This window comes from Taudactylus pleione, unplaced genomic scaffold, assembly GCF_031769625.1.
Source record: "Taudactylus pleione unplaced genomic scaffold, aTauple2 ptg002543l, whole genome shotgun sequence".
In the NCBI taxonomy this organism is placed as follows: Eukaryota; Metazoa; Chordata; class Amphibia; order Anura; family Myobatrachidae; genus Taudactylus; species Taudactylus pleione.
Window position 1 is genome coordinate 1 of NW_028286924.1, and position 103,651 is coordinate 103,651.

General features: G+C 44.7%; 1 protein-coding gene across 1 annotated transcript; it reads left to right on the forward strand.

Annotated features, from left to right (window-relative positions):
- Positions 1–6: 6 nt before the first annotated feature.
- Positions 7–87,381, forward strand: LOC148431266 (DNA polymerase epsilon catalytic subunit A-like). Its single transcript, XM_088466138.1, has 32 exons — positions 7–67; positions 1,130–1,276; positions 1,414–1,559; positions 3,619–3,767; positions 5,642–5,734; positions 21,253–21,397; positions 21,510–21,667; positions 21,987–22,182; positions 23,103–23,317; positions 28,578–28,680; positions 28,756–28,836; positions 39,574–39,696; positions 41,158–41,370; positions 43,251–43,463; positions 43,570–43,713; positions 46,190–46,330; positions 46,474–46,627; positions 46,733–46,839; positions 50,303–50,479; positions 50,558–50,781; positions 51,803–52,023; positions 54,371–54,572; positions 54,743–54,916; positions 55,309–55,434; positions 55,507–55,639; positions 69,074–69,266; positions 69,673–69,804; positions 83,208–83,401; positions 86,065–86,265; positions 86,754–86,879; positions 86,959–87,048; positions 87,140–87,381. Exons 1-32 carry the CDS (start codon positions 40–42, stop codon positions 87,251–87,253), a joined length of 4,863 nt encoding a protein of 1,620 aa, XP_088322264.1. The 5' UTR covers positions 7–39; the 3' UTR covers positions 87,254–87,381.
- Positions 87,382–103,651: the final 16,270 nt, after the last annotated feature.

A 103,651-nucleotide genomic window follows, 5' to 3' on the forward strand; every position in this document is an offset into this window, starting at 1 on the left:
TGTGATTTTAACAAGCCAGGAGCCACTTGCCAGCGTAAGATGACATGGCAGTGGAGAGGGGAGTTCAGTAAGTAGTCCTGTGTTGTGTTTTTATTTTTTGTTTGCTGAAAATATGTTAAGAACCATAATTTCTCATAAATAGCTTTTGTAGAGCTGAAAGTTATTTGCTATAGTAATTCTTACTAAGATGATATAGTTTATATAAGTGGAAGGGAAATCTCTTAGCAAAACCTAAGGGGTCAAAGCCACTGTTGCCTCCTATTTCCAGGATGATCTTTTTGGAAGAGGTAATTTTGGATTACTGTAGATTGACAGGCAGAGTTTTAGCGAATACATTAAAGGCACATAGTCCTCTGCCTAAAAGTCCTGGTCAGCAGACAACACCTCAAAGAATACCTCCTCTTTCCTACGCTGTTCTTGGTAGTCCTTCCTTGGCTTTTCACTGGAAAGGATCATGAAGTTTGTCAAAGGAGGAAGTGCTCCAGTTTTGCATATAGTAGCTTCAGGCAGCCGCTGCACCACAGCCCACCTGAGGAGCAGCAGGTAGTGTAACAGCAGAGTGGTCATTAATAGAAATCAAAATTGCGGGCTCCTGAACCTGCAGCCTGTGTCCATTAGGGATACAGACACCATAGTGGTCCAGGGACTGGGGCACGTGGGATTACTGCAGATACTGAGGCCTCACTAGGCCTCTTCAGCAGCATCTTGAAGGGGTTAATCAAAACACAAATCCATTTCTGCAGCAGGTAAGCTTTAAAGGTCATCCAGCACCAGTATGTACATCAATATTAAGGAAAGGACCACAGCCGATTCATCAGTGGCAATAGAGAGGTAGTAAATAAGGCAGTCACTCTAAAGTTCATTGTATACAATAATAAGGGCAAGTGCTGTAGTAGTAAGGAGGTTTGTGCATCTAGCACTTCCACAAGACTATAGTGCTGGAAATGACACAAACTACTTTGGTACAGTCCATTGTGGATACACACTGAAAAGCAGTGAAAGTGCTTCAGCTCAAGCAGATGAGTGGCAAGCCAGGTTTGCCAGTATACTGTGAAAGATTTCACTTTCATGTTGAAGTGCATTGCATATTGACATTTGCATAACAAAGTTATGGTTCCTTTGCTTGCAGTGCCAGCCAGCCGCAGTGAGTATCATAGGATACAACAACAGCTGGAATCTGAGAAATTTCCTCCACTCTTTCCTGGACAACCCCCAAGAGCATTTCATAAGTTGATGAGAGAGGAGCAAGCCAAGTATGAGAAGAAAAGGCTGGCAGGTGGGCACCCTTTTGGCAATATGTGTTTTGTATATAGATAAATTTGAATATTCAATATTGTGTTTTATACTAAAGCCAAAATGTAATTTATTGATTTTAAAGTAGATCATGTGCCAATGTCCCTCTCTTCATCCTAGATTACTGCAGAAAAGCTTACAAGAAGATACATGTCACTAGGCTGGAGGATCGCATCACCACCATATGCCAACGCGAGAACTCTTTCTACGTAGATACTGTGCGAGCTTTCAGAGACCGTAGATATGAATTTAAAGGGCTACACAAGGTCATGAATGTCCTGCATGTGGCTAAAACATTAATAAAACCCATAGTTAGTAATTTAAGTTACGGGTCACTTGCAAACTTAACTCTATTAAATGTTGTTATTTTGAAGATTAGAATAGAAATAATGATCCTTCCTTCCTTTTATGTCCCTCTACAGACTGGTCTCCTTTCTCTTCACCATATCATCACATTGCTGGACATTTCCATTTTACAAATACTCAGCGGATTCTTTTTTCAAAGTTTCTTCTACCCCATACTCTAAATACAGAGCAAAAATGTTGCAGGAGACTTATCTTACAATTCTTGACGATGTTTCTCTATACTCCTCTTAGAGATTTATTGATATAGTTGCCCATATCGTACGATTACATGCTCTCAATGATCAGCCATTTCTTGCTTTTGCATTTGCTCAGAGCAAGAAAGCCTTCCTCTGCCCGCATTTATTTCTCGATTTGATTCAGATTTAGTTTCAGTGGCGTTCCCACAGAGTATGATCGTAAAGTTTTTATGGTCTCCCGAGTTCTTGCTTTTCTCCAGGCTGGATTAGACTTCGAGCTCTGCCTGGCCACCTTGAGAGTTCATGTTTCTGCGCCGTCAGTTTGGTTTCAGCGTAGAATTGCACCCCTGCCGGATATTATAAAGTTTTGTACAGGGTGTTCTCCACCTTCAACCACCTTTTGGTCCCTCTGGTGGCACTGTGGGATTTATCCTTGGGTTTTCAGGGTTCTACAGGCTCCTCCCTTTGAACCCTTGGACACAGTGGACCTCAAGTGATTGACAGCGAAGACCCTTTTTCTCCTCACTATCTCCTCAGCTCGCAGAGTCTCTGATTTGGCAGCGCTTTCTTGTCGCTCCCCATTTTTGATAGAGCTGTCCTTCATACTCGGGCGGGTTACCTTCCAAAAGTAATATCAAGTTTTAATGTGAGCGAGGAATTTGTAGTTCCAGTCTTCAGGCCTTTCCGTAGGTGAAGCTTCCCTGGATGTGGTTTGAGCCCTCCATATATACGTTGACTGTACCAATTCCACCAGGAAATCAGATGGGCTGTTTGTACTACAGTATATGGTTTTCACAAGCAAGGCTGGCCAGCTAACAAGCAGACTTGGTGGCTGCGTATGACTATATCTCAGGTTTATATGCAGGCTTATCTCCCTGTTCCAAACACTGTGACGGCACATTTGACTCTGTGGGACCTTTTGTGGGCATTTAGACATGGCGTCTCTGCTGGACACTTGGTCTTCTGTCCACACTTTCATCGAATTTTATGTATTTGATACTTTTGCCTCTCAGGATGCTTCCTTTGGACGGTGGATTCTACTCTGCTCAGGAGAGTCCCCACCCTTAAAGGAACTGCTTTAGGACATCCCCAAGGTAGTTCCTGTGGTCCCTATGGAAGCTGAAGAAGACGAGGAGTTATGGTAGGCTTATGTTTTGCTTAACTTTTTTTTTCTTTTCTCTTCAAGGTCTACAGGGCACCCACCCTGATGCACCTGGCTTCAGTTGGGATCTGTTCCTTCTTGTCACTAATTCCCTCATCTTTGAGTATTTCTATTGTAAATTGTGCTTCCTTCTCCACTTTCCTTCTCCTGCCTTGGGCTTGTTTACAAACTGCCTGTGGCTGAGGGGCGGGGTATATGTGGAGGAGGACCAGGGCATTCTGGGGGCTGAAAGCCTTTTGACTGGTGCCTGGATCACTCCAACCACATACCCCCCAAGGTAGTTCTTGTGGACCCTATGGACCTCGAAGAAAAAGTTAACAAAGGTAAGTCTTAACATAACAGATGCCCTTTTTTGATGGAAAGTGCTGCACGCTGCAACTTATGTACAGACTTTCCTGTATTGGTAGCTTTGGGACATCCCAGGTGTCCTCAAAGAGGTTATAACTTTTTTTTTTTTTTTTTATCCTTACATTAAATTATTCTCTGAACTATTTAAGGGGCACCGTATCCTCACCCTGTATGTCTGCAATCCCCCAAGTTTAAATATGTTACAGTCAGAGAAAAAGATTTATGCATAGATTATATTAGTGTATCTCACTTTTCTGCTTATACCCTCTTCAGGTGTGGAAGAAAAAGTTGTCTGCCGCATGTGAGAGTGGAGATGCCGCAGAGATAAAGAGGTGTAAGAACATGGAAATTTTATATGAATCTCTGCAACTGGCTCACAAGTGCATCCTAAACTCCTTCTATGGTTATGTAATGCGCAAGGGGTATGTGCAAAGATGGGCATTTTTAAACGCAAGTTGCTTTACACAAATGATAAACAAGTGGTTTAAAAGTAGAACTGCACACCATGGTATTTATTTGAGAGCCGTGGAGGGTTTTTATTTATTATTAGATGAATACTATTCCATGCTTCATAAATGTCCAGTAGTGTAATGTAAGGTACTTACTGTACGATATATATTGTTCAGGCAGCCAACGAATGATCTATCGTTCAGTGCATCTGCAAGTGGGTACAGGGCTGCCATCAGAAATTGTGGGGCCCAGGACTGACAAGATGGGCAGAGCCCCCCCTCTTCCCCCGCCCTCCACAAGCCCTCTTCCTCTGGCTCCCCCCACAACCTCCCTTCCCCCTTTCTTCTTCCTTCCACAAACCCCGTCCTTCACAAGGGACCCTAAAGTCTAAAATTAAAATCATAGTGTCAATCATTAGAAAAAGAGTTTAATGCAAACAATATGGGTGGAGTGCTGTTATCTTCTCCTGCGTGTGTGTGTGTATGTATGTATGTGTGTATATATATATATATATACATACATACATACATACATACATACATACATACATACATACATACACACACACACAAAGTAATAGGGACCTGGTGCCTTTCATTTATTACATTTTGATTGATAACAAATGAAATGCATTGCTGTGTGTCTTTATCCACTGTTAAGATGATCCCTTTTGCTGGCAGGCTGCGGCACAGAGGAGCACTGCACAGCATGTTTCTCTTCAGATAATCCTCCATGTGCCCCCTCTTCCCTACATCCTTTGCGCTGGCCGGCCACTCACTGAAAGCCTGCAAAGCCTCAGGCTGCAAGCACGCATTCGATGGGACGGCTGCCGGCATCCCAGCAGTGCCCTGCGGCGCGACGGCAGTCAGTGCAGTGGCTGCTAGGGTAAGCGGCGGATTCGATCTGTGGCAGGGGGCCATCTCAGAGAGGGACTTATCACCCTGTGGCTGGGTGATAAGTCACTCATTTTATTATGCTGTAGCGGTTGGGGGCTCGGCTGGGGACACAGAACTGCTTGGGAGCGGCCGCAGCATAATGGTTGGAGCGGGCCCACTGGCTGTCAGTTGCCACTGTGGGCCAGGGAGGTAGTGGCAGGCAGAAGGGCGGGCCCCCCAAAGTGTCCGGGCCCAGGACTAAAGTCCTGGCAGTCCCCCCCCTGATGGCGGCCCTGAGTGGGTACATACAATATATATGCGAATGACTTTCACCTGTATCTCATGGGTTGTGCAGCACAGCAGGTGCTATATAGCTTACACACAACTGACCGACCGACCCATATACTGGCCACAGGAAGCCGTAAATATTATGTTAACACTGCTTTCCTCTACTCAAACAAACATATGTCGGTTGGCCGATTGGTAAATGTATATGCACAGCCACATACTTACCAAATTAGTCGGCGAGTTTCCCGGATGGCTGATATATCACTGCAGTGTGTACCCCACATACTTCTACTTCACACCTTTTTGTCCTTTTGCAAATGAGTGATAAAATATGGGATTTTCTATAGTAAAAATACACTTGAAAAAAATGTACGTTATCTTGATAGTTTGATATTTAATCTGAAACATAAATCAGGTTAAAAAATAGACCTATGCCAATTGCCATACCTGCCAAGCAGTATACACATAACTTTATATTAAAGGAATCTGGTTCTGGTTACATTTTCCCACAACAACATTCTCATGACTAAACTGGAACATATTGTTTCAAAGTCTGTGAATAATACAGCAGACATGGAAAATAAACAATATTTACTCCTGGTAAAATAGCAAAAATAGTACTGCATTTTGTTTTATTGCAGTGTGGTGTATTTAAAGTACTGATCACTGTCTTCCACTCCTAGAGCTCGTTGGTATTCAATGGAGATGGCTGGCATTGTGTGCTATACGGGAGCCAACATTATCACACAAGCCAGGGAGCTAATTGAGCAGATAGGGTGAGTAATGAGAGACTTTATTGCTTGACACACATGATTTTATGTTTTCAGCTTTTTCTCCATAAAAATATTCATCATAATGTATACTATAGTGATAATTGTATTACAAACCTGTCATTCGCCATGTCACTAGCTGCTGTAGCTGCTATTGTCACGTTTTTCTCCTACATCCACTAGGGGACACTGGAGCTTCAGACAGTGGGGTATAGATGGTGGTTCGAGTAGAGCCTGGCACTTTAAGAATCTAAAAGTGTGACTGGCTCCTCCCCCTCTATGCCCCAGTTTTAGAATTGTGCCCGAGAAGAACTGATGCACATGGGACTGTCTCCAGCCATTTTTTATTTATAACACTTGAGGACAGACAGACTGTAGCTGTGACAGAACGAGGGAGCCGCCAGGGAAGGGACCGCCACGGTTACTACAGCCTGTGTCTGGTCACCCTATGGAGGCCCCCCCCCCCCCCCTACTGAGCTTAGGGGACTTTTAAATTAAACTTGATACCACTGACTCAATGGGGCCTGTTGCACCAGATACCAGTTAGCATCCGGGTCCCCCACAGCCCCCCTCCCTGCCCAGCACCCTGGCCTCAGCAGCATGGTGAGTATATACATCTCTCTGATTGTTTGGCGCACTCTGCTCCTCTCCTCGGAAGGGCTGCAGACAGACGCTGTTAGAGGAAACTGCATTCCTTGCAGGAACTCTTCATCACAACACAGCCAGATTAGCCTGCATTATTTGTCAGATTCTGCTCCTCCCTATCTATTGTTCTGTCCACCTCAGTTACTCAGATCTGTCTGTGGATGTGTGTATGGAGGAATTGTCTGTGAGTTGTTCAAGACTGCTTCACAGAAGCTGTTTGCATGCACTAGCTGCAAGAAAAAGTTTTCCCATGCTCGCTCTGAGGTTTCCTCAATGTGTGAGGTTTATGAGGCTGAGCGCTACTACCACTCAGGCTGTCACTCCCTCTTTGATAAATAGTCTGGCTGGTGTCATGGCGGGTCTTACGTCAGAATTGGCTGCTTCCCGCCGAGAACGGGAGGTTGCCAGGGTGACGCCTAGCAATTCTCACTCTTCCCTTCTAGCTACAGAACCAACTTGGGCTCAGGACTTAGGTCATTCAGTGGAAGGATTAGCCCAAATGATGGTTGCTGAGTCTAAATCTCTAGAAGCCAGAGTGAGTCGGCCTGCTAAGAAGAGGGCACTTTCGGCAGTTCTCCAGTTGAATGAATATTCTGAAGAGGAAGACGAGATGCTTGGCGACTCAGACATAGAGATTTTCTCTCAGGATCCTGAAGCTGCACAAGGTGTTGAAGCACTTATTCTAGCAGTGAGGGAAGTTCTTCACATTTCAGACCCAGAGACTCCTGAGTCGTTAGATGATTCTTTATTCGGTAAGAAACACTGCGGTTACCTTTCCTGTTTCTCTTAAGCTAGATGAACAGATGGCAGCAGCCTGGAATCATCTGGATCGCAAGTTCCAGATTCCTAGGAGTTTTCTTTCCCTTAATTTCCAAAGCCGAATGAGTCAGTCAGACCCAAACTAAATCTCAAAACTTTGAACCAGTACATCTCCTTTCACAGATGGAATACCTTCATTCTATGATTGCGAGGTTAGAAGCAGAGGAGTTTTTGGTGTCTATCTGCACATACCAATTTGGGAATCTCACCAAGCATTTCTTCCGTTTACCCTCAAGAATTCTCATTACCAGTTCCAGGCCCTGCCGTTCGGTTTCTTGCCAGCTCCCAGAGTATTCACCAATGTGATGGTGGCCCATCTGCGTACTCAGGCGGTGACAATCATTCCTTAATTGGACCACTTGTTCATCAAGGCTCCGTCGGCGGAGGGCCTTTTGCGCCAGGTGTCCCTTACTCATCAGATCCTCATACAGCATGGCTGGATTGTCCACTTCCAGAAGTCACAGCTGATATCGTCGCAGAGGCTGCTGTTCCTGGGTATGATTCTGGACACAAACCTGTTTCGGGTCTTCCTGCCACTAGACAAGGCGATAGCCATCCAGGAGTTAGTTCACTTGGTACTCAAGCCGGAGAGCGTATCTGTACATATTTGCATTCGACTTCTGGGGAAGATGGTGGCCTTCTTCGATGCCCGTTTCCCTCCAGGACATTCCAATTGGGTCTGCTATCTCAGTGGTCGGGTTCTCGCCTGCACATGTACCATCTGGTGACACTGTCTACTGAGTCTGTCTACACGCATATCATTAATCTGGTGGCTACGAACTGATCGCTTGCTGATTGGTTGACGTTTCAGAATCTGTAATTGGTCTCTGGTTACTACGGACGTATGTCTTCGAGGATGTGATGTATGTCATTGGTCGCACCCGGAATTCCTTATTCCTTCAGGCAGCTCCGTTGGTGCAGGGTCTTCTGGTTCAGGTTCAATCCGACAATGCTACCGCAGTGGTGTATGTAAATCGGCAAGGTTGAACCCGCAGCCCTCTAGCAATGAGAGAGGCAAGCTACATTCTTCGGTGGGCAGAAAGACACGACTAGGCCTTTTCCGCAATATTCATTCCGGGGGTCGACAACTGGGAAGCGAGCTACCTCAGTCAACAGGACCTCCACCCCGGGGAATGTTTTTTCTGAAGTTTTTCTTCAGCTGGCTTACCGTTGGAGGACACCTCAAATAGACCTCATGGCCTTTCGAGTGAATAGACAGCTGCCCCTTTACTGCTCCAGGACCAGGGATCCGGAGGCGGTGGGAGCGGAAGCCTTGTTGGTCCCTTGGCCATACAACTTTGTGTATCTGTTCCTGCCAATTCCACTTCTTCCTCTGGTCCTTAAGCGGATCAAGCGCGAGATGTCCACAGTACTTCTAGTGGCTCCGGCCTGGCCTCGTCGAGCTTGGTACTCCGACTTCCTGCTACCTTCTGGCGGACAAGCCGTGGCCTCTTCCTCTGCGGCTGGACCTTCTAAAGCAGAGTCCATTCGTGTACCCCACGTCTGCTTCGTTTGACAGCGTGGCTTTTGAGAGGCATCCTAAGACCTGATGGCATTCCCAGGGCGGTCATCCCTACTATGCTTCGGGCTCAGAAACTAGTGATTTCAGATCATTACCATTGCATGTGGAAGTCCTATATCTCCAGGGTGTGAAGAACGTGGGTCCTCTACTTTCGTCTTGTCAGTTACCGCGTCTCCTTCTCTTTCTTTAAAAGGGACTGGACGCTGGTTTTCGCTTAGGATTTCTAAAGTTGCAGATTTCGTGTCTCCATTTTTTTTTCCAGCGCTGTCTAGCTCTGATTCCGGATGTTCAGACTGTTATGCAAGGGGTGCTTCGGATACAGCCCCCCTTTGTTCCACACACTGCTTCGTGGGATCTGAACCTTGTCCTATCCTTCCTGCAATTGGCGACATTTGAACCGTTGGAGAATGTGGATTTACAATTTCTAACTTGGAAGGTGGTCTTTTTGTTGGCCCTTGCATCAGCTCGACTGGTATTGGAGCTTTGTCTTGCCGTTCCCGTTACTTGACTTTCATGATGATTGGGCGGAGCTTCGTACCTGGCCTTCTTTTTTGCCTAAAGCTTTTCACATCCATCAACAGATTGTGGTTCCGGCCTTGTTGGCCTTTTCGGGTGGCTCCTTTTCGATGTGGTACCGGGCTCTTCCAGTCTATGTAGCCCGCAATGACTGGGTGCGTAAATCAGATGCTATATTCGTCCTTTACGATGCTACTTGCAGGTTCTGGCCTGCATCGAGACAGACTTTGGCCAGATAGATCCACTAGACCTTTAGTCAGGTTTATATTGCCTTTGCTAGACCTCCGCCTGTATCCATCTCTGCGCATTCTACACGCTCTGTGGGTACTTCTTGGGCTGCACGTAGGTGTGCTTCGGCTTCTCAGCTTTGTCGTGCCGCTACGTGGTCTTCTTTCTTACGTTTGTTCAGTTCTATCATTTTGACACTTTTGCGACTTCTGCTTGAGATTTTGGTCGCTGGTTGTTCAGCACTCTCCCCCCTGGGTTGGTAGCTTTGGGATGTCCCCACTGTCAGAAGCTCCAGTGTCCCCTAGTGGATGAATTAGAAAACAGGATTTTGGTACTTACCGGTAAATCCGTTTCTCTGATTCCACAGGGGATACTGGACGCCCGCCCAGTGCCTCTTACCTGTTTTCTGAGTTCATTGTTCTTTTCTGCTACAGTTCTCTTGCAGTTTTGTCTGTTATGGTGTGACTGTCTGCTTTGCCTGCAGTGTGTTTTCTGTTGGGACTGTGTGTTCTTTTATCCTGTTCTCCTCCTCTGTTCTGTCCATTCTCAGTCTCATCTCAGACTCAGTTCCTTAAAAATTGGGGCTGATGGGGCATATAGGGGAAGGGGCCAGTCACAATTTTAGATTCTTAAAGTGCCAGCTCCAGTGTGTCCTGTGAAATCAGAGAAAGGGATTTACCGGTAAGTACCAAAATTCTGTTGTAACCATGGACGATAATGTCCATTATTGAAGTGGACATAGCTATTGCCATTCACATTTTGAACAGAACTGTTTAAATGTTCCTTCTCTTCTAGGATAGTGAAGGTTACATCCAGGAAGATTGCCTTCATATTAAACGTGTACATTTCAAATTGGAAGTGATTTTTATTAAGTAATGTAACAAAATCACTGTTAAAACATGACCACCTTTCCAAAAAATAAACTCAAAAATAGAGGACTGGGTTACCTCTATATGGACCATTTCAGATCAAATAATCTTCAAACCAAATGGTCAATATAGAGATTTGCAAAACTCTGCATGAACCTAGCAGTCCCCAGTGACTACAAATAAAAAGTTGAAAATTGTGTAAAAATAAGCCTAAACACTTGATAAACTGCTATTGCACCTCCTGAGATCCCACAATCTTCCATAAGAAAAGAGAACACAATATCAACTCCTTCTTGGTGCAGTGTGTTGGTGTATAATGCTTGGGCAGCAAGGGTCAGAAATACCCTCCAGTCTAAGTCATACCCACACTTTTTGAAACGACTAATTATTGCATAAGATTAAAGGTGCGTACACACACAATTTTTTGAACGGTTATCGATAACTATCGTTCAATCGTTGAAAAAAAATTGTTCACTTTCTGAATTAAAACAATGAACGATTATCGTTCATTCACGTTTGTAGTTCAGTCAGACTGACTAACTCAACGATTTTCAGTAAGGGAATATGCAAAAATCGTTTGTAGTTAATAAAAAAAAAATTGTTCATTACATTTAGTAAATGAATGATTTTAGTAAACTATTTTTGTTCATTTTTCCCTTGATAAAATGAACGAAAGTCGTTTACTAAAATCATTAATTTACTAAATCGTGTGTATGCAGCTTTAGTAGTTTAGTGTATGTAAATTGAGATGTATAGAGATATATAGCTGGACCAATAATTATTTTTTGCTTACAAATGGTTATGAAAGAAGATTTAAATGGGTTTGAGTTTGTTCATGCCCTGGATTCTTTTAACTGAGAAGGGAGAACTCTATTGGCTACTGATCTGTTTAATTTAGGACTGTATATTGGTATAGTTTCAGATACTAGTTACGGTTATTAGTGTCAAAGCTCTTCAGAATGTTAAGGGTCTTGAAACTGTTCTTATCATCCCTGATCTCATGTGGAATTTGTTTTCCCTATGTTGCTAGAAAGTCTCACGCATGGTTGTCCAAGAGTTTGGCGCTGGCATCGATTTTGAAAGTTTGGATATATCTGAACTGAGGTACTAGTGTAATAGAGCTCTTTCGGTTCACCACCATGGCCTGAATGTTGCTTTTTGTAGGAAATATGTTGTCTGGCATGACCAATACTGTGTAGTCTGTATGGTAGCTTCTTTTCTGCTTTTAGAAGTTTTGCTTTTTTTGGTTTAGATGTAGTGCATTTTGTTAATTGATTTTAGGGAATTTGAGCAGTGACAGGAGCTTCTTTGTTGATACTTTATCTCCAAGGGTTTAGTACAAAACCATTATAGTTTGCTCCGCTATATTTAAAAGCTTATACAGATGTTAAGGTGCCTAGTTATTCCCCACGATTTTGACCTGGTAACGGTCATTGCTTATCGCCTCCTATCATAGAAATAAATTATTTTCCTAGGCATTTTAAGAAGTCTCTTGCTGGGACAGTGACTGATGAGAGCTAACACATATCTCTCTACTCTCTGGGTTTGGACTGGCTTGCTTATCGGGCATGCACAGACCTCGTATCCCTCTCTGCAAAAAAGTTTTAGCCTATTAGGGGATGTATTTAATATCCTGACTATTGGGATGCCGGATGCCAGAATCCCAATCACTCAGAACACCGGCGACGGAATCCCAACATGACTGGGGATGCCGACGTCGAAATCCCGGCTGCCGGCATCCCGAGCTTAAGAAGACTGGGGCAAAGCAAGTATCAGTCGCGGGGAGGTCTTTGGAGCCTAACCCTAACTTCCCCCCTCCCGCAACCTAACCCAAACAGGGGGGGTTAAGTTCAGGCACCACTGGGGGGAGGTCAGGGTTAGGCACTAAGGGGGGTTAGGATTAGGCACTAAGGGGGGGGGGAGAGGTTAGGTTTAGGCACTTACTGGGAGGGTTAGGGTGCGGGGTAGGGAGGGTTAGTATGAGGGTACAAAAAAGGAGGGCTAGGGGGTAAATAGGACAGGGGAACATTACTTACTGTTCCCCAGTCGGCATTCAAACCATTGGGATGTCGCTGTCAGTATACGGACAGCCGGCATCTCCTCCGTCAGTATTTCAGACCGATTTTGCCTATTAGCTACAGTGGCTACTGGCACCTAAATATTGTGCTGGTCATCATGGTTAAGCTTTACAGAGCTGTGTGAATACCAGCATGCGGGGCAATAAGGGCCAACTGGTACTTGTAGTTCACCTGTAAAGAAATGTGTAAAAAAAAAAAAAAAAAACACACCTTGAAAGTACAGTTTTATTACATGCATACACACACATACTCACCTACATTACCAGGAGTGGTCCCCTTGTCCAAAGTAGGCATCCAAGGTCTTCAGAAAACAAAAAAACTAAATTTGCGATCCGCGCAACAGATGCCAACCAGGATGGTTGATATCTCCCGAATGGAAACGCTCAGAAGCGGCTTCTTCCTTTATAGAGCCGTATCTGAGTATTCATTGGCTGAGAGAGGTGAGTCCTCGCCTCTCTCAGCCAATGAACGGCTCCTCCATTGAAGTAAATGGTGGGAGCCGCATGTTACTAAAGTTTATTCTGCGGCTCCCACCATTGACTTCAATGGAGGAGCCGTTCATTGGCTGGGAGAGGCGAGGGCTCATCTCTCTCAGCCAAAGAATGCTCAGATGCGGCTTGTGCCTTTTAAGAGCTGTGTCTGAGCGTTTCATTCGGGAGATACCAACTATCCTGGTTGGTATCTGTTGCGTGGTTCGGGGTTTTTTTTTTGTTTGTTTGTTTTAAGAAGACCTTGGATGCCTACTTTGGACAAGAGGACTACTCGTGTGTGTGTGTGTGTGTGTTAAAACTGTACTTTCACAGGGTGTGGTTTTTTGTTTTTTTTTACACATTTCTTTACAGGTGAACTACAGGTACCAGCGGACCCTTAATGCCCCACATGCTGGTACTTGTGGTTCTCCAAGTACCAGCATGCGGGGGAGGCTTGCTGGGACTTGTAGTTACACTGTAAAGACAATGTTGTTAAATCTATTTTTTACATACACTATCAACCCGCCACCCACCGCCCTAGTGTGGCAGGGATAGCCCCGGGCTATCAGCCTAGGCCAGGTGTGCCCTGGAGAGGAAGACCCCTTTATTGGGTGGGACCCCAACCCCCCAGGGAATCCTGGCCTGGGCTGACTAGCGGTAAGGACTGATGCTGCGGCTGGGGGGCCCGGTGAAAGGGCTCCCTTGGTGTGGCATCAGCCCCCCCACTAGAAAGGGGTCTGGTGCTGGTTTTAATTATAGGGGGACCCCTACGCAATTTTTTTTCCCCCTATAATTAAAACCAGGACTGGAAAAAAATCCTGCACCAGTGTCCAGAAAACTGGATTTATATTATCTTATATTACTTTAGGTTCAAAACCTCATAATTGCAATCATCTTCATATATATGGGGAATAAATTACCTCCAATACAATTTTCTTTATTAGTCTTATCAATTTTACGAGGGCGCTACCTTGATGCTATATAATATGGACAAAATATTCAAGAAGAAAGAAAGCATCCTATATGGTGCACTCAGAACCAACTTATTTTAAAACTTATACTTTTATTGGTATATGATAAAATAACATGAGATTCGGTGAAATATTAAAATAAAATAGAAGTGTAAGAAAAGATAATATGTTTATAATATAACGGCTGCTAATAAAAATATATGTGAATCTATTGTGTCTTTATTTCTAGGCTTATCTGCTCTATTTAACTGCACTAATAGTTGAAGTTTTGAATTGTCACAATAGGATACTGTGTTTCTTAATAGATTGTTTCAAAATATACTGATATAAAACTCAGCTAAATTAAATAGTATCCTATGGTCTAAGTAAAGGTTGTGTTACTTTTTTCATTTGTGTCCTTCAATATCTCTAACACATGTAAATCATTGACATAAGTATACCTAGCCAATAGCTGATGTTCAATAATATATGGTGTCACTTACTAATGACTAATATCCTAGGTGCTGTAAGCTGATATATATGTTTGAAAAGACTGGAGACAGATTAAATATTTTAATTATAGGTTTTATTTTTCTGATACATTAGGTAGCTCATCATCAGCTGTTCTCCAGTTTTAATTAATTCATGTCATGGTAATTCGTCCTTGACCGTTAATATGGCACAGCACATATAAACATAGATTATAAGAAAACCAGAATAAAACACTATTCCGTTTATAGCCTCTTATTAAGTGCTGTGTTATAGCTATTCAGCGGTTATTCCTCTCTTTGGTTCATTAACCATCAAAATAGCAAAGCTCCGCTTTGCTGTTGCTGATTTTATTAACTGCAATGCCGCTGCTCAATAGAATGATCTCTTATTGAGGCTAACAATTATCACAGCAATAGGTGTCAGTTTGTAACATGTATTTAAGAGATATTACCCTAATGTGACTTATCAACTATTCCACTGTCTCAATAATTAGCCTCAATACCTGCAATAGTGCCGTTGGCTATCACTGTATGTATAAATTAACACGCTGTTATTCAGCGATTCATCTCGTATTGTGGCTGTAATTAGCCACAGTAATAGGCACCAAATAGTAACTATTATCGGGTATAGAATCCCGCTTGCAGCCCGTACTCTACTGGTGTATGGTAACGCTGCTCGGCGGTTCTCTTGTATGACCTTTCAGAGTCACAGCGCTGGATATCGAATTTCTGTGGGACACAGCATGTAACTATGCCGCTGCTCAGTGAGACACAGCATGTAACAATGCCGCTGTTCGGCGGTTCTCTTATATTAATTTATCATAGTCACAGCGCTGGATATCGTACATTAGGGATACTTTGGATGTTTTGGGTAAATTAGAAAATATGACTGTAACATCAAATACATGGCTATGCACTTGTGATGTGAAATCACTATATACGAGTATAGACCATCATAAGGGACTTGAAGCCGTGGACTACTTCTTAAACATCAAAAGAAAAAATTAGTTTGATAAATTCACCTTAAAATTGTTGAAATTCGTATTAAAGAAAAACAATTTCGTTTTTAACGAGCGGTACTACCTACAAACCCGGGGTACAGCTATGGGCAGCACCTGTGCACCAACGTATGCTAATCTGTACCTCGGGTGGTGGGAGAAAAAAATTTGTCTTCACGGATTTGAATGATAGATATACAGATCATGTAATAGGATGGTTTAGTTATATAGATGACATCCTGATTATTTGGGAAGGTGAAAAAGAACTTTTGAAAACCTTTATTGATACCCTAAATCTAAATTCTCTGAATCTAAGATTGACTTCTGAAATAAGTAAGAACTCAATAACATTTTTGGACCTAAGAATTGAAGTGGATGCTGATGGTGGGATTACATTAGATCTGTATAGAAAATTGACGGCGACTAATAGCATTCTCCATTATAAAAGCTCACACCATCCAGAAACCTTACGTGGAATACCTAAAGGAGAATTTCTCCGAATACGTCGCAACTACTCTAATGATGAGAAATTTGATAAAAGAGCAGAAGAACTAACAGGTTAAAAATAAGAGGGTACAGTAAAAGGATCATCAAAAAGGGCTATAGAATAGCCAAGAAAAGTGATAGAAAAATCCTAATCCATCCAAATAAAAAATACAATAAAGAAGAAAATAAAATCAGATTTATAGGCACATTCTGTGAGGAATATGAACAGATCCAAGATATCTTGCAAAAACATTGGAACGTGATAACAACAGATACAGACCTAAAACACTCCTTGGGTGACAAAATATTTACTAGTTGGAGAAAATCTCCCAACATAGGGGACACACTAGTACACAGTCATTTTCTATCGGAAAGAACAAATAGAAAGAATAAATTTAAAATCAAGGGATGCCATCCATGTGGAACATGCAGTACATGTCAGTTTATTGAACAGACAAAAGAAATCAAAGACCGTTATGGTCAAAATACAAAGATATATGATTATATAAACTGCAAAACGATAGGAGTAGTATACTGCCTTACTTGTCCATGTGGAAAGAAATATGTGGGCCTAACAAGTAGACAATTAAGAACAAGAATCATGGAACACACAAGGAATATCAAAAATGCATCATCTGATTTATTGAAATTTAAAAAACTAATAAGTGTGGCACGTCACTTCCTACAATACCATCAAGGAAATCCGAAAAAATTTAAGGCCTTCGGCCTAGAACGGATACATTTAGGAATTAGTGGAGGAGACTTCATGAAGGAACTTTTGAAAAAAGAAACCAAATGGATATTTCTCTTGGATAGTGTTGATCCTCAAGGAAAGAATGAATTTAATCAATTCTCTTCCTTTTTATAATAAATATCCAAGTCCATAGGATACCCACATTGATATTGTTACTGTTAGGAGTTAATCTTATCTGTAGTTTACATTGTATATGAATGTAATTTTTTGAGATTATTTTATAATACATTTCATCTAATTGAATTTAATTATTACCTATTATGGGTTGGAGATGTCTCTCTTATACATATATGTGGATTGTAGATATGTTTAAGATTGAGTAATATGTTTATTTTATGTTATTAACTAGGAATAAAAAAGACAGACAATTTGTGGTATATTTAAAAAAAAAAAAAATAATTAATTTTTTTTTTTTTTTTTTTTACTTTCTCTCTGTAGTCTCTTATTAATTAGATTACTACTTTTCACATCACATTATATTATATGAATTTATTTTTGTACACATTGACATGAATTTATTAATACACTATACAATGAATAATAATATTAATCAATATATTTGATTATACATTATTATAAATAAAATATTTTTTTACACAGTTCACTTAATACACTAGGTATTATAATTTATTAATATACTAGGAGAGACATAGATATATTAATATTCTATTTACACACATAATTAATCTAATTTAATATTCACTTAGATTGTTATGATATATGTATGAGATATCCTAATATAATATATGATATGATTGATATGATCCAAGTATATATATGTTATATTAACACACCAATACACATGAAGGAATAATAGTTATACTAATTAATATACCTTAGGGTTATTTATTTTAAAACTTACACACTGTATACTTGGTATTATAATTTATTAATATACTAATAGAAATACTGATATTGTTGTATTTATACACATAAGTTACTTGTATAGTGATAATGTCGCGATATATATGTATGTGATATAACTATTTTATATGTGTAGGATGTATAGATACATACTAATATGATAATGATCAGGACTAGGTAACCAAGAGGGTGATGGATGGATAGATAAGAATGCATTATACAATGAATGATGGTCATATTAATAATAATCAGATAGATAATGAGCCTTATAGATAAATAACATAACATTTAATATTTATGATAGTTAATGGGAATAAGCAGAAATTCTGTAACTAATTTATTTTAATGAAGAAATTTATGTTTTGAGATTTAATTATCAAAATATATGATTGACAGAAAATGTATCCAATAGGAACAAACTGTAGGGAATAAAAGGCAGCGGAAGTTAAAATTCGGGTTAGCCTTGAGAAAGCCTATGGTGAAACGGCTGTTGGCGTTCTAAACGGCTGCTAAAAATTATGTGATCTAATATTGTATTATAGTGCATCTAATGTGGAAGTGTTGTTACATATTGTGTCCCACTGAAACTTGATATCCAGCGCTGTGACTATGATAAATTAATATAAGAGAACCGCCGAACAGCGGCATTGTTACATGCTGTGTCTCACTGAGCAGCGGCATAGTTACATGCTGTGTCCCACAGAAATTCGATATCCAGCGCTGTGACTCTGAAAGGTCCTACAAGAGAACGGCCGAGCAGCGTTACCATACACCAGTAGAGTACGGGCTGCAAGCGGGATTCTCTACCTTGTCTACCCGATAATAGTTACTATTTGGTGCCTATTACTGTGGCTAATTACAGCCACAATATGAGATGAATCGCTGAATAACATGGTGTTAATTTATACATACAGTGATAGCCAACGGCACTATTGCGGGTATTGAGGCTAATTATTGAGACAGTGGAATAGTTGATAAGTCACATTAGGTAATATCTCTTAAATACATGTTACAAACTGACACCTATTGCTGTGATAATTGTTAGCCTCAATAAGAGATCATTCTATTGAGCAGCGGCATTGCAGTTAATAAAATCAGCAACAGCAAAGCGGAGCTTTGCTATTTTGATGGTTAATGAACCAAAGAGAGGAATAACCGCTGAATAGCTATAACACAGCACTTAATAAGAGGCTATAAACGGAATAGTGATTTATTCTGGTTTGCTTATAATCTATGTTTATATGTGCTGTGCCATATTAACGGTCAAGGACGAATTACCATGACATGAATTAATTAAAACTGGAGAACAGCTGATGATGAGCTACCTAATGTATCAGAAAAATAAAACCTATAATTAAAATATGTAATCTGTCTCCAGTCTTTTCAAACATATATATCAGCTTACAGCACCTAGCATATTAGTCATTATTAAGTGACACCATATATTATTGAACATCAGCTATTGGCTAGGTATAGTTATGTCAATGATTTACATGTGTTAGAGATATTGAAGGACACAAATGAAAAAAGTAACACAACCTTTACTTAGACCATAGGATACTATTTAATTTAGCTGAGTTTTATATCAGTATATTTTGAAACAATCTATTAAGAAACACAGTATCCTATTGTGACAATTCAAAACTTCAACTATTAGTGCAGTTAAATAGAGCAGATAAGCCTAGAAATAAAGACACAATAGATTCACATATATTTTTATTAGCAGCCGTTATATTTTAAACACACTATCTTTTCTTACACTTCTATTTTATTTTAATATTTCACCGAATCTCATATACTTTTATTGGTATATGATAAAATAACATAAGTTTTAGAATAAGTTGGTTTTGAGTGCACCATATAGGATGCTTTCTTTCTTCTTGAATATTAAAACCAGGACTGGCCCTGCAGCCTGGTGTTGGTACCTAATTTACAGTGGAACACTAAATGTTTTGTTCCCCATAATTTTATGTACCAGGACAGGCTGGCAAGTTCGGGGCTGGTTAGCCTTTTGAGGGGGGACCTCACATCAATTTAAAAAAATAAAATTAACCCTAAAAATAAAAAAAAAACACAACAAACAGTCTGCACATATTTCACTGATATGTACAGCCTGCTTGTTCGGGAGACAAATTCGGACGTTGAAATCGGGACTTCAATACACCATCAATCAAAACGATCCTGTCAAAACCGGGAGCTTGGTAAATTCAATAATAATAATAATATAATATATATATATATATATATATACATATATTTTTTTTTTTAAGTGAAAAAAAGCCCGGTTTTGATCCTATCCGAGTAGAAAAACGGGAAAAACCGGGACCAAATCGAATCTTCGTAAATTTACCCCAGAGTGTCCAGTGGTGAAGATAATGTAAAGTTCCCTGTTTTGCAAGAGGACTTAGTGGGTTTAAATAAAGGTGTTCGTTTGAAGTAGTAATGTGATATTGGCGAGTATTCTTCACCAACACTTACAGTGACTAGTAGACCTGGATTGGATGTCACAGCAGGCCTTTTACTTTAGTAGCTTGGGCTGTTCATGAGTAAGGCTGGTTAGACATTAACGATATAATAGATAGGTCGTTCCAATTTGCCTCAAATCAACAAACCATCATTCACATTGCATAGTATGTATGTGCATTCACGTGTCGTTCATCACATGTGCTGCATGTCATATGGGATGTTATAAGGAGCGATACCATGCTGTTAAATGCAGCATGGAACAACACATCGTGATATATCGTTTCATCTCGTCCCGTCGCTGGATACACACATTGTGTAGTGTGAACCTGGTACTGTTCTCGGTGGACTGAGATAAGATTCTTTGGATACAAAGACGTGAATCAAGCGATACAAACAAATATCAGTTAAGACATTTATTACAAAGTAATTTATGAACACTGCTTGTCAGATCATCTACTCAGAACATAAATGGTTTCCTTAACAGGAGCCCCTCCAACACTTTGGAGCTGGAATCTTGTACATTGAGCAATAGGCTGCCTCTATACTGACAGATAACCGCTTGCTTAGGAAACAAGTCCTACATCAGCATTTTAACAAGTGTATAAAGGTCATGTTTGGAAATTTACATATTAATAGACAGTAGGGGGCACTGTTGCCTCAATTATGAATGTTGACAACCTCAACAACTTGTTTTATGGTGTATGCTTTCGGATAAGTTGAAAGTAAGACAATGTTGACTCAGGATTAAGAATGTCAGGTCTTGGAGAACTTTCCCGTTTTCTTTGGTTCTTTCTGTCAAAAACACCTTATGCAATGTCTGACTATTATTTAATGCCTGATACATTTATAAAATCACTACACACAGTAGGGCTTTCAGCAACCATTTTCTGCATTCCCATTACAGATACTTGTGTCTGTGAGCAGGCTTTTCACATGCTGGTGCAGTGCACTCTTCTGTGAAAAAAGATGATGGAGCAGGTTAAACAGAAATTTCCTTGTTAACACCGCCTTTCTGTAGGTTACCATGCCCATAGCAGCCAATCAGCTTCTAGCTATTAACTTGCAGAATGTACTTGATAAATAAGCTAGTTGGTTGCAATGGGGTACTTCTTTTCGTCCTCTTCAGAAGGTTTGATACATCTTCCCCCAAGTGTACTGCATGACACTGATTTAAACTATCTCTGTGAACATGGCTTAAGGCAGTTGGTTAACTATCTGAGTAAAACTGGAAACAATGATGATCACATAAGTGTGAATCTGTACAGTCCTATACTGTGTGTACTTAATTCCTGGAAATAAATGTCAGCATTTTCTGTTTGCTTTTGTAAAGAGATCTCTTCTTCTATAACACCTTTTCTCTTTTCTCAGGAGGCCACTTGAGCTGGACACAGATGGTATATGGTGTGTTCTTCCAAATAGCTTCCCTGAGAACTTTGTCATTAAATCCACCAATGCCAAAAAGCCAAAAGTGACCATATCCTACCCTGGAGCTATGCTCAATATTTTGGTGAAGGTAAGAGATTAGGTTAACTAGAGGATGTCAATAGAGTTTAAGGCTAACATTCCAAATACAGCTTTTTGTTATCTTAAAATGCTTATTCTGCATCGTCTTGCCATATTTACAGGAAGGTTTTACAAACCACCAGTACCAGGAACTAAGTGACCCATCAACGCTAACCTACATTACTCGCTCTGAAAATAGCATCTTCTTTGAAGTGGATGGGCCATATTTAGCCATGATCCTTCCAGCATCTAAAGAAGAGGGAAAAAAGCTGAAGAAAAGGTTAGTGAATGGATAAACTGTTGCTGAAATAGAAATGTGCTCACACTACACACCGAGCATTTGACAAATCTCACATGGGAACCAGTCTGCAGTACTTTCTGTAGTTTCCTCAGAGGACTGCCCTAATTAAACAACGAGCAGAGCAAGCCTCATTTAGCCTGTGTAATACCCATTAAATAGTATGCTGCTTTTTTCATTAAGCATGTTGTATACAAGCTGTTGTATAGTTTATTTGAGCAAGCCTTATTTTATATTTTATAACTCTTGCTACATGCTTCTGTTTTTCTAATTGCTATTGATGATCTTGTTGGGTTTTCAGGTATGCAGTGTTTAATGAGGATGGTTCCCTTGCCGAGCTCAAGGGATTTGAGGTGAAACGGCGCGGAGAGCTGCAGCTGATCAAGATCTTCCAGTCTTCTGTGTTTGAGGCATTTCTGAAGGGCAGTACCCTGGAAGAGGTCTATGCATCTGTGGCTAAAGTGGCAGATTACTGGCTGGATGTACTGTTCAGCAAGGTAATGGCAGGCATCCGATTTAAGTGTTCAGATAAGATGTAATATCCCTTTTCTCTAACATCCGATCTGCGGGACACTGGAGACCTTGGGTGTAGTGGGCGCTGTTCAAGGAGCCAGTATATGTGCAGGCTTGTACTTGTAGAAAGTCTCCAGTCTTTCTTTTTTTCCTCTGTGTTGGGGGCCAAAACTGAGGGAAACAATTCTCCAGATGGTCAAGACTTTACTTTATAACTGTATTAACCTGTCTGAAAAAGAAGTTCAGATGTTTTACTTTAACTTTTTTTTTTTTTCCTTCTTTTATTTTCCTGTTCTCAACCTGAAGGCTCTTTACACCTTTTGTCTACGAAGTGTGTTGTAGATGGAATACATTAGATAAGTTATTAGGGTAGGGGGGTTGGCTGGAGTTCCTGGGGTTGGGGGATTGGCTGGAGTTCCTAAAATTTCCCAAAGAGCCTGCCTTTAACGTTACCCAGGGCTCCTTTTCTATTCTGAGCCCTCATATTTCAAGATGTTTTTTGGTCCTTGTGTGTTCAGAGGTCATTACATCAACGCAGTTCTCTTGCATCTCTGATTATGATCATTCCATGTCTTTGCTATGTCATACTGAAAGTCGATATTTTGTTGTGCACCATCTGGTCACCCCTGAAACTTCGCTAATGGGTAAGCAACGTAGACAAAATTATGGAACAGACAGAGGAATGCTAGGATAGGCGTTCTGTGTCACCTATATGCTTCCAAGAAATAGATTTTACACTACAACATTATTTTTATCATGTTTTCATCCCAAAAGATTAAACAGCTTTTGGTCTTTTACACCAGTGTTTCTTGTGGGAATTTCTTGATCAGTTTTAGGGACTCATTTGGGTGATTGTTGTGAAAATGCATAAAATTTGCTTTATATTGCCTTTATTTTAATGTAGGCTGCTAACATGCCAGACACTGAGCTGTTTGAGTTGATTTCTGAGAATCGCTCCATGTCTAGGCGCCTGGAGGACTACGGAGAACAAAAATCCACATCTATCAGCACTGCAAAACGCCTTGCTGAGTTTCTTGGTGATCAGATGGTTAAGGATGCTGGCCTTAGTTGTCGTTATGTCATATCTCGAAAACCTGAGGGTTCCCCAGTGACAGAAAGGTGAAAGCTAATTAAGATTTTGTGGGTGATCAATTTGCATTGTATGTTTTTATGGTTTCTTGAATTGCTACCCTATATTGTGTGTTCTTAAGTAAATAATGTTTATGGGACAACTAATAATAGAACAATGAAGCGCAATCAAATATTTATTGATCATATAAAATTGTATGATAAAAATATCACAATGGGAAAAAAATGCCTCCCCTAGACAAATGCTAACTTTGAATCAAAAGATGGATATTGGTTAGACAAAAAAATAAATGTTTTAAAAATATGACAACTGAACTTATTTAATATATAAAATTCAGACACAAGAAAGATCAAATATTGAATCCAAAAAATCCGGAATTATTGAGATAAGATATTTGATAATATCTGTAGATGCGGATAATGAATATACCAGAATATCCGAAGTATAAACACCTCAGATAGTTTGTTGCAATGAACTGTAAGATGGCGAATATCTGTGAATTGTTTCAATGTAGCTAGCTCTTATTTGCGTTATCTTTGCTTCAGTCCCATAATAAGTCAATACATATATATTATAAACATAATCCTCCAAGAGGGTAGGATGTGCAGTAAAATATCTTCTGTTTGGTAAGGACCTTCTCTTTTAGCCAGAACTGGTTACCATATTCCACGCCCGTCAGGAAAGCACTTTTCTTTTGATGGCTGTCCCTAATGGCAGGGTCTGCTTTTTCCAAACTTTTGCTCCTATTTTCAGGGTGGTGCGTCCTTGGAAGGACACAAGCCGATTCTTCCCCGGCAGAGGTTATTTCCAAAGGCAGTTTTTCTAGTACCACTCCCGTTCTAGGTACACTGCTCCAAGAAAGCCTATTGCTTGATGGGGTATCACTCTCTCCATCCATTTCGGTGGTTGGACATGATGGGCTCTACTTAGTGAACATTTAGTGGACCAGGTTCCACTCGCGGGAGTTCCAGGGTAATTCTCCAAACTTGGAAGGGTTGCACGGCATCCCTCTCCTCTAGATTTCTCATTCCGTCCGACGGCAGTTGTCACTCTTCATTGGTGGATGATCCTGTCTCTCTGGATTGAGTCATTGTGACCCCAGACACAAGTCTCCTAGGCTGAGGTGCAGTGGAAGGGCTTTTTCTGCTCCCGGGCTTTTGGTCACCGTCCACAACTGCTCGGTTGATTGATGGGCTCGAGCTCAGAGCCATAAGGATGTCTACCGCCTTATTCCAAGATGGGAGGGTTCATCAGCATCTTCTGCGGTTTGCAATGGGGCATCATCACTTTTTTTGTTTCGGGCTCTGCCATTCGGTTTGGCCACCACTCCCAGAGTCTTTACAAAGGTTATGGCACACATAATATCCCTACTCAGGAGTGGGGGAATAAATGTGTTGACTTATCTGGACGATTTGTTGCTAAGGGCAGCCTCAATAGCCCTATTGCAACAACATCTTCAGATTACCTTAGACACGATCCAAACATTCGGCTGGATCATCAACTTTCCCAAATTACATTTAATTCCATCTTAGAACAGGTTTAACATGACCAAACAGCAAAACTGTGGCAGGGCATGTTGGGAGCTGTAGTTCCACTACAGCTGGGGGGCTGCTTATTGCCCACCCGTATTCTTGACAGACACTTACAGGGTCTTTAGTCTGTCCAGGAAGCCTCTTTCTATCAATATTCTGGAATTAAGGGCAATTCGATATGCATTAATTCAGGCTCAATGCCATCTAAGGAATTTACCAGTGCAAATCCACTCGGACAATGCCACGGCAGTTGCTTACATAAAAAAGCAGGGTGGCACACGCAGCTGGCAAGCAATGAGGGAGGTTTCTCACATTCCTTCATTGGGCAGAAAATTGGGTTTCAGCAATTTACATTCTGAGGGTGGACAACTGGGAGGCGGACTTCTTAAGTCGCCACAGTGTGCATCCAGGGGAATGGTGGGAATTACACCAGGAGCTTTTTTTCAAAAATAGTTGCCAGATGGGGGTCTCCAGACATGGATCTAATTGCTTGTCTTAACAAGAAACTTCCAAGGTAAGGATCTCTGTCCCAGCATCCTCTGGCATCTCTGGTGGATGCCATGACAGCACATTGGGTGTTCCAGCTCAAATACATCTATCCTCCCCTGGTAATGTTACCAAAGGTAATTCAGCGGATTCGATCAGTGGCACAGCCGGTCATTCCTGTGGCTCCAGACTGGCTGCGCCGTCATTGGTATGCAATTCTTCGTTCCATATAGTCTGCCCCTGTATCCAGAGCTGTTGCTTCAGGATCCATATCGTCACCCCAACTTGCCTCAGTTGGCTTTGACTGCATGGTTCTTAAATCCAATATTTTGAGGGCAAAAGAGTTTTCAGATTCTGTGGTGAAAACCATGATACAGGCTCGCAAACCAGTTACTTCCCAGATTTATCATCAGATATGGAAGATATATATTTCACAAGATCAAACCTGAAGGGTTTCTTGTCTCTTGTCCTTTCTGTAAGAGGGTTTGTTTAAGGGTCTTGGGTTGTCCTCTTAAGGGACAAATGTCGGCCCTATGGATCCTTTTTCAGAGAAAATTGCCCTCCATTCCTGAAGTTCAAATCTTCTTGCAGAGTGTTCTTCGCGTACAACTTCCTTATGTCCTGCCGGTTCCTCATTGGGACTTGAATTTTAGTTTTGGAGGCACTTCAAAAGGCACCGTTTGAGCCTTTGGAAACTGTATAATTGCGATATCTTACTTTGAAGGTGGTTTTCCTTTTGGCCATTGCATCGGCCTGAAGGGTATCTGAGTTAGTGGCTCTTTCCTGTGAATCTACGCTTCTCATTTTTCATGAGAATAGGGTAGTGATTCTTCCAAAGGTGGTATCAGCTTTCCACATTAACCAGGATATTGTCCTTCCGGATGTGGTACGTGCATTATGCATTTACTTGGACCGTCCTGCGCCTTTGAGGCATACAGACTCCCTGTTGGTATTGATTGATTCACCAAAAACAGGTTGGCCTGCCTCGAAAGGATCCATCGCTAGATGGGTCGCTTCTGCCATTAGACAGGCATATTTGTCCACGAATGTGATGGTTCCAGCCACAATTGAGGCCCACTGGACTCGTGCTGTCAGGGCTTCTTGGGCTCTACGTCATGGTGCCTTGGTTGAGCAGCTCTGCAAAGCAGCTTACCTGGTCATCAGTGCACACTTACAAAATGTTACTGCTTCCATACATTTGACGCAAAGGATGCCATTGTTGAGCGGAAAATTCTCAGAACGGTCGATTTTCCCCCAGCCCCCTTTAATTGGCTTGCTTTGGTATATCCCAGATGTAAGGCATCCCCCAGATGGATGAAAAAAGGAAATCTCTTGCTTGAAGTCCACCTGGGGGGTGCCTTGTTTGGCTTCATACTAGATACCTGTGGTCTCTGGTTTTTCACTTCTTCCTTGGGTCTTTCTCCGGCTTTGTTATACATTAGACTGAGCTTACGGTGGAAGGGGAGGGTTATATAGGCGGTGGGAGCAAGTTTTCAACTAGCTAGGCTCTGACTCCACCCTTCACTATACATAACCCAGATGTAAGGCATGCACTAGATGGACTCTAAGGAAGAGATTTTACGGTGCGTCAAAATCATATTTTTGTGTATCTTTGCTGGTCGTCTTTTTTTTTTTTTTTTTTTTTCACCATTTCTACAGCCCATAGGGTTTTGTATTTGGGAGTTCTGTCCTACGTATCATCTTACCTTTCTTTTCACGAAAACCAGTCCATTCTATTAACCTATTAAACTTCACTTTAATCTGGAGATCATAAATCCAAATTTGAGTGTTAAGTCAGAGGACTTTTTCACTTACTGAATGTGTTCAGGGCATTGCAGTTATGTTAAAATACTTGACTGTAGAAAGATGTTCTTATATGTTTAGTAGTTGCTTACATTTTAGCACAGAATTCCTCTTCCTGAGTTATTTGTAGATTCATTTTAGCTCATCGGCGAGCTCTTCATGGACAGGCAGGTATGGGGCTTTGGTTGAGTAGTTGGTGCCATAAATCATTACCTTGTGAATACACCCAATCGAGTGGGCAGCTCTGGGATATTCCTTTGGTCTGTGCTCCCCCCCTTTATAAGGAAACAGTATTTTTGCTCTTACATTAAGTATTTTGCTTTGAATTTCATTGGAGATACTGAGCACTCTTATTACACTCAAGTTTCCTGTAATGTTATAATTTATATGTTGAAGTTTTTCTCCTCCTGTCTGATTTTCTTTTCTGTGGGGAGTTAGAGAACTGAGCTGCTGCATTATGAGGAATGGCGAGATGGAGAAGCTAGAAAAGTTTTAGTTAAAACGCCAGTGTCCTGAAGGAGGTGCTGCAGCCACATTTGTCAGTATCCTCCAAAGGTTTCCAATAAAAGGTTGTAACAACATAAGTACTAAAAAAGGAAAAACCTGTCTTTTTGCCATTACCTGAAATGTTTAGTGGAATATACAAAGAAATACAAAGTTTAATCTTTATTTTTCCCTGTAAATGAAACTATGGGTATTTGAGACACTGAATGTATTTCTGTAGTGGAGAGCCCGGGTTCATAGCGGTGGTTTTAGATACCCCCATCCCTTACCCATTTGTTTAATGAAAATTAGAATGTTTAAATGCCGTGACAGCTTAGTGGTCTAATGTTTATGATAAACTATGGTCCACCGCAGGGCAAAAACGCAGGATTTCTACAGGGTGGGTTTACAATGTGCGCCACAATACCTGCTCTGTATTAGGATTAGTAGAATTTGAAAAAAATTGTTTTGAATAAGACAGGTTTTTTGTTCATTGGAAGATTTTATCACATTTTTTAAATGTTATTGAATTTTTTCACACAAGCAAAATAAATAACAGAAGCAAACCATACTAAGAGGAAAAGGGGTACATATGCAACATTAAAGAAATTGAGATAAAGGCGAGAAAGGTGCGAAAGACACGAGACATGCAAATAAGTGAGGTGGAGCTAACTCAGACATATGTCACATACCTGAGCAGATGTGGGGATGGGATTTGCTCTGTTTAATCTAAATGGCTGCGTGCTGCCACCTTTTTGGTAATATGAGGCATGCAGTGCTTAGGAAGTGGATGTCCCTTCTTAAAAAGCAGTGCCACCAAAGCAAGGGGCCGTACACAGCTGGATCATAGGTACACCTCCTGAGGTCAGTTATGTGCCTCTGTATATTTAATTAAGGGGTGTCTGGCATCTACGTGTGCATCTGCCAGTGTTCATGTAAGTTGATTTGGAAGATGATGTTCTGTTTTCTGTACCTTGCATTCCAGAGCCATTCCCTTGGCAATCTTTCAGGCAGAGGTGGGAGTAAAGAGACATTACCTGCGCAAGTGGCTGAAAAACCCATCCCTGCAAGATTTAGATATCCGCTCGGTTGGTATTTATTCTCTATGGGTTTTTTTTCTTTAACCTCTTCTTTGGCTAGCTTTCATGTTGTTTTTCTTTAAGATTCTAGACTGGGATTATTACATTGAGCGACTGGGCAGCGCCATTCAGAAGATCATTACAATTCCAGCAGCGTTACAGCAGGTATGATATATATGTACACTGTATAGATTTGTTTTAGTAATTCTTGTCTTTGATACTTTAGCTAACAACTTGGTAAACTGGTAAACCAGGGCAATATTTTTTTCAATGGTTTTTCGGAAATTTGTTAGAATTTTCCACTTTTTTTTCTGAATTATGTGAAACATAAAGACCTTTTTAAATGTATCTGGTGTAAACAAACCTTTAAACAGACATCTTAAGCTACTGTAAATTTAAATTGCTGTTAGTTGTAATTGCGAGAGTAAGGAGAAATCTTTAATCTTCTGCTCTACAGCCCTGTTTATACCATTTACATAAACACTAGTTCACCCAACTCCCATCTGAACAGATAAGTTAGACATACGTGATCACTAAACTATAAGAACTGTCCAGCAGGCTACTGCTTCAAGAATAAGGTTCAGTTGGTGCTGATAAATATGTCTTATTTGCTGATATTGTGGCAATAAGAAATTAAGTACAGATGGATTAATCATTAGCCATTCCCTGTGATTGTGTAAAGAGTAAAGTAAATGCTAATGAGATCACTTTATTGCTGGGTTCAGATCCCAACCATGCTACTTCTATTCTGAGTGCGGATCCCTATCCCAAAAAACTTAGCCATTGAAGCCTATGGGCTACATTATGCAAACGCCATCTAGAATTTTCATGTACTATTGGGGCCTATTTCTAGAACCCCCTATGAGGAATGCTTTTACAAACGAAAAAGGAGGGACTGCAGCAGTCACTTTTTTTTTTAAATCCTGGAGATACTCAAATTTTGCAGGTATCCTCCGAAAACTACAGTTTTTGGGGGATTTCCTGCAAAATGTATTTGATATGGCCTTAAAACACACATTATCAATTTACATAGACTGGTAAAGACTTTCTTTTAATAATTGTACTTTTCCATTTGTGTGTTGAAATCCAATAGTCATGTGGATTTCTCTTTTAGCAATGGGGGTCACTGGAGATGCAATGGGTATAGCTGGTACTGGAGGAGTCTGGGCACTTTCAGACAGCTCAGGCTCCTACTCCCCTATACCCTGCCCAGGGCAATCAGTTTTGTCTAAGTGCCCAAATGTGCTGGATACATTGATCAGCTGCTCCTGCAGCTGGATTTTCTTTTTCTTTCTTATTTTAGTTTCATTATTTTGCCTTTATCTTTTATTATTTTCCTTCTGGTGCTGGCTGCAGAGCTGCTGCTTTGCAGTGCTCATGTCCGTCACCCTTCACTGACTCCGGACCAGGCAGGTCTCCGCAACCGGAGCAGAAGGATACAGGTGAGAGGCTTTCTAGTGCATGAAGTCAGCGATACAGCAACATGTTCCCTCCTTGGTATTGAAGCCATCATGATGGGGAGGCCCAATTTTCCAGTTATTCACTAGATCACCAGGGATACACATAACGGAACGCTGTTTTAGCAACAGCGTATGTACCTGGAGTTCGCCATGGGGGTGGAGGCCTCTTCACTTTCTCCTCTTCCCCTCCTCTTGGCACACTTCCTTACAGGCAGCCTGCCAAGGCTCCTTGCTTGCGGAGAGTGCCAGATCTCCTCACGTTTACCTCGCTAAGAGCCATGTTATAGTTGTTTCTGCACACCTTACCATATAGAGCCACTGCCGAATGTTGGGTGGAGGCAGCCACGCAGGTGCTGTGGCTCCACACTTGGCAGACAGACACAGACTCCAAGAAGGACCTTGAATCTCTCCCTTTGAATGGTGAGGTACTTTATGGTTCTCAAATGGACAAAATAATTGCTTCCACGGCAGCCTCTAAGTTTACGTTCTTGCCTTCCATGGATCCAAAGTCCAAAATTCCCTCTTTTCAGTCATTTTATTGAAAACCTCTTGTGGCCATGGATCCTCCTCCGAGAGGTGGTAAAGTCAAAGGTAGACAGGTCGCAAATCTGTTACCAAACCCTCTGACAAGAGTTCCGAAAGTCAGGCTGGGAGGCAGTATTCTTTTTTGGGATTTGTGGAAGAAGTAATTAGACTTTTGGGTTCAATGCATTGTAAAAAGGGGCTACACGCTGACTTTCAGGGAGTTTCCTCTGCCTCTTGATCCCACCAAGGTCGGGGATTACAAAATTATGTCCCTTCTGGACTGCCGTTATTTTCCGCTGTGCCACCACATCAAAGAGGGACAAATGGGATGTGCAAGGACATAAGATATATGTGGACACATCTGTATCTGATGAATCCATTTCTCTGAAACCATGGAGGACACTGGATGCCCTACTGTTCGCTCCGGTTTGCTTAAGGGTTGTTTTGGGTTGTGGAACTCCAGGTTCATTGACCCTCTTGTGTAAGCATGTATGTTTGCCTAGGTTTGTTTTCATCTTTTTTTTCTCCTCTCTGTCCTTTGGGCTTTTGCCTAGTACATACTGTCTGTCCTGGACAGGGGGCGGAGGAGTCTGAACTGTCTGAAAATTATGTTGTAGGGTGGAATTCAACTAGGTGCTAGTTTAAGAATGCAAGTTTTTCATGAAACACTTACACTTTGTGCAAATATGCGTACCTGAGATACTCGCAATCCAATTGAAAATGTAAATTTGCACTACTCACTGTGAGGTTGCGTAAATTTTGTACATTAAGAACTGAGAGAAGACCATGAGAAAGAGGTCAAATTGTCCTGACAACCCCCCAGAACCCCCCCCCCCCCCCCCCCTCCCCTGGTCAAAAAAAAAATGGCAACTGAGATTCATATATCATATAGGAGGCTTAGTCACCATAAAGAAAGTACTGAAGGCTCCTAAATAGTGTCAAATGCCTTTTTTGCAAATTTCAACAGTTGACAAATGACAGTCAAGTGTTTTTCATCAAATGAAAGTCTTTCTAGCATTCTGGGTACAGAACAATGCCTGTACAGTGTTTTTTGCTGTATTTTTATGCAAGTTTGTAAAAAGTCAGAACAAACTCTTCCAGTTTCCATCTGCCAGTTCAGAAATCCTTTTTCATCACCTCCGCATATACCCGTCCCACATCATTTACACCTCCGCATATACCTGTCCCACATCATTTACACCTCTGTATATACCTGTCCCACATCGTTTACACCTCTGTATATACCTGTCCCACATCGTTTACACCTCTGTATATACCTGTCCCACATCATTTACACCTCTGTATATACCTGTCCCACATCACTTAACCCATTATTGAGCTTTTTTGAGAAATTCACCTGAAAACTGACATCCAGGTGCATGATTATTCATTGTGAGTGGTGTGCCAGAGGTTCTGCACTGTATACCGACAGTTTTACCTGAAGATAAAGATTTTCCCTACCCTTTCACCTGCTCAGGGGGTGCGAACAAAACCTGAATTTCCTCTGGAAAATCAATACGAGTTTGCATTTAAATTGCAACTGAAATTCGCAGTGCACGTTTGCTCCAAGGACCGCTCACAGGACCCAACTCGTGCCAAATAGAAATTCCCCCTTAGTGCCCAGACACTTCTAGCACCAGCTGTACCCATTGTATCTCCAATGTCCTCCATGGCCTTAGAGAAATAGTTTTATAAGGTAACCAAAATCCTGTTTTCCAGACATTTGGGAAAGGGATATGAGATGTATTGTTTTTTTCTGGGAGAGCCAGGCAGTGTATAATATTTTTGGCAATTTACGGTTATGGGTACGACCTTAGGTAGGTTGTGTAGTCTCCTGTGTAACAAGAGCCTAGCTTCTGTGACTAGTCCAGTATATACATTGTTGGTCTCTATCACATACGCCTAAATGGGCTATTTGAAAACTATATTTCTACTTCAGGGTCCATAGGGGGTCCACAGGGTTGACCTTGGGGTATAGTTTGGGAACCAAATCCGGGCACCACGCAGTTAAAAGCTTTCAGCTCCCAGGATGCACTGGGTCCACTTTCCCTATAACCCCACCCCAAGCCAGAGGCACCTCAGTTTAAGTTGGTGCCCAGCCGGAGTCGGGTCACCGTTATCGCAGGGGGGGCTGATTAGCAGCCCCTAAGCTTTATTTTTATGAGTTCAGTTTTTTTTATTACTTTTGGACTCTTCAGAGCAGCAGCGTCGGACTGTCCATAGGACGTCCAAGCTGCCGCTCCGTCACCCTGCCGGCGCTGAGACGCCAGTACAAATCTCTGGATCTCAGCGGGACCCCAGAGTCTGTACTAGCCGGACTCTGCGGGCGCCCAGGACTGCGGCCGGATCGACGGGGAGCATTTAAAATGGAGTCCGATGCCTCCAGTTTCTGGGGGACAGACCGGAGGCGCTGGCAGTGGCGGCGTTCCCCCCCCCCCCCCATACCCCGCGTGTCCACTAGACCACCAGGGACTTAACGATCAGCGCAGGGAGCCGACGTCCCAGGGTTTAATAGCTGGCCAGGGGAGGAAGCCTTCCCTGTTGTAGCGGCTCCTCCCCTCAGCTCAGTGCGCCTTTCAGTGTCTATAGTCTGGCGTCGCTGAGATGCTTACTCCGCAGGCCACACTGAGGTCTGCAGTTGGTCCAGTCCCCCTGCGTACCTCACCACCAGGTCAGTGTACACAGCGCTATAGCCTTCCCAGACACTGAATCTAGCGACATTTACAATATATTATGGCATGTTCATGTAATAATAAATATATATATATATATAAATATATTTCTGCATTGTATGTAATTGCTAGTGCTGACTGTCTGCTTTTTCTCTCACCTGTCAGTGTATATCTATCCCTTTTCTTTACAATCTACCCAGATACAGGTGTACCTAGGGTGGTTCGGAGACCTCACATATATTTACTTGTCAATATTTGTGAGGTTTTGTCACATACTGTTGCGTGCTGCACGTTGCCATATTTTAGATGGAACTGTGTGTTGCATACGCTGATAATGGGTAACTGCAGCTAATCTTAGCGTTAGTCAGTACCAGTATAGCGCTGCTTGATTTTCCACGATGGCGTGTTAGTCAGATATGTCTGACTAGGGAATAGAGCACGATACTGCACCCATTCTTGCTATCCTGCCTGTCATGTGCTGCAGGTGCGGAGGATTCGACTCGGAAAGGGTTATGTATGAGGTGCCGGCTCCTTACAGAATCCCCCTGGGGCAGTTTGTTTCTCTGGACACTGATCTCCCTTGCAGATCGCCTGGCGGCCCCCTTAGTTGCAACCCACTTTGGGTTGCTTCAACATGCTACCCTTCCCCCTCGGGGTATCTCACAGTTCTTGCAATTGCCCCTGTGACACAGACTACCGCTCCCTACCGGGGTTTTTAAAATTCCCTCAGGTAACAGTCTGTCATTTAACACAGAAAAAAGAAAATTGCCCTCCAGCACACTGCAGATAAATCAAAAATACTTGAATCCTACATGATAATAGAAATTCAGAGGTATTGGTTTACATACATTTGCAAATATATGAATAAGCGCTGGGCCATCGTCAAGGCTCCTCTATACCAGCGACTCTAAAATTAAGGGGTTCACGTCCGAGAAGCAAGGCATCCCAAAAAATTCCAGCCAAGGACCACCCCCAGGGCATCACACGAAAAGGGGAAAAAAGGTGATAGTGAAGTGTTAAAGGATAGGTGTGTAAAGCTAAATCAATAAGTGTTAATGAGATGTAAAAGAAGTAAAATGACATAAATAATACACAAACGCATAGAAAGTGAAAAAATATTCCATGTGAATTAAGTGTTGATGCCATGAGCAAGGTCCAGCCAGAACAATCCCGGGGGCCCCACTCACAAACGCTCACCCCAAAATAATTATTGCTACATAATAGTAGCACCCACTCTGGGTCATATAATAACAAATTGATGTACTGCATGATAGCAGTACATGTATGAGCTGAGAGCTAACTTACCTTGGAGGTACCCCAAAAAACCTCCACATGGCACTATAAGGATCAGCACCTCCTCCTAATGCTGACTCCTTTCATGCCTCCAAACTGCAAGCAAAAAATATGGTAGTTGCTCAATCAGCTTAATATACTACAGGTGCTTGTAAAGGGCGGGGTTTACATTGAACACAGAAAAAAGAAAATTGCCCTCCAGCACACTGCAGATAAATCAAAAATACTTGAATCCTACATGATAATAGAAATTCAGAGGTATTGGTTTACATACATTTGCAAATATATGAATAAGCGCTGGGCCATCGTCAAGGCTCCTCTATACCAGCGTCCCTAAAATTAATACCTCTGAATTTCTATTATCATGTAGGATTCAAGTATTTTTGATTTATCTGCAGTGTGCTGGAGGGCAATTTTCTTTTTTCTGTGTTCAATGTAAACCCAGCCCTTTACAAGCACCTGTAGTATATTAAGCTGATTGAGCAACTACCATATTTTTTGCTAACAGTCTGTCATTTCCCTGGCAGGGACTACCACTACAGCCACCCTGGGTGGATGTCATTTCTACGGTGCACAAAATGGCGTAATAAACGCCCGGTGGTTACTGCCCAGTTTGCACTGCTGTCTAACACAGATCGTCAGCCAAGGGTGCACTGGATGAGGTGTTGGACTCCTTCACACGAGGGGGTGCCTAAATCAAGTATTTTTTATCCCTGCTTGGTGCTGGTGGTAATGTCCATCCTGGTTATAGAGGATGTTGAACCTGCACCTAAAATCAAAACGCCCTTAGTTTAAGCAATTAAAGTGTCTTCGGCTGTTTTCCCCCTCTCTGACCAGCGAGTGGATCACATGGCGGAGGTCGGGCAATTGCCAGATAAGAGGTATCGCAAGAGCGTGGGGCCTCTTGTTTCTCATTCCCTGAGGGTCATTGCAAGTAACAGGAATCACCTCCTGGGGTGGATCCTCATGTTATTTGTCTGATTAAGAGCGCTACTACGCCTCCCATCCTTGCCCGGACGGATTCTACGGAACCGTAGGTGGTGACTTTGCCTTAAATCAATATACATGTTTTCAGGGGCTGTTGCCCATCCAACCATGGCTATCACAGGGGTGGCTAATGCTATTGAGTGCTGGGCCTCTGCATTTGTAGAGCTTTTTCCCTTTAAAAAATAAATTTCTGGGTGCTCAAATTTAAAAATGCAGTTTCATATGTTGGAGCAACAACATTGGGTGCCGGTCTCCTACTCTTCAGGGTTTCGTCTGCGACTGTATCCGCCACCATACCCTATGGCTGCGCTCATGGACGGCAGAGGTAGTCTCCAGGATAGGCCTTAAAATGGACTATTTTGGGGAGATCTCGTTTGGTCCTGACCTTGACAAGATTGTAGCAACGTTGGCAGTTTCACTCGGCAAATTTCCGCCTACAGCTACTCCCACTACGAGGCCTCGGACTACATCTGTTGAGTCTTTTTGTCCTCAGGGACCGCCTAAAGGCCAGTCTTTTCCTAAGCTGTCGGTCTCCACGAGGGCCGCCATACCCGGTACTGAGTAGACCTGGTCATCCAGACGCCCTGCTTCTAAAACTGAAGTTGGATCCTTCAGACTGACAGGACAGGTCTTCATCTGGGGGTTCCCAGAGTGAGATTCCGACCTTCTCAGTTCGCCCAGTGCTGGTGTATAAGCAGGGGTAATTTTTGCCAGCCCCGCTATCTCAGCGAGGGACTGGTTATTCTACCTTTCTTTCTGGAGCAGAGGCCGAAGGTTCCTTATTGGCCTATCCTCTATCTGAAATCCCTGAACCAATTCCTAAAGGTGCCTAGGTTCAGGAGGGAACCCCTACGCTCCATCATCCAAGCTATGGATCCTGGGGATTTTATGGTATCGCTGGTTATTCAGGACACGTACCTATAGAGCCCTCTCATCAGCGATAGCTCAGGTTTGCTGTGCCACAGCAACTCTTCCAGTTTTCAGGTTCTGCCCTTTGGACTGTCCACAGACCCACCGGGGTTTACCAGATTTATGGCTTTTATGACAGTCCACCTGTTCACGGGCGACCTCCTGTTCTTTACAGGATCACCAGGATTCTTTGAAGGCATTTCTAGTTATCCATTGCTTCCATTCACTAGTCCTGCTGGATTCTCAGAATCTGAGAATCTTTTCTAACTTCAGACAAGATCTCCACTCTTTAACTACGAGTGCGCAGATGTCTCCACAATTGACAAGTGTCTATACACTCTGTCATGTGGGTTCTGGAATCCAGGGTGCCTACCTTCAGAAGGGTGGTATATGCTCAGTTCCATTCCAGGCCTTTGCAAAGACTGTGATCCTCTCCAGTTGGAACGGTTTTCTCCATCGGATCACTGTTTAGAGATGTTCTCTCCGGAGAGGTCTGTCTCTATCTGGGTGGTTATAGCCATCTCATCTAGGGTAATCCTTTCTACGGACGCCAGTCTCTGAGGTGCTGTGACCGGTCTGCACTAGTTTCGGGGCTGTTGGACGTCTGTCGCTTCCGCCCTGCCAATTAACTTGTTGGGACTTTAGGCTGTCTTGGACTCTCACTCTGGCCTAACACAGGCTTCATGGTGAACATGAAACAGTTCAGTCCGACAGTGTCACAACAGTGGCTTACATCTGGGAGACACTGGTCGTTGGATAGCAATAACGGGAGTGTCACACATTCTGACATAGTCCGAGAGTCTCCTCCTGGCCATCTCTGCAGTGTTCATTCTGGGAGCTCTCCATTGGGAAGTGGGCTTCCTCAGCCGTCACGACATGCATCCCGGGGACAGGTCTCTTCTCCAAGAGAGGTTTCAACTCCTAGTGAGGGGGGCCCTCCTCCCAGAGGGGGTCCTCATGGCCTTCTGACTCTATCACACACTGCCGGTGTTGGAGTCCAGCTCTTGAGGTACTGAAGCAACCTTCGGTGACACATTGTCAGTGAAGTGGTCCTTCCACTTTGTGTACCTGTTTCCTCCGGTCTCCCTTCTTCCTCAAGGTCTTCGGAAGTTTTTTCAATCGAGACGGAGGTGCTGTCTTGCTGGTGGCTCCTTATTGCCTCAGCCATCACTGGTACTTAGATTTTCGGAGTCTCCCCATCAATACTCTGTTCCTGCTACTTCACTATCCGTACCTGTTGTCTCAGGGTCCTTGCTTTGCCCTAAACCTGGATCATTCATCTTTGGCTGCGTTTCTACTGTGGGTCCTAAGGCTTCCCTGGCTCTGTCATCATTGAGCTGTTTAGAGCACATAAACCAGCTTTGCTGGGATCTACCACAGACTGTGGCATACATAATTCTTATGGTATCATACCTGTCGATTCGATCCTCCGGTGTTTAGGATTTCCAGAAATTCTGGCATTCCTTCCTGCTGGCTTGGGTCTCACCCTCCGCCTGGCCTTCCTGACAGTACGGATCTCTACGCTGTCAGTGTGGTTCAGATGTGGAATTGCTCCACTCTCTGGTATCCGGTTCATCCTTCAGGGTGTTTTTCTGGATTATGCCACCCTTTCTCCCCCCTAGGGGCTCCTTGGGATTTAGTAGTGGTTCTTCGTGCCCTACTGGGACATTCAGTTGAACCACTAGCTGTGATGGCCATTACTTGGTCTATTGCTTAGTGTGTGTGTGTGTGTGTGTGTGTGTGTGTGTGTGTGTGTGTGTGTGTGTGTGTGCGCGTGCGCTCCTCTCTCGTTAGTCCACTGTGTCAGGGTTGTGAGTTGCACTCGCCCTGTGTCTCTTCCTAAAGTAGTTTTTAAGTTCCATCTAATTCCGGAACTTATGGTACTGACATTTCAGTCACCAGTCCTCTCGGCTGGTTTGGCCTCACTGACTGGGGTCCAGCCTCTCCGGATTTATGTGATCCGTTCAAGTTCCTTCAGGAAATCGGACTCCTTAGTTGTGGTCTTTGGATTTCACAGCAAATGAAGGCCGGCCAACAAAATGACATTGGCTAGATGACTTCGTATGACTTTCTTAGGGGCCTACACGTAGGCTAGGCCTTTCTGTTTTGGTTGATAATTATTCTACTCGGGCTGTGGGCGGCTCGCTGTGGCGCCTCGGCTGTTCTGTCTTGCTAGGTGGCCACGTGGTCTACTGTCCACACCTTTTTTAAGGTTCTGTGCATTGGTTTCATTTGCCTCTCAGAATGCTTCCTTTGGGCGACGGATTCTCCTCTCAGCATAGGAGCGTCCCCACCCTTATAAGGACTGCTTTGGGACATCCCAAGGTCAACCTTGTGGACCCCCTATGGACTCTGAAGTAGAAAACAAGAGATATGGTAAGAACTTACCTTTGTTATCTCTGTTTCTACGAAGTCCATAGGGTCCAAAGGGCGCCCACTCTGACGCACCTAGCTTCATATGGCTGTTACTGGTCACCGGTTTCCCATCTCCTTCTCTGTGAGTATGGTTCTTGAGTGTTCCAGTCTTCTCTCTTTCTTTCCTCCTTTTGGCTACTTACAAACTGAGGTGCCTCTGGCTTGGGGGCGGGGTTATAGGGAGAGTGGACCCAGTACATCCTGGGAGCTGAAAGCTTTAACTGCGTGGTGCTTGGATTTGGTTCCCAACCTATACCTCAAGGTCAACTCTGTGGACCCTATGGACTTCGTAGAAACAGAGATAACAAAGGTAAGTTCTTACCATATCTCTTGTTTTAACATGGTTTGTGATAGTCTCCTGGAACACCAATCCAAAATTGAGCATCACTGATCAAATCTTGAATTATTTAATCTTGTAGCATTTACTTAAACAACATCTATATATTGCAGTATCTATTGATGTATAAAGAAGTTGGCAGTTTGTTAGTTGTATGCACAAAACAATTGTACGAATCTTGATGAAAGAATATCCTTCTAGGATGAATGATCCTTACATTGATAGAAGGGGAGATGCAGTATATATGGAAATATTGCTAGAAATGCCATTATCGTGATTTGTTTATTTTTTCTTTATGGTATAGGTGAAGAATCCTGTCCCCCGTGTCCGACACCCCGATTGGCTGCATAAGAAGTTGCTGGAGAAGAATGATGTCTACAAGCAGAAAAGAATTAATGAGTTGTTCACTAGTGAGGGCAAAAAACAGGTGAGCATAGGCTCTGTGGATGAAGATTGGGAACCCCATTCATTATTTCTTTGTTGTGAAGTGTTTCCTAACTTAAAATTTTAAGAACTTTTGACCACCATTAATTCATTTTCAAAATTGTATTACTGCTAAACAATTTCAGAATAATGTCTTTTTGTATCAAGATAAATTAATGCTCACCCTGCTGAAGCACCATATAGTTCTAAATACTTGATTTGTATTGTTTTTTCTGGGTACGCCAGTCAATTGCTCCACTAATAGTAACTCCTTGCAACCTGTGATTTGACCAGCAGATGACACCGTTTTCATAATGCTTCAGCAGGGGAAGCCGTATTTTAGCTATAGAAAATGTTGTTAAATGCAAGTAAGCAAGGAGGAAATGTTCTCTTCTGTACTATACCTTCTGTCCATATGTTTGTTTTTGTTTTTTCTTTACTGGACAGTAAAGTGTAAGTAAAAATTTGAGGAGTTTGTCTAGTAATGAACATTCCTAGATACTTTCTAGACATGTGTAGATAGGTTTGTCTAAACATGTTCCAGGTATAATTAATAAACTACGAGCAGTGGTACTCTTAAATTGTCGACAATGCTAAAACTAAGAAGTATTCAAATGTGGTGTTTGAAATAATGAGTATATTTTATCAAATTATGCTCCATGATAATTGCGACTCCCATGTAAGGCCATATTGGTGTATTCATTAGAACAGACTCCTTGCTACCATGGGGTACTGCGGTCTCTAGTAGTGATTATTGTTCTGGGAAACAGTGTCCTCTTGAATGACGTTCTACTGTCAATTACATTAACTCTCCCAACTGGCTGGAATCCACTTTGTAATTTTTGTTTTTATTTCTTTTTTTTATCTTGGAAACAAAATGTATATACGTAACCTTGGCATTTGCAATTGTGTATACCTTACAGCTAACAATATTTCTGGGAAAGCATATCCTATCAAAAGCAAACTGGTGTATAGCATCAGCGCTCTAAAAGTTTGAAAGAACACAAAGTGGATTATCGTACATAATAATGGGCAGCTTGTACTTGCCTAAAATATCAAGTAGTGTAAACCTAGTGACCAACAGGTTATACAAAGTAGTGACCCTTCCATTCAGATCAGCTGAACTTTCTTACTTCGGTTTCCTACAATGCTTTCAATACTCAGTCCTTGCTTACGTTTTTTTTTTAGTATTGCATATTCCTCCTTTCACTTCTCAGAGCGCTAAGTTTATGTTCAGTGGGAACATAGATTTGCCAAGCAACGTGCAGTAGAAGTCACCACATACATTTAATTCCCTATCAATCAGGATAGTTTCTTATATATAGAGATTGAGATAAAGATTATCAATCATGTATGTTGCTTGGCCTTAATTGGTCATATACCTGCACAGATCTTTCTCTTTCATATTATGTAGTGCATCCTAAACTGCACCAGCATCTTCACTGCTTCCCTATTATCTATTTAGGTAACTGCTCAGCTGCAGCATGCGGACCCCTCACAGACTGCAGATATTGAGGATTTTGGAGTGGGAAAACGTCTGCAGCCTGCTATCCCTATAAGTACCAAGAGGAAACGTGTCCAAACTGCTGAAGAGAGCCAGGGTGACTCACAGGATGTGGCACTTACACAGTCTTGGAGGGAGGTTCTAGGTCCACCACCTCCTCTAGGTACCACAAAAGTGAGGACATTTTTTATCAGATATCTTTTTTTTTTGTGTGGCTATAATCATTCTCTGCATCATTCTGCTTTGTGTTGGTTATACATTGTCCTAATTTCTCTTCCATCCTATGCAGAACTTCGACCATAAGGATATAGAGCACCAGCTGGGAAGTTTAGCACTTTATTCTAAGAGTCCTATGTACTAAGCATTGGAGAGAGAGAGAGAGAAAGTGGACAGAACTGAAGTATCAACCAATTAGGAGCTGCTTGGTTGGTACTTTATCTTTCTCCAAGGCTTAGTACATAGACTCTTAAATCTTCCCAAAGACAAACTCCTCCCCTTCTTTATTCCCAACCTTCAAGAGTTTGTTTTGATGACCTGTAACCACCGCTGTGGTTCAGCTGCATCCACGCTTTTTCTGTTATCTGTGTGATGTCCCTACTTCCTATGGAGGGTTTACCTCCAGTAGTCACTGCTGCTGTGATTGAGGGAACCCATGCTGCTGACGGCATTAGGTGCAGTATGATGAGCACAGGGCCGTACACTGGAGGTGCAGCGGCAGGAGACTGACTTGACAAGTGTCGCATATCAAGCTAATCGCTGTAGTCTTGTAAGCTGCTTTGTTCCATCACATTGCGAATAAGATGCACATTCTGCGCAAGCAGTCACTTGGGACCTGGTTACACAAAGACTGCAGCAATAGTGTTTGAGGACATGTATACAAAAATCAGTGTATCAAAATCACACACAAATACTTGCCAATGATGTATCCTTACTATCGACCGACTAAGATTGAATGGGATACATTTGTTTCAAGTCAGAATTACTTCAGTAGTATCACTGCAAAGTGCACATTTACCATTCCTACGAAGTATATAGTGGTATATTTTAGGTTAATTACTGATTTATTATACTATTTAAAGTAACAATCTTTTTTCGTCTTAGCCTTTGCAATATTTGTGGTGATACAGATTTACAGGTGGTATTTATTGATACCTTTTATACATTAAATGTAAAATATATATACTCCTGTATTGTATCTTTTAATCTTATGAATAACTCCAAGAACATTAGGAAAAAGGAAAACATATTTCTGTAATAATCAGCACATATTAAGTAGATGAAATCAAGAATAAGCTCTTGTACTTATCTGGAAGTAGTAATTACAATAGGGATTTTCCCATGTAGGGGAAGATATGTCTGTCTGGCAGGCAGGAAATATTGGTTAGGTTCACTAAGAATGCCTCTTTGCTTTATATGGGACTAGACCATTGTGACGAGGGATGCCAGCCATCAGAACAGGGGTCTACCACACTTCACTCTTGTTTTCAGGACCTTTGTGCTCCCAATAAGTGTGCTGCAACTGAGAGCGGTATTGGTATTTTAACAGGCGCACATTGGGGCAGGAGATCCAGTTCAGGACAATGTGAAGGCTCATTCTACAACTGAGCACCTCCTGGGCATCGTGACATGGAGCCTCAGCTGAGCAGCTGTGTTGGGCATCCACCTAATCTTCCATACATATGTATACTAAGCTTTACAGGTTCAATGTTTTTGTTTCCAAAGGAGCTCGTTTTGGATACAAGGTGATGCACATCACAACTTCTGAGTGTGCCCATCGGTAAGCACAACATTGGGAAGTCCCAAAGTAAGATGAGTTTAGATCTTAATGTTTTCGTAAAGGTTGCTTCTTCCTTTGCTTGACATTGTCACTGTTCTGTTTTTTGGGGCTTGGTCAGAGCTTAATTTAATTCCCAGCTGGTGGGGATACAAAAGAAGAGGTATTTCAATATTTGTGCAGGTGTTTAATTAAGTGTAAGAATTGCCAGTGTCCCCCAATGGATTCAGAGTAAAGGCATTAATGTAAATACAATAATACCGGCATTTATCTGCTATAGGAAGAGCGACTTCTCTGGTTGCGTTATCACAAAAAAAAGTGGGAGCTTCAGGCACGTCAGCGCAAAGAGCGACAAAAGAGACGCCGATTAGAAGATGGCGATGCAGCCCCTGGAGTAGGAGGTGTAGTCCGTGAAACTCAAGCAGCTGGATTAGGCAGTTTTCTGCGTCGAACAGCTCGAAGCATTCTTGACATGCCCTGGCAGACTGTGCAGGTTGTGTGATCTTATTTTTTTATTTCTTTTTTTTTTTTTCTATTTTCTCTTTTTTATCTGCAACAAGCCCTATAGGATTTACTAACTGTTGTGTGTCTTTCTACAGATTGGAGAGAGCAACCAGCCAGGTGTCTTTCGCTTGTGGGCTGTGATTGGCAGTGACTTGCATTGTATTAAGCTCAATATTAATCGCATTTTCTTTGTCAATCAACGAGTGCCCAAAACAGAGGAGGGTGCAGTATATAGAAAGGTGTGACTTGTGTTTGCATATTTTTCCATTTCATAACTAAACCCAATATAATTGGCGCTCTTTTCTAACCCATATAGAAGATTGGTTTTCCCATTCTTGTCTAGCAAATTATTTGAAGCTTTCAGTATTTGAGCTTCTGTTCACTATTGTGCCAGTTCTACAAATGTTTCCACTTTTTGCTTCATTTCTTTATCATCCTTTTGGACCCTGGGGATTTGGCGACTCCTTCGGTACTGTAGCAATACAATTGTTAACTCTTCCATATCCCCTTTGTGTGTGTGAGTGTGTTGTTTTTTTTTTTAAACATTGCTATTGCTACTATGGCGGCTAATAGCCTCTAAAACAAACTCTGGCAGCGCTTGGCTGCTCGAGATTCGGAGCAAAATGGGGTCATTCCAGTTCAGGAGTTAACCTCTGATGCCACACCCTTCCCAATGGGGGATGCTCACAAATGGCCTCCTTCCAGGGGCAGAACTATGGGAGACTATGGAGGCACCTGCCGCCGGGCTCCAGCTCTGAAGGGGCACCTTGTCCACAACATATTCACCCCACTTAGGGCTGTAACCCAGAGTGTAGTGCCACGGCTGCCCAATACATGGCACCCCTTCCAGGCACCTGAGAAGCCACCATACACTAGTGAAGAGCTCGATGTCAGAACATCAGCTGCTGCCTTCGTCTATCTATAACCTGTCTGCATGCGAATTGATACATTACAGTGTCAGCGGCTGTGATGGGGGGGGGCACCAAATTATAACTTGCCTCTGGGCGTCTGGGATGAACTTACGCCACTGCCTCCTTCACAAGTATATTTGAAGTCTGGAAAGGTGTGTGACAGTCTAATGGAGTGTGGGAGGGCATTCCAGCGGCTGGGAGTATCCCAGGAGAAATCCTGAATGTTAGCATGGAAAGTGTGGATCATTGAAGAGGTGAGGCAGCAGTCATTGGCAGAGTGGAGGGAGAAGGTGAGTAAATTAAGCTGCAGGTGTAGGGAGGAGAGGTGTGGTTGACTGCTTTGTAGATGTGTGAGAAGTTTGAATTTGACTCTGGATGGAAACTGAGCCTGTTTAGTGCAGAGGTATGGCCCGTACACATTGGTCGATCAGTTGTTAGGCACCAACCCCCTAACAACTTAACGATCGTGGGTCCCTAGAACAAACAGTCTAACCTGGTCGATATCGACCAGGTTGGCCTGCATGCACGGGCAATGGTCGATATCGACCATCCGTGCCCGCGCATCGACCATCTTTTGGTTGTTAGAGGGGTTGAAAAAAAGAATATAAATGATATAACTATATCGTTTATATTGTTTTAAGTTGCACCGTGAGTATGCACCATTAGAGTGATGAGAGGGGAAAATGAGGCAGACAGCAGGGTTTATGATGGACTGTACATGGATGAAGATAACATCTCCTGGAGATCTGGAGATTTTGTGAAGTTGAAAACTGGATTGGGTGGTGGGCTGATGAGGGGGGGGGGGCCTGGGGTTAAAATATAACATTTTTTTTGGAAGGGATAGGTCATCAGGGAATAGATGGCGACGGGAGAGAGGTTGAGATATCAGGGGAAGAGAGGTAATTTGGGAGTCATTGGAATAGAGGTGGTGTTGGAGGTCAAAGGAATTTATCAGCTTGCCAAGGGAAGGGGTGGAAATTGAGAAGGTGGCCAAGACCAGGATGTTAAGGGTACTTGATAAGGAGGGTAAGTGGTGTGGTGAGTGTTTCCCTGGATGTCATGAAGATCTATGTCACAAGGACATTTTGAAAATCGTGTGATTTTCTGTTCCTCTGATACCTACAAAGGTGTTGCTTGTGCCCAAAGAAAAGATTGCTTTTTGGGTCACTTACATTGTATTAGGAAAACCTGCTCCTTGCAAAATGAGAGTCTGTTATATCAGGTCAGTGAGTACATCGTGGGCAGTTTGCTCTTACCTTCATCAGGTTTTATGATTTTGATACTTTTGCACCCTCGGACACCACCTTTGGGCATTCTGTGCTCATTGTAGCTCAAGATAGTCCTTGTCCATAGGGGACAGCTTTGGGATGTCCCAGTGTTACCCCTGTGCCCCTTAGTGGAGGAAGAAGAAGTCTTCTGTTCTTACCAGATAAGTTTTTTCCTTCAACTCCATAGGGGGCACAGGGTGCCCCCTATGAAGAACTTGGCTACTGGGTCGTGATTCATTGGTGACCGGTCCGGCTGTACTTTCCACAGTGTGTATGGTTCTATATGTATGCTGTCCTTCCTTATCCGTCTCTGCCTTGCTCCTGCCGTGGGCTTGCAAACTAAACTAACAACATCGCTGAGACATGAGACCTTTGTGCCTCAGTGATATTCACAAGCTTCCAGTGACATGACATAACATCGGCTCAGACACAAAATAGCTGCCCCCACTGAGTAGGTGAAATGCATATTTTAAGTCCTCCTGTATTAAGTTGTTGAATTTTAAGTAATAAAAGTATTTATTATTCTCATTCTGCAGGTGAATAGAATTCTACCTCGCTCGAATCCAGTGTACAATTTATATGAGTATTGTGTGCCAGAAGACATGTACCAGGAGCACATTAATGAGATCAATGCAGATCTGTCTGCTCCGGACATCGAGGGTGTGTATGAGACCCAGGTACTGTCTGACTTATACTTCTTGTGCAGTTCAGAATTCTATTGCCAGCTAATTATTATTATTTATGTACATACAATGTTCCTTTTGACTTTCATGGGGCGGGGTAACTAAGGAAGCCCAACATGTGTCCTGGTCTTCTTCAGGTTCCCCTGCTGCTGCGTGCAGTGATCCAGCTTGGCTGTTTGTGCATGGTCAACAAGCAGGTGGTTCGGCAGCTTTCAGGAAGGGAAGCTGACACTTTTGACTTGGACCACTTGGAAATGAAGTCATTGGCTCAGTACAGCTACCTGGAGCCAGGTAACGGAAAAAGCCTAACGCTTTGTTTGTTTAAGTCCATGTTTAGATAGCTTTTCTTCAGGATGTTTTATTGTCGGCAAAATTACTTTTATATATTTTTCACAGGAAGCATCAAGCACATTTACTTGTACCACAATTCTCAGGGAAACAAAGCCCTATTTGGTTTGTTTATACCATCTCAAAGAAAATCAGCTGTGTTTGTGGTGGACACGGTAAGATCCTTTGTGTCCTTCTGAAATATTACTAGTGGTTTAAAATGTATAATTTATGTGTTGCATTTGGAGACCTGAGGACAATAGGTATAGACCTGGTCTCCTGGAGGTTGGACACTAATAGAAAGTAGACTTTTCCTCTTGCAGCCCATACCCACAGACATGACAATAGTTATCAGTCTAGCTTTAAGCTGGGTACACACCTAAAAGATATATCTGCAGATTGATTGATCCCCGATGCTGCTGCAGCAAAGCAGTCGACACTCAAATGAACAATGGTTTAAAGGGCGCCTAGCTGTAACATGGGTTCTGCAATTCAGTTGTTTCAAACAGTCATGAAAATATTTGGGCATTTATTGCTTTGCACACATTAGATCTAGCCACCCCTGAGGGGTGTGTTCTCCCAAATTTTTTTTTTTACACAGCAGCTATCAATTCTACCCCCCTTCTCCCAACTCTCAGCCCCTGGTGGCACACACTACCGCTGTCCTATCCCCAACACTGAGCAGCCATCGAGACACTTCCCCCTACCTCTTGCCAGCTCACAGCCACCGATGGCACACTCCCCCCAGCAAACTGCAGAGCCCCCCTTCCCCTCCAGCTGTCTCACACAGCCAGGTGCTACACCCTCTCTCCGTCCCGCTCACAGCTGCGGGTAGAACACTCTTCCCCCCCCCCCATTTGATCCCCCTCTCCCGGTAGCACACACAGCAACCAGTCATTCCCCCCTTCACCCTCGATCTCAATAGCCTCTCTGTCCTATCCAGTGCACTGTAGTGGCCTTTCATCTGCTCACCTCCTCCCGCAGCAGCCAATCAAACAGCCGGCTATTGCTTCGGGATCACTCTGACACCTGCCTGTCTCCCCCTTTTCGCCCAGCAGCAAGGAGCCGCCAGTCACCTCCCTGCTGTATGTGGGAATAGTCTGCTCTGTCCCCTGTCTGCTGGAATGAGCACCAGGGACACAGGCACCCTATCTTTCTGCTTGTTTTGCGGTCGGTCACTCCCCTAGGGGAGTGCAGAGTGGGTGCAAAGGTGGGGGATGCCCAAAGCTCTTTCTAGATGCCTATTGCTCCGACTCGCACACCACCCCTTTTTATCATGCCCCAAGCCTTTTGAAAACAATTGAATTGTGGCCATTGAAAGACGGCTATTCTGTCTGAAACAAACAGATGGAATATATAGACGCCCATTAATAAACTATTAAATCGCCCCCTACAGTCCACAAAACTAAGCCTATCTGGTTGGGGCGCAGTCCTAAATTCACTCACTGTTTAGGTCTGCTGGTACCCAGATAACGTGCCCCTTCTCATAAATGTATTGCTGATATTGATATACTCCCTTCTTCAGTAGACCTGAAGCCTATAAGGTCGCCGAGACCGATATGATAAAACCATCATGTAGTAGCTTAAGTCGTACCACAGTGGGGGGTAGAAAAATTACTTAAGTAGTGGACAATATAGGTGGGGGCCTTGGACTGCACACTGTAAACATAAGAGGTGATACTATGTTGAGACTTGTAGTGCCACACAGAAAAAGATAAAATGCAGGTGCACACTCTTAAGAACCAAGAATACTGATAATCAGAACAATTCTAATAAACTCTTTATTTTAACATGGAGTCCAAATGAGGTTCTTAGCACATGTTTGGTCAAAAATGCAAGTCCACCTACCACGTCACTGTGACCTCATCAGGTGGGATTCTAACATTCCTAAGGTTCAAGTCCAGAACATGGGTCCCCCTGGGCCAATACAACCAAACCGCCCCAGAAAACCACCAGTGAGCAATACATAGCAGTTTAGGTGTTAAAAAGCGTTAAACTAGTAAGAAGTTACATACACGTGGTATCTTGATAGTGCGCGGTACTTGAGTGGAAGATGCAAGTCACCAGCTGGTGATGTATGTGGGGAGCGGTGCATGCACAAGGTAGCGGTGTGCCTCTGTAGCAGGTATTTGAGGGTGTAATGCTGGTTCTCTTAGGAGCTAAGTGGAGCATGACCGTGTCCCGCTATGACACTCATACACAGTGACAAGATGGCACTGCGCATGCGCAGAAGACCAGACTACGCACATCTTGGTAAGGGCAGATGCTTCCCACAGGAGCTCACTCAATATTTCAGCAAGGTAGAGTGGCAGTGTCTGCTTACGCTGCGCTCAGGGAGTCTGAACACAGACCTGCATCAGATGTTGCAGGTCACAGTCTGCCCGGTGAACACAAAATAAAAATAAAACCAAGCTGGCTGCACAGCAGCCCGGACTGAAAAACGCCTGGCTCCAGACTGAGGTCAGATGGGGTATAAAGGGAGAGGAACCCTGTTCAAAACTATTACATTTTAAAGTGCCAGGCTCCACACACCACAGTCTCTACCCACAGGGCCGGCCCGACCCTTACTCAGAGTACACAAACGTGTAGGGCACCATGCTCCCTGCAGTGCCTCCACCCAGCCAGCAACACCTTCCGTGCTCCCTGCACAGACAGCACTACCCTGCCTTCCTGCCGTTCTGGAGTGAGGTGATAGGGAGGGGAGGGAAGGGTTGCTCAAGAGATGTGTTGCTTACCTGATGTAATCAGGTCAGTCTGCCCCTGTAGACCCAATGTTTCAGCGACCCCAGTGGAAGTAGGAGAAAAAATGACTTTCTAGGGTCTGGAAGTTAGCCTATTTCCCATTATTAATAGCTGTTGTTTCCATAAGTGTGTCCAAATGGCTTTTTAAGTCCCTCTGTAATCATTGCCCCTAGAAAAGCGACTTAGAAACATTCTCATCTGCACACAGTCCTTGTGTACTTACAGAAGTAGGTATTTGAGCATAATCCAGGGTAGTCTTTGCTAATGGAAATCCGGTTTGGACAAGGTAACATGCACACAACTCTCGTATTTACCGTAGCAAGCATATAGGTGTAACCCCAAATTGATTTGTAATTCAGATCTAAAAACGACATCCAAAAGAGAGCCTCTAACATGCTTGTCCGCCTACTTATTACATCGGAGAGAAAAGATCAGTTTTATGTATCCTTTCTCTTTGTAATCCAGAACGGAAGCGATAGCTGGGTACACACTGACAGATATATTGGCCGATCAATTGATTGGCCAATATATCTGCTGCACGTCGGCCAGTGTGTACCAGCGATACGTCTGTGAATGGCGTCATTTAGACGCATCTCATTGGCTGTGCTGCACAGCCGATGCACAGATATGTCTGCAGACATAATCTGTCCATTGGCAGGTGTGTGTCGGCGGTCTGCAGACCGCCCGTACACACACAGCAGCCGCCACGGGGAGGGGGGTGGGACACTCCACCGCCTGCCGGGACACGCTGCAGCCTGTAGATGATGGTGGTTTAATGTGTATGAACGACCATCATCTGCAGATTATATATATTATATATATATATATATATATATATATATATATATATATATATATATAAATTTCTGTCTTATGTATTTCCATTCTGCCATGCAGGTGCGAAGTAACCAGATGCCAAACCTAAGTAGTATGTATTCAAGTGAGCACACTGCAATGCAGGAAAAGGTGGATCCTGAGCTTTTGCCTCCGGAGAAACATATCTTTGAAGTTCGAGCAGAGACTGATTTAAAAACTGTCTACCGGGCAATCCAAAGGTTACTTCTGAGTTATAAGGCAAGTGAGAGAATGGCTTTTATTCACACTGTACAAGAGCATGCAGATGATTATAATGCAGTGGATTTTCTTCCTTAGGATGAGAGACGTGGCCCAACCCTGATTGCTGTGCAGTCTAACTGGCCATCCAGGCGGTTAGCAAGCGGGATGCCTGTTCTAGAGGAATTTCCTCTTGTCCCTGTACGTGTAACAGATGACATCAGTTATAATGTCCTGGACTGGCAGCGCCATGGTGCCCGGCGCATGATTCGTCATTACCTTAATTTAGACAGCTGCCTTTCTCAGGCATTTGATATGGCCAGGTAAAGTGTGAGGAAAGTATGTATTTTTTTTTTAACAGTTGCTTCAGAAATGGTTATGTTACTAATGGTTATGCAACATACCATTCAGTAGAGAGGGAAGTGCTTCCAATTTTGTTTTTTTAAACTGTCACATTTGGCTCTGAGTAATAAGTGGGTCACGAAAGTAGCTCCCATTTTTTTTTTTTTTTCTACTATGATTTGTGCTGGATTCTGCCACAGGTTCCACTACAAGATCTACTATGATACAGTAGTTGAGAACAGGGATTCTCCATGTCGTTTCTTTGTAACATACCAAAGAATACTTGTGGGTGGCTCTTGGTGCTGTTTGCAGCAAACATCACTTTGGAAAGGACATAGTAAGGTACTTTGGGAATAATTCTGGTCCCTTTGTCAGTTGTGTGTGTTTGAAGGTTTGGTAGTGATAATCCAAATGAGTAGTTTCCATTGAACATTTTCAAGAGCTGTCTTTTGCGTTTATGCAGCACTTTTTGGGTACGGTCACTATTAGCTTGCAGACACTTGTCTGGTCACCTTGATGGAAGGATTTAGGTACAGTAAGAGGTTTTCCTCCTTTTAAGGCAATTTGCCCTTTGCAGGGATTCATTTGAGGGTTTTCCAGATCGATTGAATTTTGCAAAAGGGAGCAAAAATTTGCAAGTGAATGTTTCATAATCACCTGACAAGCTAGCTTTTCATACTATCCAAAGCTGTGTCCATTGCTCTGCATGTGGATGGATAAGAGATGGCTTAACAGAGATCAGCCATTGTTCCATCTGTTCTTTGTTCTGCCCTTGGGGCTTTTATTAAAAATATACTTGGTTTCCCTGTAGATTTCCCGAATATAGAGGGATGGGGGTTTGAGCTTTTTGAGGTGGTTTTAGTGGTGCCTTAAAGCTCCTGTCACTGCGCTCTGTACCCCAGTGTATACATAGTTTCTCAGAACTCAAAAATCCAATTTTTACAGTCTTGGCGCTACCTATTAAGGATGTTCTCATTAAGGATGATCTATTTCCGATTGTAGGTATTATCACCTTCCTGTGGGCAACTTGCCAGATGATGTATCCACATTTGGGTCAGATCTGTTTTTCTCAAGGCATCTTAGGCGACACAATCACCTTCTTTGGCTCTCTCCAAGCTCCCGACCCGACCTTGGAGGCAAAGAGGCAGATGACAACAGGCTAGTTATGGAGTTTGATGAGAGGGCATCAGTGGAAATCAATAACCCCGGATGTTACAATACTGGTAGGTAATCTTTACCAATAAAGGAAAAAACTATTTTGTTTGGTACCCATGTTTGTCTGTTTTTTGTTTGTTTTAATGTTTTCTTAGTATTTATAGGGGTCGATCCAATTAGCCGCGAAGGGTGCGAGTTGCCGTTGCAACGGCGTTAAACCCGCAGCAACGACCGGCACCTCGCACCCTTCACTGCCCGCTCTTAGCCCTATGGCGCTGCTAACAAAATTCTGCAAATCCAGGCTGCCGTAAAGTGCGCCCGTTGCCGCAATGACTCGCGCCGGCGTGATCATTGCGGCTAATTGGATCGACCCCATAAAATTTTGTTTAATAAAAGCATATTGGCAATAGTTTCCTTTAAACAAGTGGACATCTAAAACTGCATCCATCTTCTAATTTGGCTCTGTATAATTTTTTTTGTTTTTGATTAAATGTTGCAAGATATTAAGACCTAATATGTACATTGCATTTAATATAAAACCTTATAAGCAAAGATAAAAAAATACTGGTTTTAATTTAAGACATAAGCTGGCCACACCAGGCCACAGAAGTAAATCAGGTGCATTGATTAGCCAGCTTGTATATGCTGACCAAACAGGCTGCTCACACAGCGGGATCTGCACCTGCTATACCAATACAGAGAAAAGTGGAGCGCTAGTTTGATGAAGTGACCACAATGTTTCCACTATAGAAAATGTATTAAAATAACAATGAATCAATAAAATGCATTAACTACACATGGATACACTTTCAACACTGTGAATACAATGTATGCAAGATATGTGGATATGAAATTAGCACATTTGGGTGAGATTAAATACAGAACCTCCTTTAAAGTCTCTCTCCTTTTATGTGTCCTTAATGACGAGGTCTACTGCATCATCCACTCTCTGAAATAAATATCCTCTGGTCATAAAAATCACAACCTTAGTTGAAGAAAAGTAAGTTCCTTATTGCAAGCAAAGATGGTAAGAGAGATGCCCAAATAGTAACAGAGTGTGGTACTGTCAGCTGTTTCCCTCTATGTTCCTATCGAGGTCCCAGGTGTCTGCCTCTGATAGTGATTCTGGCAGTACGCCGGGTGCTCCCGTGTGTCAGTGCAGCTGAGGGCTGAGGCACCGTCCAGTAAGTGAAGCCTGCGGTGTGATTCCGTATAGGGCTGCGCTGCTTTCAAAGGCGGAAATATTTGTCGCTCGTCTCCTTTTTTTTTTTGTAAGCTGTTTCAATGAGTAATAAATCCGGAGGAAAGCAAAAGTATCCGTGTGAACTGAAAGCATTTCTCCGAGCACAAGCACTCCCGGTTTCATCAGAAGGTGTGTGTGTGTGTGTGTGTGTGTATATATATATATATTTTATGGATGTACCTTCTGATGAAACCGGGAGTGCCTGTGTATTTCCACTTTTGAAAGCAGCGGAGCCCTATACGGAATCACCGCAGGCTCTACTTACTGGACGCTAACAGCTGTATGGGTGAATCCACCCATACAGCTGGCAGTGTGTAGAACCCGCCCCCCTAAAGCTGGCGCTTTGTAAACAATCCCCCCCCCCCTCGCCAGTACAGGAGGTTCCCTGAGGCCGAGAGCTTTCCACTACAGGACTGTCTTTCCAATACCCACCAGCAATCTCTCCAGCTTGTGGTTGAGGGGGATCTAGAGGTGCCAGGCTCTGTATATTCCCCACGTACTGCACTGGACTCTTTGGAATTTTTTTTGTTTGGTTTTTTGTTTATATATTATATAGTATTTATTGCAGCGTCATCGCTGCAATAAATATATTTTATTCAAAACTTGCAGAAGTAGGCAGGCACTCTCCGCCTACTTCTGTGACATCACAAGCTGGATAAAGTTGGCTGATCTGATTTAAAAAAAAAAAGTTGTCAAGTTGGATGAAAAGTTGGTTAGATGTGTGGTGCAGCGTTTTAATTGGACAGACAAGTTGGACAGTTGGAGGAAAGTTGGTTTATGTGGCCTGCTTTAATCTATGAGCAAATTAAATATTGGAAGCAACTAAAGCTGCTTAAAAGACACTGTTTCAAAATAAAAAACACTATTAGGGCCACCATATTAAGCCTTAATATTTGATACAGTATGAGCAGGTGAATACGTGGTCATGTCACACACTCTGGTGATGAGGAAAACGGTGTAGGTATGCAGCCCAATTGTTTTACTTTAGTCTATGAGCAAATGAAATATTGGAAACAACTAAAGCTGCTTAAAAGACACTGTTTCAAAATAAAAAACAGCGGGCCACCATACTAAGCCTTAATATTTGGCACAGTATTTTACAGACTTTAGTCTTACTGCATATGTATGGAGTCCTTACTTCTGGTGATAACTTGTTAATATCTTTGCCGCAGTGTGTGTGGAGCTTGATATTCAGAGCCTGGCTGTAAACAGCATCCTACAATCGCATCACATTAATGACTTGGAAGGTGCTGGCAGTATGGGCATCAGTTTTGATGTGTTACAGCAAGCTTCCCTCGAGGATATGGTGACTGGGAACCAGGCCAGTGCTGTGGCCAGTTACGATGAGACTGCCCTTTGTTCTAACACCTTCAGGTACTTTATTACGCATACAAGTGATGTTACAGTAATATAATGAAAGTATAATCTTGTTAAATCCATTGACTTCACCCAAAGAAGTGATAAAGGCTAATTCTGCATTGTGTCCCCTGCTGCCATCTGAGGAGATCCTATAAAGTTCAGCTGTTGTAATTTATCCTCTTTAGGATTTTGAAGAGCATGGTGGTAGGCTGGGTGAAGGAAATTACACAGTACCACAATGTGTATGCTGACAACCAAGTTATGCACTTCTATCGGTGGCTCCGAACCCCATCCTCTCTGCTGTATGACCCTGCCCTGCACAGAACTCTCCACAACATGATGAAGAAATTGTTCTTACAGTAAGGAATATGTGGCTATATACTGTGTCTGCTTCCCAAAGAAGTGTGACAAGAAATATTACTTTACTAAAACTCAGCACCCTGAGCAGTATGCAGAGGTTTTAATATGCTGAATGCTCTGGACCCAGGGACATCAAATGGTAAAAAATAGACTGTATCATAGGAGTATATTGTATCTTTTCTGTATAATAAACCTGATATCCATGATTCATTTAATCATACTCCTAGATATGTATTAAGAAAAACTGTTTTAGAATAGAAAAATTAGATCTGATTTTATATAGTCTATTATCTCATGTTAAGCTTTCTATCCATCTATTTTTCCCAAAAAAATATATACCGGTAGTTATAATGTTTGTGTATTTTGTTTTATTCCTCCATTTTATAAATAGGTTGGTGGCAGAATTTAAGCGGCTGGGCTCCTCCGTAGTGTATGCTAACTTTAACCGCATAATCCTCTGTACCAAAAAACGCCGGGTAGAAGATGCCATTGCTTATGTGGAATATATTACCCAAAGGTGGGTGTCTGTCCTTTTTGTCTTGGTGTGTTTAAATATCCATCACCTTATTCAATTCGCTTTCTCTTGCAGTATTCACTCTAGGGAGATCTTTCACTCTCTCACCATCTCTTTTTCACGCTGTTGGGAGTTCCTACTCTGGATGGACCCTGCAAACTACGGAGGGATCAAAGGGAAGCTTCCTGCTAGTGTGCACTATGGAGAGGTTAGTCTCCAAAATATTTCTATCGGAGTATAATTATAGGCCTACTTGACTACCATTATAATATACTAGTAAATTTAACCCAGCCCCGCTATACTTGCACCCGTTGTCAGCGCAACAATCCTCCTCTCCTCTTCTGGTCTGTCCTGTCTGTCGCAGTGGTGGGGACCATTGGGGAAGGGCGTGCGTCTCCGCTCTCACTGCGCATGACAGAGTGGGCATTTCGTCAATTATCTAGATAAATTTGGTAAACCTTCTGGTGCCTCGATAGATGGTGATTTTTCTTATACAGAAAGGTATCGCTGTAAAACAGAGAAGGCTACATAGGAAAAAGGTACAGATGTGTCCTTATACATCTTTGTTGCAGGCATGTTTAAAAGCCCCTCTCGGCGCACCAGGTCCCGCGAGACACTGCTAACACCGGGATTCTTTTTTGCATCTTTTTTACTGAAAATGCATCTAAGCCACAATGTGATGTAACTAGCATGTACGAGCAGACTGTGCTGATTAATTTAATATGCGACATCTGAGTGTGACTGCGTCTCTGAATCTGTATACAAATTGCTACAATGTAGCAGTCACAGCTTTTTTTTATTCTAAGTTCTGTTATGGTTAATATACAGACTCAGATGCACACAGATATACAAGTGTCACATATCAAATTAATCCGCACAGTCTGCTGGTGTCTCACATTGCAACTTATGGTGCATACACACGGTCAGATCTGTCAGATGAACGACTGAACGATTTTTACCAACGATTTGAATGATTTCAGCCTAAAATGAATGAAATCGTCCAAATCTGACTGCAAACACATCAGATGTCAGATATCGTTATATGACATCAGATATGAACGATTTTTAAAATCGTTATCGTTCAGATCTGACACAAAATCTGCCCGTCTGTATGCACCATTAGACGCATTTTCACTGAATAAATACTCCCGATGCCAGAAGAGGCCCACGGGACCTGGCGGCTCACTCATGCCAGGCAATTCGCTCTGTGCTCTGTATTAAGGCTAGATGTATGAGAACACATCTATATACTCACAAGGTACTCCTTCCTGTAGGAAGGAGCTCATGGTCTTGAATAGATAATAGACAATACAACTGTGTCTCTGATTACTAGTACTTCAATGAACTAGATCGCCAAGGATTTCAATGCAACAGGAGAAACACTATTTACGGTTAATATATTTGAATATAATATAGTGCACACAATAGGAAGGTCATAGTTCAGACATACATATTTTATAGCTAAGCCCTCCCCTAGACATCCGATCAGCCTCTACAGAAGCAATTGGAAGTCTGTTTGACTTTGTTCTCTTGGAGCGGGCACTATCTATTTAGCTGCAGGAGCTCTGAGTTTTTGTTTTTTTTCTATGCCCAAGGAGAAGTCTGCTATTGGGAGACAGACAGGACCCCTTTCAAGAATCAAGCAGTCCTAGTGTGCATCATGACTGATCCATGGCAATGCTGTCTAGATTAGCTTTTTTTCTCACAATCTTTGGAACACTGCTGGAAGGGACCGAAAGGAGCAGGCGCTGAATACAAACTCACTAAGACAGAAGCTCCTCCCCTTATTTTTAGTACAACTTTAAACGAAGTAAAAAAGCAAGGGTTAACTAGCTTCAATCCACTTGCCAAGCCAATCTACAAGAACAACAAGAGGCACGCCAACTTCAACACCGAAGTGTGAATCTTTTTACGCCTGCACCAAGAAACTTATATTTTCAAACATGTAGTTTTTGTAAGATCCCAGATTTCTATCCCGGCTCATTGTTCGGTGCATGTTTCGGCTTGCTCAATCTTTTTTCAAGGGAAATTGATTTCTATTCTGAAAGTTCACTGTTCAAATGCTCCTTCGGGGTAGGGGGGGGGGGGCGGTTGTTGGATGTCTAATTGCCTTATGTTCCACCAGTGGTGCATAGGCACCGTAAGTTAATTGTTTTTGGCATTTGAAAAGCAGAATCCGATATGACTACATGGCTTTTTCAATTATTGTCCTTGTATTCCGTACTCTAAGGGTGATTATATACAATTCTACTAGACCATATATAGTGTTTCTTTTACATGTGAAATCCAAAGATATGGATCCTATTAAGGAAGTAGTTATTGGAGAAACCATTGACTTTTTATTATACTTGTTTATTACTTATTTGACTCTCACGTTAGAGAAACCAAGTTTAACAATCATCTACGGGAGAAACTGGACCCTGGAATTTAGGAAGTCTGATTGCCTAGGACAGAGGTTCCCAAACACTGTCCTCAAGGCACCCCAACAGTTCAGGTTTTAGAGATGTCTGTGGTTGAGCACAGTTGGTTAAATCAAATTATCGTTCCAATCGGGCAACTAGTTGGTCGGTTGGAATGAAAATCTGATAATATATGGGTGCAAATAATAATGGTTTGTTTGCTCCCAAACAACGGAAAAATGGCGCAAATGGTCGTTCAGACAAGTTGGTTAAATCTGTCGTTTGAGTGACAGTTTGCTCCCACAAGCTGGAAAATGGATGAAAACAACCACTGTACCTCCTCAGTATTAATTGTCTGGTGATCACCAGACAATAACTTAAACAGTACACACAAAAAAATTTCCTCAGCTTTGGATATTGGTCAAATTTGAACCAGAAATTCCATTTTGGGGTTCCACACTTGCTGAGCCCTCTTGCTCCGGGTTTGGATGGCATATGCAGAGTTAAGGAAGACTCAAGTTTTTCTCCTTTTTGAATTGCTGTCTTATTTAAACTTGATTTGGATAATATTAGCCGGACAAAAAGCAGAAAATATTTTCTATCAGTAAATTTGGCAAAAGCTTGAAGCTTTTTGTTTGTCCTTCATGTTTCCAATAAATGCAAAGTTCGTGGATTGAGGCTGCAGTACTCCCCTTCTTGTGGAGAACAGTAGAGTTAAATGGGCTTTACCTCTGGACTTGGCTGTCTGTTTATTCATGGTCAAAGTCTACATGAGGGACATTTTGCCCACTAAAGGGAATCTGTGGTTGGCCCACATCTGCTACTTTACCAGTATCTGTAGTTAATTTGCACTTCCAAATTCTGGGTGAGTGCCTTTCTGGAACGCGAATATATAGTCTATCTCAGTGGTTCTCACTCTGTCCTCAGGATCCTACACAGTTCACCTTGTCAAGGTCACCCAGCAGGTGCAGACAGTACTCACTGACACATTTTAAAAGACCCACAGGGGGAGCTAATTTACTGTTTGGGATCCTGAGGACCAAGGCCCTCATTCAGAGGCGGTCGCAAGAAGTGCGGCCTCCTGGTCGCTATCTAAGCTGTGGGTTACCACCCACAGCTTAGTGACCGACCAGGGTGATGGTCGCGATGGTCAAGACCATCGGGGCTTGCGACGTGACCCTAAGGCTGGGTTTCTGCAACCGCAAACCCCAGGGAGCTTCCTGCTCTGATTGAGCACGAAGCTCCCCACTGACATCACTGCTGATGTCAGTGCGGCCGCCCACAAAACGTCAGGCGTTCGCTTGGGAACGCCCCCATTTTTGTAGCCACGCCCCGCCTACAAAACGGGTCGAGCTGTCGATCACCATCGACAGCCGCCCCTTTTGTAGTGAGCTCCGGAGCAAGAGAAATTCTCTCTCGCTCCGGGGCTTGCGCACGCACAGTGCGGCCACTGCGCGTGCACAGGACCTTAACATCGACCCGGTTGCAACCGGGTCTGAATGAGATTCCAATTTTGAGAACCTGTGATCTATCGATTTCAAAGTTTCACCACTAAGTTTTTTTTTTTTGTTCCTGTGGATCAAGAGATGTGTACGGTCATAAGGCAACCATTCACACATTAATCACTGCATTATAACACAGAAGCTAGTGTCTATTTAAACACTATTATTACAAGAACCAAACAAATGCTGTAGGGCCTTTAATAATCTAAAATGCTCAATTCTCAGGTTAGACTGGTTCAAGATGATATATGAGATGCACAGTCAACTGTATGGAGTGGGATAAGTGGCACAACAGTCTCCAAACAATGTGATTCTTTAGCTGGTTCATCCTCATCAGTTGGGCTTTATGCTAAATAAATCGGCCCTTACCAGTCTGCCAGGTGTTTCCTCATATTTAAGGGGTTCGCTCAGTCCATGTAACTATTCTATTTAAAAGTAAATCCCACGTCTGGAAAAAAAACTCCCACTAGTGGTGACTTTTATGGTTAATCTCTTTTAAAATGCCTAGACGGCCAAAACGTTAATCTGTTTAAGAACATTCTCCAGTGTATATTCCCAATTGTGCCTTCTGACTCATTAATAGTGTACTCTCTTCGTATGTAAGGGGTGACAAAAAAGTGAAATTTATTATTGGTACGCTAACTAGATCTAAGTGTTCTGGTGAGCTGGCCTTCCCTAATCTCCAATTGTATTATGTAATTACACAATTGTCTCTTGGTTTCATGGTTGGGAGGCTCTCCTGAAAAACTGAGGGGTCTGTTGTAAGAACAAGCGGAGCTCTCTTTGGCTCCTTTGCAATTTCTCTTGTTAAACGCTCTTGCGCCACTGTAACAGCAAGCAGTCGAAGTCTGAAACGATAGGAAAAAAGTTATCCATCTCTAAACACCTTAAACTTATATAATTAAATAGTTTTGGACGACTTGAAATACAAAAACATTTGTTAAAACATAACATGATGAAATAATGATTATTCACAACTAAAGGTAATTACTAAAATGGTTATTTAGGGCCATATTCAATTGCCAGCGAAAAGCCGTTATCGGCGATACTTATTCGCCGATGATGTCATTTCGCCAATCTGAACTTATCCCCGTATTCAATTCTTTTGACTTTTCGCCGGTGCAGAAAGTCAGTGGTTCGAACCCAGCGATAAAGTATCACCTATGAATAGGTGTCGAATAAAAGTGCAGAATTGGGGTTTTAGGGTCCAAACTTCCAAAAACCACCCAGCACCCCTTGGACTGTCCCCCAAGGTAAACTGTGTCAAAAGAAATTTTTAAAGTTATCCATGACACCCCAAAAAAGTACTTTCATTTTGGGGAAAAAACCCAAAGTTGGGGTACAAACTTCTAAACTAGCTAATAGACTCAGGGGGTTTCCCCAAGTATGCGCCAGGTGTTTTTTTAGTTTGCAGGTGGTTGTGGGCGGTGGATTTTTCACAAGTTCACATTACCCACTTTAAAATATGCTTGCACCCATTTTCAGGCACCCCAAATTTGATGAACTAATTTAAAAAAAAAAAAAAAACCTTGCTAAATGCGATTCTTCATCACTTTTTCAAAGACTCTAAATAGCTATTCAGACCATTTAAACACCAGAAATACCTGCAGCAGGGCTATTCGGGGGTACCCATAGTGAACCCCCATGACAGAGCATCTTTTGGGGGGGGTATCAGTCTGATTTTTCCAAAAATTACAGCACTTTTCGCTCATTTCATTTTCTCCGGCTCCCGTTTTCGCCGATTTGGAATTGAATACAGGGATACGCGGGGACGAGCGCGGTACTTTTCTGCTCAGAAAACTTGCGATGACGGCAAAGTCCGGCAACAGACTTTTCGCTCCTAATTGAATATGGCCCATAGAGTATAGAGTATACAGCTCATAGAGGCACATTTAAGATGCTGACCATATATGGTCTGTTGTAAGAGCATAAAGGTCCAGTATTAGCAGACAGGAGGTACCACAGATGATGGAATTAGGAGTCCAAACAGTATTTTCTACTTCAGGGTCCATAGGGGTCCACAGGGTGACCTTGGGGTATAGCTGGATCCTCGGGCACCACGGAGTTAAAGCTTTTAGCTGCTCCCAGGATGCACTTGGGTCCATCCTCCTCTATACCCCGAGCCACAGGCACCTCAGTTTAAGCTGGTGCCCGGCCGGAGTCGGGTCACCCTACGGGGGGGGGGGCTGCAGGAGCAGCCCCCTAAAGCTTTTTATTTTTTTTAACTAAGTGAAATTTATTTTATTTTTACTTCATGTTTTTTTCTCCAGAGCGGCAGCGATGGGCTGTCTGTACAGACGCCCACGCTGCCGCTCCTTCTCCCTGCTGGCGCCGCGACGCCAGTACTGCACTGGGGATCTTGGCGGGGGAAGCCAGAGTCTGTACTAGCCGGACTCTGGTTTCCCCCGGGACTGCTGCCGGGGAGATCAAGGTAAACCGCGCACCGCTGATTAGCGGCGGTGCGCGTGTTCCTTTTAAATGCAGTCCCATGCCCCCGGTCTAGGGGACAGACCGGGGGAGCTAGCGGTGGCGCCGGGCTTCCCCTCCATTGGAGGCATACCCCGCCAGACCACTAGACCACCAGGGTGAATAAGGCAAGCGGGATGCCGGCAACCCGGGGGTTAATATGCTAGCCAGGGGAGGAAGCCTTCCCTGTCTAGCGGCTCCTCCCCTCAGCTCAGCGCGCCTTTCAGCTAGTAGTCTGGCGTCGCTGAGCTGCAGATACTCGGCCACTCCTCCTCTGAGGTCTCCAGCAGCCATTTTCTCCAGTGGCAGCGCAGATATTCTCAGGGAGCACGCGGACCGGTCCCCCTGTGTACCTCTCCCCTGCAAAAGGACAGTGTACACAGCACTATAGCCCTCCCAGACACTGAATCTGGGCAGGTTGATTGTAGTGGAAAGGTGCAGTGAGTATATCTTCCTGCATGGTATGTGACACTTGCTAGTGCTGCCTGTCTGTGCTAATTTCTACTTACTGTCAGCCTATACCTTTCCCTTTCCTTCTCCTACAAGCCCAAGGATTTGTCACAGGACGGCCTGTGCGGACGGTGCCAGGCGGTCCCTGGTACGTCTAAACCTCCTATGTCGCAGGAGCCACCATGGGCGATATTTTCCCAGGTGCTGGTGTCCATCGCGGACCGTCTGTCGGTCCCGACTGCCGTCCCTACTAGGGCGTTGCCTCAGCCTACCATCCCCCATTCCCCGGGTGTCCCACAATTATTGCAGACTCCTCCGGGGTCTCAGCCTGTTGGTCCCTATGCGGGGTTGCCAATGTATATACAGTCCACCCCTGTGGCGCAGCAGGCTGTGGTGCCGTTTCAGGCTCCTGTGGCAGCTCCTCCACCCTGGGTGGATGCGCTTTCCCACACTGTCCAAGATTTGGCGGCAGCATCTTTGGCTTTTCAGTCGATGTTGCGCAGTGACGTGCCCTCCAGGGCGTCTAAACGTACAGTTATGGCGCAGGCTGCGCATTTTTCGGACTCTGAGGGGTCCTCGGATGATGGTGAGGTGCAGGATGACTCAGCCTCAGATGCCTCAGTCCAGGAGGCAGACACTAAGTCTTCCATCAATGTGTGGGCTCTGGTTAGGGCGGTGCGGGCCATTCTTCTGATTGAGGATGAGGCACCCGCTCCCAAGTCGAGGTATCCTAGTTTTAAAAAAGCTAAGGTTACTTCTGCAGCGTTCCCCTTGTCTGATCAGTTGACGGATCACATGGCGGTGGCCTGGCAGACGCCCAGTAAGCGATTCCTGCCACAGAAGCGGTTGGCGTCCAATTATCTGTTTCCGGAGGCGCATTGTAAGAAATGGGGAACTCCTCCTGCAGTCGATTCCCATGTAACACGCCTCATCAGGAGTGCTACTTTGCCATTGCCGTCTATATCCTTGCTGAAGGATCCTACGGACAGGAAGGTGGAGACTTGTCTAAAGTCTATTTACTCTCTCTCAGGGGCTGTAGCCCGGCCGTCCGTGGCCATCTCCTGGGTGGCCAAGGCCATTGAGGGTTGGGCCAACGCCTTGGAGGATACGTTTACGGATGAAGCTCCGGATGTCCAGACGGCGTTGTTAGGACAGATGAGAGATGCCGCTTCCTACATTGGAGAAGCATCTTTGGATGCTAGCCTGCTGACCTCTAGGGTTTCGGCGGCAGCAGTGTCTGCTCGCAGATCCTTGTGGTTGAGGTCTTGGAGAGCAGACGCGGATTCAAAGAGAGGCTTGGAGGCCTTACCTTTTAATGGAGAGTTACTATTTGGTCCGGACCTGGACAAAATAGTAGATACCCTGGCAAAATCCAAGTCAGCCTTCCTCCCTTCAGCTACGACACCTGCTAAGGTCCGGAGCTCGGCCTTTCGCTCCTTTCGGGTTCAGGGCAAGGCAAAGGGTCAGTTCTTCCCGGGGCAGTCCGCAACCAAGACCGCCTCAAAGCCAAAGAAGCAAGCCTGGAGTGCTAGGCGCCCTTCTTCCAAGCAAGAAGATAAGCCTTCTGAATGATGAGACGGGCCTCCCTCTGGGGGTCCCCAGAGTGGGAGGCCGACTTCTTCAATTTGCCCAGTGCTGGCACAATACCACCACGGATGCCTGGGTGCGAGAAGTGGTCTCCCAGGGGTACGCCCTGTCTTTTCGGCACAGGCCGCATCGCCAGTTTTTTTTGCACGAGTCCTTCTCAGGACAAGACCAAGGCCTTGCAGGTTCAGGAAGCCATAGAGGCCTTGCTGACGGCGGGGGTCATTATACCCGTACCACAATCTCAACGTGGGATGGGGTATTACTCTACGCTGTTTCTGGTCTAGAAACCCAATGGCTCTCATCGCCCCATCCTCAATTTGAAGTCCCTGAACAGGTTTCTCGGGGTTCCCAAATTCAGGATGGAAACTTTGCGTTTCATCATTCTGGCGATGGAACCGGGGGATTATATGGTCTCCCTGGATATCCAGGACGCCTACCTCCATGTGCCTATAGCAACATCGCACCAATGGTTTCTGCGGTTTGCTATTCTCCACAACCACTACCAATTCAGGGCTCTACCCTTTGTCCTTTCCACGGCACCAAGGGTATTTACCAAGGTAATGGCGGTCATGGCGGCTCACCTTCAGAGCCAGGGGATACGGTTGCTACCATATCTAGATGACATCCTCTTGCTGGCCAGCTCCCCGGAGGTACTGATCCAGCATCTCCACCTGACGGTCGCTTGTCTACAGGCGCACGGGTGGTTGATCAACTGGAAGAAGTCCTCCCTCATCCCATAACAGCGGATGGTTCATTTGGGGGCCCTGCTGGAGTCTCGTCAGCAACGGATTTTCTTGACTCCAGAGAAGGTCTCCTCCTTACAGCTGCGGATTCACAGTTCACTGAGCAGTGGCAGAGTGTCGGTGCACTCAGCGATGAGTTTTGGGGTCCATGGTGTCGGCATTCGACATGGTGGAGTTTGCCCAGTTCCATTCCAGGCCCCTGCAGAGGCTGATTCTTTCGGAATGGAACGGATTGCCACACAGGATCCGCTCTCAGATGCTGGTGTTGTCCTCGGAGGTGCGTCTGTCCCTGGCCTGGTGGCTACAGTTGGCTCATCTCCTCGAGGGGCGCCCCTTTTGGATCCCTGAATGGGTTCTGCTCACGACAGATGCCAGTCTCCGGGGTTGGGGGGCGGTGACAGGCTCCTTGTCACTTCAGGGTCGTTGGTCGGCGGAGGAAGAGATTCTTCCCATCAACATCCTGGAACTGCGGGCAGTGTACAGAGCCCTGCAGTCGTCCGGCACCACTCTTCACGGAAGGGCCGTTCAGGTGCAGTCAGACAACGCCACCACGGTGGCGTACATCAATCACCAGGGAGGGACTCGCAGTCGAGCTGCGATGTCGGAGGTGTCCCGCGTCCTGGCTTGGGCAGAGCGCTATCTTCCAGCTCTCTCGGCAGTCTTCATCCCGGGAGTCCTCAATTGGGAGGCAGACTTCCTCTGCCGTTACGACGTGCATCCCGGGGAATGGTCGCTTCATCCAGAGGTATTCCAACTACTCGTGGACAAGTGGGGGCTGCCAGAGCTGGACCTGATGGCGTCCCGTCACAATCACAAGCTGCCCGTGTACGGGTCAAGGACAAGGGACGCAGACGCAAGTCTGATAGACACACTGTCGGTGAAATGGCTGTTTCACCTGGCTTACTTGTTTCCTCCGATATCTCTGCTGCCTCTGGTCCTTCGCAAGTTCAAGCAGGACGGAGGCACACTGATCCTGGTGGCCCCAGCGTGGCCCAGAAGGCCGTGGTACTCCGATCTGCGGAGCCTGTCCATCGACGCTCCGTACCTCCTACCTCAACGGCGGGACCTGTTGTCTCAGGGGCCCTGTCTTCACCCGGATCTGGGTCGACTATCTTTGACGGCGTGGCTCTTGAGACAGCCGTCCTGAGGTCTCGGGGCTTTTCTAGCTCCGTTATTACCACCATGCTGAGGGCGCGCAAGCCTGCTTCCGCGAGGATCTACCACCAGAGTGTGGCACACTTACTTTCAGTGGTGTGAGGCCAGAAAATATGATCCCCAGGTGTTCCGGGTTTCGCGTATTCTGGCTTTCCTTCAGTCGCATTTGGACTTAGGATTACGTCTTTCCTCACTGAAGGTGCATGTGTCTGCTCTGTCGGTGTGGTTCCAGCGCAGGATTGCTGCTATGCCGGACGTACACAACTTTTTCGAGGGTATTTTAAGAATCCAGCCTCCCTTTTTGCCACCTGTGGCCCCGTGGGATTTGGCGGTGGTTCTTCAGGCCTTACAGGGTCCTCCTTTTGAGCCCTTGGAGTCAGTGGAGCTCAAGTGGCTAACTTTTAAGACTGTTTTCCTATTGGCAATTGCTTCTGCCAAGAGGGTTTCGGATTTGGGGGCGCTTTCCTGTCGTCCCCCTTTTCTGGTTTTTCATCAGGACAGAGCGGTGCTTCGCACTCGTCCTGATTTCCTGCCTAAGGTGGTTTCCAGGTTCCACATTAATCGAGAAATTGTTGTACCAGCCTTTCAGTCGCCTGATCTTTTGGCTGGGGAGGCTTCTTTAGACGTTGTCCGTGCACTCCAGGTTTATGTGGACCGGACTAGTTCTGTGAGGAAGTCGGATTCTTTGTTTATCCTCTTTGGTTTTCACAAGAGGGGTTGGCCTGCCAACAAACAGACTCTAGCCCATTGGCTTCATTCTGTTATTATTGAGGCTTATATGCAGGAGGGTTTACCTGTTCCAGCCTCTGTTAAGGCTCATTCCGCTCGGTCTGTGGGCCCTTCTTGGGCTGCTAGCCGTGGCGCCTCTGCTGTTCAGCTGTGTAAGGCGGCCACCTGGTCTTCCATTCAGACCTTTTTGAGGTTCTATGCGTTTGACACCTTTGCCTCTCAGGATGCATCCTTTGGGCGCCGGGTTCTCCTATCAGCACAGGAGCGTCCCCGCCCTTAGTTGGACTGCTCACCCTGTGGACCCCTATGGACCCTGAAGTAGAAAACAAGAGATATGGTAAGAACTTACCTTTGTTATCTCTGTTTCTACGAATTCCACAGGGCACCCGCCCTGACGTACCTGGCTTCATATGGGCTCTGTGACTGGTCACCGGTTTTCCGTCTCCCATTTCTGTGAGTGTGGTTCTTGTGTGTTCCAGTCTTCCTTCTCTCTGTTTCGTCTCCTCCTCCGGCCTTGGCTGCTTACCAACTGAGGTGCCTGTGGCTCGGGGGCGGGGTATAGAGGAGTATGGACCCAAGTGCATCCTGGGAGCAGCTAAAAGCTTTAACTCCGTGTTGCCCGAGGATCCAGGATCCAGCTATATACCCCAAGGTCACCCTGTGGACCCTATGGACTTCGTAGAAACAGAGATAACAAAGGTAAGTTCTTACCATATGTCTTGTTTTAGCAAGAGGTCTCACAGACGATATTGGGTTGAAGGAGATATCCACCAGGTAGCTAAAAATGCTGCTATAATCTGGTCCAAGGTCATTGGTGTAACTACCATAGGTGTAAGGGGGTGTAGCTGCTATGTATCCCAGACCTGAGGGGGGCCCATCTTCCTTGTCAAAGTTTACATATGTTTATGTACATTTACACGTTTCGCTGAGTAAAGAGCACTCCACTTCCTCAAAGCATGAATCAGTGCATGTAAACTTCTGAACGGAGTGGGCTTCTGATCTTCCTCTGTGGGACAATGCTAGATTCTCGAAGTTGGGCAAATATGATGGTTATTTGCTTTCTAGGTCAGATTTATCTGGATGACCAGATAAAAACAGATTGCTTTGTCTCCAAGAATGTGTCTGTTTCTCAGCCATAAGTGGAACAACAATCAAATTGAGGTCTTTAAAGGTCTATCTTCTGTTCTCTTGCAGAACATGGTAGCACTCATACTGAAAGTCCAGACTTTTTTGCAGGGTGTGACACAACCATCGCTGAGTCCTGAATTTAGTTTTGAGGACATTACAATAATCTCCTTTTTTTGCAGTGTTTGATATAGTAGACTTAAATGTTCTCCCTCGGAAAAAGTCTTACTTTGGCTTATTTCCTCGGCCCGGAGGGAGTAGGGAGCTTTTATCTTTCCATTCTCCATTCATGGCCTTTAAACCTAAGGTTGTTTAAATCAAGACATTGTAATTCTGCCACCTATGGGCTTTCATATTTTGTCAGAATCCATGTACAAAGGAAGAAGGATCTATTCACTTGGAATGTCGTTAGGGCCTTGAAGAGCTATGTCGCAAGGATGCTTTGTCAGGGGTATTCAACATACGACCCTCCAGCTGTTGTGAAAGTACTCATTCAAGCATGCCTGCCAGTTTTAGCATGCCTTAATAGCAAAACTGTGGCAGGACATGCTGGGATGTGTAGTTCCACATCAGTTGGAGGGCCACATGATGATTAACCCTACTTTTATTTTTTATCTACTGGTATTCTGATGACTACATATAGTGTTGACCTGTGTTCCAAACAATTACTAGCTGGATCACGGTTATGTGCCACTTATTTTGGACTTCAAAAAACCTGTTCCTGTACAATGTAAAAGCACATTCTACAAAAGGTGGTGTGACAGAGTATTGGCTGAGCAGCTGTGTTGAGCAGCCACTTTGTACATGCTGTTACAAAATTTTGTCAGGAATAAAAAAAAAAAAATGTTCCCCTACCACACTGCAAAAGACCAGCAATAAGATTTGAATGCTACATTATAATAATAATAATCCAGAGATCTTTGTTAAGGCGTCTCTGTACTGGTGGTCCCTAATGCTACATGATAATAGCACCTACTTTGGGTCATATAATTGCATACTGGTATGCCGCATGATAATAGCACAAATATTAATATATCTAAGTTGAGAGGTACCCCAAAATCCTCCAAATGACACTTCAAAATTCAATAGGTTTTGTAACATAAGGTGCCACCCTGTTGAATACACATCCAAAAGCAGCTCAGGGGTGTCGCCAGAGTCTTGTGTCCCCCATAGGATAATTTAAAATCTTTTTAAACTTTAAACTAAATAATTTTCTCTGAATCCATTATTAGAAATTGTATACCCAACCATTTATTTAGTTAAACCTCTTCATCCCTGAAAAAATATTTCTCCATTCAGATTTTTTTTCCTTGTGGAGCTTGGTTAGAAAAAAATGTGGAACAGGTTGGGGATATGGAAGAGTGATGAGCTAAAGACTTGTACAAGTGTCCTGTAGTAGACTTTGAGTCCATCGGTGGACACTGGATACTGGAATCTAAAGAAAATAATTTAATCGGAGTATAAAAACCATTTTTTCCTTTTTCAGAGTGATAAGAAGAAATCGAAGAATGATGAGGATGAGGGCAGTGAAGAGGAGGATGATGAAGAAACTGATGTTCCATCAGACAGTGAACAGCCAGAGGACCAAGTGGAAGAATGTCTGGAGAACAACTGGAATATAGTGCAATATCTACCCCAGGCAGCCTCTTGTCAGAGCTATTTCCTAATGATTGTTTCTGGTAAGTGTTGCACACTCTTCAGTGTCTCTGTAGATTGACCCATTTCTTTATCAGCTCTAGCTGTCAGTGTAATGAGTGAGGTATCCCTGTTGGTGTGACCAGTAGCAGCATGTTGAAACAAGAATGAAACCTACTCTTCAGAAATTGCAATCTGCACCCTTGAGGAGTATTTTATTTCATCCTGCTGTGAAGAGTTTAAAAAAAAAAAGGGGGGGCTCTGCGGCAGTATAGTTAATGTATTTAGCTATTATTTTCTGGTATGTTCACCCACTGGGCAACTGCTGTTCAGATGTACTGACCTGTAATACTTGCGGTGTATCTTCCCTGTGTCTTATGCCTGTAAGCTATGTAGGGGCAAAACAAAATGATCTTTCCTGTGCTGATTTAGTGTGCTTTCTTTCTGCAGCTTACATTGTGGCTGTATATCATAGTATGAGGGAGGAGTTGAGACGAAATGCTCCTGGAAACACCCCAATCAAACGTCGGCAGAACAGCCAGCTGTCCCAAGAGACTGTGGGTGAAACTGGGGCCTTGCCTGGTAAGAAACCTATAGAAGGGGAAGCAATCTAAATCCGTGTCATATTAGCAATTTTATATTGTCGCATGGGAAGCCATAATTTTAGATGTAAAACAATGGTTGCATTAGGGGTTATTGCATTTTTGTTCATCATAAACAGAGCATTAGTTTTTTGATATGTACAGCCCACAGCTCTGACTTGTTCTCATTCATCCAGTTGGGGACACAGATAGCACCTGTGCAATTTTTCCGGAATCCGTTTCTTCCTCACACTAGAGGCTACTAAAAGTATCAGTGACATTCCCATTACTTCCAGTCTTGATTTCTATAATGTGCTCCTTTCTGGCCTTCCGAACGATCGTGTCACCCCTCTCCAGTCTATCCTTAACTCTTTCCTGCCTCATTTTCCGCTCAACTCTCTACCCCTGCAACCCCCCTCTTCCAGTCACTTTGACTCACTTATATAACTCTGTATTTAATTCAAGCTCATCTCTCCTACTCCCTTCTCCTCCCCTACATCCAGCCCAATTTGCTCATTCTTCCTCATTATCTTCGCTCTGCTAATGATTGCTGCCTCACATCCTCCCTGATCAGCACATGTCACACTTTCTTTCAGGATTTCTCCTAGGTCACTCCTGACCTTTCTTTCCTCCAGTGTGCCCTTAAAACACACTTTTTTTTCCATCTATAGGGCTCCACAGGGAGACAATGGGGTGTAGGTGGGAACTGATCGGACACCAACAGCAAAGCTTTTCAATTACAGGATGCTCCTGACCTTCCCCCTATAACCCCGCCCACAGCCTGAGGACACTTCGGTTTCGTTGTTGTCTGGCAGGAGCTGGACCACCATTATAACGGGGCTGCATTAAGCAGCCCAAGCTTTAATTTTATGATTTAATTTACTTTTACAATAACGGCCGAACAGCACCAGACTGTCCTTCAGACATCTGTGCTGCCGCCCCATCACCCCTCCGCAGTGCTGTGCTAGGTACTCCCGGCGAGGCTCCAAGGGGGACTAGCTAGCAGGCTCCCCGGAGCCCAGAGTGCAGCCCGGAATCCAAGGGACTGGTAAGGGGCAGAGATTTTATGGCAGACATTCAGGACGCTTACCTACATGTACCTATAGCGCCTTCTCATCAACAATATCTCCGGTTTGCTACACTGCAGCAACATTGGCAATTTCAGACTCTGCTGTTTGGCCTCTCAATGGCCCCTCAGGTCTTTACGAAGATCATGGCAGTTATGGCGGCCTCTCTTCGTCGTCAAGGGATTACACTGCTCCCATACTTGGACGATCTCTTGCTGTTGGCCAGCTCCCCAGAGACTCTTCACTGCCATCTGCAGGTAACCATTGCCTTTCTACAAAAGCACGGTTGACTGGTCAACTGGAAAAAAGTCTTCCCTGACACGCTCTCAAAGGATGGTACATTTGGGAGCCCTCATGGACTCTCGCGTTCAGAGAATCTTCCTAACAGCGGACAAGATTTCAGCACTGCAGCTCAGACTACGCAGACTGCTTCACAATCGCAGTGTGTCGATTCACTCTGCAATGCAGGCATTGGTATCAATGGTGTCCACCTTCGACATGGTGGAGGTCGCCCAGTTTCACTCCAGGCCCCTACAACACCTGATCCTCTCCAGGTGGAACTGACTACCCCATCTGCTCAAATCCCAGACGATGAGCCTCCCCCCAGAGGTTTGCCTGTCCCTAGCCTGGTGGCTACAGACTTCCCATTTGAACCAGGGTTGTCCCTTTTTGAATCCCGGACTGGGCTCTCCTCACCACGGACGCAAGCCTCCGAGTGTGGGGCGCAGTAACTGGCCAGCACTCCTACCAGGGCCAATGGTCCCCAGTCGAAGCAGTGTTACCAATCAACATCCTGGAACTTCGAGCCATCTACAGAGCTCTCACTCTGGCTCAGAATATTCTGAAAAACAGGCCAGTACAAGTACAGTCCGACAATGTGGCCTACCTCAATCACCAAGGGGGCGCTCGAAGTCAGTTAGAAGTGTCCCGCATTCTCACATGGGCCGTACACAATCTCCCAGCCATCGCCGCAGTGTTCATCCCGGTGATTCTCAATTGGGAAACTGATTTCCTCAGCCGTCACGACGTGCATGCCGGAGATTGGTCTCTACATCCAGAAGTCTTTCAGCTTCTGGTAGACAAATGGGGTCTTCCAGAAGTGGATCTCATGGCCTCAAGACACAACAACAAACTTCCAATTTATGGAGCCAAAACAAAGACCCCGGCACGGCCTTCATAGACTCCTTGTCGGTGAAATGGAACTTCCATTTGGCATATCTCTTCCCTCCAATATCCCTGCTTCCTCGAGTGCTTCGGAAATTCAGACCGGAGGGGGGGTATAGTCCTGTTAATAGCTCCGGCTTGGCCCAAACGTCATTGGTACTCGGCTCTTCTAAGGCTCTCCATAGACATTCCCATTCTACTTCCTATATGAGTAGACCTGTTCTCTCAGGGTCCATGTCTACATCCGGACCTAGCCCATCTGTCTTTAACTGCTTTGCTCTTGAGACATCCCTCCTAACAACTAAGGCAGTGGTTCCCAAACTTTTTCGAATCACGGCACCCTAGAGTATCAGCATTTTTTCCACAGCACCCCTGTGGCAAAAGTTTATTATTGAGAAATTCAGCAGCAATTTAATGAAGTAAATTGTGCTTGGATCTCACCCCTAAGTTCAGTTAAGTGGTGGTTGACAGGGCTGCGCTTCTTTTTGTCCACATATTAAATTTTTTTATTTTTTTTGAAAACTGTTTATTGAACAGCAAGGGATAAGAGGCTACAAAATATAGACAGGCGTGTATGCCAAAAAAGACATTTCACACAATCTAGACAATATACACCAACAAAACGTCATTAGGCAAAATATGTTACTGTTCTTTTTTTTTTACATAATAAAACAAAGAGAAAACCATTTATACACCACACAATGGCATTCAAATTATTAACTCTATAGAAAAAAATCTGTATTATCCAAGTAAATATGTGAAACCAAGTGTTTCACAAAGCGCACCCATATCACAACTGAAATAAAACATTATGGGTTTGGAATTAGAGAAACAGACAATTTAGAATAAACAAAATACTTCTCTTTATAGATTAAAATAAAATAGAATCAAAGTGAGCTATGGAATAGTTTAGATCAGCAAAGGAATGGGGAGGGTTAGTCAGACAATTTGTCTCCGCAGGAACCAGTCCGTATGCTCAAATACCTTCCAGATGTTCTCTTGCAAGTGGTTAGGTAATTGTTCTATGTATATTTCCCTTTTTTTTTTTTTGAGAAAGCTAGAATACCCTTCTCTATGTTAAAAGTAGCCATTCGCCTCTCATGATACAACACGTCTAGCATAGCAATTTTCCATTCAGACAGCGTAGGTGCTGAGCAGGAAATCCAATATTTAAGAATTAGGTGTTTAGCTATTGTGACAATCAATAAAGGTTTAGGTGTTTAGCTATTGATAACTATCAATAAAGGTTTCCAGGGATTTAAAGACGACAGTTTTTTCCCAGGAAGAGAATTCTGCAAATAGGAAGGGTGCAGCCTTTTTGGGTAAGCAGACTCCGTAGTATCGAATTGATATGTTCTAATAATTTGTTCCAAAATCTATTTATTTTACCACAGGTTATGGGATAATGAGGCATCCGATTGACCACATTTAATACAATCGCCAGTGTCCGAGGGTACAAAATGTCTCCTTTGTGCTGGGGATATATAGGTGCGGTTTAAAATATGGATATGGACTTCCTGTAGTCGAGCGGATTTGAGACTTGGTAAAACCTTATCTAAACAATCAATAATTGGTTCAAAGTCTAACAGGTCATTTAATTCTGATTGCCAGGCCTGGTTAGTAGAGGACCATGTGTGGGAAGATTTTTCAACTAGGTAAGAATAGAGGTGTCGAATCCGATATTTAATTAATTTACAACAGGATAATATTAATAAGGTATCTGGAGGGCAGGAGACAGCCATGGGAGCATCTAGGGACTAAATGTAATGACTAATTTGTAAAAACATTATAAAAAATGTGAGCGGGGAAGGTTATATTTTTTTTTTTTTTGTAATTCCAAAAAAGAGAGTAGTTGGCCACCTGGGTCAAATAAGTCTTTGACATTATGCCTTTTGATACCAAAGTCGAAAAGTTGAATTGGCAAGAGAGGGGACAAAAGATGGATTGCCCCATAAGGTTATATAGGGAGACGAATAATGATTTTTCTGTAAACTTTTGTCAATATTAAGCCACGCTTTGTAGGTATCCCAAAATAATATATTAGACCCGAGCCTTAAAGGGATTTGTGTTATCAGGGTATGAAGTAAGGCTGCCAGAGCGTATGGGTGAAAGAGAGCTTCTTCTAAAATTGGGTCAGTGTAATGGTCAGTGTGTAGCAGCCAGTTGGTTATATATCGGAATAAAGCAAATTCTATGATATGGGGTACACCAAGATGACCTTTAGTTTTGGGCAAATAGGTCAGAGAACGGTTCATCCTGGGTTTACGGTAGTGCCAAACAAATTTAGAGAAGATTTGTGTGCAAAGTAACGTATCAGCCTTCGTGATAGGTAATGTTTGCAACAAATATGCTAATTTAGGGAACACTATATTCTTAATTACTACCGCCCGACCCAATAATGAGAGTTTAAGATCTTTCCAGCATAATAATTAGGATTGAATTTTATTTATTATTGGTGAAAAATTATAGCTATATAAAGAGGATAATATTGTTGGGATGAATATAGCCAAATATTTAAGTTTATGTGGCACAACTGTGAATAAGGAGGCCACCTGTGGATGAGAGGTTAAGAAAGAAGGAGCATTAATGGAGAGCAGTTCAGATTATCTGTGTTAATGCGGTAGCCCACGAAAGAACTAAACATATCAACAATTTGTAATTTTGCTGGGATAGATTGTAGTAGTTTTGAAATGAAAAGCAGCATATCGTCTGCGAACAAGGAAACTTTGCATTCCTGCTGTCTAACTTTTATACCTGTGAAAACTTGACATTGTCGCAGAGCTATAGCCAATGGTTCGATGGGAGAGAGGACACCCCTGTCTCGTACCTCTTTGTATAAAAAAGGAGGGTGATAAATATCTATTGGTTAAGACTTGAGTTGCAGAAGAATAGTATAAGGAGTTAAGTAAGGCAATTAAGGAGGGAGGTATGCCAAGTCCACATATTGTTTGATTGGCAGCCATGAGCACTGGTTTTGCTCATCACACTGACTAAAATTTAGTTTATTTGGTACTAGACCACCAACCCGAGGCACCCCTGCAAGTGCTCTGAGGCACCCCAGGCTGCCACGGCACCCAGTTTGGGAACCATTGGGTTAAGGGTTTCTCCAGCTCTGTGGTCCAGACTATGCTCAGAGCACGTAAACCGGCCTCAGCCAGGATTTACCACAGAATATGGCATACGGATTTCCAATGGTGTGCTCCTCGAAACTATGACCCTCAAGTCTTTAAAGTGTCTCAAATTCTTGCCTTTCTTCAGGCTGGACTGAATTTAGGCCTCCGCCTAGCATCTCTGAGAGTGCAGGTTTCTGCTTTGTCTATCTGGTTTCAGCGCAGAATTGCCCCTATACCGGATGTTCAGACTTTCATGCAAGGTGTTCTACGGATACAACCTCCCTTTGTCCCTCCTGTGGCTCCATGGGATTTGTCAGTGGTGCTCAAAGAACTTAAGGAATCTCCATTCGAACCTCTGGAATCTGATGTCAAATGGCTCTCCGCGAAAACTGTTTACTCTGGCTATAGCGTCTACCCGTAGGGTATTGGATTTAGGGGCGCTTTCTTGTCACTCCCCCTTTTTGATATTTCATCAGGACAGTGCTGTTCTTCGAACACGCCCAGGCTTCCTTCCCAAGGTGGTTTCTCGCCTCCACCTGAATGAGGAAACTATGGTTCCGGCCTTTAATTCACCAGACCTCTCGGCAGGAGAGGCCTCTTTGGATGTGGTATGTGTTGTAAAGATCTACGTGGAATGTACTACTTCCAGCAGGAAATCATACTCCCTCTTTGTACTCCATGTACTGAGGACACTGTCTGCAACTCTTCTCTGCCGACACTGCTGTCACAGTAAGTGCACTATTCGTGTATCCAACCCACACTGTATAACACACTGTATCTGTGTTGGAAATTGGAAGCTGAACTGCCACATGTTAGTGCCGATCACTGTGTCTCCTTTAACGTGTCCTCACTAAGGCGGCCGGGGACGTAGATGCACTAGGGAGCGTATACTACTGTGAGGCCAGCGTACCCGTGCCGTCAAAATCGCAGCTTATTAGAAGCAGTGCTCGAAGTGGGAATTTAGAGGTGGGGGTATGGAGATATGGAGATTGAATCCCCCCCTCCGGCCCCTGCTTCCATATCACCCCACTGTTCTTCTCACCCCCACTGTACTTCTCCCTGCCTGCTCCCCTCTCTCACACCCTGCCCTTCTCACTAAATGATTGCCTCTCTCTTTCACCACCTACAATACTAACTACCTGCTTCCCTCTGTCTGCCCCCTATTCCCTCTTTCAACCCTCCTCTCTCTCTAATTGCTACTGACCTGCATTGCTGGAAAGGAGCCACCAGGAGCATCGGGTCTTCTTGGTTGCTGCAGTTTAATCCAGCGACGCTTCTTAGCCAATGAGAAGCTGCCACTTGGCTGCTTCTCATTGGTTGGCCACCAGCGAGAGCCCCGATTGGCTGGCCGCCAGCGAGAGCCCCGATTGGCTGGCCGCCAGCCAGCCCCCCGATTGGCTGGCCGCCAGCCAGCCCCCCGATTGGCTGGCCGCCAGCCAGCCCCCCGATTGGCTGGCCGCCAGCCAGCCCCCCGATTGGCTGGCCGCCAGCCAGCCCCCCGATTGGCTGGCCGCCAGCCAGCCCCCCGATTGGCTGGCCGCCAGCCAGCCCCCCGATTGGCTGGCCGCCAGCCAGCCCCCCGATTGGCTGTGAGCCCTGCTATTGGCTAGCCGCCAGCGAGCCGGCCAGTGCGTGCTGCGCCTGTTACCTTACAATGCAGCCGGGACCTAATGCTCTGTCCCGGCTGCTACATGCCAGCGCCTCAGTTGATCGAGATGTGTCCCCTGCGGGACAAATCTCTACACATTGCCGCCGCTGTTCCAGCGCTGGGATCCCATTCTGGATCCCAGCGCTGGTACATTCCCTTCTGTGGCTAAAATGAAGTGGGGCCGGGAAGTGGCGGTATGTCATACCGCCGTATACCGCCCCACTTCGACCACTGATTAGAAGTATAAAAATCATCTTTTCTACTTCAGGGTCCATAGGGTATCCACAGGATACCTTGGGGTATAGGTGTGACGTCAGTCGCAGGGCACCAAAGAGTTAAGCTTTCAGCCTCCCAGGATGCACTAGGTCCCCCTCCTATACCCCGCCCCCGGGCCAAGGCACCTCAGTTTAGTTTGGTGCCCGGCCGGAGTCGGGTGCACCTGTTGGAGTGGGGGCTAGAAGAGCCCCTGAAGCTTTTTCTTCATGCAGCTGTGGCTGCACATCTGGATGAACAGCATGGACAGTCAGTCCTGACGTCCATGCTGTCTTCCCTACACCCCGCCGGTACCAGAACGCCGGTACTGATCCAGGGATGCTGGTGGGCGTCTGGGGTCACAGCTAGCGGTGACCCCAGATGCTCCGGACCATGGCCGGATTCAAGGGGGACAGAGGTAAGCAGCGGGGTCCCGCGGTGGGTCCCCGCTGATCACATGGTCCTAAGTCCCCAGGCAGGGGGCTCCCTGGGGACTGGCTGCAGCGTGGAGCCAGGCGACCAACCTGCGCTTCCACTACCCCCTGGGACAGCGGACCGCAGCAGAGCGGTAGCGCTGCGGCGTCCCAGGGGTTAAATGCATGCCAGGGGAGCGCGCCTTCCCTGTCTCACAGCCGGCGCCTCCCCCGCTGCACACAGCCCTCTCTGCATGCTGCCGACTGGTCCTGTGGCAGCGCTCCTCCCCCAGGCCAGCCTCCTCTCTGCTCCTCGGCGGCCATCTTCTCCAGAACGCATGGTGAACGCTGCTGGAAGCGCTGGACGGAAGCATCGTGGTCTGGGTCCCCCCGCATACCTCTCCTCCGCTGTGGCTCAGGTCTGTGTATGCAGCGCTGTGTCCTACCAGGCCCTGTGTCTGTGTAGTTGAGTAATCAGCGCTGTTAGTGCAGGAATTGTTATTTCTCTGCATTGTATGTGACTGTGCTAGCGCTGCCTGTAACTTTTCTTCTCTAAACTGTCAGCTTTATTACTGTCCCTGTTCTTCTGCTAAAGCCCTTGCGGTGCTGCAGGGTGGTCTCTCGCCTATTTAATACTTAATTGGTGAGAGAGGTCACATACGTGGTGCCATCATGTCTGAAAGTGATTTTCCCCTCCGGCTACAGTGTACCACGTGCAAAGTACCGTTAGCGGAGGGGGAGGGTAGCGCGGAGGGCCTTTGCCGGCAGTGTTTGTCCATGGCGCGGCCTATTACGGTTACAGCACCGGTACAGGAGCCGCCCTGGGCTTGTTTCGCTCAGGCGTTAACAGCTTTAGTGGGCCAGTTAGCTCCGCAGCCCGCGTTTACTCCGATGGGTTTGTCCCAGCAGTCTGTGGTGTCGTCACCCATGCAGGGGTTCCCACGACAATTGGTGGTACCCCACAGTCTCCCTATTTCCCCGCTCCCGGGTTCTCAGGAGCCAGCGTGGGTTAACTCCCTGACGAGTTCTGTACAGCACTTGTCGGATGTGTTGCAAGGGGAGTCTGTGATGCGGCCTCATAAAAGGCCGGTGGCGTCTCTGTCCGCTCCTTATGAGGATGACGAAGGGACGTCTGATGATGGGGAGATTCTGGATCCTTACGATCAGGAACCTCTCCATACTAAGGACGCTGATGCTAAGTCCAAAGTATATATTCCTGGACTTATTCGGGCGGTCCGCACAGCCTTGGTGATTGAGGACGAAGTTCCCCCAGCGGCTAAATCTAAGTATGCCTTTTTCAAAGATGTGAAGGGCGATGCCACAGTCTTTCCTCTTTCGGGTCAGTTGGTGGACCATTTAGAGGAGGCGTGGAAACAACCTGGCAAAAGATACCAGCCGCAGAGACGCCTGGCGGTGGCTTATCCGTTCGCGGATAATTATTTTGCTAAGTGGGAATCCCCTCCACAGGTGGATTCTCACGTGACCCGTCTTGTCCGTAGTGCCACATTGCCGATGCCATCCATGTCCTCCCTTAAGGATGCTACGGACCGCAAGGTAGAAATCTGCCTGAAGTCCGCTTATTCCCTTGCAGGGGGGGCAGCACGGCCGGCTATGGCCATTTGCTGGGTTGCCAGAGCGATGGAGCGCTGGGCGGATTCATTAGAGGCTTCTTTTGAATCCGACTGTCCGGCTGAACAGGCGGAGTTGATTGGCAATCTCCGTGATTCGGCCACCTACATCAACGAGGCGGCTCTAGACATTAGTACTCTGGTGTCTAGAATTTCTTCAGCAGCGGTAGCTGCTCGTCGCACCTTGTGGCTGCGATCCTGGAAGGCGGACGCAGATTCTAAGAAAGGTCTGGAAGCGTTGCCGTTTACCGGAGAAGTTCTCTTCGGTCCGGATCTGGATAAGATTGTGGCCACGCTGGCGGCAGCCAAATCTGCTTGTCTCCCGTCGGCCGCTGCTCCTTCTGGTTCGGGACCATCGTCCTTTCGGTCATCTAGGGCCCAGGGCAGGCCCAAACCACAGTCGTTTCCTCGACAGGCTGGCCCTAAGAAATCGGTCAAGCCCCGGAAGCAGGCATGGAGTACCAGACGTCCGGCCCCCAAGCCAGATGACAAGCCTGCGGCCTGACGGTCCGGGCCTCCCTTTGGGGGATCCCAGGGTGGGAGGCCGCCTGCTACAGTTCGCCCAGTGTTGGTCGACCACTACGACAGACACTTGGGTTCTGGAGGTGGTTTCCCACGGATACGCCCTCTCCTTCCGGCACAGACCCCCGGCTCGCTTCTTCACCACGGGTCTCCCATCAGACCGGAACAAGGCTACGGAGCTGCGGAAGGTATTGCACACTATGCTCCAGGCTGGAGTTATAGTGCCTGTTCCATTCTCCCAGAGGGGCCAGGGTTTCTTTTCAAATCTATTTTTGGTACAGAAACCCAATGGGTCATATCGTCCGATTCTCAACCTCAAAGCACTCAACAAGTCTTTGCGGGTCCCGAAGTTTCGGATGGAGACCCTACGGTCCATCATTCTGGCGCTGGAACCTGGGGACTACTTGGTGTCATTGGACATACAGGACGCTTACCTGCATGTCCCTATTCTTTTGCGCCATCAACAGTTCCTCAGGTTTGCAATCCGCAGCGACCACTTCCAGTTTCGGGCGTTACCTTTTGGCCTGGCAACAGCACCACGTGTTTTCACCAAGGTGATGGCAGTCATGGCGGCTTCTCTGCGGCTGCAGGGAGTCCGCATGTTACCGTATTTGGACGACCTGTTATTGGTGGCAGGATCTCCAGAGCTCCTGTTACGCCACTTGGACCTGACCATTGCACTGCTGCAACGGCACGGCTGGCTAATCAACTGGCAGAAGTCCACTCTAATCCCGTCTCGGAGGATTCTGCATCTTGGAGCCTTATTGGACTCGGGACAGCAAAGGATCTTCGTGACGGAGGACAAGATCTCTGCTTTACAGTCAAGGGTGCGCAGTTGCCTGCACAGCCGCCGGGTGTCCTTACACTCGGCGATGAGGTTACTGGGCTCCATGGTGTCGGTGTTCGACATGGTGGAATACGCCCAGTTTCACTCCAGACCTCTGCAGCACCTGATCCTGTCCAAGTGGAACGGGCTGACTCAGTCTCTGAAGTCCCAGACGATTGTGCTCACCCAGGAGGTTCGCCTGTCCCTTACGTGGTGGTTACAGACGACCCACCTCAACAAGGGACGTCCGTTCTGGGTTCCAAATTGGGTCCTGTTGACAACGGACGCCAGTCTTCGGGGCTGGGGAGCAGTTTCGGGTCCACACTTGTTCCAGGGCAGGTGGACGCCGACAGAAGCGGAGCTTCCAATAAATATCTTGGAACTCCGTGCGGTCTTCAATGCTCTCCAGCAGGCACAGCGGTTTCTCCAGGGTCGCCCGGTGCAGGTCCAGTCGGACAACGCTACCACCGTGGCCTACATAAACAGGCAAGGAGGAACTCGCAGTCGGGCGGCTCTCGTAGAGGTCTCTCGGATCCTGGTTTGGGCGGAGCGCAATCTTCCGGCCATATCAGCGGTCTTCATCCCGGGAGTGTTCAATTGGGAGGCGGACTTTCTAAGTCGCCAGGACGTTCATCCGGGGGAATGGTCCCTGCACCCGGACGTTTTTCAACTACTGGTGGACAGGTGGGGTCTTCCAGAAATCGACCTCATGGCGTCCCGGCACAACAACAAGTTGCCGGTGTACGGGTCTCGCACAAGAGACGAAGGGGCGTCTCTGGTGGATGCTCTGTCCGTCCGGTGGACGTTCCGGTTCGCATACCTGTTCCCTCCGGTCTCCCTTCTTCCACGGGTAATCCGGAAATTCAAACAGGAAGGAGGGACGTTCCTGTTGATAGCTCCCGCGTGGCCCAGACGGCACTGGTTCTCAGACCTTCAGGGTCTGTCCGTGGACAGTCCTCTGCGGTTGCCGCTACGACCGGACCTTCTGTCTCAGGGTCCTTGCCTTCACCCGGACCTGACTCGGCTGTCTTTGACGGCGTGGCTGTTGAGACGGCCATGCTGAGGTCCCGGGGGTTTTCCAGCTCTGTGGTGCGTACCATGTTACGAGCTCGGAAACCGTCTTCCGCGAGGATATACCATCGCGTGTGGCATACGTTCTTCCAGTGGTGTCGACCGAGAGGTTATGCACCGCGGGAGTTTCGTCTGTCTCGGTTTCTCGCCTTCCTGCAAGCGGGACTAGATCATGGGCTTCGCCTTGCTTCTTTGAAGGTACAGGTTTCGGCCCTATCTGTCTGGTTTCACCGTAGGATTGCTACAATCCCGGATGTGCGCACCTTTATGCAGGGTGTTCTCCGCATTCAGCCGCCCTTTGTTCCACCTGTGGCGCCTTGGGATTTGGCTGTGGTCCTGAGGGCTCTCCAAGGACCGCCGTTTGAACCACTGGGCTCAGTGGATCTTAAATGGCTAACAGCTAAGACTGTTTTCCTTCTGGCCATTGCTTCGGCCAGACGTGTTTCTGAGTTAGGGGCTCTTTCTTGTAGACCCCCTTTCTTGGTTTTTCATGGGAACAGGGCAGTACTCCGCACTCGGCCCGAGTTTCTTCCCAAAGTTGTTTCCCAGTTTCATGTTAACGAGGAAATAGTTGTTCCGGCCTTTAACTCACCGGGTCTTTCCGTGGGTGAGGCCTCTTTGGATGTTGTGCGGGCCTTAAGGACTTATGTTGACCGCACTTCTTCGTTTAGGAAGTCGGACGCTTTGTTTGTCCTCTATGGCTTCCGTAAAAAGGGTTGGCCTGCTTCAAAGCAAACTTTGGCAGCCTGGATCCGTATGGCTATTTCTGAAGCTTATCTTCATGAAGGCCTACCGGTCCCTCCTTCTCTGAAGGCTCATTCCACTAGGTCTGTGGGTCCTTCGTGGGCAGCTCGACGTGGTGCCTCGGCAGTTCAGATCTGCAAGGCTGCTACGTGGTCTTCTGTCCATACCTTCGTGAGGTACTACAGGTTTGACACCTTCGCCTCTCAGGATGCTTCCTTCGGGCGGCGGATTCTCCTTTCTGCACAGGAGCGTCCCCACCCTTAAAGGATACTGCTTTGGGACATCCCCAAGGTATCCTGTGGATACCCTATGGACCCTGAAGTAGAAAATATGAGATATGGTAAGAACTTACCCTTGTTATCTCTATTTCTACGAAGTCCATAGGGTTCCACAGGACTCCCGCCCTGTCGCACCTGTGCTGCAGATGGGCTTTGCTCTGGTCACCGGTTTTCCGTCTCCCTCTGGTGAGAATGTGATTCTTGTATGTGTCCAGATCTTTGTTCTCTCTCTTCCTTCTCCTCCTCCGGCCTATGGCTTGGTAACTAACTGAGGTGCCTTGGCCCGGGGGCGGGGTATAGGAGGGGGACCTAGTGCATCCTGGGAGGCTGAAAGCTTAACTCTTTGGTGCCCTGCGACTGACGTCACACCTATACCCCAAGGTATCCTGTGGAACCCTATGGACTTCGTAGAAATAGAGATAACAAGGGTAAGTTCTTACCATATCTCATATTTTCTCACTTGTGGCATAGTATAAATGTAGGAGTGGTTGGACAAGTGCTGAAATCCTAGTTTATGTCCATAAAACCTGCAGGCTAAGTTTTCCGTGTAGTCCATATCAAAATATGAATAAGAGAAAAACTGTGAAATTGTCCCATTTAGCAGACTTCAGAGTAAAATATACCACTACATGTTCAATTTGTGTTTTTTCTTTTGTACCCTCCTCATCCTTCCTCCAGGTCTTATCACCTTTTCTCAGGATTACGTAGCAAATGAGTTAACACAAAATTTCTTCACAATCACACAAAAAATTCAGAAGAAAGTGACAGGAACACGCCATGTCACTGAGCCCTCTGAGATGTTCCCCATCCTACCTGGATCCCATCTGCCCCTTAACAACCCAGCCCTGGAGTTCATCAAATACGTCTGTGAGGTGAGACTGTTGCACCACATACTGTAAAGTGCAATTTGTTAGTTTTAGATTTGTTTTGCGTGTGCTAAATCTAACATTTTTAGTTTTGTGGTTACTAGCTTTATTAGAAAAGTTTGAACTTTATGAAAAATTTATAGTATTTGATGTTTCCTGTAAGCATGATGAATACAGGACAGAAAAACATGAAAAAGTAGACTACAAAATTATTCAGTTAGTCACGTCTATTATTCATAGTTCTTCCTGCCATGAAGGTCTAAATATTAAATAGTCGTGCTGTATAAGCTATTTTCTATTAATTAATTACTTACATTATTCAAAGACTCAACCTGCACTGAAAACATAGCAACTAACCAAGCACTTGCTTTCACTGTGCAATCTGGCCTAGACTGATGAACAGAAAATTACGGATTGGTTATACTGAGCTATTGATCCATTTATAAAGTTTTTCTTTCATCCTTTTGTACATACTGCGAACGTGGGGTAGAAAAGCTCCTCCAGAACTGATATTGTAGAAAAAAAAGCTTAGATTCTCACTCCTTCCCGTTTCCCCAGATTCTATGTAAAGGGAACATCCCACCTGCTTCACTGATTTCTGCAGTGAGTGCACTCAGTTGGCAAAGTATTATGATGGATTCATGGCTGACAAGCAGGACTGAGTGCAGGTCTTGGCTAAGATGTTGCTGGGTTTAATTTAAGTTCTGCCACCTTTTGTGTAGGGTCTTGGGGCGGGATGTACTAAGCCTCGCATCCGCAGTGCGTTACATCCTGCCTGTCTTCGGGTACATACCATGGTATGTACCTAGAATATCTCAAAGGGCAGCGCTCCTCCTAATAAGAGTTGTCCTTTTCGATGGCTCCGGACAGAGGGAGTCTCCCTCCCAATTGGTTGCATCCTGATAAGAAGCCCATAGGCCTCTATTGGGTCACGCCACCTGGTGGCGTTACGTACTGGGACGAAGCTGCTTTGTACATATGGGAAATGCTGTAAAACCCCCTGCATTTTCGGGGGTTTTACCGCATTTTCAGTTGATGCATCCCGTCCTTGGAGAGCACTTTACAGACTATGTCCTGGACTCGTAAAATTTCACATTGATCCTCTCCAGGGGAGGGTCTGATTCAGATTGCTCCTTGCCAAGAGGGCAAGATTACTAAACAATTAGATATTGAGGAATACTTGTGTTCGAACGAGAATTTGGTAATGAGACCAGAGTCCTAGAGAATGGTAAGCATTACACATCCAGGACCGTAAGGAGGTTTGCTGCATCTGTCACTACTCTGTTTAAAAGGAAAAATAAGCAGTCACTTTTTTGCTTTATCTTTGCAACTTTTTTTTTTTTTTTATAACTAAACAGGAACTGATGTTTTCGGTTACACACCAATTACAGATCCTTATTTATTCTTTACCTAACCGGGGGAAAGATCCAGCTAAGGTTAATTTGCCCATTGCACAATTGTCTAAGTCCACTTGTATTCCATTTACAAGTGTTGCTGTACTTGGGGATGGCTTGGTTCCACAAGGCAGTAGAATAATGGTTGAAGCATGCTTGTCATTGAATCCATGCGGCAAACCTCTGGATTCAAAGTCTTATTCAAGCCAAAGCTGTATAGGGTCATAAGACTGATAATGGAGGGTTAATAAATTTCCCACACCATGAGGTCTAGTGTCAAGAAGACAGTCCTCTGGTCCTTATGTAGTTCAGCATAGGGCCGGATTCAAGTAGTCGCGATACTTACTGCGGGCTTGTAGCCTCAGACTTTTAACGCCTGGAGCTATTCAATTCCAAGCCCTATACCTCGTTCAGTAAGTACGCAGCTAACGCGCATTAGCCCATATATTTTGTGTTCAGTGCATGGAGCTATTGCTTAACCAGTTTGAGACGGCCGCAGTAAGGACAGAAAGTCCTACTTACCACGGATTTCTATTAGAGCCTCAGGGAGAGGGCGAATAAAAACCACTTTAAGTGAAGCCTGTGAATTTTACCAAAGTAATAATGCTCCAATGTGATGTAAACATTCAGTTTAGTTTTGTTTTTTTATCTAGAATATAATCTATTAAAACTTCCATAATCTTAAAATACTAAGATCATGATTCAAAGGGCTCAATTAAATTCGACCAGAATCGAATAGCGCCGGAAGGAGCTATTCAATTCAGCGAGCTGTTAAGCCCGACTGAAGGATTTCTTCTTTCACCCCTCATGGGAGCAGAAATCCAACAAAACTGCTGGCGCGATGCCGTTTTCTGCCCTTAGCGCGGTGCAAACAGCATTGCGCCAGGCACTTAAGTCGGGGAATGACTGTTCTCACGACTAAACACCATGTTTGAGGCGTGAGAACGGGCATTCTCCGACATAACAGCGTGCCGAATTGAATATCTCCGGGGGCTCCTTCACAGCGCTATTCAATTCGCATTGAATTGAATTGAGCCCATTGTTGGGAACAAGTCCATAAAAGGAGAAAATAACCAATGTCCTAGCTTAATTCTAAATTCCAGTGTAAAACCAATCCGCCCAGTATTAGCTACATGCAAAAGCATGCAGTATTTTCCCTGCATGCAAAAATATAAATGCATTTGCACCACTCGCATTGCAATATGGTTTTTACCATGAGCAAATTGCTACTTTTTTGCAACACTTTATGCTAATTTTTCTACTTGGCTTCTGCAGGTCTTGTCTCTGGATTCAAATATAACGAACCAGGTGAACAAATTAAAGAGAGATCTCTTGCGTCTGATTGATGTGGGAGAGTTCTCAGAGGAGGCACAGTTTCGAGATCCTTGCCGCTCCTACATCCTTCCTGAGATCATTTGCAGGAACTGTAACTTCTGCCGAGACCTGGACTTGTGCAAGGATCCCTCACTCAGCCAGGTTTGTCCTAAAGCCCGTCTATAATACCACTTATCCACCAAAATTCCGGGTCTGACCCGGAGTTGGAACAGGGTTCCTATCCGGATCAGACCCGGAATTTAGACTGCGCCGCACACACCGCAATTGGGTCTGCATAGACCCGGCTTTTCCAGCTTTAAAGTGGACACTTGGAGATGACGCCATCTCAAAGCGCCACTGAAGCCGGACCAATCGGCCGGCTTGCGGCGCACATCAAGACCCGGAGTGCGCCGTAAACACAGTAGGGTTTCACGGGCTACGCCAGTGTTAAACCCTGCTATTTACCTGGGTTGGCTTGCCGGGTCACTCGACCAGCCGATCAAACCCCTACCCCTTTTACACCAAGGAGCTGCCCGGGTCAACCCTGCAATAACCTGGGTTTTAGCTCCGGTGTAAAAGGGGTATTAATCTCTTCTGTATTGTAACTTGTAGGTCTATGATATCAATATTGCCATCTATTTCCAACACAGGATGGGTCTGTGCTTCCACAGTGGGTGTGTTCAAACTGCCAGGCAGAGTATGACTCTGACAGCATTGAAATGTCGCTGGTTGAAGCTCTGCAAAAGAAGATGATGGCTTTTATGCTGCAGGATTTGGTGAGTTTCAGCAACATGAATTTATTAGTCAATGTTATACATGCACATTCATGTTTCTACAGCTTATATTTATTTTCAGGTGTGTCTGAAGTGTAAGGGTGTCAAAGAAGCAAATATGCCAGTATACTGCAGCTGTGCAGGAGACTTCAGCCTGACTATTTCAGTGAAGGTACATACACTGTTAGTGTATAGTTAATGGGATGGTTTTATAGCAATTGCATAGGAAAGTAGCCATTCTCTGACTGTTCTGTTACTTGCAGGCTCTCATGGAACAGGTAGATGCATTCCGGAATATTGCTCAGCATTACCAAATGCCCCATCTTTTGGAGACCATCAACTGGCTTGTTCAGCAAAATTCTCACCTGATCTTGTGATTCCTGAAATGTTTTGGATTTACAAGGACCCCACTCTGTATTATAGAAGTGGACCTAGTCAGTATCTGACCACTTTCTTTATTTTCGTTATGTGTAAATTGTAACTTAATAAATGTTTTGTAAAAGTACAGACTTCCTTTTGTTCTTTCAGTAAACTATTAAAATTTAAAAAAAAAGTTTCTCTTTGCTGAAGTTCAGTTTATTCAAGAAATAATCTTTGCCTCTGCTGGAAAAGGTGTTATCTTTGTAGGTGTGACTATAATAAATCCAGCATAGAAATCCTCACTGCACACTGTTGCATTAATAGCATGTGATGTGTGTTTTGGCAAGATGGCTTCACTTTTTAATGACGGGCAGTCATGTACATTACGCATTGAGAATTGTTCGCAGAAGGAATGTAAAAGCATATATACACTGTAAAGGTTAAAAATGCCATAATAAAAAAAGTAAACCTAAAGGGGATTAAAAATGTACCAAACAATGCTCTATATAGAACTGTAAAGTTCTGGACATAGGTTGTGCTGCGGTCTGAGCTGGGAGTACACTACAAAAAGACAAGCATAAGCTTTCTGAATATTACAGGGTAGTAGCTGATTTAGCTTGTATACAGCCAAAATGCATGTAATATGGGCAGATGAAGTGAAAAATAGTGGGTATTTTGGTAGTACAAGTAATCTTCTAGCAATGTGATGGCATTTTCAGCTTGTACAGCAGCATGAACAAATTCTAAGCATTTCAGAACTTGCCACAATGTAACATTGCATATATGGTGCTGTCTGCAACATAACGGGCCATATCTTTAGCCTCCATAACTATAAGTTTACGCCGGTGTAAACTTACCGCTCTGTTCGCCCAAATATGTCACTTAACACACCTTCGCGCAAAAAATCTCCATGGTGTTAGCCGTGAAAAGGGGGAAATCTGCCTGTACGCCAGAAAAAGTCAAACTATTATTGGGTAGCATTATAGAAGTGTATTAGTAGCCATAAAGGGTTTGGGTTCTTAAATTGTCAAATGGCTCTTGTATGTTTTTTTTTTTTGTTTTTTTGTTTTTTTCCTAAAGTGAAAAAATTATGGAAATCAATATTTTTTTTGCCCAAAATAAATGCTGTAGTTAAATTAAGGGATAATTATAGGGCATTTTTAAAAATTATAAAAATACACCTGTCACTTGCACCTGTAATATTTAATACACATGACCCATCCATACAGAACCCCCATATACTCCCTTTAGAATGTAAGCTCTCACGAGCAGGGCCCTCGTCCCTCATGTCCTTTGCCTCCCCTATTTATACGATCATGTACTGCTAACTCCCCAATTGGCACCTAACACTTGGTAGCTAATGCCCTGCTGCTTGTGCTATGCAACAATGTTTCTAAACCATGTCCTTGTCCTGCATTGTTTTGTACTACTATTACTGTTTTTTTCTTGTGTCCTCATTTATGTACTGTGTAAGGCGCTGTGGAATCTTTGTGGCGCCATATACATAAAGGATGATAATAATAATATACCTGTCCCACCACTTTAAATGCAATTTCCAAAATTTTTTACTTTCTTACCACAAAATTTTATGTCTGCATTATTGGCCCAACTAAGTTAATTAAAAAACACTTTTTGCCTAATTAGTCATTAAGGAGGGTGTCCCAGTCCTGACATTTTTAGCCAAAAATAGGGGTTATGCACAACTTTTCACCTACTCAGTAGGTGGTGAAAACTTTTTTGCGGCAAATGCTATGGAGAATTTGCACCCGGGAAAAGTCGTGGCTAATAGGATTGCACGATATGTCTAAATTCATATGATAAGCCGTTTTTCTCGGAAAAGTGGCTTGACGTGGTTAATAGCATATGGCCCAAAGACTACTGGAAGCAAATAATTGCATATTTATTTTTAACATATTATTGAAGATTTTGAATGTAAATGGGGAGGGAGATTAAGAAAGAATAGAGGAAGGTGACAGGACATGTAAGAGGAATACATGTATCCATAATGACAAGTGAAGTATATTGAAGCTACACTTCCACATAGCAGAAAGCTTTTACTACAATGGCGCGCTCACCAAGAAAACACATACTTTACCTTAACAAATGGGGTTGAGAGTAGGAAGTTTTAACAAGAGGACTAATCACAAGCCATAGAGCGGTATCCAATTAACCCCGAACATTGTTCAGACGCCAATTGACCTCCACGATCGTCGAAAAACAGGGATTTTTCACCAATTATCCCCGTTTTTCGACGATGATTGTTTTCTTTTTTTCACCCTATCCTATTTCTGTCGAAATAGGATAGTTCTCCCAAAAACACAGGTGCCGCGATAAGCCTGCGGACCTGTGTGTGTGTGTGCGCTCCTTTTTTCAGGTGAACAAACGGCAGTTATCGTGGATTTTTTTTCGGGACACATCGGGTCCCGAAAAAAAAAAACCTGATAAGTGCCGGCGTCATGCCGACTTCGGGGCTAATTGTGTAGCCCTGGGTCAGGTAATTAGCCGCGGTAATTTACCGCGGCTAATTGAATACCCCCCATAATGTCTTCATTGCAGTCTTTGGTCTTTTTACTCGACCAGGATTGTTAGAGGAACCTCAGGAAAATTGGTTGTTCTTGTCTAGAGGGAGGGGCACATTTTTGTAAAATCTTTTACTATGTAACAGTTCAGATTTAATTTGAGGCAACAGATAATGGTTTAGAAGGTAGGGGCCATGAATAATGTAAATTTCAGTGGAAAAGGAGAAAAAAATTCTAAGGGCAATAAGGAATAGAAGTCCTCCTACCAATAGTGCATTCATATCGGTATGGAGCAGGGGGCCTGATTCAGAGCTGGACGCTCTGACCAGAGCGCTCGCTCTGAATCAGGGCCCTCCTACCTAAAAATGGAGCGGCCTCCTGGCCGCTCGCATAGCTGTAGGTGACCACCCACAGCTTATGCGAGCGGCCACAAAGATGGTCGCGATGGTCAAGACCATCGCGACCATCGGGCTTGCGACGAGACCCTGCGGTTGGGTCTCGCTGTCGCAGGCCCAGGAGTGCTTTTGGCTCTATCAGAGCCAAAAGCACTCCCACTGACATCACTAGTGATGTCAGTGGGGCCGGACCCAGACGGAAGGCGTTCCATGGGAACGCCTCCGTCTGGGCAGCAACGCCCCTGGCACGCCCACCAAAGGGGGCGTGCTGTCAGTCACCATCGACAGCACGCCCCCTTTGGTGCGAGACCCATAGCGACAGCTTGGTTGTCGCTATGCGGGTCTCGCGCATGCGCTCGACGGAGCTCCCTCCGTCATGCGCATTAGGGCACCATCGACCCGCTTGCGAGCATCCTGTGCTCGCGAGCGGGTCTGAATTAGGCCCAGGGAGCCCAGTAAATAGCTGCCCATACCTTCCAGAACTTACCTGGAGAGCTATGAATAATATACTGTATATGTACCATTGTGCAGAGCTGCTTTATTCTCAATATAATTCTGCACAGTGAGGGAGGAGTTGTATTCTTCCATTTGTCATGCTTTTATTAATTTTTGAACCAATTCTCAAATATTCTAAAAATGTGGAAAGAAACCTACTCAGAAAATTATCTTGGCAATTCATATTACAGGGAGTGATCTGGATCTCCCCAATTACCAGAATTACAACATCAAAGTATTTAAATAGGGTAATTTCAATCTCTTAGGGGTGCAAAGTAGCCAGTCCTATGGAGATCAAGTAATAGAGAACTTATTTAGAGTGTTATAGGTAGTAGTTGGAGCAATTTTGTATCGATCATAAGGTGTGTTATAAGCCTCTGAGTGTGCTGGGGGATGTCTGGGACACTACGAGGAAAGACTGGCAGTAACTGTAACGCATGTAAGAAGAATTAGATGTATTCAGACAAGCAGACACTAATGCATGTAAGAATAATAAGATGATGTACAGTATCTTTTTCCATAATATAAACTGTTTACTGCAATGCTACCAGATGAGAAACAAGAATGCCTGTCTCAACGGATAGAGATATTGGTAAAAGTATGATTGGATCCCCGATACATAACTTGATATGCTCCCATTTGCATTGTTTGTTTAAGGTCTGTCAGAAGTTTAATATCGAAATGAGTCCAATGGAGAGAGGTCCTGAGCAAATTAATTATTTCACAATGGAGTAAGGTGCTAAATACGAAAATAGTAGGTAAGTGATGGTAGTATGATTGGTCCATATTGATTAAAATGGGCTTACTACCCACACTAGCATTCTCTTAAAGTAGGGCTACTCATAGTGGGGATGAGGCAGAGCAGAGGTTGGTGGTGTGAAGGTGCCCATCCACTAGACCAGGGGTGGGGAACCTTTTTTCTGCCGAGGGCCATTTTAATATAATATTATTTGCGGGCCCTGTGCAGGCCATGCCCCCTCCGTGTGAGGTCACCAGTGTTTACAGCAGGGGTTCCCAAGCACGGTCCTCAAGGCACACTAACAGTCCAGGTTTTAAGGATAGCCATACTAGAGCACAGGTGACTTAATTAGTACCTCAGTTATTTTGATTTAACCATCTGGTCACAATCATGGATATCACTAAAACCAGGACTGTTAGTGTGCCTTGAGGACCGAGGTTGGGAATCACTGGTTTACAGCAATGCCCGGAGCATCCTGAGGATACTCTGGGGAGCTGTAAGGACAGCGGTGTGACCTTCTGAAGCATCCTAAGGAAGCTACAGGCGGCACTGCTGCATAGCTTCCGGCTGCAGTTTGCCGTCTTGGGCACCCTGCTAGCCAGATGAGGCTAGCAGAATAAAGCTCTGAGTACCACACCAAATGATTCTGGGAGCCTTATATGGCCCCCGGGCCTGAGTTTCCCCATCCCTGCACTAGACGAATAAGTTGAGCGACTGAACGATATCGTTCATAAATCGTTTGCAAAAATGTTTAAAACGACCAGCTATGCGTGCTCCCGCGGGTCGTTTAGACATCTATCATCGGGCAAACATGCTGAACAGGTTGTCCAGCATGTTTGCAGATGATTGATGTACCTACACTGAACGACTGCTCGTTCAGTGTAGGCATATCACAGACTGACAAACGTCTGCACGATTACAATGTCGTAATCGTGCAGTCGTTTTGAGGTCTGCTAGTGGATGGGCACATTTAGTCTCTATATTCACGCAGATACATACAAGAGGGGGAGTGTGCAATAAAACTGAGCTATAAATCGGACAGTTTTATATTGACAAAATTAAGAACACCAAGGCCTCTCTCATGAACAGGCTTAGAGAAAATATCCAGACGAATTTTAGTTTGTAGCAGACAATATGAATTTGAAAGCTAGTTGTAGGCTTTTGAAGATACTACCAGTAACTGGTATCAGGAGTGTTTGAAAAAGATATGAGGTGGGGCAAAACATTAATTTTTATAGATGCAATTTTACTGCTCCATGATATTATAAGTTTGATCCATTTTTAATGTGTCTAACAAATGATACAATTAATTATATTTAGCTAATTTGTAAGATTTAGGGGCGTGTGGTATAAAGGTCGACACCAAATGTTCAACAATTTATTTTTTTCCCCCACATTTTTGAAGCCTAACTCTAACCGTCCCTCCGGAGGCCTAACCCTCCCCCCAAATGGCCTACCCCTAACCTTAAAAATGTTGGAAAAAACATATCAACAATCTGAACCGGAATCTTTTGCACAGTTGACCTATTGGATGTCAACCATCTGGAGTCGACCTATTCATTGTCTACTATCTGGATACCAATTTAGGGGCCTATGTATTAACAAATGCAGCACTGGTGCAATTATTACCAGTCAGTATCGCTATGGATATTTTCATTTTGAATGAAAATATCCCTGCTACAGTATGTATTAGTTAATGTGCAAGGACCGCAGTGGCGACAACTGTCCCTGTGAGTTACATAACGATGTAGTCTTTCATATATTTGGAAATCTAACACTGCAAAATGGCGTAAACCAACGGGGGCCACACTCCGAAAAGCTTAGCTTTTTGTTTATTTAGGGGTCTTACTGCAGTCCCCATTGACATTAATGGGGTCTATGGTCTGCAGCAGTAGTTGGCCTAATACAGGAGTTTTCACAGAAATCTGCAGAAGTTTATTAGTACATAGCAATGATCATAAGATTATGCAGAAACTGTAGTTTCAGCATAATTTTATGAAAAACCGCTTAGACAGATAGTTTAGATTGTGGATTTCTTTAATCATGCACATGTGAGTTAATCTATTTTGCTGGGTCAGTAATTATCCCACCTGCTTCCATAGATAGAAATCCTCAAAACATGACCTGTTCGGTAAACTTGAGGGTTAAGGTTGAACCACTGATTTATAAGAATTAGCAAGGACAGAGCACCTTAGAATAGAACCCCCATGCACTTACCGTTAAAGATGTGACCGAATGCAAGACTAATCAACCCTATAAATAGCCTTTTCTGAATCTATGGGAACCATAAGAAATAGAAGCTTTTGTATTATACCCCTTTCACACTGCCAGCAAATATCCCAGGTTATTTCATGTGAATGCGTAACAGCCCGGGTTATCGTGCAGTGGGAAAGGGCCTAGTTGAAATAACCCGCCATGTTTAATCAAGGTAACGAGCAGGGTTGAACACTGGTTCAACCTGGCTCGGGGTGCAGTGTGGCCGGGTGACCCGGGACCCATTCACAGCAGAGGAAGAGCAGGTGCTTGGAGATGATCTGATCTCCAAGCGCCGGCTCAGCACATGCCTTTGGGGACTCCATCGACCCGGCAATAAGCTGGGTCAGGCCGCCAGTCTAAGGGGGTCGCACCCGGGATGGACCCATGTACAAAATCCTGGGTGCAAACCGGCTTTGCAGTGTGAAAATCAGTGAGGTGAATGAGATCAACTTGCCTGTCTCTTTAATCAGAGGCTTGTTTACCAGGAATAAATGCTACCTGGTTTGGATGTACAAGGGCAACGATAATGTTGTTTGATTTATTATCCACAATCTTGACAAATAGTTTAAGATGATGAGACGGGTCACATATTACTACTTTCTAATCTCATAGTGGTGGAATTTGTATAGGTCCAGAAGCATGTGCATGAGCGATCTGGAGAATTATTTTTAGCAGTGAAAATGACTGGAGTAGAATGGAGGAGTTTTAAAGTTCCTTTAATGGTTCTAGTAATTTCTTTAGATTTTTTTTCAACAGCTAAATAGTGTGTATCTGCAATTCCTGCTTGTATGGGACTAGATGAAATTCAACCACCCCCACCCCTTGCTTTACTTGCTTGGATATGATTTGTTTCATCCATGGATTACATGTTGAACCAATTTAACAACTTGTCGGGTATGCCAACATACACCCACACAGTTGGGTATGCTCACATAAACCATACCCTCCACATCAGCCTCTTTCCCCATTCTTACTGAAAAAGAAGAGCATCATCTATTTGAGGATGGGATTTAGCAATGTAGAGCAGAGGGTGTTGAATGGGTGTGGTTCATGAGGTCTACATTGTCTAGATAGACCATGTTTGGGTAGACAATGGAAGATAGACAGGCAATAGATTGACAGGTACTGAAGGTCGACACACTAAAGGTCGACTGGTAAGGTCGACACTCAGTCAAATGGTTGACACATTTTTATTCTTTTTTAGGGTTAGTCACTTACTACGACGGGTCGACACTCGTAGTAAAATTGACACTTTTTTTTTTTTTTAAGGGTTAGGCACTTACTCCGATGGGTCGACTAGTAAGGTCGAGAGGCAGAAGGTTGACACTCAGTCAAATGGTCGGTATATTTTTTATTTTATTTTTTTGTTCGGGTTAGACACTTACCCCCCGATGGTTAGGGTTAGGCACTTACCCCCCGACGGTTAGGCACTTACCCCCCCCCCGATGGTTAGGGTTAGGCACTTACCCCCCCGATGGTTAGGGTTAGGCACTTACACCCCCCCCCCCTTCGACAGTTAGGGTTAGGCACTTACCCCCCGACGGTTAGGGTTAGGCACTTACCCCCGACGGCTAGGGTTAGGCACCAGGAGGGAGGGTTAGGGTAAAGATTAGGGCTAAAAAACAAAAACCATGTGTCGACCATTTGCATGTCGACCTTCATACCTGTTGACCTTGCTACCAGTCGATCTTCAGTCCTTGTCAACCAACTGCCTGTCGACCTTGTTACCAGTCGACCTTTTAGTGCATCGACCTTCAAACCCTGTCTATTGCCTGTCTATCTTCCATTGTCTACCTAAACATTGTCTATCTAGACAATGTAGACCTAATGACTGGATACCCTTAGGAAGTCTGCTTCCCATTTGAGTACTCCCGGAATGAATATTGCCAAGATGGTGTTCTGCCCAAATGAGAACCTTTGTCACTTCCTTCATGGCCACATAACTTCTTGTGCCTCCCTGATGATTGAACTGGATAGGCCTGCCCTGGAGCAGGTCCTGTGCCCTGACAAGTGCTTTGTATACGGCTCGCAGTTCCAGAATGTTTATTGGCAGACTACTTTCTTGATTTGTCCATCTCCCCTGGAAGGTGTGATGATCTGTCACTGCCCCCCATCCACAAAAGACTGGCATCCATGGTGAGAAGCACCCAATTTGGAATCCAGAACGGGCGTCCTTTGTTTAGATGCTCCTTCGTTAGCCACCACAGGAGGGAGTGACGAACCTCTGGGGTGAGAAAGATCATCCGGGACCTTTTATTAAATCATGCTGTCTATTCCACCTGGAGAGAATCAACCTTTGCTGGGGCCTGGAATGTAACTGAGCATACCCCACCATGTCGAAGGTCGATACCATTGATCCCAGCACCTGCACTGCAGACAGAATGGATACTCTTCGCTTGCGTAGCAACATGTGTATCTGCTTTGATAAGGCCACAATTTTTTTTTTTTTTTTTCTTCTTCTTCTTCTGGCAGAGACACTCTGTGCCTGAGAATCTAGAAATGCTCCCAGATGTACCATCTGCTGTGTTGGAGAAAGTGACGATTTTTTCAATTGATGATCCAGCTGTGCCTTTGTAGGCAGGCTATAGTCCGTTGAAGATGGTGTTGCAGAACTACCGGAGTCTGCCAATATCAGAAGGTCATCCAGATATAGCAGTATTCTGACTCCCTGATGCATGAGATGAGCTGTCATGACTGACATTATTTTGATAAATACCCAGGGAGCTGTAGCAAGGCCAAAGGGTAGAGCCTGAAATTGGTAATGTTGCTGAAGAACAGCAAACCGTAAAAAGTGCTGGTGGGATGGGATAATTGGAGTATGCAGATATGCATCCTGAATATCCAGGTAAACCATGTAATCTCCCGCCTCCATAGCCAAAATAATTCACTGGAGAGTTTCCATGCCAATTTGGGAACATGGATAAACCTGGCGAGGGTATTTAGATTCAGTATAGGGCAATATGCCCCATTAGGCTTGATTTGAGTAATAACCCCTTCCCTGTTGGGACACAGGAACTGGGACTATTACCCCTGCCTGTAGCATGGAGTGTATGGCTTCCTGAACAGCCTAGGCCGTGTCCACATCTAATGGAGGCTCACCTTTGCGCCGGCTTCCCCTGATCTCCCATGGGGTCATGTGCAGGGGGGGGGTTGTGTAACACGCTGAGTATTTTACTTAGTGCCATGTGAACTGCCTTGGACTGCGCCGTGCCTGGTTTCTGCGGTTGCCATCATGGATGCGGCCATGACAGTTTGCATCACCTGACTACTCCATTCCCAATGGTAGCATGATGGTGGTCAGCTGACTCTGTCCACCAATGATCTTCTACTGCAGGGGATAAAACCAGACTGCGGACCACAGGAAGTTGCCTGAGCAATGTTGTCGTTTTCCAGTGTCTACTGAAGATCTCTTTCCAGGTCCTTCCTCGTGTTTTTTCCTGTGCGGATCATTTGCCACCTCATTGTGCAGAAGTGCATCCTCAACCCCTCGCCTGTCTATGGATCATTTGCCACCTTGTTGCACAGAAGTGCGTCCTAGACATCTCACCCGTGTTCAGAGCAATTGTTAGTTCTGGTGTCACTACAACATCCAGCCAGAGTCACTACAGTGTCCAGCCTCAGTTCTGCTGTCACTACAGCATCCAGTCTCAGTACCGCTGTCACTACAGCATCCAATCCTCAGTGCCACTGTGCTTTCTAGATCCTCCGGTGTATATATTAGAAGCTATACAGAGGTATAGCATATTTCTGGAAGAGACATCCACTAGGGTCACCATAGCAGGATTCTCTATTCCCGTGAGTACCAGTCACCTGACCAAAGGACCGCAACCTGCCAGCTGGGTGCAGCTAAACCTGTATCCCGCTTGGAGGGGTCACTGGAGAACACCTCCTGGCTGGTTAGACTGACAGGTTTCGCCAACGACTGGTACTCATGGATGAGGAGATCTTGCGTACAGGCCCCACGTCTCAGATTTCCTCCTCAGCCCAGATCTTTGGCTTGCACTCCTCTGTAGGGGATTTCATACAGCCGGTCGTCAGTTTGCTCAGGCCCAAAATATATGCAAGCCGCCAGGTTGGAGGATAAGGTGGGGGTTTCGAGTTGCTCTCTCAAGTGGAGGCTCATGAGACATTTCTGCAGGAATTTTCGGGGAAACTTGAAAGAAATTTTTTTTGCTGCTTCTGTATTGTCTCCAGCTACTTTTCGAGTGCCACCAACGAAATCTTCTGTGCCTGTTTTTTCTGAGACTCAGTCCACTCTCCTCTATAGCAGGTGAAAGCTTTAAGTCTTCAAGTCTATCTTCTGGGGATCCCCAGTCTACATCGGTAACTGTTTCCAGTGAGCATAACCTCCTTATAAGTTTTCTAAGGTTTTGGAACAACTCCAAGGTTTCCTCCCCAGAATATTCCAAATTAAGTTCTCTGGTGCCACCCCTGATGTATCTAACATCACCGTCAGGGAGGCTGGAGTAAGACATTGGAGCTTCCTGCGCCCCAAACTTTCAAAGAGCGAACGTCAGCGCCGCCAAAAACTACTTCTACGCCTGTATTGCAGTTATGATGACCATTTTATTAGAGACTGCTCTTCGTCCTTCAAGAGATGGGGACAAGGGTGTGTTCCTTGAAGACTGAGCTTCTGGTTCTTCCCCATCACCACTGGAGATCTCTACTGCTGTTTCAAATAAAAAGGGAACACTTTTCAAGCAAAAAAGTTTTTAACTGGAGCCTGACTACAAGATGTTTCCCTCGCTTAGGGAAGGTAGGACGAATAGGTCAACCTCCTAAAGTCAGATACACAAATCATACTAAAACTACCGGTCGCGGGTTGGACATTCCCTGTGACTTGGGTGGTCTTCAGCCAGTTGTTCCTGAAGAACCATTTGGTAAACCAGACTCGTAACTCTTCAGTTTAAAGTCCTATATTCCAAGAAGTCTCAAGTCCCTCATCTCAAGAGGGGAATTCAAGTGACATACCCTAAGGAGGGGTTTTAAGTTTTGCTCCGCAGAAGGGAGTTTCAAGCGTTACGCCCCCAGAAGGGGTTGTAGGTCTCATACCCCTAGAGGGGATTTCTGGTGTGGTATCCCAGGAGGAGGTTACAAGTTTCACGCCCCAAGAAGGGGGCCTTTATTTCAAGTTTTATGCCCCAGGAGCGGGTTTCCACTCTTATACTCCAGGAGGAGTTTTCAGGTGTAATATCCCAAAAGGGAATTTCAAGTTTTGTACCCCAAGAGAGTTTCAGGTCTTTCACCCCCAGGAGGAAGTCTCTGATCTTGCATCTCAAGAGAGGGGTTCATGTTCCATACCCCAAGAGGAAATGTCAAGTCAACTTTCCCAGGAAGGGGGTATTAAGTCCCATTCCTCAGCAGACGGTTTCAAGTCCTATACCCCAGGAGGAGGCCTTCATTTCGATTCTTACACCCCAGGAGGGTGCCTTCGTTTCGAGTTTCAAGCCCCAAGAAAGGGTTTCAAGTTTCATTCCCCAGGAAGGGTCTTCTGGTGTTATACCCCAGGAGGGGTTTTCAAGTTTCGTAACCCAAGAGGGGGTTTTGAGTCACTCACCCCAGGAGGGAGTCTCTGATCTGGCATCCCAAGAGGAAAAGCCAAGTCAGCTTCCCCAGGAGGGGGTTTTAAGTCCCATACTCCAACAGGGAGTGTCAAGTCCTGTACTCCAGGAGGAGGCCTTGAGTCTCTCACCCCAAGAAGGGGGTTTCAAGTCTCTTACCCTAAGAAGGGGGTTCAAGACTGGAACCCCCTTCTTGGGGTGAGAGACTTGAAAGCTCCTCTCGAGGTATAAGACTCTCACCCCCAAGAGGGGGTCTCAAGTCTCACACCCCAGCAGGGGGTCTCAAGTCTTGTACCCCAGGAGGGGATTTCTAATCTCTCACTTCGAGAGGGTTTCAAGTTTTTCACCCCAGGAAGGGATTTTAAGGTTCTTTTCTCAAGAGGAGAATGCTTGTTGTTTACCACGAGGTGAAGATTTAAGCCTCATATCCCAAGAAGGGTACTCCGTCTCAAGTCTCGCTCCCCAAGCTGGGGCCTCCGAATCCTCACTCAAGGAGAAAGCTTCCAGTTTTTGCCTGAGTCAATCATTTCAACACCCCTTCAGTTAAGAGATTCGCAAGATAATGCTACTGCTGCGCCTGTATGTATCACCCATCCTGATGTTTGCTTTAATGGAGACATAGCACAGTATTATGCTTTGGTAGATTAATACCTTGCTATTATGAACTCCTCTCCGTTGTTGGGAATCGAGCCTACCAATGTCCTACAGTTTCTCATCTTTTCAAGGTGAAGCCTGGGATTGGGTTGAACCTATTTACAAATCTAAAGATCCAATACTTTTAGATTTAGTAGCTTTTAGTGAAGCGGTAATTAAGGAATTTGTGTGTGAATTCTGGTGAATCTAATTCTGCCAATCTCCTTCCACCGGCAAAGTATGATCCAGCAGATCTAAATTCTTCTACTACTCCTGAGTGCATTTTTTTTTTTTTTTTATGGAAACTTGGCACACTATTTTGAGTTACTTTAATAATTTTAGGTCATTATGAGAACCGATCCTTCCAGTGGTGTTACTCCTACGAGCATCATTAAATTTATTCTCTCTAGTTTTAAAGGACAGGCATTGCAATGGGATACTCCATTAATGGAATCATGAGATCCAGTTCTTCTGAATTTGGTAGCTTTTAGTACTGCCATTGTCAAAAGATTCTCTCCAACAAGTCCACCTGTGGGCACTTGCCTCAACGAAGTCCCTAGCCCTAGACTACCATCCTCAGATGCACTTCTTTAAGTTCTCAAAAAAAAAAAAAAACAACTTTGCAAAAACAGTCGGTCCATAAGGAAAAATCTCAAGGAATTATTAGAATGATGAATTACAACACTGATTCAGATTACGATCCTGAGCATGACAAAATAGTTTTCAGTAGATCCCGTTAAGGATCCTTTTCGACTTCAGTCTTCTTCGAATGGTCCTCGACGATCCCGTAAGAAGAAGAAAAAAAAATTGATAAATTCTTTGACCAACCTTTCTGTGACAAATTAATTTTTTTAATCCTTTTTATCAGTTTCTACTGGTGTCTTTTGAAATTTCCTCGTATCTGGAGGTTTGGGACATCATCTGGAAGATGTTTTTGGAAGTTGTGTACCTTGATCTTCAATCAGAATTTCTTCAGGTCAAAGATTCTTTTGTTTTTGGCACACATTGTGGTGGTCGGCGGCCCCCCTGAAAGGGGGGGTTACTGTCAGGTTGCGGCCAAGGATCGGCCGTTGCTCACCTTTGCTCCGGCTTCCCCTGATCTCCCGTGGGGTCAGACGTCAGGTGCATTGGAGGTAACGCGCTGAGTATTCTACTTAGTGCCTTGTGAAGGACTGCGCCGAGCCTGGTATCTGCGGTTGCCGTCATGGACGCGGCCATGACAGTCTGCATCACCTGACTACTCCATACCCAATGGTAGCATGATGGTAGTCAGCTGAAGCTGTGCACCAATGATCTGCTACTGCAGGGGATAAAACCAAACTGCGGACCACAGGAAGTTGCTTGAGCAATGATGTTTTCCAGTGTCTACTGAAGATCTTGTTCCAGGTCCTTCCTCGTGTTTTTCCTGTGCTTACTAGTGACGACTTTTGTGCAGAAGTGTGTCCACAACATCTCGCCTGTCTGCGGATCATTTGCCACCTCATTGCGCAGGAGTGTGTCCTCAACATCTCGCCTGTCTGCTAATCATTTGCCACTTCGTTGACCAGAAGTGCGTCCTAGACATCTCACCCGTGGTCAGAGCAATTGTCAGTTCTGCTGTCACTACAGCATCCAGTCACAGTACCACTGTCACTACAGTGTCAGCCTCAGTTCTGCTGTCACTACAGTATCCAATCCTCAGTGCCACTGTGCTTCCTAGATCCTTTGGTGTATATATTAGAAGCTATACAGAGGTATAGCATATTTCTGGAAGAGACATCCACTAGGGCCACCGTAGCAGGATTCTCTATTCCCGTGAGTACCAGTTACCTGACCAAAGGACCATGACCTGCCAGCTGTGTGCAGCTAATCCCATGTCCCACTTGGAGGGGTCACTGGAGAACACCTCCTGGCTGGTTAGACTCCACACCTTTGGTCAGGTCTCGCCAACGACTGGTACTGGTGGATGAGGAGATCTTGTGAACAGGCCCCACGTCTCAGATTTCCTAGTGAGCCCAGATCCATGGCTTGCACTCCTCTAGGGGATTTCATACAGCCAGTCGTGACAGATGTCTCCTGAAAGTGAGGGCATACCCCTGAGAGACCACTTTTCTGACCCAGGCATCTGTAGTTGTTTGATGCCGATAATCCGCAAACTGAAGAAGTTGGCCCCCCACCGAGGGATTTCCCAGGAGGAGTCCCACACCATCAGGCTAAGGGCTTGTTGTCTGGCTTAGAAGCTGAACGTCTTGCCTGGCCAGACCTTAGTTTGTCGCTTTGACTTACGAAAAATAGTCTGCCTAGAGAAAGTCTGTCCTTTTATCTCTTTCCTGAGGACGGAAGAACTGAAAAGAAACCTGCCTAGCTCTAGTCTTTGACGGAGATGGCAGACCTGATGACTTTGAAGCCACCAGACTAGTAATTATGTTATCCAACTCTGCTCCAAAGAGTACCTTTCCAAGAAAAGGTAAGACTTCCAGCGTCCTCTTTGATCCTGTATCAGCTTTCCAAGATCTCAACCAAAGGGCCCTGCGTGCCACTATTGATGCTACTGTTGCTTTAGAAGCTAAAATTTCAGCATCCACTGTAGCCGATTCCCATATGTGGGAGACATTTATCATCTGTTCTCTGGTAGCATTTGGTAGAGTGTTTACCAGTTCCTCAATCCATTCTTCAACAGCTTTTGGCTACCCAGGGTCCAGCTATAACTGGATGGGTAACAGCTTCAGTTGATGAAAATATTGTCTTAAGACAGGCTTCAATCTTTTTTGTGGAATCCCTCAGAGAAGACGCTGATGGAATAGGCAATGTAGCATTTTGGATTAAATGTGTTGCATGAGGATCCACAGTAGCAGGTACCTCCCACTTAGCACACACGATGTTGATCGACAGCTCGCCCCGTTTTGTAGGTTGGGGGGGGGCTGGACAAACGGAGGCATTCCTGAAGGAACACCTGCCGTTTGTAGGCGGCCCTACTGACATCACGAGTGATGTCAGTAGTGAGCTTCCGGCTCACTGGGTCTTGCGGCAGACGAGACCCTACCACAAGGGTCTCGTCGCAAGCCCAATTGTCACGATGGTCGCGACCATCACCTGGCCGCTCGCTAAATCTGTGGGTGGTCACCCACAGCTTAGCGAGCGGCCAGGAGGCCGGTCTTTTTAAAACAAAGCGGCCGCCCTGATTCAGAGTGAGCGCTCGCTTTTTGCGAGTGGCTCTGAATCAGGCCCTGGGTGTGTTAAAGTGTATTTTTAGCTAAATTGTCTACTGTGGCCCGGACCCCCTCCGAAGGATCTGACAATGGTGTTAACCCCTTGTTGCACTGCAGCGGGGGAAGGGTGTAAGGAGCCGCTCAGTGCTTCACGCTGGGGCCTGGGAGCTTAGCTCACGGCGCCCAGCTACACAGCAAGTCTGCTGGTCTACCCCTGATGCGCTGCACTGAGGGGTGGGGGTCGGTGTGCAATCAGCCACTGCAGCCGGGACATAGTCCCAGGGCTGCAGGACAGTATGTGGGCTGACCGCTGGGAAGGCGCTCCAGCTTTACAGGGCTGCAGGGAGATGCTGCAGCCGGGATGTTTGTCCTGGACTGCAGGGCAGAGTAGCCGCCCACTTGGGGACAGGGTGAGCCAGCTCCCTGTACCTCCAGCACTAAGAGGTGCACACTAGGGATCAGGATTGTCAGCTCCTGATACCCCAGAGAGGCAAAAGGGTAGATGGCAGCAGGTGGTGCTTGGTGCCGAGTGCCAGACACTGCTTGTGTTGCAGAGTGCTGGGGACTGAAAGTAGCTCCCAGTGCCGCCAGCACTGGGATAGCAAGCCCAGCGCTGAGCACTGGACACA

What these genes read in the sequence shown, in the direction of transcription:
- LOC148431266 (XM_088466138.1), top strand. Translation starts at nt 40, where the DNA reads ATGACATGGCAGTGGAGAGGGGAGTTCA. An exon ending in GGAAAAAAGCTGAAGAAAAG is followed by an intron (nt 21,668 to 21,986) that starts GTTAGTGAATGG and finishes TTGGGTTTTCAG; the next exon opens with GTATGCAGTGTTTAATGAGG. An exon ending in TTTCCTAATGATTGTTTCTG is followed by an intron (nt 69,267 to 69,672) that starts GTAAGTGTTGCA and finishes TTCTTTCTGCAG; the next exon opens with CTTACATTGTGGCTGTATAT.